The sequence below is a fragment of the Homo sapiens genome, chromosome 21 (genome assembly GCF_000001405.40).
Source record: "Homo sapiens chromosome 21, GRCh38.p14 Primary Assembly".
Classification (NCBI taxonomy): domain Eukaryota; kingdom Metazoa; phylum Chordata; class Mammalia; order Primates; family Hominidae; genus Homo; species Homo sapiens.
Window position 1 is genome coordinate 11,898,638 of NC_000021.9, and position 144,179 is coordinate 12,042,816.

General features: G+C 38.9%; 1 annotated feature.

Annotated features, from left to right (window-relative positions):
* Window positions 1-144,179: part of a centromere (Linear centromere model derived predominantly from reads generated in PMID: 17803354. This region does not represent an actual centromere sequence, as long-range ordering of repeats and unmapped WGS contigs is not provided by the model. For details of model production, see http://arxiv.org/abs/1307.0035.) that runs on past both edges of the window.

Consider the following 144,179-nt stretch of genomic DNA (forward strand, 5'->3'; position numbering starts at 1 on the left):
TCTGGAAGTGGACATTTGGAGCGCCTTGACGCCTACGGTGAAAAGGGAAATATCTTCTCATAAAAAGTAGACAGAAGCAATCTCAGAATCTTCTTTGGTATATATGCACGCAGCTAACAGAGTTGAACCTTTCTATTGACAGAGCAGTTTTGAAACAGTCTTTCTGTGGAATCTGCAAGTGGATATTTGGATAGCTTGGAGGATTTCGTTGGAAACGGGATTACGTATAAAAAGTAGACAGCAGCATCCTCAGAAACTTCTTTGTGATGTGTGCATTCAAGTCACAGAGTTGAACATTCCCTTTCGTACAGCAGTTTTGAAACACTCTTTCTGTAGTATCTGGAAGTGAACATTATGACAGCTTTCAGGTCTATGGTGAGAAAGGAAATATCTTCAAATAAAAACTAGACAGAAGCATTCTCATAAACTTGTTTGTGATGTCTGAACTCAGCTAACAGGTGGATCTTTCTTTTGATAGAGCAGTTCTGAAAAACACTTTTTGTTGAATCTGCAAGTGGACATTTGGATAGATTTGAAGATTTCGTTGGAAACGGGAATATCTTCATATCAAATCTAGACAGAAGCATTCCCAGAAACGTCTTTGTGATGTTTGCATTCAACTCATAGAGTTGAACATTCCCTTTCAGAGAGCAGCTTTGAAGCACTCTTTTTGTAGTATGTGCAAGGGGATATTTGGAGTGCTCTGAGGCCTACGGTGAAAAAGCAAATATCTTCCCATAACCACTAGACAGAAACATTCTCAGAAACTCCTTTATGACGTATGCACTCACCTAACAGAGAAGAACCTTCCTTTTGACAGTGCAGTTTTGATACACTCTTTTTGTAGAATCTGCAAGTGGATATTTGGATAGCTGTGAAGATTTCGTTGGAAACGGGAATATCTTCCTATAAAATCTAGACAGAAGCATTCTCAGAAACTGCTCTGTGATGTCTGCATTCAACTCACAGAGTTGAACATTGCCTTTCATAGAGCAGGTTTGAAACACTCTTTTTGTAGTATATGGAAGTGGACGTTTCGGACGGTTTGAGGCCCATGGTGATAAAGGGAATATCTTCCCCTACAAGCTAGAAAGAAGCATTCTGTGAAACTTGTTTGTTATGTGTGTACTCAACTAACAGAGTTGAACCTTTCTTTTCACAGAGCAGTTTTGAAACACTCTTTTTGTAGAATCTGCGAGGGGATATTTGGATAGATTTCAGGATTTCGTTGGAAACGGGAATATCTTCATATAAAATCTCGACAGAAGCATTCTCAGAAACGTCTTTGTGATATGTATATTCAAGTCACAGAGTTGAATATTCCCTTTCACAGAGTAGGTTTGAAACACTCTTTTTGTAGTATCTGGAAGGGGACATTTGGAGCACCTTGACGCCTACGGTGAAAAGGGAAATATCTTCCCATAAAAACTAGACAGAAGCAATCTCAGAATCTTCTTTGGGATATATGCACGCAGCTAACAGAGTTGAACCTTTCTATTGACAGAGCAGTTTTGAAACAGTCTTTCTGTGGAATCTGCAAGTGGATATTTGGATAGATTAGAGGATTTCGTTGGAAACGGGATTACGTATAAAAAGTAGACAGCAGCATCCTCAGAAACTTCTTTGTGATGTGTGCATTCAAGTCACAGAGTTGAACATTCCCTTTCGTACAGCAGTTTTGAAACACTCTTTCTGTAGTATCTGGAAGTGAGCATTAGGAGAGCTTTCAGGTCTATGGTGAGAAAGGATATATCTTCAAATAAAAACTAGACAGAAGTATTCTGATAAACTTGTTTGTGAAGTGTGAACTCAGCTAACAGAGGTGGATCTTTCTTTCGAAACAGCAGTTTCGAAAAACACTTTTTGTTGAATCTGCAAGTGGACATTTGAATAGATTTGAAGATTTCGTTGGAAATGGGAATATCTTCATATCAAATCTAGACAGAAAGCATTCTCAGAAACGTCTTTGTCATGTTTGCATTCAACTCATAGAGTTGAACATTCCCTTTCAGAGAGCAGCTTTGAAACACTCTTTTTGTAGTATGTGCAAGTGGATATTTGGAGCGCTCTGAGGCCTAAGGTGAAAAAGCAAATATCTTCCCATAACCACTAGACAGAAACATTCTCAGAAACTCCTTTAAACGTATGCACTCACCTAACAGAGAAGAACCTTCCTTTTGACAGAGCAGTTTTGATACACTCTTTTTGTAGAATCTGCAAGTGGATATTTGGATAGCTGTGAAGATTTCGTTGGAAACGGGAATATCTTCCTATAAAATCTAGACAGAAGCATTCTCAGAAACTGCTCTGTGATGTCTGCATTCAAGTCACAGAAGTTGAACATTGCCTTTCATAGAGCAGGTTTGAAACGCTCTTTTTGTAGTATATGGAAGTGGACGTTTCGGACGGTTGGAGGCCCACGGTGATAAAGGGAATATCTTCCCCTACAAGCTAGAAAGAAGCATTCTGTGAAACTTGTTTGTGATGTGTGTACTCAACTAATAGAGTTGAACCTTTCTTTTTACAGAGCAGTTTTGAAACACTCTTTTTGTAGAATCTGCGAGGGGATATTTGGATAGATTTCAGGATTTCGTTGGAAACGGGAATATCTTCATATAAAATACTCGACAGAAGCATTAGCAGAAACTTCTTTGTGATATGTGCATTCAAGTCACAGAGTTGAATATTCCCTTTCACAGAGTAGGTTTGAAACACTCTTTTTTTAGTATCTGGAAGTGGACATTTGGAGCGCCTTGACGCCTATGGTGAAAAGGGAAATATCTTCCCATAAAAACTAGACAGAAGCAATCTCAGAATCTTCTTTGTGATATATGCACGCAGCTAACAGAGTTTAACCTTTCTATTGACAGAGCAGTTTTGAAACAGTCTTTCTGTGGAATCTGCAAGTGGATATTTGGATAGATTGGAGGATTTCGTTGGAAACGGGATTACGTATAAAAAGTAGACAGCAGCATCCTCAGAATCTTCCTTGTGACGTGTGCATTCAAGTCACAGAGTTGAACATTCCCTTTCGTACAGCAGTTTTGAAAAACTCTTTCTGTAGTATCTGGAAGTGAACTTTAGGAGAGCTTTCAGGTCTATAGTGAGAAAGGATATATCTTCAAATAAAAACTAGACAGAAGAATTCTGATAAACTTGTTTGTGAAGTGTGAACTCAGCTAACACAGGTGGATCTTTCTTTTGATACAGCAGTTTTGAAAAACACTTTGTTGAATCTGCAAGTGGACATTTGGATAGATTTGAAGATTTCGTTGGAAACGGGAATATCTTCATATCAAATCTAGACAGAAGCATTCTCAGAAACGTCTTTGTGATGTTTGCATTCAACTCATAGAGTTGAACATTCCCTTTCAGAGAGCAGCTTTGAAGCACTCTTTTTGTAGTATGTTCAAGTGGACATTTGGAGCGCTTTGAGGCATACGGGGAAAAAGCAAATATCTTCCCATAACCACTAGACAGAAACATTCTCAGAAACTCCTTTATGACGTATGCACTCACCTAACAGAGAAGAACCTTCCTTTTGACAGAGCAGTTTTGATACACTCTTTTTGTAGAATCTGCAAGTGGATATTTGGATAGCTGTGAAGATTTCGTTGGAAATGGGAATATCTTCCTATAAAATCTAGACAGAAGCATTCTCAGAAACTGCTCTGTGATGTCTGCATTCAAGTCACAGAGTTGAACATTGCCTTTCATAGAGCAGGTTTGAAACGCTCTTTTTGTAATATATGGCAGTGGACGTTTCGGACGGTTTGAGGACCATGGTGATAAAGGGAATATCTTCCCCTACAAGCTAGAAAGAAGCATTCTGTGAAACTTGTTTGTGATGTGTGTACTCAACTAACAGAGTTGTACCTTTCTTTTCACAGAGCAGTTTTGAAACACTCTTTTTGTAGAATCTGCGAGGGGATATTTGGATAGATTTCAGGATTTCGTTGGAAACGGGAATATCTTCATATAAAATCTCGACAGAAGCATTCTCAGAAACTTCTTTGTGATATCTGCATTCCAGTCACAGAGTTGAATATTCCCTTTCACAGAGTAGGTTTGAAACACTCTTTTTGCAGTATCTGGAAGTGGACATTTGGAGCGCCTTGACGCCTACGGTGAAAAGGGAAATATCTTCCCATAAAAACTAGACAGAAGCAATCTCCGAATCTTCTTTGGGATATATGCACGCAGCTAACAGAGTTGAACCTTTCTATTGACAGAGCAGTTTTGAAACAGTCTTTCTGTGGAATCTGCAAGTGGATATTTGGATAGCTTGGAGGATTTCGTTGGAAAAGGGATTATGTATAAAAAGTAGACAGCAGCATCCTCAGAAACTTCTTTGTGATGTGTGCATTCAAGTCACAGAGTTGAACATTCCCTTTCGTACAGCAGTTTTGAAACATTCTTTCTGTAGTATCTGGAAGTGAACATTAGGACAGCTTTCAGGTCTATGGTGAGAAAGGAAATATCTTCAAATAAAAACTAGACAGAAGCATTCTCATAAACTTGTTTGTGATGTCTGAACTCAGCTAACAGACGTGGATCTTTCTTTTGATACAGCAGTTTTGAAAAACACTTTTTGTTGAATCTGCAAGTGGACATTTGGATAGATTTGAAGATTTCGTTGGAAACGGGAATATCTTCATATGAAATCTAGACAGAAGCATTCTCAGAAACGTCTTTGTGATGTTTGCATTCAACTCATAGAGTTGAACATTCCCTTTGAGAGAGCAGCTTTGAAGCACTCTTTTTGTAGCATGTGCATGTGGACATTTGGAGCGCCCTGAGGCCTATGGGGAAAAAGCAAATATCTTCCCATAACCACTAGACAGAAACATTCTGAGAAACTCCTTTATGACGTATGCACTCACCTAACCGAGAAGAACCTTCCTTTTGACAGAGCATTTTTGATACACTCTTTTTGTAGAATCTGCAAGTGGATATTTGGATAGCTGTGAAGATTTCGTTGGAAACGGGAATATCTTCCTATAAAATCTAGACAGAAGCATTCTCAGAAACTGCTCTGTGATGTCTGCATTCAAGTCACAGAGTTGAACATTGCCTTTCATAGAGCAGGTTTGAAACGCTCTTTTTGTAGTATATGTAAGTGGACGTTTCGGACAGTTTGAGGCCCATGGTGATAAAGGGAATATCTTCCCCTACAAGCTAGAAAGAAGCATTCTGTGAAACTTGTTTGTGATGTGTGTACTCAACTAACAGAGTTGAACCTTTCTTTTTACAGAGGAGTTTTGAAACACTCTTTTTGTAGAATCTGCGAGGGGATATTTGGATAGATTTCAGGATTTCGTTGGAAACGGGAATATCTTCATATAAAATCTCGACAGAAGCATTCTCAGAAACTTCTTTGTGATATGTGCATTCAAGTCACAGAGTTGAATATTCCCTTTCGCAGTGTAGGTTTGAAACACTCTTTTTGTAGTATCTGGAAGTGGACATTTGGAGCGCCTTGACGCCTACGGTGAAAAGGGAAATATCTTCCCATAAAAACTAGACAGAAGCAATCTCAGAATCTTCTTTGGGATATATGCACGCAGCTAACAGAGTTGAACCTTTCTACTGACAGAGCAGTTTTGAAACAGTCTTTCTGTGGAATCTGCAAGTGGATATTTGGATAGCTTGGAGGATTTCGTTGGAAACGGGATTACGTATAAAAAGTAGACAGCAGCATTCTCAGAAACTTCTTTGTGATGTGTGCATTCAAGTCACAGAGTTGAACATTCCCTTTTGTAGAACAGGTTTGAAACACTCTTTCTGTAGTATCTGGAAGTGAACATTTCGAGAGCTTTCAGGCCTATGGTGAGAAAGGAAATATCTTCAAATAAAAACTAGACAGAAGCATTCTCATAAACTTGTTTGTGATGTGTGAACTCAGCTAACAGAGGTGGATCTTTCGATAGAGCAGTTCTGAAAAACACTTTTTGTTGAATCTGCAAGTGGACATTTGGATAGATTTGAAGATTTCGTTGGAAACGGGAATATCTTCATATCAAATCTAGACAGAAGCATTCTCAGAAACGTCTTTGCGATGTTTGCATTCAACTCATAGAGTTGAACATTCCGTTTCAGAGAGCAGCTTTGAAGCACTCTTTTTGTAGTATGTGCAAGTGGATATTTGGAGCGCTCTGAGGCCTACGGTGAAAAAGCAAATATCTTCCCATAACCACTAGACAGAAACATTCTCAGAAACTCCTTTATGACGTATGCCCTCACCTAACAGAGAATAACCTTCCTTTTGACAGAGCATTTTTGATACACTCTTTTTGTAGCATCTGCAAGTGGATATTTGGATAGCTGTGAAGATTTCGTTGGAAACGGGAATATCTTCCTATAAAATCTAGACAGAAGCATTCTCAGAAACTGATCTGTGATGTCTGCATTCAAGTCACAGAGTTGAACATTGCCTTTCGTAGAGCAGGTTTGAAACGCTCTTTTTGTAGTATATGGAAGTAGACGTTTCGGACGGTTTGAGGCCCATGGTGATAAAGGGAATATCTTCCCCTGCAAGCTAGAAAGAAGCATTCTGTGAAACTTGTTTGTGATGTGTGTACTCAACTAACAGAGTTGAACCTTTCTTTTTACAGAGCAGTTTTGAAACACTCTTTTTGTAGAATCTGTGAGGGGATATTTGGATAGATTTGAGGATTTCGTTGGAAACGGGAATATCTTCATATAAAATCTCGACAGAAGCATTCTCAGAAACTTCTTTGTGATATGTGTATTCAAGTCACAGAGTTGAATACTCCCTTTCACAGAGTAGGTTTGAAAAACTCTTTTTGTAGTATCTGGAAGTGGACATTTGGAGCGCCTTGACGCCTACGGTGAAAAGGGAAATATCTTCCCATAAAAACTAGACAGAAGCAATCTCAGAATTTTCTTTGGGATATATGCACACAGCTAACAGAGTTGAACTTTTCTATTGACATAGCAGTTTTGAAACAGTCTTTCTGTGGAATCTGCAAGTGGATATTTGGATAGCTTGGAGGATTTCGTTGGAAACGGGATTACGTATAAAAAGTAGACAGCAGCATCCTCAGAAACTTTTTTGTGATGTGTGCATTCAAGTCACAGAGTTGAACATTCCCTTTAGTACAGCAGTTTTGAAACACTCTTTCTGTAGTATCTGGAAGTGAACATTAGGACAGCTTTCAGGTCTATGGTGAGAAAGGAAATATCTTCAAATAAAAACTAGACAGAAGCATTGTCATAAACTTGTTTGTGATGTGTGAACTCAGCTAACAGAGGTGGATCTTTCTTTTGATAGAGCAGTTCTGAAAAACACGTTTTGTTGAATCTGCAAGTGGACATTTGGATAGATTTGAAGATTTCGTTGGAAACGGGAATATCGTCATATCAAATCTAGACAGAAGCATTCTCAGAAACGTCTTTGCGATGTTTGCATTCAACTCATAGAGTTGAACATTCCGTTTCAGAGAGCAGCTTTGAGGCACTCTTTTTGTAGTATGTGCAAGTGGATATTTGGAGTGCTCTGAGGCCTACGGTGAAAAAGCAAATATCTTCCCATAACCACTAGACAGAATCATTCTCAGAAACTCCTTTATGACGTATGCACTCACCTAACAGAGAAGAACCTTCCTTTTGACAGAGCAGTTTTGATACACTCTTTTTGTAGAATCTGCAAGTGGATATTGGGATAGCTGTGAAGATTTCGTTGGAAACGGGAATATCTTCATATAAAATCTCGACAGAAGCATTCTCAGAAACTGCTCTGTGATGTCTGCATTCAAGTCACAGAGTTGAACATTGCCTTTCATAGAGCAGGTTTGAAACCCTCTTTTTGTAGTATATGGAAGTGGACTTATCGGACGGTTTGAGGCCCATGGTGATAAAGGGAATATCTTCCCCTACAAGCTAGAAAGAAGCATTCTGTGAAACTTGTTTGTGAGGTGTGTACTCAACTAACAGAGTTGAACCTTTCTTTTTACAGAGCAGTTTTGAAACAGTCTTTTTGTAGAATCTGCGAGGGGATATTTGGATAGATTTCAGGATTTCGTTGGAAACGGGAATATCTTCATATAAAATCTCGACAGAAGCATTCTCAGAAACTTCTTTGTGATATCTGCATTCAAGTAACAGAGTTGAATATTCCCTTTCACATAGTAGGTTTGAAACACTCTTTTTGTAGTATCTGGAAGTGGACATTTGGAGCTCTGTGACGCCTATGGTGAAAAGGAAAATATCTTCCCATAAAAACTAGACAGAAGCAATCTCAGAATCTTCTTTGGGATATATGCACGCAGCTAACAGAGTTGAACCTTACTATTGACAGAGCAGTTTTGAAACAGTCTTTCTGTGGAATCTGCAAGTGGATATTTGGATAGCTTGGAGGATTTCGTTGGAAACGGGATTACGCATAAAAAGTAGACAGCAGCATCCTCAGAAACTTCTTTGTGATGTGTGCATTCAAGTCACAGAGTTGAACATTCCCTTTCGTACAGCAGTTTTGAAACACTCTTTCTGTAGTATCTGGAAGTGAACATTAGGACAGCTTTCAGGTCTAGGGTGAGAAAGGAAATACCTTCAAATAAAAACTAGACAGAAGCATTCTCATAAACTTGTTTGTGATGTCTGAACTCAGCTAACAGAGGTGGATCTTTCTTTTGATAGAGCAGTTCTGAAAAACACTTTTTTTTGAATCTGCAAGTGGACATTTGGATAGATTTGAAGATTTCGTTGGAAACGGGAATATCTTCATATCAAATCTAGACAGAAGCATTCTCAGAAACAGTCTTTGTGATGTTTGCATTCAACTCATAGAGTTGAACATTCCGTTTCAGAGAGCAGCTTTGAAGCACTCTTTTTGTAGTATGTGCAAGTGGATATTTGGAGCGCTCTGAGGCCTACGGTGAAAAAGCAAATATCTTCCCATAACCACTAGACAGAAACATTCTCAGAAACTCCTTTATGAAGTATGTACTCAACTAACAGAGAAGAACCTTCCTTTTGACAGAGCAGTTTTGATACACTCTTTTTGTAGAATCTGCAAGTGGATATTTGGATAGCTATGAAGATTTCGTTGGAAACGGGAATATCTTCCTATAAAATCTAGACAGAAGCATTCTCAGAAACTGCTCTGTGATGTCTGCATTCAAGTCACAGAGTTGAACATTGGTTTTCCTAGAGCAGGTTTGAAACGCTCTTTTTGTAGTATATGGAAGTGGACGTTTCGGACGTTTTGAGGCCCATGGTGATAAAGGGAATATCTTCCCCTACAAGCTAGAAAGAAGCATTCTGTGAAACTTGTTTGTGATGTGTGTACTCAACTAACAGGGTTCAACCTTTCTTTTTACAGAGCAGTTTTGAAACAATCTTTTTGTAGAATCTGCGAGGGGATATTTGGATAGATTTCAGGATTTCGTTGGAAACGGGAATATCTTCATAGAAAATCTCGACAGAAGCATTCTCAGAAACTTCTTTGTGATATGTGCATTCAAGTCACAGAGTTGAATATTCCCTTTCACAGAGTAGGTTTGAAACACTCTTTTTATAGTATCTGGAAGTGGACATTTGGAGCGCCTTGACACCTACGGTGAAAAGGGAAATATCTTCCCATAAAAACTAGACAGAAGCAATCTCAGAATCTTCTTTGGGATATATGCATGCAGCTAACAGAGTTGAACCTTTCTATTGACAGAGCAGTTTTGAAACAGTCTTTCTGTGGAATCTGCAAGTGGATATTTGGATAGCTGGGAGGATTTCGTTGGAAACGGGATTACGTATAAAAAGTAGACAGCAGCATCCTCAGAAACTTCTTTGTGATGTGTGCATTCAAGTCACAGAGTTGAACATTCCCTTTCGTACAGCAGTTTTGAAACACTCTTTCTGTAGTATCTGCAAGTGTACATTAGGACAGCTTTCAGGTCTATGGTGAGAAAGGAAATATCTTCATATGAAAACTAGACAGAAGCATTCTCATAAACTTGTTTGTGATGTGTGAACTCAGCTAACAACGGTGGATCTTTCTTTTGATAGAGCAGTTCTGAAAAACACTTTTTGTTGAATCTGCAAGTGGACATTTGGATAGTTTTGAAGATTTCCTTGGAAACGGGAATATCTTCATATCAAATCTAGACAGAAGCATTCTCAGAAACGTCTTTGCGATGTTTGCATTCAACTCATAGAGTTGAACATTCCGTTTCAGAGAGCAGCTTTGAGGCACTCTTTTTGTAGTATGTGCAAGTGGATATTTGGAGCGCTCTGAGGCCTACGGTGAAAAAGCAAATATCTTCCCATAACCACTAACAGAAACATTCTCAGAAACTCCTTTATGACGTATGCACTCACCTAACAGAAAAGAACCTTCCTTTTGACAGAGCAGTTTCGATACACTCTTTTTGTAGAATCTGCAAGTGGATATTTGGATAGCTGTGAAGATTTCGTTGGAAACGGGAATATCTTCCTATAAAATCTAGACAGAAGCATTCCCAGAAACTGCTCTGTGATGTCTGCATTCAAGTCACAGAGTTGAACATTGCCTTTCATAGAGCAGGTTTGAAACGCTCTTTTTGTAGTATATGGAAGTGGACTTATCGGACGGTTTGAGGCCCATGGTGATAAAGGGAATATCTTCCCCTACATGCTAGAAAGAAGCATTCTGTGAAACTTGTTTGTGATGTGTGTACTCAACTAACAGAGTTGAACCTTTCTTTTCACAGAGCAGTTTTGAAACACTCTTTTTGTAGAATCTGCGAGGGGATATTTGGATAGATTTCAGCATTTCGTTGGAAACGGGAATATCTTCATATAAAATACTCGACAGAAGCATTCTCAGAAACTACTTTGTGATATGTGCATTCAAGTCACAGAGTTGAATATTCCCTTTCACAGAGTAGGTTTGAAACACTCTTTTTGTAGTATCTGGAAGTGGACATTTGGAGCGCCTTGACACCTACGGTGAAAAGGGAAATATCTTCCCATAAAAACTAGACAGAAGCAATCTCAGAATCTTCTTTGGGATATATGCACGCAGCTAACAGAGTTGAACCTTTCTATTGACAGAGCAGTTTTGAAACAGTCTTTCTGTGGAATCTGCAAGTGGATATTTGGATAGCTTGGAGGATTTCGTTGGAAACGGGATTACGTATAATAAGTAGACAGCAGTATCCTCAGAAACTTCTTTGTGATGTGTGCATTCAAGTCACAGAGTTGAACATTCCCTTTCGTACAGCAGTTTTGAAACACTCTTTCTGTAGTATCTGGAAGTGAACATTAGGACAGCTTTCAGCTCTATGGTGAGAAACAAAATATCTTCAAATAAAAACTAGACAGAAGCATTCTCATAAACTTGTTTGTGATGTGTGAACTCAGCTAAGAGACGTGGATCTTTCTTTTGATAGAGCTGTTCTGAAAAACACGTTTTGTTGAATCTGCAAGTGGACATTTGGATAGATTTGAAGATTTCGTTGGAAACGGGAATATCTTCATATCAAATCTAGACAGAAGCATTCTCGGAAACGTCTTTGTCATGTTTGCATTCAACTCATAGAGTTGAACATTCCGTTTCAGAGAGCAGCTTTGAAGCACTCTTTTTGTAGTATGTGCAAGGGGATATTTGGAGCGCTCTGAGGCCTAAGGTGAAAAAGCAAATATCTTCCCATAACCACTAAACAGAAACATTCTCAGAAACTCCTTTATGACGTATGCACTCACCTAACAGAGAAGAACCTTCCTTCTGACAGAGCAGTTTTGATACACTCTTTTTGTAGAATCTGCAAGTGGATATTTGGATAGCTGTGAAGATTTCGTTGGAAACGGGAATATCTTCCTATAAAATCTAGACAGAAGCATTCTCAGTAAACTGCTCTGTGATGTCTGCATTCAAGTCACAGAGTTGAACATTGCCTTTCATAGAGCAGGTTTGAAACGCTCTTTTTGTAGTATATGGAAGTGGATGTTTCGGACGGTTGGAGGCCCATGGTGATAAAGGGAATATCTTCCCCTACAAGCTAGAAAGAAGCATTCTGTGAAACTTGTTTGTGAGGTGTGTACTCAACTAACAGAGTTGAACCTTTCTTTTTACAGAGCAGTTTTGAAACACTGTTTTTGTAGAATCTGCGAGGGGATATTTGGATAGATTTCAGGATTTCGTTGGAAACGGGAATATCTTCATATAAAATCTCGACAGAAGCATTCTCAGAAACTTCTTTGTGACATGTGCATTCAAGTCACAGAGTTGAATATTCCCTTTCACAGAGTAGGTTTGAAACACTCTTTTTGTAGTATCTGGAAGTGGACATTTGGAGCGCCTCGACGCCTACGGTGAAAAGGGAAATATCTTCCCATAAAAACTAGACAGAAGCAGTCTCAGAATCTTCTTTGGGATATATGGACACAGCTAACAGAGTTGAACTTTTCTATTGACAGAGCAGTTTTGAAACAGTCTTTCTGTGGAATCTGCAAGTGGATATTTGGATAGCTTGGAGGATTTCGTTGGAAACGGGATTACGTATAAAAAGTAGACAGCAGCATCCTCAGAAACTTCTTTGTGATGTGTGCATTCAAGTCACAGAGTTGAACATTCCCTTTCGTACAGCAGTTTTCAAACACTCTTTCTGTAGTATCTGGAAGTGAACATTAGGACAGCTTTCAGCTCTATGGTGAGAAAGGAAATATCTTCAAATAAAAACTAGAGAGAAGCATTCTCATAAACTTGTTTGTGATGTGTGAACTCAGCTAACAGAGGTGGATCTTTCTTTTGATAGAGCAGTTCTGAAAAACACTTTTTGTTGAATCTGCAAGTGGACATTTGGATAGATTTGAAGATTTCTTTGGAAACGGGAATATCTTCATATCAAATCTAGACAGAAGCATTCTCAGAAACGTCTTTGCGATGTTTGCATTCAACTCATAGAGTTGAACATTCCGTTTCAGAGAGCAGCTTTGAGGCACTCTTTTTGTAGTATGTGCAAGTGGATATTTGAAGCGCTCTGAGGCCTACGGTGAAAAAGCAAATATCTTCCCATAACCACTAACAGAAACATTCTCAGAAACTCCTTTATGACGTATGTACTCAACTAACAGAGAAGAACCTTCCTTTTGACAGAGCAGTTTTGATAGACTCTTTTTGTAGAATCTGCAAGTGGATATTTGGATAGCTGTGAAGATTTCGTTGGAAACTGGAATATCTTCCTATAAAATCTAGACAGAAGCATTCTCAGAAACTGCTCTGTGATGTCTGCATTCAAGTCACAGAGTTGAACATTGCCTTTCCTAGAGCAGGTTTGAAACGCTCTTTTTGTAGTATATGGAAGTGGACGTTTCGGACGGTTTGAGGCCCATGGTGATGAAGGGAATATCTTCCCCTACAAGCTAGAAAGAAGCATTCTGTGATACTTGTTTGTGATGTGTGTACTCAACTAACAGAGTTGAACCTTTCTTTTTACAGAACAGTTTTGAAACACTCTTTTTGTAGAATCTGAGAGGGGATATTTGGATAGATTTCAGGATTTCGTTGGAAACGGGAATATCTTCATATAAAATCTCGACAGAAGCATTCTCAGAAACTTCTTTGTGATATGTGCATTCAAGACACAGAGTTGAATATTCCCTTTCACAGAGTAGGTTTGAAACACTCTTTTTGTAGTATCTGGAAGTGGACATTTGGAGCGCCTTGACGCCTACGGTGAAAAGGGAAATATCTTCCCATAAAAACTAGACAGAAGCAATCTCAGAATCTTCTTTGGGATATATGCACGCAGCTAACAGAGTTGAACCTTTCTATCGACAGAGCAGTTTTGAAACAGTCTTTCTGTGGAATCTGCAAGTGGATATTTCGATAGCTTGGAGGATTTCGTTGGAAACGGGATTACGTATAAAAAGTAGACAGCAGCATCCTCAGAAACATCTTTGTGATGTGGGCATTCAAGTCACAGAGTTGAACATTCCCTTTCGTACAGCAGTTTTGAAACACTCTTTCTGTAGTATCTGGAAGTGAACATTAGGACAGCTTTCAGGTCTATGGTGAGACAGGAAATATCTTCAAATAAAAACTAGACAGAAGCATTCTCAAGAACTTGTTTGTTATGTGTGAACTCAGCTAACAGAGGTGGATGTTTCTTTTGATAGAGCAGTTTTGAAAAACACTTTTTGTTGAATCTGCAAGTGGACATTTGGATAGATATGAAGATTTCGTTGGAAACGGGAATATCTTCATATCAAATCTAGACAGAAGCATTCTCAGAAACGTCTTTGCGATGTTTGCATTCAACTCACAGAGTTGAACATTCCGTTTCAGAGAGCAGCTTTGAGGCACTCTTTTTGTACTATGTGCAACTGGATATTTGGAGCGCTCTGAGGCCTACGGTGAAAAAGAAAATATCTTCCCATAACCACTAGACAGAAACATTCTCAGAAACTCCTTTATGACGTATGCACTCACTTAACAGAAAAGAACCTTCCTTTTGACAGAGCAGTTTTGATACACTCTTTTTGTACAATCTGCAAGTGGATATTTGGATAGCTGTGAAGATTTCGTTGGAAACGGGAATATCTTCCTATAAAATCTAGACAGAAGCATTCTCAGAAACTGCTCTGTGATGTCTGCATTCAAGTCACAGAGTTGAACATTGCCTTTCATAGAGCAGGTTTGAAACGCTCTTTTTGTAGTATATGGAAGTGGACGTTACGGACGGTTTGAGGCCCATGGTGATAAAGGGAATATCTTCCCCTACAAGCTAGAAAGAAGCATTCTGTGAAACTTGTTTGTGATGTGTGTACTCAACTAACAGAGTTGAACCTTTCTTTTTACAGAGCAGTTTTGAAACACTCTTTTTGTAGAATCTGCGAGGGGATTTTTGGATAGATTTCAGGATTTCGTTGGAAACGGGAATATCTTCATAAAACATCTCGACAGAAGTATTCTCAGAAACTTCTTTGTGATATGTGCATTCAAGTCACAGAGTTGAATATTCCCTTTCACAGAGTAGGTTTGAAACACTCTTTTTGTAGTATCTGGAAGTGGACATTTGGAGCGCCTTGACGCCTACGGTGAAAAGGGAAATATCTTCTCATAAAAAGTAGACAGAAGCAATCTCAGAATCTTCTTTGGGATATATGCACGCAGCTAACAGAGTTGAACCTTTCTATTGACAGAGCAGTTTTGAAACAGTCTTTCTGTGGAATCTGCAAGTGGATATTTGGATAGCTTGGAGGATTTCCTTGGAAACGGGATTACGTACAAAAAGTAGACAGCAGCATCCTCAGAAACTTCTTTGTGATGTGTGCATTCAAGTCACAGAGTTGAACATTCCCTTTCGTACAGCAGTTTTGAAACACTCTTTCTGTAGTATCTGGAAGTGAACATTAGGACAGCTTTCAGGTCTATGGTGAGAAAGGAAATATCTTCAAATAAAAATTAGACAGAAGCATTCTGATAAACTTGTTTGTGAAGTGTGATCTCAGCTAACAGAGGTGGATCTTTCTTTTGATAGAGCAGTTCTGAAAAACACTTTGTTGAATCTGCAAGTGGACATTTGGATAGATTTGAAGATTTCGTTGGAAACGGGAATTTCTTCATATCAAATCTAGACAGAAGCATTCTCAGAAACGTCTTTGTCATGTTTGCATTCAACTCATAGAGTTGAACATTCCGTTTCAGAGAGCAGCTTTGAAGCACTCTTTTTGTAGTATGTGCAAGTGGATATTTGGAGCGCTCTGAGGCCTACGGTGAAAAAGCAAATATCTTCCCATAACCACTAGACAGAAACATTCTCAGAAACTCCTTTACGACGTATGCACTCACCTAACAGAGAAGAACCTTCCTTTTGACAGAGCAGTTTTGATACACTCTTTTTGTAGAATCTGCAAGTGGATATTTGGATAGCTGTGAAGATTTCGTTGGAAACGGGAATATCTTCCTATAAAACCTAGACAGAAGCATTCTCAGAAACTGCTCTGTGATGTCTGCATTCAAGTCACAGAGTTGAACATTGCCTTTCATAGAGCAGGTTTGAAACGCTCTTTTTGTAGTATATGGAAGTAGACGTTTGGAGTGCATTGACGCCTACGGTGAAAAGGGAAATATCTTCCCATAAAAACTAGACAGAAGCATTCTGTGAAACTTGTTTGTGATGTGTGTACTCAACTAACAGAGTTGAACCTTTCTTTTTACAGAGCAGTTTTGAAACACTCTTTTTGTAGAATCTGCGATGGGATATTTGGATACATTTCAGCATTTCGTTGGAAACGGGAATATCTTCATATAAAATACTCGACAGAAGCATTCTCAGAAACTTCTTTGTGATATGTGCATTCAAGTCACAGAGTTGAATATTCCCTTTCACAGAGTAGGTTTGAAACACTCTTTTTGTAGTATCTGGAAGTGGACATTTGGAGCGCCTTGACGCCTTCGGTGAAAAGGGAAATATCTTCCCATAAAAACTAGACAGAAGCAATCTCAGAATCTTCTTTGGGATATATGCACGCAGCTAACAGAGTTGAACCTTTCTATTGACAGTGCAGTTTTGAAATAGTCTTTCTGTGGAATCTGCAAGTAGATATTTGGATAGCTAGGAGGATTTCGTTGGAAACGGGATTACGTATAAAAAGTAGACAGCAGCATCCTCAGAAACTTCTTTGTGATGTGTGCATTCAAGTCACAGAGTTGAACATTCCCTTTCGTAGAGCAGTTTTGAAACACACTTTCTGTAGTATCTGGAAGTGAACATTAGGACAGCTTTCAGGTCTATGGTGAGAAAGGAAATATCTTCAAATAAAAACTAGACAGAAGCATTCTCAAGAACTTGTTTGTTATGTGTGAACTCAGCTAACAGAGGTGGATGTTTCTTTTGATAGAGCAGTTCTGAAAAACACGTTTTGTTGAATCTGCAAGTGGACATTTGGATAGATTTGAAGATGTCGTTGGAAACGGGAATATCTTCATATCAAATCTAGACAGAAGCATTCTCAGAAACGTCTTTGTGATGTTTGCATTCAACTCATAGAGTTGAACATTCCCTTTCAGAGAGCAGCTTTGAAGCACTCTTTTTGTAGTATGTGCAAGTGGATATTTGGAGCGCTCTGAGGCCTAAGGTGAAAAAGCAAATATCTTCCCATAACCACTAGACAGAAACATTCTCAGAAACTCCTTTATGACGTATGCACTCACCTAACAGAGAAGAACCTTCCTTTTGACAGAGCAGTTTTGATACACTCTTTTTGTAGAATCTGCAAGTGGATATTTGGATAGCTGTGAAGATTTCGTTGGAAACGGGAATATCTTTCTATAAAATCTACACAGAAGCATTCTCAGAAACTGCTCTGTGATGTCTGCATTCAAGTCACAGAGTTGAACACTGCCTTTCCTAGAGCAGGTTTGAAACGCTCTTTTTGTAGTATATGGAAGTGGACGTTTCGGACGGTTTGAGGCCCATAGTGATAAAGGGAATATCTTCCCCTACAAGCTAGAAAGAAGCATTCTGTGAAACTTGTTTGTGATGTGTGTAGTCAACTAACAGAGTTGAACCTTTCTTTTTACAGAGCAGTTTTGAAACACTCTTTTTGTAGAATCTGCGAGGGGATATTTGGATAGATTTCAGGATTTCGTTGGAAAGGGGAATATCTTCATATAAAATCTCGACAGAAGCATTCTCAGAAACTTCTTTGTGATATGTGCATTCAAGTCACAGAGTTGAATATTCCCTTTCACAGAGTAGGTTTGAAACACTCTTTTTGTAGTATCTGGAAGTGGACATTTGGAGCGCCTTGACGCCCACGGTGAAAAGGGAAATATCTTCCCATCAAAACTAGACAGAAGCAATCTCAGAATCTTCTTTGGGATATATGCACGCAGCTAACAAAGTTGAACCTTTCTATTGACAGAGCAGTTTTGAAACAGTCTTTCTGTGGAATCTGCAAGTGGATATTTGGATAGATTGGAGGATTTCGTTGGAAACGGGATTACGTATAAAAAGTAGACAGCAGCATCCTCAGAAACTTCTTTGTGATGTGTGCATTCAAGTCACAGAGTTGAACTTTCCCTTTCGTACAGCAGTTTTGAAACACTCTTTCTGTAGTATCTGGGAGTGAACATTAGGACAGCTTTCAGGTCTATGGTGAGAAAGGAAATATCTTCAAATAAAAACTAGACAGAAGCGTTCTCATAAACTTGTTTGTGATGTGTGAACTCAGCTAACAGAGGTGGATCTTTCTTTTGATAGAGCAGTTCTGAAAAACACTTTTTGTTGAATCTGAAAGTGGACATTTGGATAGATTTGAAGATTTCGTTGGAAACGGGAATATCTTCATATCAAATCTAGACAGAAGCATTCTCAGAAACGTCTTTGTGATGTTTGCATTCAACTCATAGAGTTGAACATTCCCTTTCAGAGAGCAGCTTTGAAGCACTCTTTTTGTAGTATGTGCAAGGGGATATTTGGAGCGCTCTGAGGCCGACGGTGAAAAAGCAAATATCTTCCCATAACCACTAGACAGAAACATTCTCAGAAACTCCTTTATGACGTATGTACTCAACTAACAGAGAAGAACATTCCGTTTGACAGAGCAGTTTTGATACACTCTTTTTGTAGAATCTGCAAGTGGATATTTGGATAGCTGTGAAGGTTTCGTTGGAAACGGAAATATCTTCCTATAAAATCTAGACAGAAGCATTCTCAGAAACTGCTCTGTGATGTCTGCATTCAAGTCACAGAGTTGAACATTGTCTTTCATACAGCAGGTTTGAAGCGCTCTTTTTGTAGTATATGGAAGTGGACGTTTCGGACGGTTTGAGGCCCATGGTGATAAAGGGAATATCTTCCCCTACAAGCTAGAAAGAAGCATTGTGTGAAACTTGTTTGTGATGTGTGTACTCAACTAACAGAGTTGAACCTTTCTTTTTACAGAGCAGTTTTGAAACACTCTTTTTGTAGAATCTGCGAGGGGATATTTGGATAGATTTCAGGATTTTGTTGGAAACCGGAATATCTTCATATAAAATCTCGACAGAAGCATTCTCAGAAACTTCTTTGTGATATGTGTGTTCAAGTCACAGAGTTGAATACTCCCTTTCACAGAGTAGGTTTGAAACACTCTTTTTGTAGTATCTGGAAGTGGACATTTGGAGCGCCTTGACGCCTACGGTGAAAAGGGAAATATCTTCCCATAAAAACTAGACAGAAGCAATCTCAGAATCTTCCTTGGGATATATGCACGCAGCTAACAGAGTTGAACCTTTCTATTGACAGAGCAGTTTTGAAACAGTCTTTCTGTGGAATCTGCAAGTGGATATTTGGATAGATTGGAGGATTTCGTTGGAAACGGGATTACGTATAAAAAGTAGACAGCAGCATCCTCAGAAACTTCTTTGTGATGTGTGCATTCAAGTCACAGAGTTGAACATTCCCTTTCGTACAGCAGTTTTGAAACACTCTTTGTGTAGTATCTGGAAGTGAACATTAGGACAGCTTTCAGGTCTATGGTGAGAAAGGAAATATCTTCAAATAAAGACTAGACAGAAGCATTCTCATAAACTTGTTTGTGATGTGTGAACTCAGCTTACAGAGGTGGATCTTTCTTTTGATAGAGCAGTTCTGAAAAACACTTTTTGTTGAATCTGCAAGTGGACATTTGGATAGATTTGAAGATTTCGTTGGAAACGGGAATATCTTCATATCAAATCTAGACAGAAGCATTCTCAGTAAACGTCTTTGTGATGTTTGCATTCAACTCATAGAGTTGAACATTCCCTTTCAGAGAGCAGCTTTGAAGCACTCTTTTTGTAGCATGTGCAAGTGGACATTTGGAGCGCCCTGAGGCCTACGGGGAAAAAGCAAATATCTTCCCATAACCACTAGACAGAAACATTCTCAGAAACTCCTTTATGACGTATGCACTCACCTAACAGAGAAGAACCTTCCTTTTGACAGAGCAGTTTTGATACACTCTTTTTGTAGAATCTGCAAGTGGATATTTGGATACCTGTGAAGATTTCGTTGGAAACGGGAATATCTTCCTATAACATCTAGACAGAAGCATTCTCAGAAACTGCTCTGTGATGTCTGCATTCAAGTCACAGAGTTGAACATTGCCTTTCCTAGATCAGGTTTGAAACGCTCTTTTTGTAGTATATGGAAGTGGACGTTTCGGACGGTTTGAGGCCCATGGTGATAAAGGGAATATCTTCCCCTACAAGCTAGAAAGAAGCATTCTGTGAAACTTGTTTGTGATGTGTGTACTCAAGTAACAGAGTTGAACCTTTCTTTTTACAGAGCAGTTTTGAAACACTCTTTTTGTAGAATCTGCGAGGGGATATTTGGATAGATTTCAGGATTTCGTTGGAAACGGGAATATCTTCATATAAAATCTCGACAGAAGCATTCTCAGGAACTTCTTTGTGATATGTGCATTCAAGTCACAGAGTTGAATATTCCCTTTCACAGAGTAGGTTTGAAACACTCTTTTTGTAGTATCTGGAAGTGGACATTTGGAGCGCCTTGACACCTACGGTGAAAAGGGAAATATCTTCCCATAAAAACTAGACAGAAGCAATCTCAGAATCTTCTTTGGGATATATGCACGCAGCTAACAGAGTTGAACGTTTCTATTGACAGAGCAGTTTTGAAACAGTCTTTCTGTGGAATCTGCAAGTGGATATTTGGATAGCTTGGAGGATTTCGTTGGAAACGGGATTACGTATAAAAAGTAGACAGCAGCATCCTCAGAAACTTCTTTGTGATGTGTGCATTCAAGTCACAGAGTTGAACATTCCCTTTCGTACAGCAGTTTTCAAACACTCTTTCTGTAGTATCTGGAAGTGAACATTAGGACAGCTTTCAGCTCTATGGTGAGAAAGGAAATATCTTCAAATAAAAACTAGACAGAAGCATTCTGATAAACTTGTTTGTGAAGTGTGAACTCAGCTAACGGAGGTGGATCTTTCTTTTGATAGAGCAGTTCTGAAAAACACTTTTTGTTGAATCTGCAAGTGGACATTTGGATAAATTTGAAGATTTCGTTGGAAACGGGAATATCTTCATATCAAATCTAGACAGAAGCATTCTCAGAAACGTCTTTGTGATGTTTGCATTCAACTCATAGAGTTGAACATTCCGTTTCAGAGAGCAGCTTTGAAGCACTCTTTTTGTAGTATGTGCAAGTGGATATTTGGAGCGCTGTGAGGTCTACGGTGAAAAAGCAAATATCTTCCCATAACCACTAGACTGAAACATTCTCAGAAACTCCTTTACGACGTATGCACTCACCTAAGAGAGAAGAACCTTCCTTTTGACAGAGCAGTTTTGATACACTCTTTTTGTAGAATCTGCAAGTGGATATTTGGATAGCTGTGAAGATTTCGTTGGAAACGGGAATATCTTCCTATAAAATCTAGACAGAAGCATTCTCAGAAACTGCTCTGTGATGTCTGCATTCAAGTCACTGAGTTGAACATTGCCTTTCATAGAGCAGGTTTGAAACGCTCTTTTTGTACTATATGGAAGTGGACGTTTCGGACGGTTTGAGGCCCATGGTGATAAAGGGAATATCTTCCCCTACAAGCTAGAAAGAAGCATTCTGTGAAACTTGTTTGTGATGTGTGTACTCAAGTAACAGAGTTGAACCTTTCTTTTTACAGAGCAGTTTTGAAACACTCTTTTTGTAGAATCTGCGAGGGGATATTTGGAGAGATTTCAGGATTTCGTTGGAAACGGGAATATCTTCATATAAAATCTCGACAGAAGCATTCTCAGAAACTTCTTTGTGATATGTGCATTCAAGTCACAGAGTTGAATATTCCCTTTCACAGAGTAGGTTTGAAACACTCTTTTTGTAGTATCTGGAAGTGGACATTTGGAGCCCCTTGACGCCTACGGTGAAAAGGGAAATATCTTCCCATAAAAACTAGACAGAAGCAATCTCAGAATCTTCTTTGGGATATATGCACGCAGCTAACAGAGTTGAACCTTTCTATTGACAGAGCAGTTTTGAAACAGTCTTTCGGTGGAATCTGCAAGTGGATATTTGGATAGCTTGGAGGATTTCGTTGGAAACGGGATTACGTATAAAAAGTAGACAGCAGCATCCTCAGAAACATCCTTGTGATGTGTGCATTCAAGTCACAGAGTTGAACATTCCCTTTCGTACAGCAGTTTTGAAACACTCTTTCTGTAGTATCTGGAAGTGAACTTTAGGACACCTTTCAGGTCTATAGTGAGAAAGGATATATCTTCAAATAAAAACTAGACGGAAGCATTCTCATAAACTTGTTTGTGATGTGTGAACTCAGCTAACAGAGGCGGATCTTTCTTTTGATAGAGCAGTTCGGAAAAACACTTTTTGTTGAATCTGCAAGTGGACATTTGGATAGATTTGAAGATTTCCGTTGGAAACGGGAATATCTTCATATCAAATCTAGACAGAAGCATTCTCAGAAACGTCTTTGCGATGTTTGCATTCAACTCATAGAGTTGAACATTCCGTTTCAGAGAGCAGCTTTGAGGCACTCTTTTTGTAGTATCTGCAAGTGGATATTTGGAGCGCTCTGAGGCCTACGGTGAAAAAGCAAATATCTTCCCATAACCACTAGACAGAAACATTCTCAGAAACTCCTTTATGACGTATGCACTTACCTAACAGAGAAGAACCTTCCTTTTGACAGAGCAGTTTTGATACACTCTTTTTGTAGAATCTGCAAGTGGATATTTGGATAGCTGTGAAGATTTCGTTGGAAACGGGAATATCTTCCTATAAAATCTACACAGAAGCATTCTCAGAAACTGCTCTGTGATGTCTGCATTCAAGTCACAGAGTTGAACATTGCCTTTCATAGAGCAGGTTTGAAACGCTCTTTTTGTAGTATATGGAAGTGGACGTTTCGGACAGTTTGAGGCCCATGGTGATAAAGGGAATATCTTCCCCTACAAGCTAGAAAGAAGCATTGTGTGAAACTTGTTTGTGATGTGTGTACTCAACTAACAGAGTTGAACCTTTCTTTTTACAGAGCAGTTTTGAAACACTCTTTTAGTAGAATCTGCAAGGGGATATTTGGATAGATTTCAGGATTTCGTTGGAAACGGGAATATCTTCATATAAAAATTCGACAGAAGCATTCTCAGAAACTTCCTTGTGATATGTGCATTCAGGTCACAGAGTTGAATATTCCCTTTCACAGAGTAGGTTTGAAACACTCTTTTTGTAGTATCTGGAAGTGGACATTTGGAGCGCCTTGACGCCTACGGTGAAAAGGGAAATATCTTCCCATAAAAACTAGACAGAAGCAATCTCAGAATCTTCTTTGGGATATATGCACGCAGCTAACAGAGTTGAACCTTTCTATTGACAGAGCAGTTTTGAAACAGTCTTTCTGTGGAATCTGCAAGTGGATATTTGGATAGCTTTGAGGATTTCGTTGGAAACGGGATTACGTATAAAAAGTAGACAGCAGCATCCTCCGAAACATCTTTGTGATGTGTGCATTCAAGTCACAGAGTTGAACATTCCCTTTCGTACAGCAGTTTTGAAACACTCTTTCTGTAGTATCTGGAAGTGAACATTAGGACAGCTTTCAGGTCTATGGTGAGAAAGGAAATACCTTCCAATAAAAACTAGACAGAAGCATTCTCATAAACTTGTTTGTGATGTCTGAACTCAGCTAACAGACGTGGATATTTCTTTTGATACAGCAGTTTTGAAAAACACTTTTTGTTGAATCTGCAAGTGGACATTTGGATAGATTTGAAGATTTCGTTGGAAACGGGAATATCTTCATATCAAATCTAGACAGAAGCATTCTCAGAAACGTCTTTGTGATATTTGCATTCAACTCATAGAGTTGAACATTCCCTTCCAGAGAGTAGCTTTGAAGCACTCTTTTTGTAGCATGTGCAAGTGGACATTTGGAGCGCCCTGAGGCCTACGGGTAAAAAGCAAATATCTTCCCATAACCACTAGACAGAAACATTCTCAGAAACTCCTTTATGACGTATGCACTCACCTAACAGAGAAGAACCTTCCCTTTTGACAGAGCAGTTTTGATACACTCTTTTTGTAGAATCTGCAAGTGGATATTTGGATAGCTGTGAAGATTTCGTTGGAAACGGGAATATCTTCCTATAAAATCTAGACAGAAGCATTCTCAGAAACTGCTCTCTGATGTCTGCATTCAAGTCACAGAGTTGAACATTGTCTTTCATAGAGCAGGTTTGAAACGCTCTTTTTGTAGTATATGGAAGTGGACGTTTCGGACGGTTTGAGGCCCATGGTGATAAAGGGAATATCTTCCCCTACAAGCTAGAAAGAATCATTCTGTGAAACTTGTTTGTGATGTGTGTACTCAAGTAACAGAGTTGAACCTTTCTTTTTACAGAGCAGTTTTGAAACACTCTTTTTGTAGAATCTGCGAGGGGATATTTGGAGAGATTTCAGGATTTCGTTGGAAACGGGAATATCTTCATATAAAATCTCGACAGAAGCATTCTCAGAAACTTCTTTGTGATATGTGCATTCAAGTCACAGAGTTGAATATTCCCTTTCACAGAGTAGGTTTGAAACACTCTCTTTGTAGTATCTGGAAGTGGACATTTGGAGCGCCTTGACGCCTACGGTGAAAAGGGAAATATCTTCCCATAATAACTAGACAGAAGCAATCTCAGAATCTTCTTTGGGATATATGCACGCAGCTAACAGAGTTGAACCTTTCTATTGACAGAGCAGTTTTGAAACAGTCTTTCTGTGGAATCTGCAAGTGGACATTTGGATAGCTTGGAGGATTTCGTTGGAAACGGGATTACGTATAAAAAGTAGACAGCAGCATCCTCAGAAACTTCTTTGTGATGTGTGCATTCAAGTCACAGAGTTGAACATTCCCTTTCGTACAGCAGTTTTGAAACACTCTTTCTGTAGTATCTGGAAGTGAACACTAAGACAGCTTTCAGCTCTATGGTGAGAAAGGAAATATCTTCAAATAAAAACTAGACAGAAGCATTCTCATAAACTTGTTTGTGATGTGTGAACTCAGCTAACGGACGTGGATCTTTCTTTTGATACAGCAGTTTTGAAAAACACTTTTTGTTGAATCTGCAAGTGGACATTTGGATAGATTTGAAGATTTCGTTGGAAACGGGAATATCTTCATATCAAGTCCAGACAGAAGCATTCTCAGAAACGTCTTTGTGATGTTTGCATTCAACTCATAGATTTGAACATTCCGTTTCAGAGAGCAGCTGTGAAGCACTCTTTTTGTAGTATGTGCAAGGGGATATTTGGAGCGCTCTGAGGCCTACGGTGAAAAAGCAAATATCTTCCCATAACCACTAGACAGAACATTCTCAGAAACTCCTTTATGACGTATGCACTCACCTAACAGAGAAGAACCTTCCTTTTGACAGAGCAGTTTTGATACACTCTTTTTGTAGAATCTGCAAGTGGATATTTGGATAGCTGTGAAGATTTCGTTGGAAACGGGAATATCTTCCTATAAAATCTAGACAGAAGCATTCTCAGAAACTGCTCTGTGATGTCTGCATTCAAGTCACAGAGTTGAACATTGCCTTTCATAGAGCAGGTTTCAAACGCTCTTTTTGTAGTATATGGAAGTGGACGTTTCGGACGGTTTGAGGCCCATGGTGATGAAGGAAATATCTTCCCCTACAAGCTAGAAAGAAGCATTGTGTGAAACTTGTTTGTGATGTGTGTACTCAACTAACAGAGTTGAACCTTTCTTTTTACACAGCAGTTTTGAAACACTCTTTTTGTAGAATCTGCGAGGGGATATTTGGATAGATTTCAGGATTTCGTTGGAAACGGGAATATCTTCATATAAAATCTCGACAGAAGCATTCTCAGGAAACTTCTTTGTGATATGTGCATTCAAGTCACAGAGTTGAATATTCCCTTTCACAGAGTAGGTTTGAAACACTCTTTTTGTAGTATCTGGAAGTGGACATTTGGAGCGCCTTGACACCTACGGTGAAAAGGGAAATATCTTCCCATCAAAACTAGACAGAAGCAATCTCAGAATTTTCTTTGGGATATATGTACGCAGCTAATAGAGTTGAACCTTTCTATTGACAGAGCAGTTTTGAAACAGTCTTTCTGTGGAATCTGCAAGTGGATATTTGGATAGCTTGGAGGATTTCGTTGGAAACGGGATTACGTATAAAAAGTAGACAGCAGCATCCTCAGAAACATCCTTGTGATGTGTGCATTCAAGTCACAGAGTTGAACATTCCCTTTCGTACAGCAGTTTTGAAACACTCTTTCTGTAGTATCTGGAAGTGAACATTAGGACAGCTTTCAGGTCTATGGTGAGAAAGGAAATATCTTCAAATAAAAACTAGACGGAAGCATTCTCATAAACTTGTTTGTGATGTGTGAACTCAGCTAACAGAGGTTGGATCTTTCTTTTGATAGAGCAGTTCTGAAAAACACTTTTTGTTGAATCTGCAAGTGGACATTTGGATAGATTTGAAGATTTCGTTGGAAACGGGAATATCTTCATATCAAATCTAGACAGAAGCATTCTCAGAAACGTCTTTGTGATGATTGCATTCAACTCATAGAGTTGAACATTCCGTTTCAGAGAGCAGCTTTGAAGCACTCTTTTTGTAGTATGTGCAAGTGGATATTTGGAGTGCTCTGGGGCTTACGGTGAAAAAGCAAATATCTTCCCATAACCACTAGACAGAAACATTCTCAGAAACTCCTTTATGACGTATGCACTCACCTAACAGAGAAGAACCTTCTTTTTGACAGAGCAGTTTTGATACACTCTTTTTGTAGAATCTGCAAGTGGATATTTGGATAGCTGTGAAGATTTCTTTGGAAACGGGAATATCTTCCTATAAAGTATAGACAGAAAGCATTCTCAGAAACTGCTCTGTGATGTCTGCATTCAAGTCACAGAGTTGAACATTGCCTTTCATAGAGCAGGTTTGAAATGCTCTTTTTGTAGTATATGGAAGTGGACGTTTCAGACGGTTTGAGGCCCATGGTGATAAAGGGAATATCTTCCCCTACAAGCTAGAAAGAGCATTCTGTGAAACTTGTTTGTGATGTGTGTACTCAACTAACAGAGTTGAACCTTTCTTTTTACAGAGCGGTTTTGAAACACTCTTTTTGTAGAATCTGCGAGGGGATATTTCGATAGATTTCAGGATTTCGTTGGAAACGGGAATATCTTCATATAAAATCTCGACAGAAGCATTCTCAGAAACTTCTTTGTGATATCTGCCTTCAAGTCACAGAGTTGAATATTCCCTTTCACAGAGTAGGTTTGAAACACTCTTTTTGTAGTATCTGGAAGTGGACATTTGGAGCGCCTTGACGCCTATGGTGAAAAGGGAAATATCTTCCCATAAAAACTAGACAGAAGCAATCTCAGAATCTTCTTTGGGATATATGCACGCAACTAACAGAGTTGAACCTTTCTATTGACAGAGCAGTTTTGAAACAGTCTTTCTGTGGAATCTGCAAGTGGATATTTGGATAGCTTGGAGGATTTCGTTGGAAACGGGATTACGTATAAAAAGTAGACAGCAGCATCCTCAGAAACTTCTTTGTGATGTGTGCATTCAAGTCACAGAGTTGAACATTCCCTTTCATACAGCAGTTTCGAAACACTCTTTCTGTAGTATCTGGAAGTGAACTTTAGGAGAGCTTTCAGGTCTATAGTGAGAAAGGTTATATCTTCAAATAAAAACTAGACAGAAGCATTCTCATCAACTTGTTTGTGATGTGTGAACTCAGCTAACAGAGGTGGATCTTTCTTTTGATAGAGCAGTTCTGAAAAACACGTTTTGTTGAATCTGCAAGTGGACATTTGGATAGATTTGAAGATTTCGTTGGAAACGGGAATATCTTCATATCAAATCTAGACAGAAGCATTCTCAGAAACGTCTTTGTGATGTTTGCATTCAACTCATAGAGTTGAACATTCCGTTTCAGAGAGCAGCTTTGAAGCACTCTTTTTGTAGTATGTGCAAGAGGATATTTGGAGCGCTCTGAGGCCTACGGTGAAAAAGCAAATATCTTCCCATAACCACTAGACAGAAACATTCTCAGAAACTCCTTTATGACGTATGCACTCACCTAACAGAGAAGAACCTTCCTTTTGACAGAGCAGTTTTGATGCACTCTTTTTGTAGAATCTGCAAGTGGATATTTGGATAGCTGTGAAGATTTCGTTGGAAACGGGAATATCTTCCTATAAAATCTAGACAGAAGCATTCTCAGAAACTGCTCTGTGATGTCTGCATTCAAGTCACAGAGTTGAACATTGCCTTTCATAGAGCAGGTTTGAAATGCTCTTTTTGTAGTATATGGAAGTGGACGTTTCAGTCGGTTTGAGGCCCATGGTGATAAAGGGAATATCGTCCCCTACAAGCTAGAAAGAAGCATTCTGTGAAACTTGTTTGTGATGTGTGTACTCAACTAACAGAGTTGAACCTTTCTTTTTACAGAGCAGTTTTGAAACTCTCTTTTTGTAGAATCTGCGAGGGGATATTTGGATAGATTTCAGGATTTCGTTGGAAACGGGAATATCTTCATATAAAATCTCGACAGAAGCATTCTCAGAAACTTCTTTGTGATAGGTGCATTCAAGTCACAGAGTTGAATATTCCCTTTCACAGAGTAGGTTTGAAACACTCTTTTTGTAGTATCTGGAAGTGGACATTTGGAGCGCCTTGACGCCTACGGTGAAAAGGGAAATATCTTCCCATAAAAACTAGACAGAAGCAATCTCAGAATCTTCTTTGGGATATATGCACGCAGCTAACAGAGTTGAACCTTTCTATTGACAGAGCAGTTTTGAAACAGTCTTTCTGTGGAATCTGCAAGTGGATATTTGGAGAGCTTGGAGGATTTCGTTGGAAACGGGATTACGTATAAAAAGTAGACAGCAGCATCCTCCGAAACTTCTTTGTGATGTGTGCATTCAAGTCACAGAGTTGAACATTCCCTTTCGTACAGCAGTTTTGAAACACTCTTTCTGTAGTATCTGGAAGTGAACATTAGGACAGCTTTCAGCTCTATGGTGAGAAAGGAAATATCTTCAAATAAAAACTACACAGAAGCATTCTCATAAACTTGTTTGTGATGTGTGAACACAGCTAACAGAGGTGGATCTTTCTTTTGATAGAGCAGTTCTGAAAAACACTTTTTGTTGAATCTGCTAGTGGACATTTGGATAGATTTGAAGATTTCGTTGGAAACGGGAATATCTTCATATCAAATCTAGACAGAAGCATTCTCAGAAACGTCTTTGTGATGTTTGCATTCAACTCATAGAGTTGAACATTCCGTTTCAGAGAGCAGCTTTGAGGCACTCTTTTTGTAGTATGTGCAAGTGGATATTTGGACCGCTCTGAGGCCTGCGGTGAAAAAGCAAATATCTTCCCATAACCACTAGACAGAAATATTGTCAGAAACTCCTTTATGACGTTTGCACTCACCTAACAGAGAAGAACCTTCCTTTTGACAGAGCAGTTTTGATACACTCTTTTTGTAGAATCTGCAAGTGGATATTTGGATAGCTGTGAAGATTTCGTTGGAAACGGGAATATCTTCCTATAAAATCTAGACAGAAGCATTCTCAGAAACTGCTCTGTGATGTCTGCATTCAAGTCACAGAGTTGAACATTGCCTTTCATAGAGCAGGTTAGAAACGCTCTTTTTGTAGTATATGGAAGTGGATGTTTCGGACGGTTGGAGGCCCATGGTGATAAAGGGAATATCTTCCCCTACAAGCTAGAAAGAAGCATTCTGTGAAACTTCTTTGTGATGTGTGTACTCAACTAACAGAGTTGAACCTTTCTTTTTACAGAGCAGTTTTGAAACACTCTTTTTGTAGAATCTGCGAGGGGATATTTGAATAGATTTCAGGATTTCGTTGGAAACGGGAATATCTTCATAGAAAATCTCGACAGAAGCATTCTCAGAAACTTCTTTGTGATATGTGCATTCAAGTCACAGAGTTGAATATTCCCTTTCACAGAGTAGGTTTGAAACACTCTTTTTGTAGTATCTGGAAGTGGACATTTGGAGCGCCTTGACGCCTACGGTGAAAAGGAAAATATCTTCTCATAAAAAGTAGACAGAAGCAATCTCAGAATCTTCTTTGGAATATATGCATGCAGCTAACAGAGTTGAACATTTCTATTGACAGAGCAGTTTTGAAACAGTCTTTCTGTGGAATCTGCAAGTGGATATTTGGATAGCTTGGAGGATTTCGTTGGAAACGGGATTACGTATAAAAAGTAGACAGCAGCATCCTCAGAAACTTCCTTGTGATGCGTGCATTCAAGTCACAGAGTTGAATATTCCCTTTCGTACAGCAGTTTTGAAACACTCTTTCTGTAGTATCTGGAAGTGAACTTTAGGAGAGCTTTCAGGTCTATAGTGAGAAAGGAAATATCTTCAAATAAAAACTAGACAGAAGCATTCTGATAAACTTGTTTGTGAAGTGTGAACTCAGATAACAGAGTTGGATCTTTCTTTTGATAGAGCATTTCTGAAAAACACTTTTTGTTGAATCTGCAAGTGGACATTTGGATAGATTTGAAGATTTCGTTGGAAACGGGAATATCTTCATATCAAATCTAGACGGAAGCATTCTCAGAAACGTCTTTGTGATGTTTGCATTCAACTCATAGAGTTGAACATTCCGTTTCAGAGAGCAGCTTTGAAGCACTCTTTTTGTAGTATGTGCAAGAGGATATTTGGAGCGCTCTGAGGCCTACGGTGAAAAAGCAAATATCTTCCCATAACCAGTAGACAGAAACATTCTCAGAAACTCCTTTATGACGTGTGCACTCACCTAACAGAGAAGAACCTTCCTTTTGACAGAGCAGTTTTGATACACTCTTTTTGTAGAATCTGCAAGTGGATATTTGGATAGCTGTGAAGATTTCGTTGGAAACGGGAATATCTTCCTATAAAATGTAGACAGAAGCATTCTCAGAACCTGCTCTGTGATGTCTGCATTCAAGTCACAGAGTTGAACATTGCCTTTCCTAGAGCAGGTTTTAACGCTCTTTTTGTAGTATATGGAAGTGGACGTTTCGGACGGTTTGAGGCCCATGGTGATAAAGGGAATATCTTCCCCTACAAGCTAGAAAGAAGCATTCTGTGAAACTTGTTTGTGATGTGTGTACTCAACTAACAGAGTTGAACCTTTCTTTTTACAGAGCAGTTTTGAAACACTCTTTTTGTAGAATCTGCGAGGGGATATTTGGATAGATTTCAGGATTTCGTTCGAAACGGGAATATCTTCATATAAAATCTCGACAGAAGCATTCTCAGAAACTTCTTTGTGATATCTGCATTCAAGTCACAGAGTTGAATATTCCCTTTCACAGAGTAGGTTTGAAACACTCTTTCTGTAGTATCTGGAAGTGGACATTTGGAGCGCCTTGACGCCTATGGTGAAAAGGGAAATATCTTCCCATAAAAACTAGACAGAAGCAATCTCAGAATCTTCTTTGGGATATATGCACGCAGCTAACAGAGTTGAATCTTTCTATTGACAGAGCAGTTTTGAAACAGTCTTTCTGTGTAATCTGCAAGTGGATATTTGGTTAGATTGGAGGATTTCGTTGGAAACGGGATTACGTATAAATAGTAGACAGCAACATCCTCAGAAACTTCTTTGTGATGTGTGCATTCAAGTCACAGAGTTGAACATTCCCTTTCGTACAGCAGTTTTGAAACACTCTTTCTGTAGTATCTGGAAGTGAACATTAGGACAGCTTTCAGGTCTATGGTGAGAAAGGAAATATCTTCAAATAAAAACTAGACAGAAGCATTCTCATAAACTTGTTTGTGATGTCTGAACTCAGCTAACAGAGGTGGATCTTTCTTTTGATAGAGCAGTTCTGAAAAACACTTTTTGTTGAATCTGCAAGTGGACATTTGGATAGATTTGAAGATTTCGTTGGAAACGGGAATATCTTCATATCAAATACTAGACAGAAGCATTCTCAGAAACGTCTTTCTGATGTTTGCATTCAACTCATAGAGTTGAACATTCCGTTTCAGAGAGCAGCTTTGAAGCACTCTTTTTGTAGTATGTGCAAGAGGATATTTGGAGCGCTCTGAGGCCTACGGTGAAAAAGCAAATATCTTCCCATAACCACTAGACAGAAGCATTCTCAGAAACTTCTTTATGACGTATGTACTCAACTAGCAGAGAAGAACTTTCCTTTTGACAGAGCATTTTTGATACACTCTTTTTGTACTATCTGCAAGTGGATATTTGGATAGCTGTGAAGATTTCGTTGGAAACGGGAATATCTTCCTATAAAGTCTGGACAGAAGCATTCTCAGAAACTGCTCTGTGATGTCTGCATTCAAGTCACAGAGTTGAACATTGCCTTTCATAGAGCAGGTTTCAAACACTCTTTTTTTAGTATATGGAAGTGGACGTTTCGGACGGTTTGAGAACCATGGTGATAAAGGAAATATCTTCCCCTACAAGCTAGAAAGAAGCATTCTGTGAAACTTGTTTGTGATGTGTGTACTCAACTAACAGAATTGAACCTTTCTTTTTACAGAGCAGTTTTGAAACACTCTTTTTGTAGAATCTGCGAGGGGATATTTGGATAGATTTCAGGATTTCGTTGGAAACGGGAATATCTTCATATAAAATCTCGACAGAAGCATTCTCAGAAACTTCTTTGTGATATGTGCATTCAAGTCACAGAGTTGAATATTCCCTTTCACAGAGTAGGTTTGAAACACTCTTTTTGTAGTATCTGGAAGTGGACATTTGGAGCGCCTTGACACCTACGGTGTAAAGGGAAATATCTTCCCATAAAAACTAGACAGAAGCAATCTCAGAATCTTCTTTGGGATATATGTACGCAGCTAATAGAGTTGAACCTTTCTATTGACAGAGCAGTTTTGAAACAGTCTTTCTGTGGAATCTGCAAGTGGATATTTGGATAGCTTGGAGGATTTCGTTGGAAACGGGATTACGTATAAAAAGTAGACGGCAGCATCCTCAGAAACTTCTTTGTGATGTGTGCATTCAAGTCACAGAGTTGAACATTCCCTTTCGTACAGCAGTTTTGAAACACTCTTTCTGTAGTATCTGGAAGTGAACATTAGGACAGTTTTCAGGTCTATGGTGAGAAAGGAAATATCTTCAAATAAAAACTAGACAGAAGCATTCTCATAAAATTGTTTGTGATATGTGAACTCAGCTAACAGACGTGGATCTTTCTTTTGATACAGCAGTTTTGAAAAACACTTTTTGTTGAATCTGCAAGTGGACATTTGGATAGATTTGAAGATTTCGTTGGAAACGGGAATATCTTCATATCAAATCTAGATAGAAGCATTCTCAGAAACGTCTTTGTGATGTTTGCATTCAACTCATAGAGTTGAACATTCCGTTTCAGAGAGCAGCTTTGAGGCACTCTTTTTGTAGTATGTGCAAGTGGATATTTGGAGCGCTCTGAGGCCTACGGTGAAAAAGCAAATATCTTCCCATAACAACTAGACAGAAACATTCTCAGAAACTCCTTTATGACGTATGCACTCACCTAACAGAGAAGAACCTTCCTTTTGACAGAGCAGTTTTGATACACTCTTTTTGTAGAATCTGCAAGTGGATATTTGGATAGCTGTGAAGATTTCGCTGGAAACGGGAATATCTTCCTATAAAATCTAGACAGAAGCATTCTCAGAAACTGCTCTGTGATGTCTGCATTCAAGTCACAGAGTTGAACATTGCCTTTGATAGAGCAGGTTTGAAACGCTCTTTTTGTAGTATATGGAAGTGGACGTTTCGGACGGTTTGAGGCCCATGGTGATAAAGGGAATATCTTCCCCTACAAGCTAGAAAGAAGAATTCTGTGAAACTTGTTTGTGATGTGTGTACTCAACTAACAGAGTTGAACCTTTCTTTTTACAGAGCAGTTTTGAAACACTCTTTTTGTAGAATCTGCGAGGGGATATTTGGATAGATTTCAGGATTTCGTTGGAAAGGGGAATATCTTCATATAAAATCTCGACAGAAGCATTCTCAGAAACTTCTTTGTGATATCTGCCTTTAAGTCACAGAGTTGAATATTCCCTTTCACAGAGTAGGTTTGAAACACTCTTTTTGTAGTATCTGGAAGTGGACATTTGGAGCGCCTTGACACCTACGGTGAAAAGGGTAATATCTTCCCATAAAAACTAGACAGAAGCAATCTCAGAATCCTCTTTGGGATATATGCACGCAGCTAACAGAGTTGAACCTTTCTATTGACAGAGCAGTTTTGAAACAGTCTTTCTGTGGTATCTGCAAGTGGATATTTGGATAGCTTGGAGGATTTTGTTGGAAACGGGATTACGTATAAAAAGTAGACAGCAGCATCCTCAGAAACTTCTTTGTGATGTGTACATTGGAGTCACAGAGTTGAACATTCCCTTTCGTACAGCAGTTTTGAAACACTCTTTCTGTAGTATCTGGAAGTGAACATTAGGACAGCTTTCAGGTCTATGGTGAGAAAGGAAATATCCTCAAGTAAAAACTAGACAGAAGCATTCTCATAAACTTGTTTGTGATGTGTGAACTCAGCTAACAGAGGTGGATCTTTCTTTTGATAGAGCAGTTCTGAAAAACACTTTTTGTTGAATCTGGAAGTGGATATTTGGATAGATTTGAAGATTTCGTTGGAAACGGGAATATCTTCATATCAAATCTAGACAGAAGCATTCTCAGAAACGTCTTTGTGATGTTTGCATTCAACTCATAGAGTTGAGCATTCACTTTCAGAGAGCAGCTTTGAAGCACTCTTTTTGTAGTATGTGCAAGTGGATATTTGGAGCGCTGTGAGGCCTACGGTGAAAAAGCAAATATCTTCCCATAACCACTAGACAGAAACATTCTCAGAAACTCCTTTATGACGTATGTACTCAACTAAGAGAGAAGAACCTTCCTTTTCACAGAGCAGTTTTGATACACTCTTTTTGTAGAATCTGCAAGTGGATATTTGGATAGCTGTGAAGATTTCGTTGGAAACGGGAATATCTTCCTATAAAATCTAGACAGAAGCATTCTCAGAAACTACTCTGTGATGTCTGCATTCAAGTCACAGAGTTGAACATTGCCTTTCCTAGAGCAGGTTTGAAACGCTCTTTTTGTAGTATATGGAAGTGGACGTTTCGGATGGTTTGAGGCCCATGGTGATAAAGGGAATATCTTCCCCTACAAGCTAGAAAGAAGCATTCTGTGAAACTTGTTTGTGATGTGTGTACTCAACTAACAGAGTTGAACCTTACTTTTTACAGAGCAGTTTTGAAACACTCTTTTTGTAGAATCTGCGAGGGGATATTTGGATAGATTTCAGGATTTCGTTCGAAACGGGAATATCTTCATATAAAATCTCGACAGAAGCATTCTCAGAAACTTCTTTGTGATATGTGCATTCAAGTCACAGAGTTGAATATTCCCTTTCACAGAGTAGGTTTGAAACACTCTTTTTGTAGTATTTGGAAGTGGACATTTGGAGCGCCTTGACGCCTACGGTGAAAAGGGAAATATCTTCCATAAAAACTAGACAGAAAGCAATCTCAGAATCTTCTTTGGGATATATGCATGCAGCTAACAGAGTTGAACCTTTCTATTGACAGAGCAGTTTTGAAACAGTCTTTCTGTGGAATCTGCAAGTGGATATTTGGATAGCTTGGAGGATTTCGTTGGAAACGGGATTACGTATAAAAAGTAGACAGAGCATTCTCAGAAACTGCTCTGTGATGTCTGCATTCAAGTCACAGAGTTGAACATTCCCTTTCGTACAGCAGTTTTGAAACACTCTTTCTGTAGTATCTGGAAGTGAACTTTAGGAGAGCTTTCAGGTCTATAGTGAGAAAGGATATATCTTCAAATAAAAACTAGACAGAAGCATTCTGATAAACTTGTTTGTGAAGTGTGATCTCAGCTAACAGAGGTGGATCTTTCTTTTGATAGAGCAGTTCTGAAAAACACTTTGTTGAATCTGCAAGTGGACATTTGGATAGATTTGAAGATTTCGTTGGAAACGGGAATATCGTCATAAATCTAGACAGAAACATTCTCAGAAACGTCTTTGTGATGTTTGCATTCAACTCATAGAGTTGAACATTCCCTTTCAGAGAGCAGCTTTGAAGCACTCTTTTTGTAGCATGTGCAAGTGGACATTTGGAGCGCCCTGAGGCCTACGGGGAAAAAGCAAATATCTTCCCATAACCACTAGACAGAAACATTCTCAGAAACTCCTTTATGACGTATGCACTCACCTAACAGAGAAGAACCTTCCTTTTGACTGAGCAGTTTGATACACTCTTTTTGTAGAATCTGCAAGTGGATATTTGGATAGCTGTGAAGATTTCGTTGGAAACGGGAATATCTTCCTATAAAATCTAGACAGAAGCATTCTCAGAAACTACTCTGTGATGTCTGCATTCAAGTCACAGAGTTGAACATTGCCTTTCATAGAGCAGGTTTGAAACGCTCTTTTTGTAGTATATGGAAGTGGATGTTTCGGACGGTTGGAGGCCCATGGTGATGAAGGGAATATCTTCCCCTACAAGCTAGAAAGAGCATTCTGTGAAACTTGTTTGTGATGTGTGTACTCAACTAACAGAGTTGAACCTTTCTTTTTACAGAGCAGTTTTGAAACACTCTTTTTGTAGAATCTGCGAGGGGATATTTGGATAGATTTCAGGATTTCGTTGGAAACGGGAATATCTTCATATAAAATCTCGACAGAAGCATTCTCAGAAACTTCTTTGTGATATCTGCATTCAAGTCACAGAGTTGAATATTCCCTTTCACAGAGTAGGTTTGAAACACTCTTTTTGTAGTATCTGGAAGTGGACATTTGGAGCGCCTTGACGCCTACAGTGAAAAGGGAAATATCTTCCCATAAAAACTAGACAGAAGCAATCTCAGAATCTTCTTTGGGATATATGCACGCAGCTAACAGAGTTGAACCTTTCTATTGACAGAGCAGTTTTGAAACAGTCTTTCTGTGGAATCTGCAAGTGGATATTTGGATAGCTTTGAGGATTTCGTTGGAAACGGGATTACGTATCAAAAGTAGACAGCAGCATCCTCAGAAAACTTCTTTGTGATGTGTGCATTCAAGTCACAGAGTTGAACATTCCCTTTCGTACAGCAGTTTTGAAACACTCTTTCTGTAGTATCTGGAAGTGAACATTAGGACAGCTTTCAGCTCTATGGTGAGAAAGGAAATATCTTCAAATAAAAACTAGACAGAAGCATTCTCATAAACTTGTTTCTGATGTGTGAACTCAGCTAACAGAGGTGGATCTTTCTTTTGATAGAGCAGTTCTGAAAAACACTTTTTGTTGAATCTGCAAGTGGACATTTGGATAGATTTGAAGATTTTCTTTGGAAACGGGAATATCTTCATATCAAATCTAGACAGAAGCATTCTCAGAAACGTCTTTGTGATGTTTGCATTCAACTCATAGAGTTGAACATTCCGTTTCAGAGACCAGCTTTGAAGCACTCTTTTTGTAGTATGTGCAAGTGGATATTTGGAGCGCTCTGAGGCCTACGGTGAAAAAGCAAATATCTTCCCATAACGACTAGACAGAAACATTCTCAGAAACTGCTTTATGACGTATGCACTCACCTAACAGAGAAGAACCTTCCTTTTGACAGAGCAGTTTTGATACACTCCTTTTGTAGAATCTGCAAGTGGATATTTGGATAGCTGTGAAGATTTCGTTGGAAACGGGAATATCTTCCTATAAAATCTAGACAGAAGCATTCTCAGAAACAGCTCTGTGATGTCTGCATTCAAGTCACAGAGTTGAACATTGCCTTTCATAGAGCAGGTTTGAAACGCTCTTTTTGTAGTGTATGGAAGTGGACGTTTCGGACGGTTTGAGACCCATGGTGATAAAGGGAATATATTCCCCTACAAGCTAGAAAGAAGCATTCTGTGAAACTTGTTTGTGATGTGTGTACTCAACTAACAGAGTTGAACCTTTCTTTTTACAGAGCAGTTTTGAAACACTCTTTTTGTAGAATCTGCGAGGGGATATTTCGATAGATTTCAGGATTTCGTTGGAAACGGGAATATCTTCATATAAAATCTCGACAGAAGCATTCTCAGAAACTTCTTTGTGATATGTGCATTCAAGTCACAGAGTTGAATATTCCCTTTCACAGAGTAGGTTTGAAACACTCTTTTTGTAGTATCTGGAAGTGGACATTTGGAGCGCCTTGACACCTACGGTGAAAAGGGAAATATCTTCCCATAAAAACTAGAGAGAAGCAATCTCAGAATCGTCTTTGGGATATATGCACGCAGCTAACAGAGTTGAACCTTTCTATTGAGAGAGCACTTTTGAAACAGTCTTTCTGTGGAATCTGCAAGTGGATATTTGGATAGCTTGGAGGATTTCGTTGGAAACGGGATTACGTATAAAAAGTAGACAGCAGCATCCTCAGAAACTTCTTTGTGATGTGTGCATTCAAGTCACAGAGTTGAACATTCCCTTTCGTACTGCAGTTTTGAAACACTCTTTCTGTAGTATCTGGAAGTGAACATTAGGACAGCTTTCAGGTCTATGGTGAGAAAGGAAATATCTTCAAATAAAAACTAGACAGAAGCATTCTCATCAACTTGTTTGTGATGTGTGAACTCAGCTAACAGAGGTGGATCTTTCTTTTGATAGAGCAGTTCTGAAAAACACTTTTTGTTGAATCTGCAAGTGGACATTTGGATAGATTTGAAGATTTCGTTGGAAACGGGAATATCTTCATATCAAATCTAGACAGAAGCATTCTCAGAAACGTCTTTGTGATGTTTGCATTCAACCCATAGAGTTGAACATTCCGTTTCAGAGAGCAGCTTTGAAGCACTCTTTTTGTAGTATGTGCAAGTGGATATTTGGAGCGCTCTGAGGCCTAAGGTGAAAAAGCAAATATCTTCCCATAACCACTAGACAGAAACATTCTCAGAAACTCCTTTATGACGTATGTACTCAACTAACAGAGAAGAACCTTCCTTTTGACAGAGCAGTTTTGATACACTCTTTTTGTAGAATCTGCAAGTGGATATTTGGATAGCTGTGAAGATTTCGTTGGAAACGGGAATATCTTCCTATAAAATCCAGACAGAAGCATTCTCAGAAACTGCTCTGTGATGTCTGCATTCAAGTCACAGAGTTGAACATTGCCTTTCATAGAGTAGGTTTGAAACGCTCTTTTTGTAGTATATGGAAGTAGACTTTTTGGACGGTTTGAGGCCCATGGTGATAAAGGGAATATCTTCCCCTACAAGCTAGAAAGAAGCATTCTGTGAAACTTGTTTGTGATGTGTGTACTCAACTAACAGAGTTGAACCATTCTTTTTACAGAGCAGTTTTGAAACACTCTTTTTGTAGAATCTGCGAGGGGATATTTGGATAGATTTCAGGATTTTGTTGGAAACGGGAATATCTTCATATAAAATCTCGACAGAAGCATTCTCAGAAACTTCTTTGTGATATGTGCATTCAAGTCACAGAGTTGAATATTCCCTTCCACAGAGTAGGTTTGAAACACTCTTTTTGTAGTATCTGGAAGTGGACATTTGGAGCGCCTTGACGCCTACGGTGAAAAGGGAAATATCTTCCCATAAAAACTAGACAGAAGCAATCTCAGAATCTTCTTTGGGATATATGCATGCAGCTAACAGAGTTGAACCTTTCTATTGACAGAGCAGTTTTGAAACAGTCTTTCTGTGGAATCTGCAAGTGGATATTTGGATAGCTTGGAGGATTTCGTTGGAAACGGGTTTACGTATAAAAAGTAGACAGCAGCATCCTCAGAAACTTCCTTGTGATGTGTGCATTCAAGTCACAGAGTTGCACATTCCCTTTCGTACAGCAGTTTTGAAACACTCTTTCTGTAGTATCTGGAAGTGAACATTAGGACAGCTTTCAGGTCTATGGTGAGAAAGGAAATATCTTCAAATAAAAACTAGACAGAAGCATTCTCATAAACTTGTTTGTGATGTGTGAACTCAGCTAACAGAGGCGGATCTTTCTGTTGATAGAGCAGTTCGGAAAAACACTTTTTGTTGAATCTGCAAGTGGACATTTGGATAGATTTGAAGATTTCGTTGGAAACGGGAATATCTTCACATCAAATCTAGACAGAAGCATTCTCAGAAACGTCTTTGTGATGTTTGCATTCAACTCATAGAGTTGAACATTCCGTTTCAGAGAGCAGCTTTGAAGCACTCTTTTTGTAGTATGTGCAAGTGGATATTTGGAGCGCTCTGAGGTCTACGGTGAAAAAGCAAATATCTTCCCATAACCACTAGACAGAAACATTCTCAGAAACTCCTTTATGACGTATGTACTCAACTAACAGAGAAGAACCTTCCTTTTGACAGAGCAGTTTTGATACACTCTTTTTGTAGAATCTGCAAGTGGATATTGGGATAGCTGTGAAGATTTCGTTGGAAACGGTAATATCTTCCTATAAAATCTAGACAGAAGCATTCTCAGAAACTGCTCTGTGATGTCTGCATTCAAGTCACAGAGTTGAACATTGCCTTTCATGGAGCAGGTTTGAAACGCTCTTTTTGTAGTATATGGAAATGGACGTTTCGGACGGTTTGAGGCCCATGGTGATAAAGGGAATATCTTCCCCTACAAGCTAGAAAGAAGCATTCTGTGAAACTTGTTTGTGATGTGTGTACTCAACTAACAGAGTTGAACCTTTCTTTTTACAGAGCAGTTTTGAAACACTCTTTTTGTAGAATCTGCGAGGGGATATTTGGATAGATTTCAGGATTTCGTTGGAAACGGGAATATCTTCACATAAAATCTCGACAGAAGCATTCTCAGAAACTTCTTTGTGATATGTGCATTCAAGTCACAGAGTTGAATATTCCCTTTCATAGAGTAGGTTTGAAACACTCTTTTTGTAGTATCTGGAAGTGGACATTTTGAGCGCCTTGACGCCTACGGTGAAAAGGGAAATATCTTCCCATAAAAACTAGACAGAAGCAATCTCAGCAATCTTCTTTGGGATATATGCACGCAGCTAACAGAGTTGAACCTTTCTATTGACAGAGCAGTTTTGAAACAGTCTTTCTGTGGAATCTGCAAGTGGATATTTGGATAGCTTGGAGGATTTCGTTGGAAACGGGATTACGTATAAAAAGTAGACAGCAGCATCCTCAGAAACTTCTTTGTGATGTGTGCATTCAAGTCACAGAGTTGAACATTCCCTTTCGTACAGCAGTTTTGAAACACTCTTTCTGTAGTATCTGCAAGTGAACATTAGGACAGTTTTCAGGTCTATGGTGAGAAAGGAAATATCTTCAAATAAAAACTAGACAGAAGCATTCTCATAAACTTGTTTGTGATGTGTGAACTCAGCTAACAGAGGTGGATCTTTCTTTTGATAGAGCAGTTCTGAAAAACACGTTTTGTTGAATCTGCAAGTGGACATTTGGATAGATTTGAAGATGTCGTTGGAAACGGGAATATCTTCATATCAAATCTAGACAGAAGCATTCTCAGAAACGTCTTTGTGATGTTTGCATTCAACTCATAGAGTTGAACATTCCGTTTCAGAGAGCAGCTTTGAAGCACTCTTTTTGTAGTATGTGCAAGTGGATATTTGGAGCGCTCTGAGGCCTACGGTGAAAAAGCAAATATCTTGCCCATAACCACTAGACAGAAACATTCTCAAAAACTCCTTTATGACGTATGCACTCACCTAACAGAAAAGAACCTTCCTTTTGACAGAGCAGTTTTGATACACTCTTTTTGTAGAATCTGCAAGTGGATATTTGGATAGCTGTGAAGATTTCGTTGGAAACGGGAATATCTTCCTATAAAATCTAGACAGAAGCATTCTCAGAAACTGCTCTGTGATGTCTGCATTCAAGTCACAGAGTTGAACATTGCCTTTCATGGAGCAGATTTGAAACGCTCTTTTTGTAGTATATGGAAGTAGACGTTTCGGACGGTTTCAGGCCCATGGTGATAAAGGGAATATCTTCCCCTACAAGCTAGAAAGAAGCATTACTGTGAAACTTGTTTGTGATGTGTGTACTCAACTAACAGAGTTGAACCTTTCTTTTTACAGAGCAGTTTTGAAACACTCTTTTTGTAGAATCTGCGAGGGGATATTTGGATACATTTCAGCATTTCGTTGGAAACGGGAATATCTTCATATAAAATCTCGACAGAAGCATTCTCAGAAACTTCCTTGTGATATGTGCATTCAGGTCACAGAGTTGAATATTCCCTTTCACAGAGTAGGTTTGAAACACTCTTTTTGTAGTATCTGGAAGTGGACATTTGGAGCGCCTTGACACCTACGGTGAAAAGGGAAATATCTTCCAATAAAAACTAGACAGAAAGGAATCTCAGAATCTTCTTTGGGATATATGCACGCAGCTAACAGATTTGAACCTTTCTATTGACAGAGCAGTTTTGAAACAGTCTTTCTGTGGAATCTGCAAGTGGATATTTGGATAGCTTGGAGGATTTCGTTGGAAACGGGATTACGTATAAAAAGTAGACAGCAGCATCCTCAGAAACATCCTTGTGATGTGTGCATTCAAGTCACAGAGTTGAACATTCCCTTTCGTACAGCAGTTTTGAAACACTCTTTCTTTGTATCTGGAAGTGAACTTTAGGACAGCTTTCAGGTCTATAGTGAGAAAGGATATATCTTCAAATAAAAACTAGACAGAAACATTTTCATAAACTTGTTTGTGATGTGTGAACTCAGCTAACAGAGGTGGATCTTTCTTTTGATAGAGCACTTCTGAAAAACACTTTTTGTTGAATCTGCAAGTGGACATTTGGATAGATTTGAAGATTTCGTTGGAAACGGGAATATCTTCATATCAAATCTAGACAGAAGCATTCTCAGAAACGTCTTTGCGATGTTTGCATTCAACTCATAGAGTTGAACATTCCGTTTCAGAGAGCAGCTTTGAAGCACTCTTTTTGTAGCATGTGCAAGTGGACATTTGGAGCGCCCTGAGGCCTACGGGGAAAAAGCAAATATCTTCCCATAACCACTAGACAGAAACATTCTCAGAAAGTTCTTTATGACGTATGTACTCAACTAGCAGAGAAGAACTTTCCTTTTGACAGAGCATTTCTGATACACTCTTTTTGTACTATCTGCAAGTGGATATTTGGATAGCTGTGAAGATTTCGTTGGAAACGGGAATATCTTCCTATAAAGTCTGGACAGAAGCATTCTCAGAAACTGCTCTGTGATGTCTGCATTCAAGTCACAGAGTTGAACATTGCCTTTCATAGAGCAGGTTTGAAACGCTCTTTTTGTAGTATATGGAAGTGGATGTTTCGGACGGTTGGAGGCCCATGGTGATAAAGGGAATATCTTCCCTACAAGCTAGAAAGAAGCATTCTGTGAAACTTGTTTGTGATGTGTGTAGTCAAGTAACAGAGTTGAACCTTTCTTTTTACAGAGCAGTTTTGAAACACTCTTTTTGTAGAATCTGCGAGGGGATATTTGGATAGATTTCAGGATTTCGTTGGAAACGGGAATATCTTCATATAAAATCTCGACAGAAGCATTCTCAGAAACTTCTTTGTGATATGTGCATTCAAGTCACAGAGTTGAATATTCCCTTTCACAGAGTAGGTTGGAAACACTCTTTTTGTAGTATCTGGAAGTGGACATTTGGAGCGCCTTGACACCTACGGTGAAAAGGGAAATATCTTCCCATTAAAAACTAGACAGAAGCAATCTCAGAATCTTCTTTGGGATATATGCACGCAGCTAACAGAGTTGTACCTTTCTATTGACAGAGCACTTTTGAAACAGTCTTTCTGTGGAATCTGCAAGTGGATATTTGGATAGCTTGGAGGATTTCGTTGGAAACGGGATTACATATAAAAAGTAGACAGCAGCATCCTCAGGTAACTTCTTTGTGATGTGTGCATTCAAGTCACAGTGTTGAACATTCCCTTCCGTACAGCAGTTTTGAAACACTCTTTCTGTAGTATCTGGAAGTGAACATTAGGACAGCTTTCAGGTTTATGGTGAGAAAGGAAATATCTTCAAATAAAAACTAGACAGAAGCATTCTCATAAACTTGTTTGTGATGTGTGAACTCAGCTAACACACGTGGATCTTTCTTTTGATAGAGCAGTTCTGAAAAACACTTTTGTTGAATCTGCAAGTGGACATTTGGATAGATTTGAAGATTTCGTTGGAAACGGGAATATCTTCATATCAAATCTAGACAGAAAGCATTCTCGGAAACGTCTTTGTCATGTTTGCATTCAACTCATAGAGTTGAACATTCCGTTTCAGAGAGCAGCTTTGAAGCACTCTTTTTGTAGTATGTGCAAGGGGATATTTGGAGCGCTCTGAGGCCTAAGGTGAAAAAGCAAATATCTTCCCATAACCACTAAACAGGAAACATTCTCCGAAACTTCTTTATGACGTATGTACTCAACTAGCAGAGAAGAACTTTCCTTTTGACAGAGCATTTTCGATACACTCTTTTTGTACTATCTGCAAGTGGATATTTGGATAGCTGTGAAGATTTCGTTGGAAACGGGAATATCTTCCTATAAAGTCTGGACAGAAGCATACTCAGAAACTGCTCTGCGATGTCTGCATTCAAGTCACAGAGTTGAACATTGCCTTTCCTAGAGCAGGTTTGAAATGCTCTTTTTGTAGTATATGGAAGTGGACGTTTCGGACGGTTTGAGGCCCATGGTGATAAAGGGAATATCTTCCCCTACAAGCCAGAAAGAAGGATTCTGTGAAACTTGTTTGTGATGTGTGTACTCAACTAACAGAGTTGAACCTTTCTTTTTACAGAGCAGTTTTGAAACACTCTTTTTGTAGAATCTGCGAGGGGATATTTGGATAGATTTCAGGATTTCGTTGGAAACGGGAATATCTTCATATAAAATCTCGACAGAAGCATTCTCAGAAACTACTTTGTGATATGTGCATTCAAGTCACAGAGTTGAATATTCCCTTTCACAGAGTAGGTTTGAAACACTCTTTTTGTAGTATCTGGAAGTGGACATTTGGAGCGCCTCGACGCCTACGGTGAAAAGGGAAATATCTTCCCATAAAAACTAGACAGAAGCAATCTCAGAATCTTCTTTGGCATATATGCACGCAGCTAACAGAGTTGAACCTTTCTATTGACAGAGCAGTTTTGAAACAGTCTTTCTGTGGAATCTGCAAGTGGATATTTGGATAGCTTGGAGGATTTCGTTGGAAACGGGATTACGTATAAAAAGTAGACAGCAGCATCCTCAGAAACATCCTTGTGATGTGTGCATTCAAGTCACAGAGTTGAACATTCCCTTTCGTACAGCAGTTTTGAAACACTCTTTCTGTAGTATCTGGAAGTGAACTTTAGGAAAGCTTTCAGGTCTATAGTGAGAAAGGATATATCTTCAAATAAAAACTAGACAGAAGAATACTGATAAACTTGTTTGTGAAGTGTGAACTCAGCTAACAGTGGTGGATCTTTCTTTTGATAGAGCAGTTTTGAAAAACACTTTGTTGAATCTGCAAGTGGACATTTGGATAGATTTGAAGATTTCGTTGGAAACGGGAATATCTTCATATCAAATCTAGACAGAAGCATTCTCAGAAACGTCTTTGTGATGGTTGCATTCAACTCATAGAGTTGAACATTCCGTTTCAGAGAGCAGCTTTGAAGCACTCTTTTTGTAGTATGTTCAAGTGGATATTTGGAGCGCTCTGAGGCCTACGGTGAAAAAGCAAATATCTTCCCATAACCACTAGACAGAAACATTCTCAGAAACTCCTTTATGACGTATGCACTCACCTAACAGAGAAGAACCTTCCTTTTGACAGAGCAGTTTTGATACACTCTTTTTGTAGAATCTGCAAGTGGATATTTGGATAGCTGTGAAGATTTCGTTGGAAACGGGAATATCTTCCTATAAAAACTAGACAGAAGCATTCTCAGAAACTGCTCTGTGATGTCTGCATTCAAGTCACAGAGCTGAACATTGCCTTTCATAGAGCAGGTTTGAAACGCTCTTTTTGTAGTATATGGAAGTGGACGTTTCGGACGGTTTGAGGCCCATGGTGATAAAGGGAATATCTTCCCCTACAAGCTAGAAAGAAGCATTCTGTGAAACTTGTTTGTGATGTGTGTACTCAAGTAACAGAGTTGAACCTTTCTTTTTACAGAGCAGTTTTGAAACACTCTTTTTGTAGAATCTGCGAGGGGATATTTGGATAGATTTCAGGATTTCGTTGGAAACGGGAATATCTTCATATAAAATCTCAACAGAAGCATTCTCAGAAACTTCTTTGTGATATCTGCATTCAAGTCACAGAGTTGAATATTCCCTTTCACAGAGTAGGTTTGAAACACTCTTTTTATAGTATCTGGAATTGGACATTTGGAGCGCCTTGACGCCTACGGTGAAAAGGGAAATATCTTCCCATAAAAACTAGACAGAAGCAATCTCAGAATCTTCTTTGGGATATATGCACGCAGCTAACAGAGTTTAACCTTTCTATTGACAGAGCAGTTTTGAAACAGTCTTTCTGTGGAATCTGCAAGTGGATATTTGGATAGCTTGGAGGATTTCGTTGGAAACGGGATTACGTATAAAAAGTAGACAGCAGCATCCTCAGAAACTTCTTTGTGATGTGTGCATTCAAGTCACAGAGTTGAACATTCCCTTTCGTGCAGCAGTTTTGAAACACTCTTTCTGTAGTATCTGGAAGTGAACATTAGGACAGCTTTCAGGTCTATGGTGAGAAAGGAAATATCTTCAAATAAAAACTAGACAGGAGCATTCTCATAAACTTGTTTGTGATGTGTGAACTCAGCTAACAGAGGTGGATCTTTCTTTTGATAGAGCAGTTCGGAAAAACACTTTTTGTTGAATCTGCAAGTGGACATTTGGATAGATTTGAAGATTTCGTTGGAAACGGGAATATCTTCATATCAAATCTAGACAGAAACATTCTCAGAAACGTCTTTGTGATGTTTGCCTTCAACTCATAGAGTTGAACATTCCCTTTCAGAGAGCAGCTTTGAAGCACTCTTTTTGTAGCATGTGCAAGTGGACATTTGGAGCGCCCTGAGGCCTACGGGGAAAAAGCAAATATCTTCCCATAACCACTAGACAGAAACATTCTCAGAAACTGCTTTATGACGTATGCACTCACCTAACAGAGAAGAACCTTCCTTTTGACAGAACAGTTTTGATACACGCTTTTTGTAGAATCTGCAAGTGGATATTTGGATAGCTGCGAAGATTTCGTTGGAATCGGGAATATCTTCCTATAAAATCTAGACAGAAAGCATTCTCAGAAACTGCTCTGTGATGTCTGCATTCAAGTCACAGAGTTGAACATTGCCTTTCATAGAGCAGGTTTGAAACGCTCTTTTTGTAGTATATGGAAGTAGACGTTTCGGACGGTTTCAGGCCCATGGTGATAAAGGGAATATCTTCCCCTACAAGCTAGAAAGAAGCATTCTGTGAAACTTGTTTGTGATGTGTGTACTCAACTAACAGAGTTGAACCTTTCCTTTTACAGAGCAGTTTTGAAACACTCTTTTTGTAGAATCTGCGAGGGGATATTTGGATAGATTTCAGGATTTCGTTGGAAACGGGAATAACTTCATATAAAATCTCGACAGAAGCATTCTCAGAAACTTCTTTGTGATATGTGCATTCAAGTCACAGAGTTGAATATTCCCTTTCACAGAGTAGGTTTGAAACACTCTTTTTGTAGTATCTGGAAGTGGACATTTGGAGCGCCTTGATGCCTACGGTGAAAAGGAAAATATCTTCTCATAAAAAGTAGACAGAAGCAATCTCAGAATCTTCTTTCGGATATATGCACGCAGCTAACAGAGTTGAACCTTTCTATTGACAGAGCAGTTTTGAAACAGTCTTTCTGTGGAATCTGCAAGTGGATATTTGGATAGCTTGGAGGATTTCGTTGGAAACGGGATTACGTATAAAAATTAGACAGCAGCATCCTCAGAAACATCCTTGTGATGTGTGCATTCAAGTCACAGAGTTGAACATTACCTTTCGTACAGCAGTTTTGAAACACTCTTTCTGTAGTATCTGGAAGTGAACTTTAGGAGAGCTTTCAGGTCTATAGTGAGAAAGGATATATCTTCAAATAAAAACTAGACAGAAGCATTCTCATAAACTTGTTTGTGATGTGTGAACTCAGCTAACAGAGGTGGATCTTTCTTTTGATAGAGCAGTTCTGAAAAACACTTTTTGTTGAATCTGCAAGTGGACATTTGGATAGATTTGAAGATTTCGTTGGAAACGGGAATATCTTCATATCAAATCAAGACAGAAGCATTCTCAGAAACGTCTTTGTGATGTTTGCATTCAACTCATAGAGTTGAACATTCCCTTTCAGAGAGCAGCTTTGAAGCACTCTTTTTGTAGTATGTGCAAGTTGACATTTGGAGCGCTTTGAGGCCTAAGGGGAAAAAGCAAATATCTTCCCATAACCACTAGACAGAAACATTCTCAGAAACTCCTTTATGACGTATGCACTCACCTAACAGAGAAGAACCTTCCTTTTGACAGAGCAGTTTTGATACACTCTTTTTGTAGAATCTGCAAGTGGATATTTGGATAGATGTGAAGGTTTCGTTGGAAACGGAAATATCTTCCTATAAAATCTAGACAGAAGCATTCTCAGAAACTGCTCTGTGATGTCTGCATTCAAGTCACAGAGTTGAACATTGCCTTTCATAGAGCAGGTTTGAAACGCTCTTTTTGTAGTATATGGAAGTAAACGTTTCGGACGGTTTGAGGCCCATGGTGATAAAGGGAATATCTTCCCCTACAAGCTAGAAAGAAGCATTCTGTGAAACTTGTTTGTGATGTGTGTACTCAATTAACAGAGTTGAACCTTTCTTTTTACAGAGCAGTTTTGAAACACTCTTTTTGTAGAATCTGCGAGGGGATATTTGGATAGATTTCAGGATTTTGTTGGAAACGGGAATATCTTCATATAAAATCTCGACAGAAGCATTCTCAGAAACTTCTTTGTGATATCTGCATTCAAGTCACAGAGGTGAATATTCCCTTTCACAGAGTAGGTTTGAAACACTCTTTTTGTAGTATCTGGAAGTGGACATTTGGAGCGCCTTGACGCCTATGGTTAAAAGGGAAATATCTTCCCATAAAAACTAGACAGAAGCAATCTCAGAATTTTCTTTGGGATATATGCACACAGCTAACAGAGTTGAACTTTTCTATTGACATAGCAGTTTTGAAACAGTCTTTCTGTGGAATCTGCAAGTGGATATTTGGATAGCTTGGAGGATTTCGTTGGAAACGGGATTACGTATAAAAAGTAGACAGCAGCATCCTCAGAAGCTTCTTTGTGATGTGTGCATTCAAGTCACAGAGTTGAATATTCCCTTTCGTACAGCAGTTTTGAAACACTCTTTCTGTAGTATCTGGAAGTGAACATTAGGACAGCTTTCAGGTCTATGGTGAGAAAGGAAATATCTTCAAATAAAAACTAGACAGAAGCATTCTCATAAACTTGTTTGTGATGTCTGAACTCAGCTAACAGAGGTGCATCTTTCTTTTGATAGAGCAGTTCTGAAAAACACTTTTTGTTGAATCTGCAAGTGGACATTTGGATAGATTTGAAGATTTCGTTGGAAACGGGAATATCTTCATATCAAATCTAGACAGAGGCATTCTCAGAAACGTCTTTGTGATGTTTGCATTCAACTCATAGAGTTGAACATTCCCTTTCAGAGAGCAGCTTTGAAGCACTCTTTTTGTAGTATGTGCAAGGGGATATTTGGAGCGCTCCTGAGGCCTAAGGTGAAAAAGCAAATATCTTCCCATAACCACTAGACAGAAACATTCTCAGAAACTCCTTTATGACGTATGCACTCACCTAACAGAGAAGAACCTTCCTTTTGACAGAGCAGTTTTGATACACTCTTTTTGTAGAATCTGCAAGTGGATATTTGGATACCTGTGAAGATTTCGCTGGAAACGGGAATATCTTCCTATAAAATCTAGACAGAAGCATTCTCAGAAACTGCTCTGTGATGTCTGCATTCAAGTCACAGAGTTGAACATTGCCTTTCATAGAGCAGGTTTGAAACGCTCTTTTTGTAGTATATGGAAGTGGACGTTTCGGACGGTTTGAGGCCCGTGGTGATAAAGGGAATATCTTCCCCTACAAGCTAGAAAGAAGCATTCTGTGAAACTTGTTTGTGATGTGTGTACTCAACTAACAGAGTTGAACCTTTCTTTTTACAGAGCAGTTTTGAAACCCTCTTTTTCTAGAATCTGCGAGGGGATATTTGGATAGATTTCAGGATTTCGTTGGAAACGGGAATATCTTCATATAAAATCTCGACAGAAGCATTCTCAGAAACTTCTTTGTGATATGTGCATTCAAGTCACAGAGTTGAATATTCCCTTTCACAGAGTAGGTTTGAAACATTCTTTTTGTAGTATCTGGAAGTGGACATTTGGAGCGCCTTGACGCCTACGGTGAAAAGGGAAATATCTTCCCATAAAAACTAGACAGAAGTAATCTCAGAAACTTCTTTGGGATATATGCACGCAGCTAACAGAGTTGAACCTTTCTATTGACAGAGCAGTTTTGAAACAGTCTTTCTGTGGAATCTGCAAGTGGATATTTGGATAGCTTGGAGGATTTCGTTGGAAACGGGATTACGTATAAAAAGTAGACAGCAGCATCCTCAGAAACTTCTTTGTGATGTGTGCATTCAAGTCACAGAGTTGAACATTCCCTTTCGTACAGCAATTTTGAAACACTCTTTCTGTAGTATCTGGAAGTGAACATTAGGACAGCTTTCAGGTCTATGGTGAGAAAGGAAATATCTTCAAATAAAAACTAGACAGAAGCATTCTCATAAACTTGTTTGTGATGTGTGAACTCAGCTAACAGAGGTGGATCTTTCTTTTGATACAGCAGTTTTGAAAAACACTTTTTGTTGAATCTGCAAGTGGACATTTGGATAGATTTGAAGATTTCGTTGGAAACGGGAATATCTTCATATCAAATCTAGACAGAAGCATTCTCGGAAACGTCTTTGTGATGTTTGCATTCAACTCATAGAGTTGAACATTCCGTTTCAGAGAGCAGCTTTGAGGCACTCATTTTGCAGTATGTGCAAGTGGATATTTGGAGCTCTCTGAGGCCTTCGGTGAAAAAGCAAATATCTTCCCATAACCACTAGACAGAAACTTTCTCAGAAACTCCTTTATGACGTATGCACTCACCTAACAGAGAAGAACCTTCCTTTTGACAGAGCAGTTTTGATACACTCTTTTTGTAGAATCTGCAAGTGGATATTTGGATAGCTGTGAAGATTTTGTTGGAAACGGGAATATCTTCCTATAAAATCTAGACAGAATCATTCTCAGAAACTGCTCTGTGATGTCTGCATTCAAGTCACAGAGTTGAACATTGCCTTTCATAGAGCAGGTTTGAAACGCTCTTTTTGTAGTATATGGAAGTGGACGTTTCGGACGGTTTGAGGCCCATGGTGATAAAGGGAATATCTTCCCCTACAAGCTAGAAAGAAGCATTCTGTGAAACTTGTTTGTGATGTGTGTACTCAACTAACAGAGTTGAACCTTTCTTTTTACACAGCAGTTTTGAAACACTCTTTTTGTAGAATCTGCGAGGGGATATTTGGATAGATTTCAGGATTTCGTTGGAAACGGGAATATCTTCATATAAAATCTCGACAGAAGCATTCTCAGAAACTTCCTTGTGATATGTGCATTCAAGTCACAGAGTTGAATATTCCCTTTCACAGAGTAGGTTTGAAACACTCTTTTTGTAGTATCTGGAAGTGGACATTTGGAGCGCCTTGATGCCCACGGTGAAAAGGGAAATATCTTCCCATCAAAACTAGACAGAAGCAATCTCAGAATCTTCTTTGGGATATATGCACGCAGCTAACAGAGTTGAACCTTTCTATTGACAGAGCAGTTTTGAAACAGTCTTTCTGTGGAATCTGCAAGTGGATATTTGGATAGCTTGGAGGATTTCGTTGGAAACGGGATTACGTATAAAAAGTAGAACAGCAGCATCCTCAGAAACTTCTTTGTAATGTGTGCATTCAAGTCACAGAGTTGAACATTCCCTTTCGTACAGCAGTTTTGAAACACTCTTTCTGTAGTAACTGGAAGTGAACATTAGGACAGCTTTCAGGTCTATGGTGAGAAAGGAAATATCTTCCAATAAAAACTAGACAGAAGCATTCTCATAAACTTGTTTGTGATGTGTGAACTCAGCTAACAGAGGTGGATCTTTCTTTTGATAGAGCAGTTCTGAAAAACACTTTTTGTTGAATCTGCAAGTGGACATTTGGATAGATTTGAAGATGTCGTTGGAAACGGGAATATCTTCATATCAAATCTAGACAGAAGCATTCTCAGAAACTGGTTTGTGATGTTTGCATTCAACTCTTAGTGTTGAACACTCCCTTTCATAGAGCAGTTTTGAAACACTCTTTTTGTTGTATGTGGAAGTGGACATTTGGAGCGCTTTGAGAACTCTGGTGAAAAAGCAAATATCTTCCCATAAACACTAGACAGAAACATTCTCAGAAACTTCTTTATGAGGTATGTACTCAACTAGCAGAGAAGAACTTTCCTTTTGACAGAGCACTTTGGATACACACTTTTTGTAGTATCTGCAAGTGGATATTTGGATAGCTGTGAAGATTTCGTTGGAAACGGGAATATCTTCCTATAAAGTCTGGACAGAAGCATTCTCAGAAACTGCTCTGTGATGTCTGCATTCAAGTCACAGAGTTGAACATTGCCTTTCATAGAGCAGGTTTCAAACACTCTTTTTTTAGTATATGGCAGTGGACGATTCGGATGGTTTGAGGATGATGGTGATAAAGGAAATATCTTCCCCTACAAGCTAGAAAGAAGCATTCTGTGAAACTTGTTTGTGATGTGTGTACTCAACTAACAGAGTTGAACCTTTCTTTTTACAGAGCAGTTTTGAAACACTCTTTTTGTAGAATCTGAGAGGGGATATTTGGATACATTTCAGGATTTCGTTGGAAACGGGAATATCTTCATATAAAATCTCGACAGAAGCATTCTCAGAAACTTCTTTGTGATATCTGCATTCAAGTCACAGAGTTGAATATTCCCTTCCACAGAGTAGGTTTGAAACACTCTTTTTGTAGTATCTGGAAGTGGACATTTGGAGCTCCTTGACACCTACGGTGAAAAGGGAAATATCTTCCCATAAAAACTAGACAGAAGCAATCTCAGAATCTTCTTTGGGATATATGCACGCAGCTAACACAGTTGAACCTTTCTATTGAAAGAGCAGTTTAGAAACAGTCTTTCTGTGGAATCTGCAAGTGGATATTTGGATAGCTGTGAAGATTTCGTTGGAAACAGGAATATCTTCCTATAAAGGCTGGACAGAAGCATCCTCAGAAACTTCTTTGTGATGTGTGCATTCAAGTCACAGAGTTGAACATTCCCTTTCGTACAGCAGTTTTGAAACACTCTTTCTGTAGTATCTGGAAGTGAACATTAGGACAGCTTTCAGCTGTATGGTGAGAAAGGAAATATCTTCAAATAAAAACTAGACAGAAGCATTCTCATAAACTTGTTTGTGATGTGTGAACTCAGCTAACAGAGGTGGATCTATCTTTTGATAGAGCAGTTCTGAAAAACACTTTTTGTTGAATCTGCAAGTGGACATTTGGATAGTTTTGAAGATTTCGTTGGAAACGGGAATATCTTCATATCAAATCTAGACAGAAGCATTCTCAGAAACGTCTTTGTGATGTTTGCATTCAACTCATAGAGTTGAACATTCCGTTTCAGAGACCAGCTTTGAAGCACTCTTTTTGTAGTATGTGCAAGTGGATATTTGGTGCGCTCTGAGGCCTACGGTGAAAAAGCAAATATCTTCCCATAACCACTAGACAGAAACATTCTCAGAAACTCCTTTATGACGTATGCACTCACCTAACAGAGAAGAACCTTCCTTTTGACAGAGCAGTTTTGATACACGCTTTTTGTAGAATCTGCAAGTGGATATTTGGATAGCTGTGAAGATTTCGTTGGAAACGGGAATATCTTCCTATAAAATCTAGACAGAAGCATTCTCAGAAACTGCTCTGTGATATCTGCATTCAAGTCACAGAGTTGAACATTGCCTTTCATAGAGCAGGTTTGAAACACTCTTTTTTTAGTATATGGAAGTGGACGTTTCGGACGGTTTGAGGACCATGGTGATAAAGGAAATATCTTCCCCTACAAGCTAGAAAGAAGCATTGTGTGAAACTTGTTTGTGATGTGTGTACTCAACTAACAGAGCTGAACCTTTCTTTTTACAGAGCAGTTTTGAAACACTCTTTTTGTAGAATCTGCGAGGGGATATTTGGATAGATTTCAGGATTTCGTTGGAAACGGGAATATCTTCATATAAAATCTCGACAGAAGCATTCTCAGAAACATCTTTGTGATATGTGCATTCAAGTCACAGAGTTGAGTATTCCCTTTCACAGAGTAGGTTTGAAACACTCCTTTTGTAGTATCTGGAAGTGGACATTTGGAGCGCCTTGACACCTACTGTGAAAAGTGAAATATCTTCCCATAAAAACTAGACAGAAGCAATCTCAGAATTTTCTTTGGGATATATGCACACAGCTAACAGAGTTGAACCTTTCTATTGACATAGCAGTTTTGAAACAGTCTTTCTGTGGAATCTGCAAGTGGATATTTGGATAGCTTGGAGGATTTCGGTGGAAACGGGATTACGTATAAGAAGTAGACAGCAGCATCCTCAGAAACTTCTTTGTGATGTGTGCATTCATGTCACAGAGTTGAACATTCCCTTTCGTACAGCAGTTTTGAAACACTCTTTCTGTAGTATGTGGAAGTGAACATTAGGACAGCTTTCAGGTCTATGGTGAGAAAGGAAATATCTTCAAATAAAAACTAGACAGAAGCATTCTCATAAACTTGTTCGTGATGTGTGAACTCAGCTAACACACGTGGATCTTTCTTTTGATAGAGCAGTTCTGAAAAACACTTTTTGTTGAATCTGCAAGAGGACATTTGGATAGATTTGAAGATTTCGTTGGAAACGGGAATATCTTCATATCAAATCTAGACAGAAAGCATTCTCAGAAACGTCTTTGTGATGTTTGCATTCAACTCATAGAGTTGAACATTCCCTTTCAGAGAGCAGCTTTGAAGCACTCTTTTTGTAGCATTTGCAAGTGGACATTTGGAGCGCCCTGAGGCCTACGGGGAAAAAGCAAATATCTTCCCATAACCACTAGACAGAAACATTCTCAGAAACTCCTTTATGACGTATGCACTCACCTAACAGAAAAGAACCTTCCTTTTGACAGAGCAGGTTTGATACACTCTTTTTGTAGAATCTGCAAGTGGTTATTTGGATAGCTGTGAAGATTTCGTTGGAAACGGGAATATCTTCCTATAAAATCTAGACAGAAGCATTCTCAGAAACTGCTCTGTGATGTCTGCATTCAAGTCACAGAGTTGAACATTGCCTTTCATACAGCAGGTTTGAAACGCTCTTTTTGTAGTATATGGAAGTGGACATTTCGGACGGTTTGAGGACCATGGTGATAAAGGGGAATCTTCCCCTACAAGCTAGAAAGAAGCATTCTGTGAAACTTGTTTGTGATGTGTGTACTCAACTAACAGAGTTGAACCTTTCTTTTTACAGAGCAGTTTTGATACACTCTTTTTGTAGAATCTGCGAGGGGATATTTGGATACATTTCAGGATTTCGTTGGAAATGGGAATATCTTCATATAAAATATCGACAGAAGCATTCTCAGAAACTTCCTTGTGATATGTGCATTCAAGTCACAGAGTGGAATATTCCCTTTCACAGAGTAGGTTTGAAACACTCTTTTTGTAGTATCTGGAAGTGGACATTTGGAGCGCCTTGACGCCCACGGTGAAAAGGGAAATATCTTCCCATAAAAACTAGACAGAAGCAATCTCAGAAAATTCTTTGGGATATATGCACGCAGCTAACGGAGTTGAACATTTCTATTGACAGAGCAGTTTTGAAACAGTCGTTCTGTGGAATCTGCAAGTGGATATTTGGATAGCTTGGAGGATTTCGTTGGAAACGGGATTACGTATAAAAAGTAGACAGCAGCATCCTCAGAAACTTCTTTGTGATGTGTGCATTCAAGTCACAGAGTTGAACATTCCCTTTCGTACAGCAGTTTTGAAACACTCTTTCTGTAGTATCTGGAAGTGAACATTAGGACAGCTTTAAGCTCTATGGTGAGAAAGGAAATATCTTCAAATAAAAACTAGACAGAAGCATTCTCATAAACTTGTTTGTGATGTGTGAACTCAGCTAAGAGACGTGGATCTTTCTTTTGATAGAGCAGTTCTGAAAAACACTTTTTGTTGAATCTGCAAGTGGACATTTGGATAGATTTGAAGATTTCTTTGGAAACGGGAATATCTTCATATCAAATCTAGAGAGAAGCATTCTCAGAAACGTCTTTGTGATGTTTGCATTCAACTCATAGAGTTGAACATTCTCTTTCAGAGAGGAGCTTTGAAGCACACTTTTTTTAGTATGTGCAAGTGGACATTTGGAGCGCTTTGAGGCCTACGGGGAAAAAGCAAATATCTTCCCATAACCACTAGACAGGAACATTCTCAGAAACTCCTTTATGACGTATGCACTCACCTAACACAGAAGAACCTTCCTTTTGACAGAGCATTTTTGATACACTCTTTTTGTAGCATCTGCAAGTGGATATTTGGATATCTGTGAAGATTTCGTTGGAAACGGGAATATCTTCCTATAAAATCTAGACAGAAGCATTCTCAGAAACTGCTCTGTGATGTCTGCATTGAAGTCACAGAGTTGAACATTGCCTTTCATAGAGCAGGTTTGAAACGCTCTTTTTGTAGTATATGGAAGTAGACGTTTCGGACGGTTTGAGGCCCATGGTGATAAAGGGAATATCTTCCCCTACAAGCTAGAAAGAAGCATTCTGTGAAACTTGTTTGTGATGTGTGTACTCAACTAACAGAGTTGAACCTTTCTTTTTACAGAGCAGTTTTGAAACACTCTTTTTGTAGAATCTGCGAGGGGAAATTTGGATAGATTTCAGGATTTCTTTGGAAACGGGAATATCTTCATACAAAATCTCGACAGAAGCATTCTCAGAAACTTCTTTGTGATATCTGCATTCCAGTCACAGAGTTGAATATTCCCTTTCACAGAGTAGGTTTGAAACACTCTTTTTATAGTATCTGCAATTGGACATTTGGAGTGCCTTGACGCCTACGGTGAAAAGGGAAATATCTTCCGATAAAAACTAGACAGAAGCAATCTCAGAATCTTCTTTGGGATATATGCACGCAGCTAACAGAGTTGAACCTTTCTATTGACAGAGCAGGTTTGAAACAGTCTTTCTGTGGAATCTGCAAGTGGATATTTGGATAGCTTGGAGGATTTCGTTGGAAACGGGATTACGTATAAAAAGTAGACAGCAGCATCCTCAGAAACTTCTTTGTGATGTGTGCATTCAAGTCACAGAGTTGAACATTCCCTTTCGTACAGCAGTTTTGAAACACTCTTTCTGTGAGTATCTGGTAGTGAACATTAGGACAGCTTTCAGCTCTATGGTGAGAAAGGAAATATCTTCAAATAAAAACTAGACAGAAGCATTCTCATAAACTTGTTTGTGATGTGTGAACTCAGCAAACAGCGGTGGATCTTTCTTTTGATAGAGCAGTTCTGAAAAACACTTTTTGTTGAATCTGCAAGTGGACATTTGGATAGTTTTGAAGATTTCCCTTGGAAAAAGGAATATCTTCATATCAAATCTAGACAGAAGCATTTTCAGAAACGTCTTTGTGATGTTTGCATTCAACTCATAGAGTTGAACATTCCGTTTCAGAGAGCAGCTTTGAGGCACACTTTTTGTAGTATGTGCAAGTGGATATTTGGAGCGCTGCTGAGGCCTACGGTGAAAAAGCAAATATCTTCCCATAACCACTAGACAGAAACATTCTGAGAAACTCCTTTATGACGTATGCACTCACCTAACAGAGAAGAACCTTCCTTTTGACAGAGCATTTTTGATACACTCTTTTTGTAGAATCTGCAAGTGGATATTTGGATAGCTGTGAAGATTTCGTTGGAAACGGGAATATCTTCCTATAAAATCTAGACAGAAGCATTCTCAGAAACTGCTCTGTGATGTCTACATTCAAGTCACAGAGTTGAACATTGCCTTTCATAGAGCAGGTTTGAAACGCTCTTTTTGTAGTATATGGAAGTGGACGTTTCGGACGGTTTGAGGCCCATGGTGATAAAGGGAATATCTTCCCCTACAAGCTAGAAAGAAGCATTCTGTGAAACTTGTTTGTGATGTGTGTACTCAACTAACAGAGTTGAACCTTTCTTTTTACAGAGCAGTTTTGAAACACTCTTTTTGTAGAATCTGTGAGGGGATATTTGGATAGATTTCAGGATTTCCTTGGAAACGGGAATATCTTCATATAAAATCTCGACAGAAGCATTCTCAGAAACTTCTTTGTGATATCTGCATTCAAGTCACAGAGTTGAATATTCCCTTTCACAGAGTAGGTTTGAAACACTCTTTTTGTAGTATCTGGAAGTGGACATTTGGAGCGCCTTAACACCTACGGTGAAAAGGGAAATATCTTCCCATAAAAACTAGACAGAAGCAATCTCAGAATCTTCTTTGGGATATATGCACGCAGCTAACAGAGTTGAACCTTACTATTGACAGAGCAGTTTTGAAACAGTCTTTCTGTGGAATCTGCAAGTGGATATTTGGATAGCTTGGAGTATTTCGTTGGAAACGGGATTAAGTATAAAAAGTAGACAGCAGCATCCTCAGAAACTTCTTTGTGATGTGTGCATTCAAGTCACAGAGTTGAACATTCCCTTTCGTACAGCAGTTTTGAAACACTCTTTCTGTAGTATCTGGAAGTGAACATTAGTACAGCTTTCAGCTCTATGGTGAGAAAGGAAATATCTTCAAATAAAAACTAGACAGAAGCATTCTCATAAACTTGTTTGTGATGTGTGAACTCAGCTAACAGAGGTGGATCTTTCTTTTGATAGAGCAGTTCTGAAAAACACTTTTTGTTGAATCTGCAAGTGGACATTTGGATAGATTTGAAGATTTCGTTGGAAACGGGAATACCTTCATATCAAATCTAGACAGAAGCATTCTCAGAAACGTCTTTGTGATGTTTGCATTCAACTCATAGAGTTGAACATTCCCTTTCACAGAGCAGCTCTGAAGAACTCTTTTGATAGTATGTGCAAGGGGATATTTGTAGCGCTCTCAGGCCTACGGTGAAAAAGCAAATATCTTCCCATAACGACTAGACAGAAACATTTTCAGAAACTCCTTTATGACGTATGCACTCACCTAACAGAGAAGAACCTTCCTTTTGACAGAGCACTTTTGATACACTCTTTTTGTAGAATCTGAAAGTGGATATTTGGATAGCTGTGAAGATTTCGTTGGAAACGAGAATATCTTCCTATAAAATCTAGACAGAAGCATTCTCAGAAACTGCTCTGTGATGTCTGCATTCAAGTCACAGAGTTGAACATTGCCTTTCATAGAGCAGGTTTGAAACGCTCTTTTTGAAGTATATGGAAGTGGACGTTTCGGACGGTTTGAGGCCCATGGTGATAAAGGGAATATCTTCCCCTACAAGCTAGAAAGAAGCATTCTGTGAAACTTGTTTGTGATGTGTGTACTCAACTAACAGAGTTGAACCTTTCTTTTTACAGAGCAGTTTTGAGACACTCTTTTTGTAGAATCTGCGAGGGGATATTTGGATAGATTTCAGGATTTCTTTGGAAACGGGAATATCTTCATATAAAATCTCGACAGAAGCATTCTCAGAAACTTCTTTGTGATATCTGCCTTCAAGTCACAGAGTTGAATATACCCTTTCACAGAGTAGGTTTGAAACACTCTTTTTGTAGTATCTGGAAGTGGACATTTGGAGCGCCTTGACGCCTACGGTGAAAAGGGAAATATCTTCCCATAAAAACTAGACAGAAGCAATCTCAGAATCTTCTTTGGGATATATGCACGCAGCTAACAGAGTTGAACCTTTCTATTGACAGAGCAGTTTTGAAACAGTCTTTCTGTGGAATCTGCAAGTGGATATTTGGATAGATTGGAGGATTTCGTTGGAAACGGGATTACATATAAAAAGTAGACAGCAGCATCCTCAGAAACTTCTTTGTGATGTGTGCATTCAAGTCACAGAGTTGAACATTCCCTTTCGTACAGCAGTTTTGAAACACTCTTTCTGTAGTATCTGGAAGTGAGCATTAGGACAGCTTTCAGGTCTATGGTGAGAAAGGATATATCTTCAAATAAAAACTAGACAGAAGCATTCTCATAAACTTGTTTGTGATGTGTGAACTCAGCTAACAGACGTGGATCTTTCTTTTGATACAGCAGTTTTGAAAAACACTTTTTGTTGAATCTGCAAGTGGACATTTGGATAGATTTGAAGATTTCGTTGGAAACGGGAATATCTTGATATCAAATCTAGACAGAAGCATTCTCAGAAACGTCTTTGTGATGTTTGCATTCAACTCATAGAGTTGAACATTCCGTTTCAGAGAGCAGCTTTGAAGCACTCTTTTTGTAGTATCTGCAAGTGGATATTTGGAGCGCTCTGAGGCCTACGGTGAAAAAGCAAATATCTTCCCATAACCACTAGACAGAAACATTCTCAGAAACTCCTTTATGACGTATGCACTCACCTAACAGAGAAGAACCTTCCTTTTGACAGAGCAGTTTTGATACACTCTTTTTGTAGAATCTGAAAGTGGATATTTGGATAGCTGTGAAGATTTCGTTGGAAACGGGAATATCTTCCTATAAAATCTAGACAGAAGCATTCTCAGAAACTGCTACTGTGATGTCTGCATTCAAGTCACAGAGTTGAACATTGCCTTTCATAGAGCAGGTTTGAAACGCTCTTTTTGTAGTATATGGAAGTTGACGTTTCGGACGGTTTGAGGCCCATGGTGATAAAGGGAATATCTTCCCCTACAAGCTAGAAAGAAGCATTCTGTGAAACTTGTTTGTGATGTGTGTACTCAACTAACAGAGTTGAACCTTTCTTTTTACAGAGCAGTTTTGAAACACTCTTTTTGTAGAATCTGTGAAGGGATATTTGGATAGATTTCAGGATTTCTTTGGAAACGGGAATATCTTCATATAAAATCTCGACAGAAGCATTCTCAGAAACTTCTTTGTGATATGTGCATTAAAGTCACAGAGTTGAATATTCCTTTTCACAGAGTAGGTTTGAAACACTCTTTTTGTAGTATCTGGAAGTGGACATTTGGAGCGCCTTGACACCTACGGTGAAAAGGGAAATATCTTCCCATAAAAACTAGACAGAAGCAATCTCAGAATTTTCTTTGGGATATATGCACACAGCTAACAGAGTTGAACTTTTCTATTGACATAGCAGTTTTGAAACAGTCTTTCTGTGGAATCTGCAAGTGGATATTTGGATAGCTTGGAGGATTTCGTTGGAAACCGGATTACGTATAAAAAGTAGACAGCAGCATCCTCAGAAACTTCTTTGTGATGTGTGCATTCAAGTCACAGAGTTGAATATTCCCTTTCGTACAGCAGTTTTGAAACACTCTTTCTGTAGTATCTGGAAGTGAAAATTAAGACAGCTTTCAGCTCTATGGTGAGAAAGGAAATATCTTCAAATAAAAACTAGACAGAAGCATTCTCATAAACTTGTTTGTGATGTGTGAACTCAGCTAACACACGTGGATCTTTCTTTTGATAGAGCAGTTCTGAAAATCACTTTTGTTGAATCTGCAAGTGGACATTTGGATATATTTGAAGATTTCGTTGGAAACGGGAATATCTTCATATCAAATCTAGACAGAAGCATTCTCAGAAACGTCTTTGTGATGTTTGCATTCAACTCATAGAGTTGAACATTCCCTTTCAGAGAGCAGCTTTGAAGCACTCTTTTTGTAGTATGTGCAAGAGAAAATTTGGAGCGCCCTGAGGCCTACGGTGAAAAAGCAAATATCTTCCCATAACCACTAGACAGAAACATTCTCAGAAACTCCTTTATGACGTATGCACTCACCTAACAGAGAAGAACCTTCCATTTGACAGAGCAGTTTTGATACACTCTTTTTGTAGAATCTGCAAGTGGATATTTGGATAGCTGTGAAGATTTCGCTGGAAACGGGAATATCTTCCTATAAAATCTAGACAGAAGCATTCTCAGAAACTGCGCTGTGATGTCTGCATTCAAGTCACAGAATTGAACATTGCCTTTCATAGAGCAGGTTTGAAACGCTCTTTTTGTACTATATGGAAGAGGACGTTTCGGACGGTTTGAGGACCATGGTGATAAAGGGAATATCTTCCCCTACAAGCTAGAAAGAAGCATTCTGTGAAACTTGTTTGTGATGTGTGTACTCAACTCACAGAGTTGAACCTTTCTTTTTACAGAGCAGTTTTGAAACACTCTTTTTGTAGAATCTGCGAGGGCATATTTGGATAGATTTCAGGATTTCGTTGGAAAGGGGAATATCTTCATATAAAATCTCGACAGAAGCATTCTCAGAAACTTCTTTGTGATATGTGCATTCAAGTCACAGAGTTGAATATTCCCTTTCACAGAGTAGGTTTGAAACACTCTTTTTGTAGTATCTGGAAGTGGACATTTGGAGCGCCTTGACGCCTACAGTGAAAACGGAAATATCTTCCCATAAAAACTAGACAGAAGCAATCTCAGAATCTTCTTTGGGATATATGCACGCAGCTAACAGAGTTGAACCTTTCTATTGACAGAGCAGTTTTGAAACAGTCTTTCTGTGGAATCTGCAAGTGGATATTTGTATAGCTTGGAGGATTTTCGTTGGAAACGGGATTACGTATAAAAAGTAGACAGCAGCATCCTCAGAAACTTCTTTGTGATGTGTGCATTCAAGTCACAGAGTTGAACATTCCCTTTTGTACATCAGTTTTGAAACACTCTTTCTGTAGTATCTGGAAGTGAACATTAGGACAGCTTTCAGGTCTATGGTGAGAAAGGAAATATCTTCAAATAAAAACTAGACAGAAGCATTCTCATAAACTTCTTTGTGATGTGTGAACTCAGCTAACCGAGGTGGATCTTTCTTTTGATAGAGCAGTTCTGAAAAACACTTTTTGTTGAATCTGCAATTGGACATTTGGATAGATTTGAAGATTTCGTTGGAAACGGGAATAACTTCATTTCAAATCTAGACAGAAGCATTCTCAGAAACGTCTTTCCGATGTTTGCATTCAACTCATAGAGTTGAACATTCCCTTTCAGAGAGCAGCTTTGAAGCACTCTTTTTGTAGCATGTGCAAGTGGACATTTGGAGGGCCCTGAGGCCTACGGGGAAAAAGCAAATATCTTCCCATAACCACTAGACAGAAACATTCTCAGAAACTCCTTTATGACGTATGCACTCACCTAACAGAGAAGAACCTTCCTTTTGACAGAGCAGTTTTGATACACTCTTTTTGTAGAATCTGCAAGTGGATATTTGGATAGCTGCGAAGATTTCGTTGGAAACGGGAATATCTTCCTATAAAATCTAGACAGAAGCATTCTCAGAAACTGCTCTGTGATGTCTGCATTCAAGTCACAGAGCTGAACATTGCCTTTCATAGAGCAGGTTTGAAACGCTCTTTTTGTAGTATATGGAAGTGGACGTTTCGGATGGTTTGAGGCCCATGGTGATAAAGGGAATATCTTCCCCTACAAGCTAGAAAGAAAGCATTCTGTGAAACTTGTTTGTGATGTGTGTACTCAACTAACAGAGTTGAACCTTTCTTTTCACAGAGCAGTTTTGAAACACTCTTTTTGTAGAATCTGCGAGGGGATATTTGGATAGATTTCAGGATTTCGTTGGAAACGGGAATATCTTCATATAAAATCTCGACAGAAGCATTCTCAGAAACTTCTTTGTGATACGTGCATTCTAGTCACACCGTTGAATATTCCCTTTCACAGAGTAGGTTTGAAACACTCTTTTTGTAGTATCTGGAAGTGGACATTTGGAGCGCCTTGACGCCTACGGTGAAAAGGGAAATATCTTCCCATAAAAACTAGACAGAAGCAATCTCAGAATCTTCTTTGGGATATATGTACGCAGCTAATAGAGTTGAACCTTTCTATTGACAGAGCAGTTTTGAAACAGTCTTTCTGTGGAATCTGGAAGTGGATATTTGGATAGCTTGGAGGATTTCGTTGGAAACGGGATTACGTATAAAAAGTAGACAGCAGCATCCTCAGAAACATCTTTGTGATGTGTGCATTCAAGTCACAGAGTTGAACATTCCCTTTCGTACAGCAGTTTTGAAACACTCTTTCTGTAGTATCTGGAAGTGAACATTAGGACAGCTTTCCGGTCTATGGTGAGAAAGGAAATATCTTCAAATAAAAACTAGACAGAAGCATTCTCATAAACTTGTTTGTGATGTGTGAACTCAGCTAAGAGACGTGGATCTTTCTTTTGATAGAGCAGTTCTGAAAAACACTTTTTGTTGAATCTGCAAGTGGACATTTGGATAGATTTGAAGATTTCTTTGGAAACGGGAATATCTTCATATGAAATCTAGAGAGAAGCATTCTCAGAAACGTCTTTGTCATGTTTGCATTCAACTCATAGAGTTGAACATTCCGTTTCAGAGAGCAGCTTTGAAGCACTCTTTTTGTAGTATGTGCAAGCGGATATTTGGAGCACTCTGAGGCCTACGGTGAAAAAGCAAATATCTTCCCATAACCACTAGACAGAAACATTCTCAGAAACTCCTCTATGACGTATGCACTCACCTAACAGAGAAGAACCTTCGTTTTGACAGAGCAGTTTTGATACACTCTTTTTGTAGAATCTGCAAGTGGATATTTGGATAGCTGTGAAGATTTCGTTGGAAACGGGAATATCTTCCTATAAAATCTAGACAGAAGCATTTTCAGAAACTGCTCTGTGATATCTGTATTCAAGTCACAGAGTTGAACATTGCCTTTCATAGAGCAGGTTTGAAACGCTCTTTTTGTAGTATATGTAAGTGGATGTTTCGGACGGTTGGAGGCCCATGGTGATAAAGGGAATATCTTCCCCTACAAGCTAGAAAGAAGCATTGTGTGAAACTTGTTTGTGATGTGTGTAGTCAACTAACAGAGTTGAACCTTTCTTTTTACAGAGCAGTTTTGAAACACTCTTTTTGTAGAATCTGCGAGGGGATATTTGGATAGATTTCAGGATTTCGATGGAAACGGGAATATCTTCATATAAAATCTCGACAGAAGCATTCTCAGAAACTTCTTTGTGATATGTGCATTCGAGTCACAGAGTTGAATATTCCCTTTCACAGAGTAGGTTAGAAACACTCTTTTTGTAGTATCTGGAAGTGGACATTTGGAGCGCCTTGACACCTACGGTGAAAAGGGAAATATCTTCCCATAAAAACTAGACAGAAGCAATCTGAGAATCTTCTTTGGGATATATGCACGCAGCTAACAGAGTTGAACCTTTCTATTGACAGAGCAGTTTTGAAACAGTCTTTCTGTGGAATCTGCAAGTGGATATTTGGATAGCTTGGAGGATTTCGTTGGAAACGGGATTACGTATAAAAAGTAGACAGCAGCATCCTCTGAAACTTCTTTGTGATGTGTGCATTCAAGTCACAGAGTTGAACATTCCCTTTCGTACAGCAGTTTTGAAACACTCTTTCTGTAGTATCTGGAAGTGAACATTAGGACAGCTTTCAGCTCTATGGTGAGAAAGGAAATATCTTCAAATAAAAACTAGACAGAAGCATTTTCATAAACTTGTTTGTGATGTGTGAACTCAGCTAACAGAGGTGGATCTTTCTTTTGATAGAGCAGTTCTGAAAAACACTTTTTTTTGAATCTGCAAGTGGACATTTGGATAGATTTGAAGATTTCGTTGGAAACGGGAATATCTTCATATCAAATCTAGACAGAAGCATTCTCAGGAAACGTCTTTGTGATGTTTGCATTCAACTCATAGAGTTGAACATTCCGTTTCAAAGAGCAGCTTTGAGGCACTCTTTTTGTAGTATGTGCAAGTGGATATTTGGAGCGCTCTGAGGCCTACGGTGAAAAAGCAAATATCTTCCCATAACCACTAGACAGAAACATTCTCAGAAACTCGTTTATGACGTATGCACTCACCTAACAGAGAAGAACCTTCCATTTGACAGATCAGTTTTGATACACTCTTTTTGTAGAATCTGCAAGTGGATATTTGGATAGCTGTGAAGATTTTGCTGGAAACGGGAATATCTTCCTATAAAATCTAGACAGAAAGCATTCTCAGAAACTGCTATGTGATGTCTGCATTCAAGTCACAGAGTTGAACATTGCCTTTCCTAGAGCAGGTTTGAAACGCTCTTTTTGTAGTATATGGAAGTGGACGTTTCGGACGGTTTGAGGCCCATGGTGATAAAGGGAATATCTTCCCCTACAAGCTAGAAAGAGCATTGTTTGAAACTTGTTTGTGATGTGTGTACTCAACTAACAGAGTTGAACCTTTCTTTTTACAGAGCAGTTTTGAAACACTCTTTTTGTAGAATCTGCGAGGGGATATTTGGATACATTTCAGCATTTCGTTGGAAACGGGAATATCTTCATATAAAATCTCGACAGAAGCATTCTCAGAAACTTCTTTGTCATATCTGCCTTCAAGTCACAGAGTTGAATATTCCCTTTCACAGAGTAGGTTTGAAACACTCTTTTTGTAGTATCTGGAAGTGGACATTTGGAGTGCCTTGACGCCTACGGTGAAAATGGAAATATCTTCCCATAAAAACTAGACAGAAGCAATCTCAGAATTTTCTTTGGGATATATGCACACAGCTAACTGAGTTGAACTTTTCTATTGACATAGCAGTTTTGAAACAGTCTTTCTGTGGAATCTGCAAGTGGATATTTGGATAGCTTGGAGGATTTCGTTGGAAATGGGATTACGTATAAAAAGTAGACAGCAGCATCCTCAGAAACTTCTTTGTGATGTATGCATTCAACTCCCAGAGTTGAACATTCCCTTTCGTACAGCAGTTTTGAAACACTCTTTCTGTAGTATCTGGAAGTGAACATTAGGACAGCTTTCAGGTCTATGGTGAGAAAGGAAATATCTTCAAATAAAAACTAGACAGAAGCATTCTCATAAACTTGTTTGTGATGTGTGAACTCAGCTAACAGAGGTGGACCTTTCTTTTGATAGAGCAGTTCTGAAAAACACTTTTTGTTGAATCTGCAAGTGGACATTTGGATAGATTTGTAGATTTCGTTGGAAACGGGAATATCTTCATATCAAATCTAGACAGAAGCATTCTCAGAAACGTCTTTGTGATGTTTGCATTCAACTCATAGAGTTGAACATTCCGTTTCAGAGAGCAGCTTTGAAGCACTCTTTTTGTAGTATGTGCAAGTGGATATTTGGAGCGCTCTGAGGCCTACAGTGAAAAAGCAAATATCTTCCCATAACCACTAGACAGAAACATTCTCAGAAACTCCTTTATGACGTATGCACTCACCTAACAGAGAAGAACCTTCCTTTTGACAGAGCAGTTCTGATACACTCTTTTTGTAGAATCTGCAAGTGGATATTTGGATAGCTGTGAAGATTTCGTTGGAAACGGGAATATCTTCCTATAAAATCTAGACAGAAGCATTCTCAGAAACTGCTCTGTGATGTCTGTATTCAAGTCACAGAGTTGAACATTGCCTTTCATAGAGCAGGTTTGAAATGCTCTTTTTGTAGTATATGGAAGTGGACTTTTCGGACGGTTTGAGGCCCATGGTGATAAAGGGAATATCTTCCCCTACAAGCTAGAAAGAAGCATTCTGTGAAACTTGTTTGTGATGTGTGTACTCAATTAACAGAGTTGAACCTTTCTTTTTACAGAGCAGTTTTGAAACACTCTTTTTGTAGAATCTGCGAGGGGATATTTGGATAGATTTCAGGATTTCATTGGAAACGGGAATATCTTCATATAAAATCTCGACAGAAGCAATCTCAGAATCTTCTTTGGGATATATGCACGCAGCTAACAGAGTTGAACCTTTCTATTGACAGAGCAGTTTTGAAACAGTCTTTCTGTGGAATCTGCAAGTGGATATTTGGATAGCTTGGAGGATTTCGTTGGAAACGGGATTACGTATAAAAACTAGACAGCCGCATCCTCAGAAACTTCTTTGTGATGTGTGCATTCAAGTCACAGAATTGAACATTCCCTTTCGTACAGCAGTTTTGAAACACTTTTTCTGTAGCATCTGGAAGAGAACATTAGGACAGCTTTCAGGTCTATGGTGAGAAAGGAAATATCTTCAAATAAAAACTAGACAGAAAGCATTCTCATAAACTTGTTTGTGATGTGTGAACTCAGCTAACAGAGGTGGATCTTTCTTTTGATAGAGCAGTTCTGAAAAACACTTTTTGTTGAATCTGCAAGTGGACATTTGGATAGATTTGAAGATTTCGTTGGAAACGGGAATATCTTCATATCAAATCTAGACAGAGCATTCTCAGAAACGTCTTTGTGATGTTTGCATTCAACTCATAGAGTTGAACATTCCCTTTCAGAGAGCAGCTTTGAAGCACTCTTTTTGTAGCATGTGCAAGTGGACATTTGGAGCGCCCTGAGGCCTACGGGGAAAAAGCAAATATCTTCCCATAACCACTACACAGAAACATTCTCAGAAACTCCTTTATGACGTATGCACTCACCTAACAGAGAAGAACCTTCCTTTTGACAGAGCAGTTTTGATACACTCTTTTTGTAGAATCTGCAAGTGGATATTTTGATAGCTGTGAAGATTTCGTTGGAAACGGGAATATCTTCCTATAATATCTAGACAGAAGCATTCTCAGAAACTGCTCTGTGATGTCTGCATTCAAGTCACAGAGTTGAACATTGCCTTTCCTAGAGCAGGTTTGAAACGCTCTTTTTGTAGTATATGGAAGTGGAAGTTTCGGACGGTTTGAGGCCCATGGTGATAAAGGGAATATCTTCCCCTACAAGCTAGAAGGAAGCATTCTGTGAAACTTGTTTGTGATGTGTGTACTCAACTAACAGAGTTGAACCTTTCTTTTTACAGAGCAGTTTTGAAACACTCTTTTTGTAGAATCTGCGAGGGGATATTTGGATAGATTTCAGGATTTCGTTGCAAACGGGAATATCTTCATAGAAAATCTCGACAGAAGCATTCTCAGAAACTTCTTTGTGATATCTGCCTTCAAGTCACAGAGTTGAATATTCCCTTTCGCAGAGTAGGTTTGAAACACTCTTTTTGTAGTATCTGGAAGTGGACATTTGGAGCTCCTTGACACCTACAGTGAAAAGGGAAATATCTTCCCATAAATACTAGACAGAAGCAATCTCAGAATTTTCTTTGGGATATATGCACACAGCTAACAGAGTTGAACCTTTCTATTGACATAGCAGTTTTGAAACAGTCTTTCTGTGGAATCTGCAAGTGGATATTTGGATAGCTTGGAGGATTTCGTTGGAAACGGGATTACGTATAAGAAGTAGACAGCAGCATCCTCAGAAACTTCTTTGTGATGTGTGCATTCAAGTCACAGAGTTGAACATCACCTTTCGTACAGCAGTTTTGAAACACTCTTTCTGTAGTATCTGGAAGTGAACATTAGGTCAGCTTTCAGGTCTATGGTGAGAAAGGAAATATCTTCAAATAAAAACTAGACAGAAGCATTCTCATAAACTTGTTTGTGATGTGTGAACTCAGCTAAGAGACGTGGATCTTTCTTTTGATAGAGCAGTTCTGAAAAACACTTTTTGTTGAATCTGCAAGTGGACATTTGGATAGGTTTGAAGATTTGCTTTGGAAACGGGAATATCTTCATATCAAATCTAGACAGAAGCATTCTCAGAAACGTCTTTGTGATGTTTGCATTCAACTCATAGAGTTGAACATTCCCTTTCAGAGACCAGCTTTGAAGCACTCTTTTTGTAGCATGTGCAAGTGGACATTTGGAGCGCCCTGAGGCCTACGGGGAAAAAGCAAATATCTTCCCATAACCACTAGACAGAAACATTCTAAGAAACTCCTTTATGACGTATGCACTCACCTAACAGAGAAGAACCTTCCTTTTGACAGAGCAGTTTTGATACACTCTTTTTGTAGAATCTGCAAGTGGATATTTGGATAGCTGTGAAGATTTCGTTGGAAACGGGAATATCTTCCTATAAAATCTAGACAGAAGCATTCTCAGAAACTGCTCTGTGATGTCTGCATTCAAGTCACAGAGTTGAACATTGCCTTTCATAGAGCAGGTTTGAAATGCTCTTTTTGTAGTATATGGAAGTGGACGTTTCAGACGGTTTGAGGCCGATGGTGATAAAGGGAATATCTTCCCCTACAAGCTAGAAAGAAGCATTCTGTGAAACTTGTTTGTGAGGTGTGTACTCAACTAACAGAGTTGAACCTTTCTTTTTACAGAGCAGTTTTGAAACACTCTTTTCGTAGAATCTGCGAGGGGATATTTGGATAGATTTCAGGATTTCGTTGGAAACGGGAATATCTTCATATAAAATCTCGACAGAAGCATTCTCAGAAACTTCTTTGTGATATCTGCATTCAAGTCACAGAGTTGAATATTCCCTTTCACAGAGTAGGTTTGAAACACTCTTTTTGTAGTATCTGGAAGTGGACATTTGGAGCGCCTTGACGCCTACGGTGAAAAGGGAAATATCTTCCCATAAAAACTAGACAGCAAGCAATCTCAGAATCTTCTTTGGGATATATGCACGCAGCTAACAGAGTTGAACCTTTCTATTGACAGAGCAGTTTTGAAACATTCTTTCTGTGGAATCTGCAAGTGGATATTTGGATAGCTTGGAGGATTTCGTTGGAAACGGGATTACGTATAAAAAGTAGACAGAGAATCCTCAGAAACTTCTTTGTGATGTGTGCATTCAAGTCACAGAGTTGAACATTCCCTTTCGTACAGCAGTTTTGAAACACTCTTTCTGTAGTATCTGGAAGTGAACATTAGGACAGCTTTCAGGTCTATGGTGAGAAAGGAAATATCTTCAAATAAAAACTAGACAGAAGCATTCTCATAAACTTGTTTGTGATGTGTAAACTCAGCTAACAGAGGTGGATCTTTCTTTTGATAGAGCAGTTCTGAAAAACACTTTTTGTTGAATCTGCAAGTGGATATTTGGATAGATTTGAAGATTTCGTTGGAAACGGGAATATCTTCATATCAAATCTAGACAGAAGCATTCTCAGAAACGTCTTTGTGATGTTTGCATTCAACTCATAGAGTTGAACATTCCGTTTCAGAGAGCAGCTTTGAAGCACTCTTTTTGTAGTATGTGCAAGTGGATATTTGGAGCGCTCTGAGGCCTACGGTGAAAAAGCAAATATCTTACCATAACCACTAGACAGAAACATTCTCAGAAACTCCTTTATGACGTATGCACTCACCTAACAGAGAAGAACCTTCCTTTTGACAGAGCAGTTTTGATACACTCTTTTTGTAGAATCTCCAAGTGGATATTTGGATAGCTGTGAAGGTTTCGTTGGAAACGGAAATATCTTCCTATAAAATCTAGACAGAAGCATTCTCAGAAACTGCTCTGTGATGTCTGCATTCAAGTCACAGAGTTGAACATTGCCTTTCATAGAGCAGGTTTGAAACCCTCTTTTTGAAGTATATGGAAGTGGACGTTTCGGACGGTCTGAGGCCCATGGTGATAAAGGGAATATCTTCCCCTACAAGCTAGAAAGAAGCATTCTGTGAAACTTGTTTGTGATGTGTGTACTCAACTAACAGAGTTGAACCTTTCTTTTTACAGAGCAGTTTTGAAACACTCTTTTTGTAGAATCTGCGAGGAGATATTTGGATAGATTTCAGGATTTTGTTGGAAACGGGAATATCTTCATATAAAATCGCGACAGAAGCATTCTCAGAAACTTCTTTGTGATATCTGCCTTCAAGTCACAGAGTTGAATATTCCCTTTCTCAGAGTAGGTTTGAAACACTCTTTTTGTAGTATCTGGAAGTGGACATTTGGAGCGCCTTGACACCTACGGTGAAAAGGGAAATATCTTCCCATAAAAACTAGACAGAAGCAATCTCAGAATCTTCTTTGGGATATATGCACGCAGCTAACAGAGTTGAACCTTTCTATTGACAGAGCAGTTTTCAAACAGTCTTTCTGTGGAATCTGCAAGTGGATATTTGGATAGCTTGGAGGATTTCGTTGGAAACGGGATTACGTATAAAAAGTAGACAGCAGCATCCTCAGAAACTTCTTTGTGATGTGTGCATTCAAGTCACACAGTTGAACATTCCCTTTCGTACAGCAGTTTTGAAACACTCTTTCTGTAGTATCTGGAAGTGAACATTAGGACAGCTTTCAGCTCTATGGTGAGAAAGGAAATATCTTCAGATAAAAACTAGACAGAAGCATTCTCATAAACTTGTTTGTGATGTGTGAACTCAGCTAACAGAGGTGGATCTTTCTTTTGATAGAGCAGTTCTGAAAAACACTTTTTGTGGAATCTGCAAGTGGACATTTGAATAGATTTGAAGATTTCGTTGGAAACGGGAATATCTTCATATCAAATCTAGACAGAAGCATTCTCAGAAACGTCGTTGTGATGTTTGCATTCAACTCATAGAGTTGAACATTCCGTTTCAGAGAGCAGCTTTGAGGCACTCTTTTTGTAGTATGTGCAAGTGGATATTTGGAGCGCTCTGAGGCCTACGGTGAAAAAGCAAATATCTTCCCATAACCACTAGACAGAAACATTCTCAGAAACTCCTTTATGACGTATGTACTCAACTAACAGAGAAGAACCTTCCTTTTGACAGAGCAGTTTTGATGCACTCTTTTTGTAGAATCTGCAAGTGGATATTTGGATAGCTGTGAAGATTTCGTTGGAAACGGGAATATCTTCCTATAAAATCTAGACAGAAGCATTCTCAGAAACAGCTCTGTGATGTCTGCATTCAAGTCACAGAGTTGAACATTGCCTTTCATAGAGCCGGTTTGAAACGCTCTTTTTGTAGTATATAAAAGTGGACGTTTCGGACGGTTTGAGGCCCATGGTGATAAAGGGAATATCTTCCCCTACAAGCTAGAAAGAAGCATTCTGTGAAACTTGTTTGTGATGTGTGTACTCAACTAACAGAGTTGAACCTTTCTTTTTACAGAGCAGTTTTGAAACACTCTTTTTGTAGAATCTGCGAGGGGATATATGGATAGATTTCAGGATTTCGTTGGAAACGGGAATATCTTCATATAAAATCTCGACAGAAGCATTCTCAGAAACTTCTTTGTGATATCTGCATTCAAGTCACAGAGTTGAATATTCCCTTTCACAGTGTAGGTTTGAAACACTCTTTTGTAGTATCTGGAAGTGTACATTTGGAGCGCCTTGACGCCTACGGTGAAAAGGGAAATATCTTCCCATAAAAACTAGACAGAAGCAATCTCAGAATCTTCTTTGGGATATATGCACGCAGCTAACAGAGTTGAACCTTTCTATTGACAGAGCAGTTTTGAAACAGTCTTTCTCTGGAATCTGCATGTGGATATTTGGATAGCTTGGAGGATTTCGTTGGAAACGGGATTACGTATAAAAAGTAGACAGCAGCATCCTCAGAAACTTCTTTGTGATGTGTGCATTCAAGTCACAGAGTTGAACATTCCCTTTCGTACAGCAGTTTTGAAACACTCTTTCTGTAGCATATGGAAGTGAACATTAGAACAGCTTTCAGATCTATGGTGAGAAAGGAAATATCTTCAAATAAAAACTAGACAGAAGCATTCTCATAAACTTGTTTGTGATGTGAGAACTCAGCTAACAGAGGTGGATGTTTCTTTTGATAGAGCAGTTCTGAAAAACACTTTTTGTTGAATCTGCAAGTGGACATTTGGATAGATTTGAAGATTTCGTTGGAAACGGGAATATCTTCATATCAAATCTAGACAGAAGCATTCTCAGAAACGTCGTTGTGATGTTTGCATTCAACTCATAGAGTTGAACATTCCGTTTCAGAGAGCAGCTTTGAGGCACTCTTTTTGTAGTATGTGCAAGTGGATATTTGGAGCGCTCTGAGGCCTTCGGTGAAAAAGCAAATATCTTCCCATAACCACTAGACAGAAACATTCTCAGAAACTCCTGTATGACGTATGCACTCACCTAACAGAGAAGAACCTTCCTTTTGACAGAGCAGTTTTGATACACTCTTTTTGTAGGATCTGCAAGTGGATATTTGGATAGCTGTGAAGATTTCGTTGGAAACGGGAATATCTTCCTATAAAATCTAGACAGAAGCATTCTCAGAAACTGCTCTGTGATGTCTGCATTCAAGTCACAGAGTTGAACATTGCCTTTCATAGAGCAGGTTTGAAACGCTCTTTTTGTAGTATATGGAAGTGGATGTTTCGGACGGTTGGAGGCCCGTGGTGATAAAGGGAATATCTTCCCCTACAAGCTAGAAAGAAACATTCTGTGAAACTTGTTTGTGATGTGTGTACTCAACTAACAGAGTTGAACCTTTCTTTTTACAGAGCAGTTTTGAAACACTCTTTTTGTAGAATCTGCGAGGGGATATTTGGATAGATTTCAGGATTTCGTTGGAAACGGGAGTATCTTCACATAAAATCTCGACAGAAGCATTCTCAGAAACTTCTTTGTGATATGTGCATTCAAGTCACAGAGTTGAATATTCCCTTTCACAGAGTAGGTTTGAAACACTCTTTTTGTAGTATCTGGAAGTGGACATTTGGAGCGCCTTGACACCTACGGTGAAAAGGGAAATATCTTCCCATAAAAATTAGACAGAAGCAATCTCAGAATCTTCTTTGGGATATATGCACGCAGCTAACAGAGTTGAACCTTTCTATTGACAGAGCAGTTTTGAAACAGTCTTTCTGTGGAATCTGCAAGTGGATATTTGGATAGCTTGGAGGATTTCGTTGGAAACGGGATTACGTATACAAAGTAGCCAGCAGCATCCTCAGAAACTTCTTTGTGATGTGTGCATTCAAGTCACAGAGTTGAACATTCCTTTTCGTACAGCAGTTTTGAAACACTCTTTCTGTAGTAACTGGAAGTGAACATTAGGACAGCTTTCAGCTCTATGGTGAAAAAGGAAATATCTTCAAATAAAAACTAGACAGAAGCATTCTCATAAACTTGTTTGTGATGTCTGAACTCAGCTAACAGAGGTGGATCTTTCTTCTGATAGAGCAGTACTAAAAACGCTTTTTGTTGAATCTGCAAGTGGACATTTGGATAGATTTGAAGATTTCGTTGGAAACGGGAATATCTTCATATCAAATCTAGACAGAAGCATTCTCAGAAACGTCTTTGTGATGTTTGCATTCAACTCATAGAGTTGAACATTCCGTTTCAAAGAGCAGCTTTGAGGCACTCTTTTTGTAGTATGTGCAAGTGGATATTTGGAGCGCTCTGAGGCCTAAGGTGAAAAAGCAAATATCTTCCCATAACCACTAGACAGAAACATTCTCAGAAACTTCTTTATGACGTATGTACTCAAGTAGCAGAGAAGAACTTTCCTTTTGACAGAGCATTTTTGATACATTCTTTTTCTAGTATCTGCAAGTGGATATTTGGATAGCTGTGAAGATTTCGTTGGAAACGGGAATATCTTCCTATAAAGTCTGGACAGAAGCATTCTCAGTAAACTGCTCTGTGATGTCTGCATTCAAGTCACAGAGTTGAACATTGCCTTTCATAGAGCAGGTTTGAAACGCTCTTTTTGTAGTATATGGAAGTGGACGTTTCGGACGGTTTGAGGCCCATGGTGATAAAGGGAATATCTTCCCCTACAAGCTAGAAAGAAGCATTCTGTGAAACTTGTTTGTGATGTGTGTACTCAACTAACAGAGTTGAACCTTTCTTTTTACAGAGCAGTTTTGAAACACTCTTTTTGTAGAATCTGCGAGGGGATATTTGGATAGATTTCAGGATTTCTTTGGAAAGGGGAATATCTTCATATAAAATCTCGACAGAAGCATTCTCAGAAACTTCTTTGTGATATGTGCATTCAAGTCACAGAGTTGAATATTCCCTTTCACAGAGTAGGTTTGAAACACTCCTTTTGTAGTATCTGGAAGTGGACATTTGGAGCGCCTTGACGCCTACGGTGAAAAGGGAAATATCTTCTCATAAAAAGTAGACAGAAGCAATCTCAGAATCTTCTTTGGGATATATGCACGCAGGCTAACAGAGTTGAACCTTTCTATTGACAGAGCAGTTTTGAAACAGTCTTTCTGTGGAATCTGCAAGTGGATATTTGGATAGCTTGGAGGATTTCGTTGGAAACGGGATTACGTATAAAAAGTAGACAGCAGCATCCTCAGAAACTTCTTTGTGATGTGTGCATTCAAGTCACAGAGTTGAACATTCCCTTTCGTACAGCAGTTTTCAAACACTCTTTCTGTAGTATCTGGAAGTGAACATTAGGACAGCTTTCAGCTCTATGGTGAGAAAGGAAATATCTTCAAATAAAAACAAGACAGAAGCATTCTCATTAACTTGTTTGTGATGTGTGAACTCAGCTAACACAGGTGGATCTTTCTTTTGATAGAGCAGTTCTGAAAAACATTTTTTGTTGAATCTGCAAGTGGACATTTGGATAGATTTGAAGATTTCGTTGGAAACGGGAATATCTTCATATCAAATCTAGACAGAAGCATTCTCAGAAACGTCTTTGTGATGTTTGCATTCAACCCATAGAGTTGAACATTCCCTTTCAGAGAGCAGCTTTGAAGCACTCTTTTTGTAGTATGTGCAAGGGGATATTTGGAGCGCTCTGTGGCCTAAGGTGAAAAATCAAATATCTTCCCATAACCACTAGACAGAAACATTCTCAGAAACTCCTTTATGACGTATGCACTCACCTAACAGAGAAGAACCTTCCTTTTGACAGAGCAGTTTTGATACACTCTTTTTGTAGAATCTGCAAGTGGATATTTGGATAGCTGTGAAGATTTCGTTGGAAACGGGAATATCTTCTTATAAAATCTAGACAGAAGCATTCTCAGAAACTGCTCTGTGATGTCTGCATTCAAGTCACAGAGTTGAACATTGCTTTTCCTAGAGCAGGTTTGAAACGCTCTTTTTGTAGTATATGGAAGTGGACGTTTCGGACGGTTTGAGGCCCATGGTGTTAAAGGGAATATCTTTCCCTACAAGCTGGAAAGAAGCATTCTGTGAAACTTGTTTGTGATGTGTGCACTCAACTAACAGAGCCTTTCTTTTTACAGAGCAGTTTTGAAACACTCTTTTTGTAGAATCTGCGAGGGGATATTTGGATAGATTTCAGGATTTCGTTGGAAACGGGAATATCTTCATATAAAATCTCGACAGAAAGCATTCTCAGAAACTTCTTTGTGATATGTGCATTCAAGTCACAGAGTTGAATATTCCCTTTCACAGAGTAGGTTTGAAACACTCTTTTTGTAGTATCTGGAAGTGGACATTTGGAGCGCCTTGACGCCTACGGTGAAAAGGGAAATATCTTCCCATAAAAACTAGACAGAAGCAATCTCAGAATCTTCTTTGGGATATATGCACGCAGCTAACAGAGTTGAACCTTTCTATTGACAGAGCAGTTTTGAAACACTCTTTCTGTGGAATCTGCAAGTGGATATTTGGAGAGCTTGGAGGATTTCGTTGGAAACGGGATTACGTATAAAAAGTAGACAGCAGCATCCTCAGAAACTTCTTTGTGATGTGCGCATTCAAGTCACAGAGTTGAACATTCCCTTTCGTACAGCAGTTTTGAAACACTCTTTCTGTAGTAACTGGAAGTGAACATTAGGACAGCTTTCAGGTCTATGGTGAGAAAGGAAATATCTTCAAATAAAAACTAGACAGAAGCATTCTCATAAACTTGTTTGTGATGTGTGAACTCAGCTAACAGAGGTGGATCTTTCTTTTGATAGAGCAGTTCTGAAAAACACTTTTTGTTGAATCTGCAAGTGGACATTTGGATAGATTTGAAGATTTCGTTGGAACCGGGAATATCTTCATATCAAATCTAGACAGAAGCATTCTCAGAAACGTCTTTGTGATGTTTGCATTCAACTCATAGAGTTGAACATTCCGTTTCAGAGAGCAGCTTTGAGGCACTCTTTTTGTAGTATGTGCAAGTGGATATTTGGAGCGCTCTGAGGCCTACGGGGAAAAAGCAAATATCTTCCCATAACCACTAGACAGAAACATTCTCAGAAACTCCTTTATGATGTATGCACTCACCTAACAGAGAAGAACCTTCCTTTTGACAGAGCAGTTTTGATGCACTCTTTTTGTAGAATCTGCAAGTGGATATTTGGATAGCTGTGAAGATTTCGTTGGAAACAGGGAATATCTTCCTATAAAATCTAGACAGAAGCATTCTCAGAAACTGCTCTGTGATGTCTGCATTCAAGTCACAGAGTTGAACATTGCCTTTCGTAGAGCAGGTTTGAAACGCTCTTTTTGTAGTATATGGAAGTGGATGTTTCGGACGGTTGGAGGCCCATGGTGATAAAGGGAATATCTTCCCCTACAAGCTAGAAAGAAGCATTCTGTGAAACTTGTTTGTGATGTGTATACTCAACTAACAGAGTTGAACCTTTCTTTTTACAGAGCAGTTTAGAAACACTCTTTTTGTAGAATCTGCGAGGGGATATTTGGATAGATTTCAGGATTTCGTTGGAAACGGGAATATCTTCATTTAAAATCTCGACAGAAGCATTCTCAGAAACTTCTTTGTGATATCTGCATTCAAGTCACAGAGTTGAATATTCCCTTTCACAGAGTAGGTTTGAAACACTCTTTTTGTAGTATCTGGAAGTGGACATTTGGAGCACCTTGACACCTACGGTGAAAAGGGAAATATCTTCCGATAAAAACTAGACAGAAGCAATCTCAGAATCTTCTTTGGGATATATGCACGCAGCTAACAGAGTTGAACCTTTCTATTGACAGAGCAGTTTTGAAACAGTCTTTCTGTGGAATCTGCAAGTGGATATTTGGATAGCTTGGAGGATTTCGTTGGAAACGGGATTAAGTATAAAAGGTAGACAGCAGCATCCTCAGAAACTTCTTTGTGATGTGTGCATTCAAGTCACAGAGTTGAACATTCCCTTTCGTACAGCAGTTTTGAAACACTCTTTCTGTAGTATCTGGAAGTGAACATTAGGACAGCTTTGAGGTCTATGGTGAGAAAGGAAATATCTTCAAATAAAAACTAGACAGAAGCATTCTCATAAACTTGTTTGTGATGTGTGAACTCAGCTAACAGAGGTGGATCTTTCTTTTGATAGAGCAGTTCGGAAAAACACTTTTTGTTGAATCTGCAAGTGGACATTTGGATAGATTTGAAGATTTCGTTGGAAACGGGAATAACTTTATATCAAATCTAGACAGTAGCATTCTCAGAAACGTCTTTGTGATGTTTGCATTCAACTCATAGAGTTGAACATTCCCTTCCAGAGAGCAGCTTTGAAGCACTCTTTTTCTAGCATCTGCAAGTGGACATTTGGAGCGCCCTTAGTCCTAAGGGGAAAAAGCAAATATCTTCCCATAACCACTAGACAGAAACATTCTCAGAAACTCCTTTATGACGTATGCACTCACCTAACAGAAAAGAACCTTCCTTTTGACAGAGCAGTTTTGATACACTCTTTTTGTAGAATCTGCAAGTGGATATTTGGATAGCTGTGAAGACTTCGTTGGAAACGGGAATATCTTCCTATAAAATCTAGACAGAAAGCATTCTCAGAAACTGCTCTGTGATGTCTGCATTCAAGTCACAGAGTTGAACATTGCCTTTCCTAGAGCAGGTTTGAAACGCTCTTTTTGTAGTATATGGAAGTGGACGTTTCGGACGGTTTGAGGCCCATGGTGATAAAGGGAATATCTTCCCCTACAAGCTAGAAAGAAGCATTCTGTGAAACTTGTTTGTGATGTGTGTACTCAACTAACAGAGTTGAACCTTTCTTTTTACAGAGCAGTTTTGAAACACTCTTTTTGTAGAATCTGCGAGGGGATATTTGGAGAGATTTCAGGATTTCGTTGGAAACGGGAATATCTTCATATAAAATCTAGACAGAAGCATTATCAGAAACTTCTTTGTGATATCTGCCTTTAAGTCACAGAGTTGAATATTCCCTTTCACAGAGTAGGTTTGAAACACTCTTTTTGTAGTATCTGGAAGTGGACATTTGGAGCGCCTTGACACCTACGGTGAAAAGGGAAATATCTTCCCATAAAAACTAGACAGAAGCAATCTCAGAATCTTCTTTGGGATATATGCACGCAGCTAACAGAGTTGAACCTTTCTATTGACAGAGCAGTTTTGAAACAGTCTTTCTGTGGAATCTGCAAGTGGATATTTGGATAGCTTGGAGGATTTCGTTGGAAATGGGATTACGTATAAAAAGTAGACAGCAGCATCCTCAGAAACTTCTTTGTGATGTGTGCATTCAAGTCACAGAGTTGAACATTCCCTTTCGTACAGCAGTTTTGAAACACTCTTTCTGTAGTATCTGGAAGTGAACATTAGGACAGCTTTCAGGTCTATGGTGAGAATGGAAATATATTCAAATAAAAACTAGACAGAAGCATTCTGATAAACTTGTTTGTGAAGTGTGAACTCAGCTAACGGAGGTGGATCTTTCTTTTGATAGAGCAGTTCTGAAAAACACTTTTTGTTGAATCTGCAAGTGGACATTTGGATAGATTTGAAGATTTCGTTGGAAACGGGAATATCTTCATATCAAATCTAGACAGAAGCATTCTCAGAAACGTCTTTGTGATGTTGGCATTCAACTCATAGAGTTGAAGATTCCCTTTCAGAGAGCAGCTTTGAAGCACTCTTTTTGTAGTATGTGCAAGGGGATATTTGGAGCGCTCTGAGGCCTAAGGTGAAAAAGCAAATATCTTCCCATAACCACTAGACAGAAACATTCTCAGAAACTCCTTTATGACGTATGCACTCACCTAACAGAGAAGAACCTTCCTTTTGACAGAGCAGTTTTGATACACTCTTTTTGTAGAATCTGCGAGGGGATATTTGGATAGCTGTGAAGATTTCGTTGGAAACGGGAATATCTTCCTATAAAATCTAGACAGAAGCATTCTCAGAAACTGCTCTGTGATGTCTGCATTCAAGTCACAGAGTTGAACATTGCCTTTCCTAGAGCAGGTTTGAAACGCTCTTTTTGTAGTATATGGAAGTGGACGTTTCGGACGGTTGGAGGCCCATGGTGATAAAGGGAATATCTTCCCCTACAAGCTAGAAAGAAGCATTCTGTGAAACTTGTTTGTGATGTGTGTACTCAAGTAACAGAGTTGAACCTTTCTTTTTACAGAGCAGTTTTGAAACACTCTTTCTGTAGAATCTGCGAGGGGATATTTGGATAGATTTCAGGATTTCGTTGGAAACGGGAATATCTTCAGATAAAATCTCGACAGAAGCATTCTCAGAAACTTCTTTGTGATATGTGCATTCAAGTCACAGAGTTGAATATTCCCTTTCACAGAGAAGGTTTGAAGCACTCTTTTTGTAATATCTGGAAGTGGACATTTGGAGCGCCTTGACGCCTACGGTGAAAAGGGAAATATCTTCCCATAAAAACTAGACAGAAGCAATCTCAGAATCTTCTTTGGGATATATGCACGCAGCTAACAGAGTTGAACCTTTCCATTGACAGAGCAGTTTTGAAACAGTCTTTCTGTGGAATCTGCAAGTGGATATTTGGATAGCTTGGAGGATTTCGTTGGAAACGGGATTACGTATAAAAAGTAGACAGCAGCATCCTCAGAAACTTCTTTGTGATGTGTGCATTCAAGTCACAGAGTTGAATATTCCCTTTCGTACAGCAGTTTTGAAACACTCTTTCTGTGAAACACTCATCTGGAAGTGAACATTAGGACAGCTTTCAGGTCTATGGTGAGAAAGGAAATATCTTCAAATAAAAACTAGACAGAAGCATTCTCATAAACTTGTTTGTGATGTGTGAACTCAGATAACAGAGGTGGATCTTTCTTTTGATAGAGCAGTTCTGAAAAACACTTTTTGTTGAATCTGCAAGTGGACATTTGGATAGATTTGAAGATTTCGTTGGAAACGGGAATATCTTCATATCAAATCTAGACAGAAGCATTCTCGGAAACGTCTTTGTGATGTTTGCATTCAACTCATAGAGTTGAACATTCCGTTTCAGAGAGCAGCTTTGAAGCACTCTTTTTGTAGTATGTGCAAGTGGATATTTGGAGCGCTCTGAGGCCTACGGTGGAAAAGCAAATATCTTCCCATAACCACTAGACAGAAACATTCTCAGAAACTCCTTTATGACGTATGTACTCAACTAACGGAGAAGAACCTTCCTTTTGACAGAGCATTTTTGATACACTCTTTTTGTAGAATCTGCAAGTGGATATTTGGATAGCTGTGAAGATTTCATTGGAAACGGGAATATCTTCCTATAAAATCTAGACAGAAGCATTCTCAGAAACTGCTCTGTGATGTCTGCATTCAAGTCACAGAGTTGAACATTGCCTTTCTTAGAGCAGGTTTGAAACGCTCTTTTTGTAGTATATGGAAGTGGATGTTTCGGACGGTTGGAGGCCCATGGTGATAAAGGGAATATCTTCCCCTACAAGCTAGAAAGAAGCATTCTGTGAAACTTGTTTGTGATGTGTGTACTCAACTAACAGAGTTGAACCTTTCTTTTCACAGAGCAGTTTTGAAACACTCTTTTTGTAGAATCTGCAAGGGGATATTTGGATAGATTTCAGGATTTCGTTGGAAACGGGAATATCTTCATATAAAATCTCGACAGAATCATTCTCAGAAACTTCTTTGTGATATCTGCATTCAAGTCACAGAGTTGAATATTGCCTTTCACAGAGTAGGTTTGAAACACTCTTTTTGTAGTATCTGGAAGTGGACATTTGGAGCGCCTTGACACCTACGGTGAAAAGGGAAATATCTTCCCATAAAAACTAGACAGAAGCAATCTCAGAATCTTCTTTGGGATATATGCACGCAGCTCACAGAGTTGAACCTTTCTATTGACAGAGCAGTTTTGAAACAGTCTTTCTGTGGAATCTGCAAGTGGATATTTGGATAGCTTGGAGGATTTCGTTGGAAACGGGATTACGTATAAAAAGTAGACAGCAGCATCCTCAGAAACTTCTTTGTGATGTGTGCATTCAAGTCACAGAGTTGAACATTCCCTTTCGTACAGCAGTTTTGAAACACTCTTTCTGTAGTATCTGGAAGTGAACATTAGGACAGGTTTCAGGTCTATGGTGAGAAAGGAAATATCTTCAAATAAAAACTAGACAGAAGCATTCTCATAAACTTGTTCGTGATGTGTGAACTCAGCTAACACACGTGGATCTTTCTTTTGATAGAGCAGTTCTGAAAAACACTTTTTGTTGAATCTGCAAGAGGACATTTGGATAGATTTGAAGATTTCTTTGGAAACGGGAATATCTTCATATCAAATCTAGACAGAAGCATTCTCAGAAACGTCTTTGTGATGTTTGCATTCAACTCATAGAGTTGAACATTCCGTTTCAGAGAGCAGCTTTGAAGCACTCTTTTTGTAGTATGTGCAAGTGGATATTTGGAGCGCTCTGAGTCCTACGGGGAAAAAACAAATATCTTCCCATAACCACTAGACTGAAACATTCTCAGAAACTCCTTTATGACGTATGCACTCACCTAACAGAGAAGAACCTTCCTTTTGGCAGAGCAGTTTTGATACACTCTTTTTGTAGAATCTGCAAGTGGATATTTGGATAGCTGTGAAGGTTTCGTTGGAAACGGGAATATCTTCCTATAAAATCTAGACAGAAGCATTCTCAGAAACTGCTCTGTGATGTCTGCATTCAAGTCACAGAGTTGAACATTCCCTTTCCTAGAGCAGGTTTGAAACGCTCTTTTTGTAGTATATTGAAGTGGACCTTTCGGATGGTTTGAGGCCCATGGTGATAAAGGGAATATCTTCCCCTACAAGCTAGAAAGAAGCATTCTGTGAAACTTGTTTGTGATGTGTGTACTCAACTAACAGAGTTGAACCTTTCTTTTTACAGAGCAGTTTTGAAACACTCTTTTTGTAGAATCTGTGAGGGGATATTTGGATAGATTTGAGGATTTCGTTGGGAACGGGAATATCTTCATATAAAATCTCGACAGAAGCATTCTCAGAAACTTCTTTGTGATATCTGCCTTTAAGTCACAGAGTTGAATATTCCCTTTCATAGAGTAGGTTTGAAACACTCTTTTTGTAGTATCTGGAAGTGGACATTTGGAGCGCCTTGACACCTACGGTGAAAAGGGAAATATCTTCCCATAAAAACTAGACAGAAGCAATCTCAGAATCTTCTTTGGGATATATGCACGCAGTTAACAGAGTTGAACCTTTCTATTGACAGAGCAGTTTTGAAACAGTCTTTCTGTGGAATCTGCAAGTGGATATTTGGATAGCTTGGAGGATTTCGTTGGAAACGGGATTACGTATAAAACGTAGACAGCAGCATCCTCAGAAACTTCTTTCTGATGTGTGCATTCAAGTCACAGAGTTGAACATTCCCTTTCGTACAGCAGTTTTGAAACACTCTTTCTGTAGTATCTGGAAGTGAACATTAGGACAGCTTTCAGGTCTATGGTGAGAAAGGAAATATCTTCAAATAAAAACTAGACAGAAGCATTCTCATAAAGTTGTTTGTGAGGTGTGAACTCAGCTAACAGAGGTGGATCTTTCTTTTGATAGAGCAGTTCTGAAAAACACTTTTTGTTGAATCTGCAAGTGGACATTTGGATAGATTTGAAGATTTCGTTGGAAACGGGAATATCTTCATATCAAATCTAGACAGAAGCATTCTCAGAAACGTCTTTGTGTTGTTTGCATTCAACTCATAGAGTTGAACATTCCCTTTCAGAGAGCAGCTTTGAAGCACTCTTTTTGTAGCATGTGCAAGTGGACATTTGGAGCGCTCTGAGGCCTACGGGGAAAAAGCAAATATCTTCCCATAACCACTAGACAGAAACATTCTCAGAAACTTCTTTATAACGTATGTACTCAACTAGCAGAGAAGAACTTTCCTTTTGACAGAGCATTTTTGATACACTCTTTTGTAGTATCTGCAAGTGGATATTTGGATAGCTGTGAAGATTTCGTTGGAAACGGGAATATCTTCCTATAAAGTCTGGACAGAAGCATTCTCAGAAACTGCTCTGTGATGTCTGCATTCAAGTCACAGAGTTGAACATTGCCTTTCCTAGAGCAGGTTTGAAACGCTCTTTTTGTAGTATATGGAAGGTGGACGTTTCGGACGGTTTGAGGCCCATGGTGATAAAGGGAATATCTTCCCCTACAAGCTAGAAAGAAGCATTCTCTGAAACTTGTTTGTGATGTGTGTACTCAACTAACAGAGTTGAACCTTTCTTTTTACAGAGCAGTTTTGAAACACTCTTTTTGTAGAATCTGCGAGGGGATATTTGGATAGATTTCAGGATTTCGTTGGAAACGGGAATATCTTCATATAAAATCTCGACAGAAGCATTCTCAGAAACTTCTTTGTGATATCTGCATTCCAGTCACAGAGTTGAATATTCTCTTTCACAGAGTAGTTTTGAAACACTCTTTTTATAGTATCTGGAATTGGACATTTGGAGCGCCTTGACGCCTACGGTGAAAAGGGAAATATCTTCCCATAAAAACTAGACAGAAGCAATCTCAGAATCTTCTTTGGGATATATGTACGCAGCTAACAGTAGTTGAACCTTTCTATTGACAGACCCGTTTTGAAACAGTCTTTCTGTGGAATCTGCAAGTGGATATTTGGATAGCTTGGAGGATTTCTTTGGAAACGGGATTACGTATAAAAAGTAGACAGCAGCATCCTCAGAAACTTCTTTGTGATGTGTGCATTCAAGTCACAGAGTTGAACATTCCCTTTCGTACAGCAGTTTTGAAACACTCTTTCTGTAGTATCTGGAAGTGAACATTAGGACAGCTTTCAGGTCTATGGTGAGAAAGGAAAGATCTTCAAATAAAAACTAGACAGAAGCTTTCTCATAAACTTGTTTGTGATGTGTGAACTCAGCTAACAGAGGTGGATCTTTCTTTTGATACAGCAGTTTTGAAAAACACTTTTTGTTGAATCTGCAAGTGGACATTTGGATAGATTTGAAGATTTCGTTGGAAACGGGAATATCTTCATATCAAATCTAGACAGAAGCATTCTCAGAAACGTCTTTGTGATGTTTGCATTCAACCCATAGAGTTGAACATTCCGTTTCAGAGAGCAGCTTTGAGGCACTCTTTTTGTAGTATGTGCAAGTGGATATTTGGTGCGCTGTGAGGCCTACGGTGAAAAAGCAAATATCTTCCCATAACCACTAGACAGAAACATTCTCAGAAACTCCTTTATGACGTATGCACTCACCTAACAGAGAAGAACCTTCCTTTTGACAGAGCAGTTTTGATACACTCTTTTTGTAGAATCTGCAAGTGGATATTTGGATAGCTGTGAAGATTTCGTAGGAAACGGGAATATCTTCCTATAAAATCTAGACAGAAGCATTCTCAGAAACTACTCTGTGATGTCTGCATTCAAGTCACAGAGTTGAACATTGCCTTTCCTAGAGCAGGTTTGAAACGCTCTTTTTGTAGTATATGGAAGTGGACGTTTCGGACGCTTTGAGGCCCATGGTGATAAAGGGAATATCTTCCCCTACAAGCTAGAAAGAAGCATTCTGTGAAACTTGTTTGTGATGTGTGTACTCAACTAACAGAGTTGAACCTTCCTTTTTAGAGAGCAGTTTTGAAACACTCTTTTTGTAGAATCTGCGAGGGGATATTTGGATAGATTTCAGGATTTCGTTGGAAACGGGAATATCTTCATATAAAATCTCGACAGAAGCATTCTCAGAAACTTCCTTGTGATATGTGCATTCAAGTCACAGAGTTGAATATTCCCTTTCACAGAGTAGGTTTGAAACACTCTTTTTGTAGTATCTGGAAGTGGACATTTGGAGCGCCTTGACGCCCACGGTGAAAAGGGAAATATCTTCCCATCAAAACTAGACAGAAGCAATCTCAGAATCTTCTTTGGGATATATGCACGCAGCTAACAGAGTTGAACCTTTCTATTGACAGAGCAGTTTTGAAACAGTCTTTCTGTGGAATCTGCAAGTGGATATTTGGATAGCTTGGAGGATTTCGTTGGAAACGGGATTACGCATAAAAAGTAGACAGCAGCGTCCTCAGGAACTTCTTTGTGATGTGTGCATTCAAGTCACAGAGTTGAACATTCCCTTCCGTACAGCAGTTTTGAAACACTCTTTCTGTAGTATCTGGAAGTGAACATTAGGACAGCTTTCAGGTCTATGGTGAGAAAGGAAATATCTTCAAATAAAAACTAGACAGAAGCATTCTCATAAACTTGTTTGTGATGTGTGAACTCATCTAACAGAGGTGGATCTTTCTTTTGATAGAGCAGTTCTGAAAAACACTTTTTGTTGAATCTGCAAGTGGACATTTGGATAGATTTGAAGATTTCGTTGGAAACGGGAATATCTTCATATCAAATCTAGACAGAAGCATTCTCGGAAACGTCTTTGTGATGTTTGCATTCAACTCATAGAGTTGAACATTACGTTTCAGAGAGCAGCTTTGAAGCACTCTTTTTGTAGTATGTGCAAGTGGATATTTGGAGCGCTCTGAGGCCTACGGTGAAAAAGCAAATATCTTCCCATAACCACTAGACAGAAACATTCTCAGAAACTCCTTTATGACGTATGCACTCACCTAACGGAGAAGAACCTTCCTTTTGACAGAGCACTTTTGATACACTCTTTTTGTAGAATCTGCAAGTGGATATTTGGATAGCTGTGAAGATTTCGTTGGAAACGGGAATATCTTCTTATAAATTCTAGACAGAAGCATTCTCAGAAACTGCTCTGTGATGTCTGCATTCAAGTCACAGAGTTGAACATTGCCTTTCATAGAGCAGGTTTGAAATGCTCTTTTTGTAGTATATGGAACTGGATGTTTCGGAAGGTTGGAGGCCCATGGTGATAAAGGGAATATCTTCCCCTACAAGCTAAAAAGAAGCATTCTGTGAAACTTGTTTGTGATGTGTGTACTCAACTAACAGAGTTGAACCTTTCTTTTTACAGAGCAGTTTTGAAACACTCTTTTTGTAGAATCTGCGAGGGGATAATTGGATAGATTTCAGGATTTCGTTGGAAACGGGAATATCTTCATATAAAATCTCGACAGAAGCATTCTCAGAAACTTCTTTGTGATATGTGCATTCAAGTCACAGAGTTGAATATTCCCTTTCACAGAGTAGGTTTGAAACACTCTTTTTGTAGTATCTGGAAGTTGACATTTGGAGCGCCTTGACACCTACGGTGAAAAGGGAAATATCTTCCCATAAAAACTAGACAGAAGCAATCTCAGAATCTTCTTTGGGATATATGCACGCAGCTAATAGAGTTGAACTTTTCTATTGACAGAGCAGATTTGAAACAGTCTTTCTGTGGAATCTGCAAGTGGATATTTGGATAGCCTGGAGGATTACGTTGGAAACGGGATTACGTATAAAAAGTAGACAGCAGCATCCTCAGAAACTTCTTTGTGATGTGTGCATTCAAGTCACAGAGTTGAACATTCCCTTTCGTACAGCAGTTTCGAAACACTCTTTCTGTAGTATCTGGAAGTGAACATTAGGACAGCTTTCAGGTCTATGGTGAGAAAGGAAATATCTTCAAATAAAAACTAGACAGAAGAATTCTGATAAACTTGTTTGTGAAGTGTGAACTCAGATAACACAAGTGGATCTTTCTTTTGATACAGCAGTTTTGAAAAACACTTTGTTGAATCTGCAAGTGGACATTTGGATAGATTTGAAGATTTCGTTGGAAACGGGTATATCTTCATAACAAATCTAGACAGAAGCATTCTCAGAAACGTCTTTGTCATGTTTGCATTCAACTCATAGAGTTGAACATTCCGTTTCAGAGAGCAGCTTTGAAACACTCTTTTTGTAGTATGTGCAAGTGGATATTTGGAGCGCTCTGAGGCCTACGGTGAAAAAGCAAATATCTTCCCATAACCACTAGACAGAAACATTCTCAGAAACTCCTTTATGACGTATGCACTCACCTAACAGAGAAGAACCTTCCTTTTGACAGAGCAGTTTTGATACACTCTTTTTGTAGAATCTGCAAGTGGATATTTGGATAGCTGTGAAGATTTCGTTGCAAACGGGAATATCTTCCTATAAAATCTAGACAGAAGCATTCTCAGAAACTGCTCTGTGATGTCTGCATTCAAGTCACAGAGTTGAACATTGCCTTTCATAGAGCAGGTTTGAAACGCTCTTTTTGTAGTATATGGAAGTGGACGTTTCGGACGGTTTGAGGCCCATGGTGTTAAAGGGAATATCTCCCCTACAAGCTAGAAAGAAGCATTCTGTGAAACTTGTTTGTGATGTGTGTACTCAACTAATAGAGTTGAACCTTTCTTTTTACAGAGCAGTTTTGAAACACTCTTTTTGTAGAATCTGCGAGGGGATATTTGGATAGATTTCAGGATTTCGTTGGAAACGGGAATATCTTCATAGAAAATCTCGATAGAAGCATTCTCAGAAACTTCTTTGTGATATCTGCATTCAAATCACAGAGTTGAATATTCCCTTTCACAGAGTAGGTTTGAAACACTCTTTTTGTAGTATCTGGAAGTGGACATTTGGAGCGCTTTGACGCCTACGGTGAAAAGGGAAATATCTTCCCATAAAAACTAGACAGAAGCAATCTCAGAATCTTCTTTGGGATATATGCACGCAGCTAACAGAGTTGAACCTTTCTATTGACAGAGCAGTTTTGAAACAGTCTTTCTGTGGAATCTGCAAGTGGATATTGGATAGCTTGGAGGATTTCGTTGGAAACGGGATTACGTATAAAAAGTAGAACAGCAGCATCCTCAGAAACTTCTTTGTGATGTGTGCATTCAAGTCACAGAGTTGAACATTCCCTTTCGTACAGCAGTTTTGAAACACTCTTTCTGTAGTATCTGGAAGTGAACATTAGGACAGCTTTCAGGTCTATGGTGAGAAAAGAAATATCTTCAAATAAAAACCAGACAGAAACATTCTCATAAACTTGTTTGTGATGTGTGAACTCAGCTAACACAGGTGGATCTTTCTTTTGATAGAGCAGTTCTGAAAAACACTTTTTGTTGAATCTGCAAGTGGACATTTGGATAGATTTGAAGATTTCGTTGGAAACTGGAATATCGTCATATCAAATCTAGACAGAAGCATTCTCGGAAACGTCTTTGTCATGTTTGCATTCAACTCATAGAGTTGAACATTCCGTTTCAGAGAGCAGCTTTGAAGCACTCTTTTTATAGTATCTGCAAGGGGATATTTGGAGTGCTCTGAGGCCTAAGGTGAAAAAGCAAATATCTTCCCATAACCACTAGACAGAAACATTCTCAGAAACTCCTTTATGACGTATGTACTCAACTAACAGAGAAGAACCTTCCTTTTGACAGAGCAGTTTGAATACACTCTTTTTGTAGAATCTGCAAGTGGATATTTGGATAGCTGTGAAGATTTCGTTGGAAACGGGAATATCTTCCTATAAAATCTATACAGAAGCATTCTCAGCAAACTGCTCTGTGATGTCTGCATTCAAGTCACAGAGTTGAACATTGCTTTTCATAGAGCAGGTTTGAAACGCTCTTTTTGTAGTATATGGAAGTAGACGTTTCGGACGGTTTGAGGCCCATGGTGATAAACGGAATATCTTCCCCTACAAGCTAGAAAGAAGCATTGTGTGAAACTTGTTTGTGATGTGTGTACTCAATTAACAGAGCTGAACCTTTCTTTTTACAGAGCAGTTTTGAAACACTCTTTTTGTAGAATCTGCGAGGGGATATTTGGATACATTTCAGAATTTCGTTGGAAACGGGAATATCTTCATATAAAATCTCGACAGAAGCATTCTCAGAAACTTCTTTGTGATATGTGCATTCAAGTCACAGAGTTGAATATTCCCTTTCACAGAGTAGGTTTGAAACACTCTTTTTGTAGTATCTGGAAGTGGATATTTGGAGCGCCTTGACACCTACGGTGAAAAGGGAAATATCTTCCCATAAAAACTAGACAGAAAGCAATCTCAGAATCTTCTTTGGGATATATGCACGCAGCTAACAGAGTTGAACCTTTCTATTGACAGAGCAGGTTTGAAACAGTCTTTCTGTGGAATCTGCAAGTGGATATTTGGATAGCTTGGAGGATTTCGTTGGAAACGGGATTACGTATAAAAAGTAGACAGCAGCATCCTCAGAAACTTCTTTGTGATGTGTGCATTCAAGTCACAGAGTTGAACATTCCCTTTCGTACAGCAGTTTTGAAACACTCTTTCTGTAGTATCTGGAATTGAACATTAGGACAGCTTTCAGGTCTATGGTGAGAAAGGAAATATCTTCAAATAAAAACTAGACAGAAGCATTCTGATAAACTTGTTTGTGAAGTGTGAACTCAGCTAACAGAGGTGGATGTTTCTTTTGATACAGCAGTTTTGAAAAACACTTTGTTGAATCTGCAAGTGGACATTTGGATAGATTTGAAGATTTCGTTGGAAACGGGAATATCTTCATATCAAATCTAGACAGAAGCATTCTCAGAAACGTCTTTGTGATGTTTGCATTCAACTCATAGGGTTGAACATTCCCTTTCAGAGAGCAGCTTTGAAGCACTCTTTTTGTAGCATGTGCAAGTGGACATTTGGAGCGCCCTGAGGCCTACGGGGAAAAAGCAAATATCTTCCCATAACCACTAGACAGAAACATTCTCAGAAATTTCTTTATGACGAATGTACTCAACTAGCAGAGAAGAGCTTTCCTTTTGACAGAGCATTTTTGATACACTTTTTTAGTATCTGCAAGTGGATATTTGAATAGCTGTGAAGATTTCGTTGGAAACGGGAATATCTTCCTATAAACTCTGGACAGAAGCATTCTCAGAAACTGCTCTGTGATGTCTGCATTCAAGTCACAGAGTTGAACATTGCCGTTCATAGAGCAGGTTTGAAACACTCTTTTTGTAGTATATGGAAGTGGACGTTTCGGACGGTTTGAGGCCCATGGTGATAAAGGGAATATCTTCCCCTACAAGCTAGAAAGAAGCATTCTGTGAAACTTGTTTGTGATGTGTGTACTCAACTAACAGAGTTGAACCTTTCTTTTTACAGAGCAGTTTTGAAACACTCTTTTTGTAGAATCTGCGAGGGCATATTTGGATAGATTTCAGAATTTCGTTGGAAAGGGGATTATCTTCATATAAAATCTCGACAGAAGCATTCTCAGAAACTTCTTTGTGATATCTCCATTCAAGTCACAGAGTTGAATATTCCCTTTCACAGAGTAGGTTTGAAACACTCTTTTTGTAGTATCTGGAAGTGGACATTTGGAGCGCCTTGACGCCTACGGTGAAAAGGGAAATATCTTCCCATAAAAACTAGACAGAAGCAATCTCAGAATCTTCTTTGGGATATATGCACGCAGCTAACAGAGTTGAACCTTTCTATTGACAGAGCAGTTTTGAAACAGTCTTTCTGTGGAATCTGCAAGTGGATATTTGGATAGATTGGAGGATTTCGTTGGAAACGGGATTATGTATAAAAAGTAGACAGCAGCATCCTCAGAAACTTATTTGTGATGTGTGCATTCAAGTCACAGAGTTGAACATTCCCTTTCATACAGCAGTTTTGAAACACTCTTTCTGTAGTATCTGGAAGTGAACATTAGGACAGCTTTCAGGTCTATGGTGAGAAAGGAAATATCTTCAAATAAAAACTAGACAGAAGCATTCTCATAAACTTGTTCGTGATGTGTGAACTCAGCTAACACACGTGGATCTTTCTTTTGATAGAGCAGTTCTGAAAAACACTTTTTGTTGAATCTGCAAGAGGACAGTTGGATAGATTTGAAGGTTTCGTTGGAAACGGGAATATCTTCATATCAAATCTAGACAGAAGCATTCTCAGAAACGTCTTTGCGATGTTTGCATTCAACTCATAGAGTTGCACATTCCGTTTCAGAGAGCAGCTTTGAGGCACTCTTTTTGTAGTATGTGCAAGTGGATATTTGGAGCGCTCTGAGGCCTACGGTGAAAAAGCAAATATCTTCCCATAACCACTAGACAGAAACATTCTCAGAAACTCCTTTATGACGTATGTACTCAACTAACAGAGAAGAACCTTCCTTTTGACAGAGCATTTTTGATACACTCTTTTTGTAGAATCTGCAAGTGGATATTTGGATAGCTGTGAAGATTTCGTTGGAAACGGGAATATCTTCCTATAAAATCTAGACAGAAGCATTCTCAGAAACTGCTCTGTGATGTCTGCATTCAAGTCACGGAGTTGAACATTGCCTTTCATAGAGCAGGTTTGAAACGCTCTTTTTGTAGTATATGGAAGTGGACTTATCGGACGGTTTGAGGCCCATGGTGATAAAGGGAATATCTTCCCCTACAAGCTAGAAAGAAGCATTCTGTGAAACTTGTTTGTGATGTGTGTACTCAACTAACAGAGTTGAACCTTTCTTTTCACAGAGCAGTTTTGAAACACTCTTTTTGTAGAATCTGCGAGCGGATATTTGGATAGATTTCAGGATTTCGTTGGAAACGGGAATATCTTCATATAAAATCTCGACGGAAGCATTCTCAGAAACTTCCTTCTGATATGTGCATTCAAGTCACAGAGTTGAATATTCCCTTTCACAGAGTAGGTTTGAAACACTCGTTTTGTAGTATCTGGAAGTGGACATTTGGAGCGCCTTGACGCCTACGGTGAAAAGGGAAATATCTTCCCATAAAAACTAGACAGAAGCAATCTCAGAATCTTCTTTGGGATATATGCACGCAGCTAACAGAGTTGAACCTTTCTATTGACAGAGCAGTTTTGAAACAGTCTTTCTGTGGAATCTGGAAGTGGATATTTGGATAGCTTGGAGGATTTCGTTGGAAACGGGATTACGTATAAAAAGTAGACAGCAGCATCCTCAGAAACTTCTTTGTGATGTGTGCATTCAAGTCACAGAGTTGAACATTCCCTTTCGTACAGCAGTTTTTAAACACTCTTTCTGTAGTATCTGGAAGTGAACATTAGGACAGCTTTCAGGTCTATGGTGAGAAAGGAAATATCTTCAAATAAAAACTAGACAGAAGCATTCTCATAAACATGTTTGCGATGTCTGAACTCAGCTAACAGAGGTGGATCTTTCTTTTGATAGAGCAGTTCTGAAAAACACTTTTTGTTGAATCTGCAAGTGGACATTTGGATAGATTTGAAGATTTCGTTGGAAACGGGAATATCTTCATATCAAATCTAGACAGAAGCATTCTCAGAAACGTCTTTGCGATGTTTGCATTCAACTCATAGAGTTGAACATTCCGTTTCAGAGAGCAGCTTTGAGGCACTCTTTTTGTAGTATGTGCAAGTGGATATTTGGAGCGCTCTGAGGCCTTCGGTGAAAAAGCAAATATCTTCCCATAACCACTAGATGGAAACATTCTCAGAAACTCCTTTATGACGGTATGTACTCACCTAACAGAGAAGAACCTTCCTTTTGACAGAGCAGTTTTGATACACTCTTTTTGTAGAATCTGCAAGTGGATATTTGGATAGCTGTGAAGATTTCGTTGGAAACGGGAATATCTTCCTATAAAATCTAGACAGAAGCATTCTCAGAAACTGCTCTGTGATGTCTGCATTCAAGTCACAGAGTTGAACATTGCCTTTCATAGAGCAGGTTTGAAACGCTCTTTTTGTAGTATATGGAAGTGGACTTATCGGACGGTTTGAGGCCCATTGTGATAAAGGGAATATCTTCCCCTACAAGCTAGAAAGAAGCATTCTGTGAAACTTGTTTGTGATGTGTGTACTCAACTAACAGAGTTGAACCTTTCTTTTTACAGAGCAGTTTTGAAACACTCTTTTTGTAGAATCTGCGAGGGGATATTTGGAGAGATTTCAGGATTTCGTTGGAAACGGGAATATCTTCATATAAATTCTCGACAGAAGCATTCTCAGAAACTTCCTTGTGATATGTGCATTCAAGTCACAGAGTTGAATATTCCCTTTCACAGAGTAGGTTTGAAACACTCTTTTTGTAGTATCTGGAAGTGGACATTTGGAGCGCCTTGACGCCTACGGTGAAAAAGGAAATATCTTCCCATAAAAACTAGACAGAAGCCATCTCAGAATCTTCTTGGGATATATGCACGCAGCTAACAGAGTTGAACCTTTCTATTGACAGAGCAGTTTTGAAACAGTCTTTCTGTGGAATCTGCAAGTGGATATTTGGATAGCTTGGAGGATTTCGTTGGAAACGGGATTACGTATAAAAAGTAGACAGCAGCATCCTCAGAAACTTCTTTGTGATGTGTGCATTCAAGTCACAGAGTTGAACATTCCGTTTCGTACATTAGTTTTGAAACACTCTTTCTGTAGTATCTGGAAGTAAACATTACGACAGCTTTCAGGTCTATGGTGAGAAAAGAAATATCTTCAAATAAAAACTAGACAGAAGCATTCTCATAAACTTGTTTGTGATGTGTGAACTCAGCTAACAGAGGTGGATCTTTCTTTTGATAGAGCAGTTCTGAAAAACTCTTTTTGTTGAATCTGCAAGTGGACATTTGGATAGATTTGAAGATTTCGTTGGAAACGGGAATATCTTCATATCAAATCTAGACAGAGGCATTCTCAGAAACGTCTTTGTGATGTTTGCATTCAACTCATAGAGTTGAACATTCCGTTTCAGAGAGCAGCTTTGAGGCACTCTTTTTGTAGTATGTGCAAGTGGATATTTGGAGCGCTCTGAGGCCTACGGTGAAAAAGCAAATATCTTCCCATAACCACTAGACAGAAACATTCTCAGAAACTCCTTTATGACGTATGCACTCACCTAACAGAAAGGAACCTTCCTTTTGACAGAGCAGTTTTGATACACTCTTTTTGTAGAATCTGCAAGTGGATATTTGGATAGCTGTGAAGATTTCGTTGGAAACGGGAATATCTTCCTATAAAATCTAGACAGAAGCATTCTCAGAAACTGCTCTGTGATGTCTGCATTCAAGTCACAGAGTTGAACATTGCCTTTCATAGAGCAGGTTTGAAACGCTCTTTTTGTAGTATATGGAAGTGGACTTTTCGGACGGTTTGAGGCCCATGGTGATAAAGGGTATATCTTCCCCTACAAGCTAGAAAGAAGCATTCTGTGAAACTTGTTTGTGATGTGTGTACTCAACTAACAGAGTTGAACCTTTCTTTTTACAGAGCAGTTTTGAAACACGCTTTTTGTAGAATCTGCGAGGGGATATTTGGATAGATTTCAGGATTTCGTTGGAAAGGGGAATATCTTCATATAAAATCTCGACAGAAGCATTCTCAGAAACTTCTTTGTGATATGTGCATTCAAGTCACAGAGTTGAATGTTCCCTTTCACAGAGTAGGTTTGAAACACTCTTTTTGTAGTATCTGGAAGTGGACATTTGGAGCGCCTTGACACCTACGGTGAAAAGGGAAATATCTTCCCATAAAAACTAGACAGAAGCAATCTCAGAATCTTCTTTGGGATATATGCACGCAGCTAACAGAGTTGAACCTTTCTATTGACAGAGCAGTTTTGAAACAGTCTTTCTGTGGAATCTGCAAGTGGATATTTGGATAGCTTGGAGGATTTCGTTGGAAACGGGATTAGGTATAAAAGTAGACAGCAAGCATTCTCATAAACTTGTTTGTGATGTGTGAACTCAACTAACACACGTGGATCTTTCTTTTGATAGAGCAGTTCTGAAAAACACTTTTTGTTGAATCTGCAAGTGGACATTTGGATAGATTTGAAGATTTCGTTGGAAACGGGAATATCTTCATATCAAATCTAGACAGAAGCATTCTCATAAACTTGTTTGTGATGTGTGAACTCAGCTAACACACGTGGATCTTTCTTTTGATAGAGCAGTTCTGAAAAACACTTTTTGTTGAATCTGCAAGTGGACATTTGGATAGATTTGAAGATTTCTTTGGAAACGGGAATATCTTCATATCAAATCTAGACAGAAGCATTCTCAGAAACGTCTTTGTGATGTTTGCATTCAACTCTTAGAGTTGAACATTCCCTTTCAGAGAGCAGCTTTGAAGCACTCTTTTTGTAGTATGTGCAAGGGGATATTTGGAGCGCTCTGAGGCCTACGGTGAAAAAGCAAATATCTTCCCATAACCACTAGACAGAAACATTCTCAGAAACTTCTTTATGACGTATGTACTCAACTAGCAGAGAAGAACTTTCCTTTTGATAGAGCATTTTTGATACACTCTTTTTGTACTATCTGCAAGTGGATATTTGGATAGCTGTGAAGATTTCGTTGGAAACGGGAATATCTTCCTATAAAGTCTGGACAGAAGCATTCTCAGAAACTGCTCTGTGATGTCTGCATTCAAGTCACAGAGTTGAACATTGCCTTTCATAGAGCAGGTTTGAAATGCTCTTTTTGTAGTATATGGAAGTGGACTTTTCGGACGGTTTGAGGCCCATGGTGATAAAGGGAATATCTTCCCCTACAAGCTAGAAAGAAGCATTCTGTGAAACTTGTTTGTGATGTGTGTACTCAACTAACAGAGTTGAACCTTTCTTTTTACAGAGCAGTTTTGAAACACTCTTTTTGTAGAATCTGCGAGGGGATATTTGGATAGATTTCAGGATTTCGTTGGAAAGGGGAATATCTTCATATAAAATCGCGACAGAAGCATTCTCAGAAACTTCCTTGTGATATGTGCATTCAAGTCACAGAGTTGAATATTCCCTTTCACAGAGTAGGTTTGAAACACTCTTTTTGTAGTATCTGGAAGTGGACATTTGGAGCGCCTTGACGCCTACGGTGAAAAGGGAAATATCTTCCCATCAAAACTAGACAGAAGAAATCTCAGAATCATCTTTGGGATATATGCACGCAGCTAACAGAGTTGAACCTTTCTATTGACAGAGCAGATTTGAAACAGTCTTTCTGTGGAATCTGCAAGTGGATATTTGGATAGCTTGGAGGATTTCGTTGGAAACGGGATTACGTATAAAAAGTAGACAGCAGCATCCTCAGAAACTTCTTTGTGATGTGTGCATTCAAGTCAAAGAGTTGAACATTCCCTTTCGTACAGCAGTTTTGAAACACTCTTTCTGTAGTATCTGGAAGTGAACATTAGGACAGCTTTCAGGTCTATGGTGAGAAAGGAAATATCTTCAAATAAAAACTAGACAGAAGCATTCTCATAAACTTGTTTGTGTTGTGTGAACTCAGCTAACAGAGGTGGATCTTTCTTTTGATAGAGCAGTTCTGAAAAACACTTTTTGTTGAATCTGCAAGTGGACATTTGGATAGATTTGAAGATTTCGTTGGAAACGGGAATATCTTCATATCAAATCTAGACAGAAGCATTCTCAGAAACGTCTTTGTGATGTTTGCATTCAACTCATAGAGTTGAACATTCCCTTTCAGAGAGGCAGCTTTGAAGCACTCTTTTTGTAGCATGTGCAAGTGGACATTTGGAGCGCCCTGAGGCCTACGGGGAAAAAGCAAATATCTTCCCATAACCACTAGACAGAAACATTCTCAGAAACTCCTTTATGACGTTTGTACTCAACTAACAGAGAAGAACCTTCCTTTTGACAGAGCAGTTTTGATACACTCTTTTTGTAGAATCTGCAAGTGGATATTTGGATAGCTGTGAAGATTTCGTTGGAATCGGGAATATCTTCCTATAAAATCTAGACAGAAGCATTCTCAGAAACTGCTCTGTGATGTCTGCATTCAAGTCACAGAGTTGAACATTGCCTTTCATAGAGCAGGTTTGAAACGCTTTTTTGTAGTATATGGAAGTGGATGTTTCGGACGGTTGGAGGCCCATGGTGATAAAGGGAATATCTTCCCCTACAAGCTAGAAAGAAGCATTCTGTGAAACTTGTTTGTGATGTGTGTACTCAACTAACAGAGTTGAACCTTTCTTTTTACAGAGCAGTTTTGAAACACTCTTTTTGTAGAATCTGCGAGGGGATATTTGGATAGATTTCAGGATTTTGTTGGAAACCGGAATATCTTCATATAAAATCTCGACAGAAGCATTCTCAGAAGCTTCTTTGTGATATGTGCATTCAAGTCACAGAGTTGAATATTCCCTTTCACAGAGTAGGTTTGAAACACTCTTTTTCTAGTATCTGGAAGTGGACATTTAGAGCGCCTTGACGCCTACGGTGAAAAGGGAAATATCTTCTCATAAAAAGTAGACAGAAGCAATCTCAGAATCTTCTTTGGGATATATGTACGCAGCTAACAGAGTTGAACCTTTCTATTGACAGAGCAGTTTTGAAACAGTCTTTCTGTGGAATCTGCAAGTGGATATTTGGATAGCTTGGAGGATTTCGTTGGAAACGGGATTACGTATAAAAAGTAGACAGCAGCATTCTCAGAAACTGCTCTGTGATGTCTGCATTCAAGTCACAGAGTTGAACATTCCCTTTCATACAGCAGTTTTGAAACACTCTTTCTGTAGTATCTGGAAGTGAACATTAGGACAGCTTTCAGGTCTATGGTGAGAAAGGAAATATCTTCAAATAAAAACTAGACAGAAGCATTCTCTTAAACTTGTTTGTGATGTGTGAACTCAGCTAACAGATGTGGATCTTTCTTTTGATATAACAGTTTTGAAAAACTCTTTTTGTTGAATCTGCAAATGGACATTTGGATAGATTTGAAGATTTCGTTGGAAACGGGAATATCTTCATATCAAATCTAGACAGAAAGCATTGTCAGAAACGTCTTTGTGATGTTTGCATTCAACTCACAGAGTTGAACATTCCCTTTCAGAGAGCAGCTTTGAAGCACTCTTTTTGTAGTATGTGCAAGTGGATATTTGGAGCTCTCTGAGGCCTAAGGTGAAAAAGCAAATATCTTCCCATAACCACTAGACAGAAACATTCTCAGAAACTCCTTTATGACGTATGCACTCACCTAACAGAGAAGAACCTTCCTTTTCACAGAGCAGTTTTGATACACTCTTTTTGTAGAATCTGCAAGTGGATATTTGGATAGCTGTGAAGATTTCGTTGGAAACGAGGAATATCTTCCTATAAAATCTAGACAGAAGCATTCTCAGAAACTGCTCTGTGATGTCTGCATTCAAGTCACAGAGTTGAACATTGCCTTTCCTAGAGCAGGTTTGAAATGCTGTTTTTGTAGTATATGGAAGTGGACGTTTCGGACGGTTTGAGGCCCTTGGTGATAAAGGGAATATCTTCCCCTACAAGCTAGAAAGAAGCATTCTGTGAAACTTGTTTGTGATGTGTGTACTCAACTAACAGAGTTGAACCTTTCTTTTTACAGAGCAGTTTTGAAACACTCTTTTTGTACAATCTGCGAGGGGATATTTGGATAGATTTCAGGATTTCGTTGGAAACGGGAATATCTTCATATAAAATCTCGACAGAAGCATTCTCAGAAACTTCTTTGTGATATGTGCATTCAAGTCACAGAGTTGAATATTCCCTTTTACAGAGTAGGTTTGAAACACTCTTTTTGTAGTATCTGGAAGTGAACATTTGGAGCGCCTTGACGCCTACGGTGAACAGGGAAATATCTTCTCATAAAAAGTAGACAGAAGCAATCTCAGAATCTTCTTTGGGATATATGTACGCAGCTAACAGAGTTGAACCTTTCTATTGACAGACCCGTTTTGAAACAGTCTTTCTGTGGAATCTGCAAGTGGATATTTGGATAGCTTGGAGGATTTCTTTGGAAACGGGATTACGTATAAAAAGTAGACAGCAGCATCCTCAGCAAACTTCTTTGTGATGTGTGCATTCAAGTCACAGAGTTGAACATTCCCTTTCGTACAGCAGTTTTGAAATACTCTTTCTGTAGTAACTGGAAGTGAACATTAGGACAGCTTTCAGGTCTATGGTGAGAAAGGAAATATCTTCAAATAAAAACTAGACAGAAGCATTCTCATAAACTTGTTTGTGATGTGTGAACTCAGCTAACACACGTGGATTTTTCTTTTGATAGAGCAGTTCTGAAAAACAATTTTTGTAGAATCTGCAAGTGGACATTTGGATAGATTTGAAGATTTCCTTGGAAACGGGAATATCTTCATATCAAATCTAGACAGAAGCATTCTCAGAAACGTCTTTGTCATGTTTGCATTCAACTCATAGAGTTGAACATTCCGTTTCAGAGAGCAGCTTTGAAGCACTCTTTTTGTAGTATGTGCAAGCGGATATTTGGAGCGCTCTGAGGCCTACGGTGAAAAAGCAAATATCTTCCCATAACCACTAGACAGAAACATTCTCAGAAACTCCTTTATGACGTATGCACTCACCTAACAGAGAAGAACCTTCCTTTTGACAGAGCAGTTTTGATACACTCTTTTTGTAGAATCTGCAAGTGGATATTTTGATACCTGTGAAGATTTCGTTGGAAACGGGAATATCTTCCTATAAAATCTAGACAGAAGCATTCTCAGAAACTGCTCTGCGATGTCTGCATTCAAGTCACAGAGTTGAACATTGCCTTTCCTAGAGCAGGTTTGAAATGCTCTTTTTGTAGTATATGGAAGTGGACGTTTCGGACGGTTTGAGGCCCATGGTGATAAAGGGAATATCTTCCCCTACAAGCTAGAAAGAAGCATTCTGTGAAACTTGTTTGTGAGGTGTGTACTCAACTAACAGAGTTGAACCTTTCTTTTTACAGAGCAGTTTTGAAACACTCTTTTTGTAGAATCTGCGAGGGGATATTTGGATAGATTACAGGATTTCGTTGGAAACGGGAATATCTTCATATAAAATCTCGACAGAAGCATTCTCAGAAACTTCTTTGTGATATCTGCCTTCAAGTCACAGGGTTGAATATTCCCTTTCACAGAGTAGGTTTGAAACACTCTTTTTGTAGTATCTGGAAGTGGACATTTGGAGCGCCTTGACGCCTACGGTGAAAAGGGAAATATCTTCCCATAAAAACTAGACAGAAGCAATCTCAGAATCTTCTTTGGGATATATGCACGCAGCTAACAGAGTTGAACCTTTCTATTGACAGAGCAGTTTTGAAACAGTCTTTCTGTGGAATCTGCAAGTGGATATTTGGTAGCTTGGAGGATTTCGTTGGAAACGGGATTACGTATCAAAAGTAGACAGCAGCATCCTCAGAAACTTCTTTGTGATGTGTGCATTCAAGTCACAGAGTTGAACATTCCCTTTCGTACAGCAGTTTTGAAACACTCTTTCTGTAGTATCTGGAAGTGAACATTAGGACAGCTTCAGGTCTATGGTGAGAAAGGAAATATCTTCAAATAAAAACTAGACAGAAAGCATTCTCATTAACTTGTTTGTGATGTGTGAACTCAGCTAACAGAGGTGGATCTTTCTTTTGATAGAGCAGTTCTGAAAAACATTTTTTGTTGAATCTGCAAGTGGACATTTGGATAGATTTGAAGATTTCGTTGGAAACGGGAATATCTTCATATCAAATCTAGACAGAAGCATTCTCAGAAACGTCTTTGTCATGTTTGCATTCAACTCATAGAGTTGAACATTCCCTTTCAGAGAGCAGGTTTGAAGCACTCTTTTTGTAGTATGTGCAAGTGGATATTTGGAGCGCTCTGAGGCCTACGGTGAAAAAGCAAATATCTTCCCATAACCACTAGACAGAAACATTCTCAGAAACTCCTTTATGACGTATGCACTCACCTAACAGAGAAGAACCTTCCTTTTGACAGAGCAGTTTTGATACACTCTTTTTGTAGAATCTGCAAGTGGATATTTGGATAGCTGTGAAGATTTCGTTGGAAACGGGAATATCCTCCTATAATACCTAGACAGAAGCATTCTCAGAAACTGCTCTGTGATGTCTGCATTCAAGTCACAGAGTTGAACATTGCCTTTCATAGAGCAGGTTTGAAATGCTCTTTTTGTAGTATATGGAAGTGGACGTTTCAGACTGTTTGAGGCCCATGGTGATAAAGGGAATATCTTCCCCTACAAGCTAGAAAGATAGCATTCTGTGAAACTTGTTTGTGATGTGTGTACTCAACTAACAGAGTTGAACCTTTCTTTTTACAGAGCAGTTTTGAAACACTCTTTTTGTAGAATCTGCGAGGGGATATTTGGATAGATTTCAGGATTTCATTGGAAACGGGAATATCTTCATATAAAATCTCGACAGAAGCATTCTCAGAAGCTTCTTTTTGATATGTGCATTCAAGTCACAGAGTTCAATATTCCCTTTCACAGAGTAGGTTTGAAACACTCTTTTTGTAGTATCTGGAAGTGGACATTTGGAGCGCCTTGACGCCTACGGTGAAAAGGGAAATATCTTCTCATAAAAACGTAGACAGAAGTAATCTCAGAATCTTCTTTGGGATATATGCACCCAGCTAACAGAGTTGAACCTTTCTATTGACAGAGCAGTTTTGAAACAGTCTTTCTGTGGAATCTGCAAGTGGATATTTGGATAGCTTGGAGGATTTCGTTGGAAACGGGATTACGTATAAAAAGTAGACAGCAGCATCCTCAGAAGCTTCTTTGTGATGTGTGCATTCAAGTCACAGAGTTGAACATTCCCTTTCGTACAGCAGTTTTGAAACACTCTTTCTGTAGTAACTGGAAGTGAACATTAGGACAGCTTTCAGGTCTATGGTGAGAAAGGAAATATCTTCAAATAAAAACTAGACAGAAGCATTCTCATAAACTTGTTTGTGATGTGTGAACTCAGCTAACAGAGGTGGATCTTTCTTTTGATAGAGCAGTTCTGAAAAACACTTTTGTTGAATCTGCAAGTGGACATTTGGATAGATTTGAAGATTTCGTTGGAAACGGGAATATCTTCATATCAAATCTAGACAGAAGCATTCCCAGAAACGTCTTTGTGATGTTTGCATTCAACTCATAGAGTTGAACATTCCGTTTCAGAGAGCAGCTTTGAAGCACTCTTTTTGTAGTATGTGCAAGGGGATATTTGGAGCGCTCTGAGGCCTACGGTGAAAAAGCAAGTATCTTCCCATAACCACTAGACAGAAACATTCTCAGAAACTCCTTTATGACGTATGCACTCACCTAACAGAGAAGAACCTTCCTTTTGACAGAGCACTTTTGATACACTCTTTTTGTAGAATCTGCAAGTGGATATTTGGATAGCTGTGAAGATTTCGTTGGAAACGGGAATATCTTCCTATAAAATCTAGACAGAAAGCATTCTCAGAAACTGCTCTGTGATGTCTGCATTCAAGTCACAGAGTTGAACATTGCCTTTCATAGAGCAGGTTTGAAACGCTCTTTTTGTAGTATATGTAAGTGGATGTTTCGGACGGTTGGAGGCCCATGGTGATAAAGGGAATATCTTCCCCTACAAGCTAGAAAGAGCATTCTGTGAAACTTGTTTGTGATGTGTGTACTCAACTAACAGAGTTGAACCTTTCTTTTTACAGAGCAGTTTTGAAACACTCTTTTTGTAGAATCTGCGAGCGGATATTTGGATAGATTTCAGCATTTCGTTGGAAACGGGAATATCTTCATATAAAATCTCGACAGATGCATTCTCAGAAACTTCTTTGTGATATGTGCATTCTAGTCACAGAGTTGAATATTCCCTTTCACAGAGTAGGTTTGAAACACTCTTTTTGTAGTATCTGGAAGTGGACATTTGGAGCGCCTTGACGCCTACGGTGAAAAGGGAAATATCTTCCCATAAAAACTAGACAGAAGCAATCTCAGAATCTTCTTTGGGATATATGCACGCAGCTAACAGAGTTGAACCTTTCTATTGACAGAACAGTTTTGAAAGAGTCTTTCTGTGGAATCTGCAAGTGGATATTTGGATAGCTTGGAGGATTTCGTTGGAAACGGGATTACGTATAATAAGTAGACAGCAGCATCCTCAGAAACTACTTTGTGATGTGTGCATTCAAGTCACAGAGTTGAACATTCCCTTTCGTACATCAGTTTTGAAACACTCTTTCTGTAGTATCTGGAAGTGAACACTAGGACAGCTTTCAGGTCTATGGTGAGAAAGGAAATATCTTCAAATAAAAACTAGACAGAAGCATTCTCATAAACTTGTTTGTGATGTGTGAACTCAGCTAACAGAAGTGGATCTTTCTTTTGATAGAGCAGTTCTGAAAAACACTTTTTGTTGAATCTGCAAGTGGACATTTGGATAGATTTGAAGATTTCCCTTGGAAACGGGAATATCTTCATATCAAATCTAGACAGAAGCATTCTCAGAAAACGTCTTTGTGATGTTTGCATTCAACTCATAGAGTTGAACATTCCGTTTCAGAGACCAGCTTTGAAGCACTCTTTTTGTAGTATGTGCAAGTGGATATTTGGAGCGCTCTGAGGCCTACGGTGAAAAAGCAAATATCTTCCCATAACCACTAGACAGAAACATTCTCAGAAACACCTTTAAACGTATGCACTCACCTAACAGAGAAGAACCTTCCTTTTGACAGAGCAGTTTTGATACACTCTTTTTGTAGAATCTGCAAGTGGATATTTGGATAGCTGTGAAGATTTCGTTGGAAACGGGAATATCTTCCTATAAAATCTAGACAGAAGCATTCTCAGAAACTGCTGTGTGATGTCTGCATTCAAGTCACAGAGTTGAACATTGCCTTTCATAGAGCAGGTTTGAAACGCTCTTTTTGTAGTATATGGAAGTGGACGTTTCGGACGGTTTGAGGCCCATGGTGATAAAGGGAATATCTTCCCCTACAAGCTAGAAAGAAGCATTGTGTGAAACTTGTTTGTGATGTGTGTACTCAATAACAGAGTTGAACCTTTCTTTTTACAGAGCAGTTTTGAAACACTCTTTTTGTAGAATCTGCGAGGGGATATTTGGATAGATTTCAGGATTTCGTTGGAAACGGGAATATCTTCATATAAAATCTCGACAGAAGCATTCTCAGAAACTTCTTTGTGATACGTGCATTCTAGTCACACGAGTTGAATATTCCCTTTCACAGAGTAGGTTTGAAACACTCTTTTTGTAGTATCTGGAAGTGGACATTTGGAGCGCCTTGACGCCTACGGTGAAAAGGGAAATATCTTCCCATAAAAACTAGACAGAAGCAATCTCAGAATTTTCTTTGGGATATATGCACACAGCCAACAGAGTTGAACTTTTCTATTGACATAGCAGTTTTGAAACAGTCTTTCTGTGGAATCTGCAAGTGGATATTTGGATAGCTTGGAGGATTTCGTTGGAAACGGGATTACGTATAAAAAGTAGACAGCAGCATCCTGAGAAACTTCCTTGTGATGTGTGCATTCAAGTCACAGAGTTGAACATTCCCTTTCGTACAGCAGTTTTGAAACACTCTTTCTGTAGTATCTGGAAGTGAACATTAGGACAGCTTTCAGGTCTATGGTGAGAAAGGAAATATCTTCAAATAAAAAGTAGACAGAAGCATTCTCATAAACTTGTTTGTGATGTGTGAACTCAGCTAACAGAGGTGGATCTTTCTTTTGATAGAGCAGTTCTGAAAAACACGTTTTGTTAAATCTGCAAGTGGACATTTGGATAGATTTGAAGATTTCGTTGGAAACGGGAATATCGTCATATCAAATCTAGACAGAAGCATTCTCAGAAACGTCTTTGCGATGTTTGCATTCAACTCATAGAGTTGAACATTCCGTTTCAGAGAGCAGCTTTGAGGCACTCTTTTTGTAGTATGTGCAAGTGGATATTTGGAGCGCTCTGAGGCCTACAGTGAAAAAGCAAATATCTTCCCATAACCACTAACAGAAACATTCTCAGAAACTCCTTTATGACGTATGCACTCACCTAACAGAGAAGAACCTTCCTTTTGACAGAGCAGTTTTGGTACACTCTTTTTGTAGAATCTGCAAGTGGATATTTGGATAGCTGTGAAGATTTCGTTGGAAACGGGAATATCTTCCTATAAAATCTAGACAGAAGCATTCTCAGAAAACTGCTCTGTGATGTCTGCATTCAAGTCACAGAGTTGAACATTGCCTTTCCTAGAGCAGGTTTGAAACGCTCTTTTTGTAGTATATGGAAGTGGACGTTTCGGACGGTTTGAGGCCCATGGTGATAAAGGGAATATCTTCCCCTACAAGCTAGAAAGAAGCATTCTGTGAAACTTGTTTGTGAGGTGTGTACTCAACTAACAGAGTTGAACCTTTCTTTTTACAGAGCAGTTTTGAAACACTCTTTTTGTAGAATCTGCGAGGGGATATTTGGATAGATTACAGGATTTCGTTGGAAACGGGAATATCTTCATATAAAATACTCGACAGAAGCATTCTCAGAAACTTCTTTGTGATATCTGCATTCAAGTCACAGAGTTGAATATTGCCTTTCACAGAGTAGGTTTGAAACACTCTTCTTGTAGTATCTGGAAGTGGACATTTTGAGCACCTTGACACCTACGGTGAAAAGGGAAATATCTTCCCATAAAAACTAGACAGAAGCAATCTCAGAATCTTCTTTGGGATATATGCACGCAGCTAACAGAGTTGAACCTTTCTATTGACAGAGCAGTTTTGAAACAGCCTTTCTGTGGAATCTGCAAGTGGATATTTGGATAGCTTGGAGGATTTCGTTGGAAACGGGATTACGTATAATAAGTAGACAGCAGCATCCTCAGTAAACTTCTTTGTGATGTGTGCATTCAAGTCACAGTGTTGAACATTCCCTTTCGTACAGCAGTTTTGAAACACTCTTTCTGTAGTATCTGGAAGTGAACATTAGGACAGCTTTCAGGTCTATGGTGAGAAAGGAAATATCTTCAAATAAAAACTAGACAGAAGCATTCTCATAAACTTGTTTGTGATGTGTGAACTCAGCTAACAGAGGTGGATCTTTCTTTTGATAGAGAAGTTCTGAAAAACACTTTTTGTTGAATCTGCAAGTGGACATTTGGATAGATTTGAAGATTTCGTAGGAAACGGGAATATCTTCATATCAAGTCTAGACAGAAGCATTCTCAGAAACGTCTTTGTGATGTTTGCATTCAACTCATAGAGTTGAACATTCCGTTACAGAGAACAGCTTTGAAGCACTCTTTTTGTAGTATGTGCAAGTGGATATTTGGAGCGCTCTGAGGCCTACGGTGAAAAAGCAAATATCTTCCCATAACCACTAGACAGAAACATTCTCAGAAACTCCTTTATGACGTATGCACTCACGTAACACAGAAGAACCTTCCTTTTGACAGAGCAGTTTTGATACACTCTTTTTGTAGAATCTGCAAGTGGATATTTGGATACCTGTGAAGATTTCGTTGGAAACGGGAATATCTTCCTATAAAATCTAGACAGAAGCATTCTCAGGAACTGCTCTGCGACGTCTGTATTCAAGTCACAGAGTTGAACATTGCCTTTCATAGAGCAGGTTTGAAACGCTCTTTTTGTAGTATATGGAAGTGGACGTTTCGGACGGTTTGAGGCCCATGGTGATAAAGGGAATATCTTCCCCTACAAGCTAGAAAGAAGCATTCTGTGAAACTTGTTTGTGATGTGTGCACTCAACTAACAGAGTTGAACCTTTCTTTTTACAGAGCAGTTTTGAAACACTCTTTTTGTAGAATCTGCGAGGGGATATTTGGATACATTCCTGGATTTCGTTGGAAACGGGAATATCTTCATATAAAATCTCGACAGAAGCATTCTCAGAAACTTCTTTGTGATATGTGCATTCAAGTCACAGAGTTGAATATTCCCTTTCACAGAGTAGGTTTGAAACACTCTTTTTGTAGTATCTGGAAGTGGACATTTGGAGGGCCTTGACACCTACGGTGAAAAGGGAAATATCTTCCCATAAAAACTAGACAGAAGCAATCTCAGAATCTACTTTGGGATATATGCACGCAGCTAACAGAGTTGAACCTTTCTATTGACAGAGCAGTTTTGAAACAGTCTTTCTGTGGAATCTGCAAGTGGATATTTGGATAGCTTGGAGGATTTCGTTGGAAACGGGATTACGTATAAAAAGTAGACAGCAGCATCCTCAGAAACTTCTTTGTGATGTGTGCATTCAAGTCACAGAGTTGAACATTCCCTTTCGTACAGTAGTTTTGAAACACTCTTTCTGTAGTATCTGGAAGTGAACATTAGGACAGCTTTCAGGTCTATGGTGAGAAAGGAAATATCTTCAAATAAAAACTAGACAGAAGCATTCTCATAAACTTGTTTGTGATGTGTGAACTCAGCTAACAGAGGTGGATCTTTCTTTTGATAGAGCAGTTCTGAAAAACACTTTTTGTTGAATCTGCAAGTGGACATTTGGATAGATTTGAAGATTTCGTTGGAAACGGGAATATCTTCATATTAAATCTAGACAGAAGCATTCTCAGAAACGTCTTTGTGATGTTAGCATTCAACTCATAGAGTTGAACATTCCCTTTCAGAGAGCAGCTTTGAAGCACTCTTTTTGTAGTATGTGCAAGTGGACATTTGGAGCGCTTTGAGGCCTACAGGGAAAAAGCAAATATCTTCCCATAACCACTAGACAGGAACATTCTCAGAAACTCCTTTATGACGTATGCACTCACCTAACAGAGAAGAACCTTCCTTTTGACTGAGCAGTTTTGATACACTCTTTTTGCAGAATCTGCAAGTGGATATTTGGATAGCTGTGAAGATTTCGTTGGAAACGGGAATATCTTCCTATAAAATCTAGACAGAAGCATTCTCAGAAACTGCTCTGTGATGTCTGCATTCAAGTCACAGAGTTGAACACTGCCTTTCCTAGAGCAGGTTTGAAACGCTCTTTTTGTAGTATATGGAAGTGGACGTTTCGGATGGTTTGAGGCCCATAGTGATAAAGGGAATATCTTCCCCTACAAGCTAGAAAGAAGCATTCTCTGAAACTTGTTTGTGATGTGTGTACTCAACTAACAGAGTTGAACCTTTCTTTTTACAGAGCAGTTTTGAAACACTCTTTTTGTAGAATCTGCGAGGGGATATTTGGATAGATTTCAGGATTTCGTTGGAAAGGGGAATATCTTCATATAAAATCTCGACAGAAGCATTCTCAGAAACTTCTTTGTGATATCTGCCTTCAAGTCACAGAGTTGAATATTCCCTTTCACAGAGTAGGTTTGAAACACTCTTTCTGTAGTATCTGGAAGTGGACATTTGGAGCGCCTTGACACCTACGGTGAAAAGGGAAATATCTTCCCATAAAAACAAGACAGAAGCAATCTCAGAATCTTACCTTGGGATATATGCACGCAACTAACAGAGTTGAACCTTTCTATTGACAGAGCAGTTTTGAAACAGTCTTTCTGTGGAATCTGCAAGTGGATATTTGGATAGCTTGGAGGATTTCCTTGGAAACGGGATTACGTATAAAAAGTAGACAGCAGCATCCTCAGAAACTTCTTTGTGATGTGTGCATTCAAGTCACAGAGTTGAACATTTCCCTTTCGTACAGCAGTTTTGAAACACTCTTTCTGTAGTATCTGGAAGTGAACATTAGGACAGCTTTCAGCTCTATGGTGAGAAAGGAAATATCTTCAAATAAAAACTAGACAGAAGCATTCTCATAAACTTGTTTGGATGTGTGAACTCAGCTAACAGAGGTGGATCTTTCTTTTGATAGAGCAGTTCTGAAAAACACTTTTTGTTGAATCTGCAAGTGGACATTTGGATAGATTTGAAGATTTCGTTGGAAACGGGAATATCTTCATATCAAATCTAGACAGAAGCATTCTCAGAAACGTCTTTGCGATGTTTGCATTCAACTCATAGAGTTGAACATTCCGTTTCAGAGAGCAGCTTTGAAGCACTCTTTTTGTAGTATGTGCAAGTGGATATTTGGAGCGCTCTGAGGCCTACGGTGAAAAAGCAAATATCTTCCCATAACCACTAACAGAAACATTCTCAGAAACTCCTTTATGACGTATGCACTCACCTAACAGAAAAGAACCTTCCTTTTGACAGAGCAGTTTTGATACACTCTTTTTGTAGAATCTACAAGTGGATATTTGGATAGCTGTGAAGATTTCGTTGGAAACGGGAATATCTTCCTATAAAATCTAGACAGAAGCATTCTCAGAAACTGCTCTGTGATGTCTGCATTCAAGTCACAGAGTTGAACATTGCCTTTCATAGAGCAGGTTTGAAACGCTCTTTTTGTAGTATATGGAAGTGGACTTTTCGGACGGTTGGAGGCCCATGGTGATAAAGGGAATATCTTCCCCTACAAGCTAGAAAGAAGCATTGTGTGAAACTTGTTTGTGATGTGTGTACTCAACTAACAGAGTTGAACCTTTCTTTTTACAGAGCAGTTTTGAAACACTCTTTTTGTAGAATCTGCGAGGGGATATTTGGATACATTTCAGGATTTCGTTGGAAACCGGGAATATCTTCATATAAAATCTCGACAGAAGCATTCTCAGAAACTTCTTTGTGATATCTGCATTCAAGTCACAGAGTTGAATATTCCCTTCCACAGAGTAGGTTTGAAACACTCTTTTTGTGGTATCTGGAAGTGGACATTTGGAGCGCCTTGACGCCTACGGTGAAAAGGGAAATATCTTCCCATAAAAACTAGACAGAAGCAATCTCAGAATCTTCTTTGAGATATATGCACGCAGCTAACAGAGTTGAACCTTTCTATTGACAGAGCAGTTTTGAAACAGTCTTTCTGTGGAATCTGCAAGTGGATATTTGGATAGCTTGGAGGATTTCGTTGGAAACGGGATTACGTATAAAAAGTAGACAGCAGCATCCTCAGAAACTTCTTTGTGATGTGTGCATTCAAGTCACAGAGTTGAACATTCCCTTTCGTACAGCAGTTTTGAAACGCTCTTTCTGTAGTATCTGGAAGTGAACATTAGGACAGCTTTCAGGTCTATGTTGAGAAAGGAAATATCTTCAAATAAAAACTAGACAGAAGCATTCTCATAAACTTGTTTGTGATGTCTGAACTCAGCTAACAGAGGTGGATCTTTCTTTTGATAGAGCAGTTCTGAAAAACACTTTTTGTTGAATCTGCAAGTGGACATTTGGATAGATTTGAAGATTTCGTTGGAAACGGGAATATCTTCATAGCAAATCTAGACAGAAGCATTCTCAGGAAACGTCTTTGTGATGTTTGCATTCAACTCATAGAGTTGAACATTCCCTTTCAGAGAGCAGCTTTGAAGCACTCTTTTTGTAGTATGTGCAAGGGGATATTTGGAGCGCTCTGAGGCCTAAGGTGAAAAAGCAAATATCTTCCCATAACCACTAGACAGAAACATTCTCAGAAACTCCTTTATGACGTATGCACTCACCTAACAGAGAAGAACCTTCCTTTTGACAGAGCATTTTTGATACACTCTTTTTGTAGCATCTGCAAGTGGATATTTGGATATCTGTGAAGATTTCGTTGGAAACGGGAATATCTTCCTATAAAATCTAGACAGAAGCATTCTCAGAAACTGCTTTGTGATGTCTGCATTCAAGTCACAGAGTTGAACATTGCCTTTCATAGAGCAGGTTTGAAACGCTCTTTTTGTAGTATATGGAAGTGGATGTTTCGAACGGTTTGAGGCCCATGGTGATAAAGGAAATATCTTCCCCTAGAAGCGAGAAAGAAGCATTCTGTGAAACTTGTTTGTGATGTGTGTACTCAACTAACAGAGTTGAACCTTTCTTTTCACAGGGCAGTTTTGAAACACTCTTTTTGTAGAATCTGCGATGGGATATTTGGATAGATTTCAGGATTTCGTGGGAAACGGGAATATCTTCATATAAAATCTCGACAGAAGCATTCTCAGAAACTTCTTTGTGATATGTGCATTCAAGTCACAGAGTTCAATATTCCCTTTCACAGAGTAGGTTTGAAACACTCTTTTTGTAGTATCTGGAAGTGGACATTTGGAGCGCCTTGACGCCTACGGTGAAAAGGGAAATATCTTCTCATAAAAAGTAGACAGAAGCAATCTCAGAATCTTCTTTGGGATATATGCACGCAGCTAACAGAGTTGAACCTTTCTATGGACAGAGTAGTTTTGAAACAGTCTTTCTGTGGAATCTGCAAGTGGATATTTGGATAGCTTGGAGGATTTCGTTGGAAACGGGATTACGTATAAAAAGTAGACAGCAGCATCCTCAGAAACTTCTTTGTGATGTGTGCATTCAAGTCACAGAGTTGAACATTCCCTTTCGTACAGCAGTTTTGAAACACTCTTCCTGTAGTATCTGGAAGTGAACATTAGGACAGCTTTCAGGTCTATGGTGAGAAAGGAAATATCTTCAAATAAAAACTAGACAGAAGCATTCTCATAAACTTGTTTGTGATGTGTGAACTCAGCTAACAGAGGTGGATCTTTCTTTTGATAGAGCAGTTCTGAAAAACACTTTTTGTTGAATCTGCAAGTGGACATTTGGATAGATTTGAAGATTTCGTTGGAAACGGGAATATCTTCATATCAAATCTACACAGAAGCATTCTCAGAAACGTCTTTGTGATGTTTGCATTCAACTCATAGAGTTGAACATTCCCTTTCAGAGAGCAGCTTTGAAGCACTCTTTTTGTAGTATGTGCAAGTGGATATTTGGAGCGCTCTGAGGCCTACGGGGAAAAGCAAATATCTTCCCATAACCACTAGACAGAAACATTCTCAGAAACTTCTTTATGACGTATGTACTCAACTAGCAGAGAAGAACTTTCCTTTTGACAGAGCACTTTTGATACACTCTTTTTGTAGTATCTGCAAGTGGATATTTGGATAGCTGTGAAGATTTCGTTGGAATCGGGAATATCTTCCTATAAAGTCTGGACAGAAGCATTCTCAGAAACTGCTCTGTGATGTCTGCATTCAAGTCACAGAGTTGAACATTGCCTTTCATAGAGCAGGTTTGAAACTCTCTTTTTGTAGTATATGGAAGTGGACGTTTCGGACGGTTGGAGGCCCATGGTGATAAAGGGAATATCTTCCCCTACAAGCTAGAAAGAAGCATTCTGTGAAAGTTGTTTGTGATGTGTGTACTCAACTAACAGAGTTGAACCTTTCTTTTTACAGAGCAGTTTTGAAACACTCTTTTTGTAGAATCTGCGAGAGGATATTTGGATAGATTTCAGGATTTCGTTGGAAACGGGAATATCTTCATATAAAATCTCGACAGAAGCATTCTCAGAAACTTCTTTGTGATATGTGCATTCAAGTCACAGAGGTGAATATTCCCTTTCACAGAGTAGGTTTGAAACACTCTTTTTGTAGTATCTGGAAGTGGACATTTGGAGCGCCTTGACGCCTACGGTGAAAAGGGAAATATCTTCCCATAAAAACTAGACAGAAGCAATCTCAGAATCCTCTTTGGGATATATGCACGCAGCTAACAGAGTTGAACCTTTCTATTGACAGAGCAGTTTTGAAACAGTCTTTCTGTGGAATCTGCAAGTGGATATTTGGATAGCTTGGAGGATTTCGTTGGAAACGGGATTACGTATAAAAAGTAGACAGCAGAATTCTCAGAAAGATTTTGTGATATCTGCATTGAAGTCACAGAGTTCAATATTCCCTTTCACATAGAAAGTTTGAAACACTCTTTTTGTAGTACCTGGAAGTGAACATTTCGAGAGCTTTCAGGACTATGGTGAGAAAGGAAATATCTTCAAATAAAAACAAGACAGAAGCATTCTCACAAACTTGTTTGTGTTGTGTGAACTCAACAAACAAAGGTGGATCTTTCTTTTGATACAGCAATTTTGAAAAACACTTTTTGTAGAATCTCCAAGTGGATATTTGGATAGATTTGAAGATTTCTTTGGAAACGGGAATATCTTCATATAAAATCTAGACAGAAGCATTCTCAGAAACGTCTTTGTGATGTTTGCATTCAACTCATAGAGTTGAACATTCCCTTTCAGAGAGCAGCTGTGAAGCACTCTTTTTGTAGTATGTGCAAGTGGATATTTGGAGCGCTCTGAGGCCTACGGTGAAAAAGCAAATATCTTCCCATAACCACTAGACAGAACCATTCTCAGAAACTCCTTTATGACGTATGCACTCACCTAACAGAGAAGAACCTTCCTTTTGACAGAGCAGTTTTGATACACTCTTTTTGTAGAATCTGCAAGTGGATATTTGGATAGCTGTGAAGATTTCGTTGGAAACGGGAATATCTTCCTATAAAATCTAGACAGAAGCATTCTCAGAAACTGCTCTCTGATGTCCGCATTCAAGTCACAGAGTTGAACATTGCCTTTCCTAGAGCAGGTTTGAAACGCTCTTTTGGTAGTATATGGAAGTGGACGTTTCGGACGGTTTGAGGCCCATGGTGATAAAGGGAATATCTTCCCCTACAAGCTAGAAAGAAGCATTGTGTGAAACTTGTTTGTGATGTGTGTACTCAACTAACAGAGTTGAACCTTTCTTTTTACAGAGCAGTTTTGAAACACTCTTTTTGTAGAATCTGCAAGGGGATATTTGGATACATTTCAGGATTTCGTTGGAAACGGGAATATCTTCATATAAAATACTCGACAGAAGCATTCTCAGAAACTTCTTTGTGATATGTGCATTCAAGTCACAGAGTTGAATATTCCCTTTCATAGAGTAGGTTTGAAACACTCTTTTTGTAGTATCTGGAAGTGGACATTTGGAGCGCCTTGACGCCTACGGTGAAAAGGGAAATATCTTCCCATAAAAACTAGACAGAAGCAATCTCAGCATCTTCTTTGGGATATATGCATGCAGCTAACAGAGTTGAACCTTTCTATTGACAGAGCAGTTTTGAAACAGTCTTTCTGTGGAATCTGCAAGTGGATATTTGGATAGCTTGGAGGATTTCGTTGGAAACGGGATTACGTATAAAAAGTAGACAGCAGCATCCTCAGAAACTTCTTTGTGATGTGTGCATTCAAGTCACAGAGTTGAATATTCCCTTTCACAGAGTTGGTTTGAAACACTCTTTTTGTACTATCTGGAAGTGGACATTTGGAGCGCCTTGACACCTACGGTGAAAAGGGAAATATCTTCCCATAAAAACTAGACAGAAGCATTCTCATAAACTTGTTTGTGATGTGTGAACTCAGCTAACACAGGTGGATCTTTCTTTTGATTGAGCAGTTCTGAAAAACACGTTTTGTTGAATCTGCAAGTGGACATTTGGATAGATTTGAAGATTTCGTTGGAAACGGGAATATCTTCATATCAAATCTAGACAGAAGCATTCTCAGGAAACGTCTTTGTGATGTTTGCATTCAACTCATAGAGTTGAACATTCACTTTCAGAGAGCAGCTTTGAAGCACTCTTTTTGTAGTATGTGCAAGTGGATATTTTGATCGCTCTGTGGCCTACGGTGAAAAAGCAAATATCTTCCCATAACCACTAGACAGAAACATTCTCAGAAACTCCCTTATGACGTATGCACTCACCTAACAGAGAAGAACCTTCCTTTTGACAGAGCAGTTTTGATACACTCTTTTTGTAGAATCTGCAAGTGGATATTTGGATAGCTGTGAAGATTTCGTTGGAAACGGGAATATCTTCCTATAAAATCTATACAGAAGCATTCTCAGAAACTGCTCTGTGATGTCTGCATTCAAGTCACAGAGTTGAACATTGCCTTTCCTAGAGCAGGTTTGAAACGCTCTTTTTGTAGTATATGGAAGTGGACGTTTCGGACGGTTTGAGGCCCTTGGTGATAAAGGGAATATCTTCCCCTACAAGCTAGAAAGAAGCATTCTGTGAAACTTGTTTGTGATGTGTGTACTCAACTAACAGAGTTGAACCTTTGTTTTTACAGAGCAGTTTTGAAACACTCTTTTTGTAGAATCTGCGAGGGGATATTTGGATACATTTCAGCATTTCGTTGGAAACGGGAATATCTTCATATAAAATCTCGACAGAAGCATTCTCAGAAACTTCTTTGTGATATGTGCATTCAAGTCACAGAGTTGAATATTCCCTTTCACAGAGTAGGTTTGAAACACTCTTTTTCTAGTATCTGGAAGTGGACATTTGGAGCACCTTGACACCTACGGTGAAAAGGGAAATATCTTCTCATAAAAAGTAGACAGAAGCAATCTCAGAATCTTCTTTGGGATATATGTACGCAGCTAACAGAGTTGAACCTTTCTATTGACAGAGCAGTTTTGAAACAGTCTTTCTGTGGAATCTGCAAGTGGATATTTGGATAGCTTGGAGGATTTCGTTGGAAACGGGATTACGTATAAAAAGTAGACAGCAGCATCCTCAGAAACTTCTTTGTGATGTGTGCATTCAAGTCACAGAGTTGAACATTCCCTTTCGTACAGCAGTTTTGAAACACTCTTTCTGTAGTATCTGGAAGTGAACATTAGGACAGCATTCAGGTCTATGGTGAGAAAGGAAATATCTTCAAATAAAAACTAGACAGAAGCATTCTCATAAACTTGTTTGTGATGTGTGAACTCAGCTAACAGAGGTGGATCTTTCTTTTGATAGAGCAGTTCTGAAAAACACTTTTTGTTGAATCTGCAAGTGGACATTTGGATAGATTTGAAGATTTCGTTGGAAACGGGAATATCTTCATATCAAATCTAGATAGAAGCATTCTCAGAAACGTCTTTGTGATGTTTGCATTCAACTCATAGAGTTGAAAATTCCCTTTCAGAGAGCAGCTTTGAAGCACTCTTTTTGTAGTATGTGCAAGGGGATATTTGGAGCGCTCTGAGGCCTAAGGTGAAAAAGCAAATATCTTCCCATAACCACTAGACAGAAACATTCTCAGAAACTCCTTTATGACGTATGTACTCAACTAACAGAGAAGAACCTTCCTTTTGATAGAGCAGTTTTGATACACTCTTTTTGTAGAATCTGCAAGTGGATATTTGGATAGCTGTGAAGATTTCGTTGGAAACTGGAATATCTTCCTATAAAATCTAGACAGAAGCATTCTCAGAAACTGCTCTGTGATGTCTGCATTCAAGTCACTAGAGTTGAACATTGCCTTTCATAGAGCAGGTTTGAAACGCTCTTTTTGTAGTATATGGAAGTGGACGTTTCGGACGGTTTGAGGCCCATGGTGATAAAGGGAATATCTTCCCCTACAAGCTAGAAAGAAGCACTCTGTGAAACTTGTTTGTGATGTGTGTACTCAACTAACAGAGTTGAACCTTTCTTTTTACAGAGCAGTTTTGAAACACTCTTTTTGTAGAATCTGCGAGGGGATATTTGGATAGATTTCAGGATTTCGTTGGAAACGGGAATATCTTCATATAAAATCTCGACAGAAGCATTCTCAGAAACTTCTTTGTGATATGTGCATTCAAGTCACAGAGTTGAATATTCCCTTTCACAGAGTAGGTTTGAAACACTCTTTTTGTAGTATCTGGAAGTGGACATTTGGAGCGCCTTGACACCTACGGTGAAAAGGGAAATATCTTCCCATAAATACTAGACAGAAGCAATCTCAGAATCTCCTTTGGGATATATGCACGCAGCTAACAGAGTTGAACCTTTCTATTGACAGACCAGTTTTGAAACAGTCTTTCTGTGGAATCTGCAAGTGGATATTTGGATAGATTGGAGGATTTCGTTGGAAACGGGATTACGTATAAAAAGTAGACAGCAGCATCCTCAGAAACTTCTTTGTGATGTGTGCATTCAAGTCACAGAGTTGAACATTCTCTTTCGTACAGCAGTTTTGAAATGCTCTTTCTGTAGTATCTGGAAGTGAACATTAGGACAGCTTTCATGTCTATGGTGAGAAAGGAAATATCTTCAAATAAAAACTAGACAGAAGCATTCTCATAAGCTTGTTTGTGATGTGTGAACTCAGCTAACAGAGGTGGATCTTTCTTTTGATAGAGCAGTTCTGAAAAACACTTTTTGTTGAATCTGCAAGTGGACATTTGGATAGATTTGAAGATTTCTTTGGAAACGGGAATATCTTCATATCAAATCTAGACAGAAGCATTCTCAGAAACGTCTTTGCGATGTTTGCATTCAACTCATAGAGTTAAACATTCCGTTTCAGAGAGCAGCTTTGAGGCACTCTTTTTGTAGTATGTGCAAGTGGATATTTGGAGCGCTCTGAGGCCTACGGTGAAAAAGCAAATATCTTCCCATAACCACTAGACAGAAACATTCTCAGAAACTTCTTTATGACGTATGTACTCAACTAGCAGAGAAGAACTTTCCTTTTGACAGAGCATTTTTGATACACTCTTTTTGTACTATCTGCAAGTGGATATTTGGATAGCTGTGAAGATTTCGTTGGATACGGGAATATCTTCCTATAAAGTCTGGACAGAAGCATTCTCAGAAACTGCTCTGTGACGTCTGCATTCAAGTCACAGAGTTGAACATTGCCTTTCATAGAGCAGGTTTGAAACGCTCTTTTTGTAGTATATGGAAGTAGACGTTTCGGACGGTTTGAGGCCCATGGTGATAATGGGAATATCTTCCCCTACAAGCTAGAAAGAAGCATTCTGTGAAACTTGTTTGTGATGTGTGTACTCAACTAACAGAGTTGAACCTTTCTTTTTACAGAGCAGTTTTGAAACACTCTTTTTGTAGAATCTGCGAGGGGATATTTGGATAGATTTCAGGATTTCGTTGGAAACGGGAATATCTTCATATAAAATACTCGACAGAAGCATTCTCAGAAACTTCTTTGTGATATGTGCATTCAAGTCACAGAGTTGAATATTCCCTTTCACAGAGTAGGCTTGAAACACTCTTTTTGTAGTATCTGGAAGTGGACATTTGGAGCGCCTTGACACCTACGGTGAAAAGGGAAATATCTTCCCATAAAAACTAGACAGAAAGTAATCTCAGAAACTTCTTTGGGATATATGCACGCAGCTAACAGAGTTGAACCTTTCTATTGACAGAGCAGTTTTGAAACAGTCTTTCTGTGGAATCTGCAAGTGAATATTTGGATAGCTTGGAGGATTTCGTTGGAAACGGGATTACGTATAAAAAGTAGACAGCAGCATCCTCAGAAACTTCTTTGTGATGTGTGCATTCAAGTCACAGAGTTGAACATTCCCTTTCGTACAGTAGTTTTGAAACACTCTTTCTGTAGTATCTGGAATTGAACATTAGGACAGCTTTCAGGTACTATGGTGAGAAAGGAAATATCTTCAAATAAAAACTAGACAGAAGCATTCTCATAAACTTGTTTGTGATGTGTGAACTCAGCTAACAGAGGTGGATCTTTCTTTTGATAGAGCAGTTCTGAAAAACACTTTTTGTTGAATCTGCAAGTGGACATTTGGATAGATTTGAAGATTTCGTTGCAAACGGGAATACCTTCATATCAAATCTAGACAGAAGCATTGTCAGAAACGTCTTTGTGATGTTTGCATTCAACTCATAGAGTTGAACATTCCGTTTCAGAGAGCAGCTTTGAGGCACTCTTTTTGTAGTATGTGCAAGTGGATATTTGGAGCGCTCTGAGGCCTACGGTGAAAAAGCAAATATCTTCCCATAACCACTAGACAGAAACATTCTCAGAAACTCCTTTATGACGTATGCACTCACCTAACAGAAAAGAACCTTCCTTTTGACAGAGCAGTTTTGATACACACTTTTTGTAGAATCTGCAAGTGGATATTTGGATAGCTGTGAAGATTCCGTTGGAAACGGGAATATCTTCCTATAAAATCTAGACAGAAGCATTCTCAGAAACTGCTCTGTGATGTCTGCTTTCAAGTCACAGAGTTGAACATTGCCTTTCATAGAGCAGGTTTGAAACGCTCTTTTTGTAGTATATGGAAGTGGATGTTTCGGACGGTTGGAGGCCCATGGTGATAAAGAGAATATCTTCCCCTACAAGCTAGAAAGAAGCATTCTGTGAAACTTGTTTGTGATGTGTGTACTCAACTAACAGAGTTGAACCTTTCTTTTTACAGAACAGTTTTGAAACACTCTTTTTGTAGAATCTGCGAGGGGATATTTGGATACATTTCAGCATTTCGTTGGAAACGGGAATATCTTCATATAAAATCTCGACAGAAGCATTCTCAGAAACTTCTTTGTGATATCTGCATTCAAGTCACAGAGTTGAATATTCCCTTTCACAGAGTAGGTTTGAAACACTCTTTTTGTAGTATCTGGAAGTGGACATTTGGAGCGCCTTGACACCTACGGTGAAAAGGGAAATATCTTTCCATAAAAACTAGACAGAAGCAATCTCAGAATCTTCTTTGGGATATATGCACGCAGCTAACAGAGTTGAACCTTTCTATTGACAGAGTAGTTTTGAAACAGTCTTTCTGTGGAATCTCCAAGTGGATATTTGGATAGCTTGGAGTATTTCGTTGGAAACGGGATTACGTATAAAAAGTAGACAGCAGCATCCTCAGAAACTTCTTTGTGATGTGTGCATTCAAGTCACAGAGTTGAACATTCCCTTTCGTACAGCAGTTTTGAAACGCTCTTTCTGTAGTATCTGGAAGTGAACATTAGGACAGCTTTCAGGTCTATGTTGAGAAAGGGAATATCTTCAAATAAAAACTAGACAGAAGCATTCTCATAAACCTTTTTGTGATGTGTGAACTCAGCTAACAGAGGTGGATCTTTCTTTTGATAGAGCAGTTCTGAAAAACACTTTTTGTTGAATCTGCAAGTGGACATTTGGATAGATTTGAAGATTTCGTTGGAAACGGGAATATCTTCATATCAAATCTAGACAGAAGCATTCTCAGAAACGTCTTTGCGTTGTTTGCATTCAACTCATAGAGTTGAACATTCCGTTTCAGAAAGCAGCTTTGAGGCACTCTTTTTGTAGTATGTGCAAGTGGATATTTGGAGCGCTCTGAGGCCTACGGTGAAAAAGCAAATATCTTTCCATAACCACTAGACAGAAACATTCTCAGAAACTCCTTTATGACGTATGCACTCACCTAACAGAGAAGAACCTTCCTTTTGACAGAGCAGTTTTGATGCACTCTTTTTGTAGAATCTGCAAGTGGATATCTGGATAGCTGTGAATATTTCGTTGGAAACGGGAATATCTTCCTATAAAATCTAGACAGAAGCATTCTCAGAAACTGCTCTGTGATGTCTGCATTGAAGTCACAGAGTTGAACATTGCCTTTCCTAGAGCAGGTTTGAAACGCTCTTTTTGTAGTATATGGAAGTGGACGTTTCGGACGGTTGGAGGCCCAGGGTGATAAAGGGAATATCTTCCCCTACAAGCTAGAAAGAAGCATTCTGTGAAACTTGTTTGTGATGTGTGTACTCAACTAACAGAGTTGAACCTTTCTTTTCACAGAGCAGTTTTGAAACACTCTTTTTGTAGAATCTGCGAGGGGATATTTGGATAGATTTCAGGATTTCTTTGGAAACGGGAATATCTTCATATAAAATCTCGACAGAAGCATTCTCAGAAACTTCTTTGTGATATGTGCATTCAAGTCACAGAGTTGAATATTCCCTTTCACAGAGTAGGTTTGAAACACTCTTTTTGTAGTATCTGGAAGTGGACATTTGGAGCGCCTTGACGCCTACGGTGAAAAGGGAATATCTTCCCATAAAAACTAGACAGAAGCAATCTTAGAATCTTCTTTGGGATATATGCACGCAGCTAACAGAGTTGAACCTTTCTATTGACAGAGCAGTTTTGAAACAGTCTTTCTGTGGAATCTGCAAGTGGATATTTGGATAGATTGGAGGATTTCGTTGGAAACGGGATTACGTATAAAAAGTAGACTGCAGCATCCTCAGAAACTTCTTTGTGATGTGTGCATTCAAGTCACAGTGTTGAACATTCCCTTTCGTACAGCAGTTTTGAAACACTCTTTCTGTAGTATCTGGAAGTGAACATTAGGACAGCTTTCAGCTCTATGGTGAGAAAGGAAATATCTTCAAATAAAAACTAGACAGAAGCATTCTCATAAACTTGTTTGTGATGTGTGAACTCAGCTAACAGAGGTGGATCTTTCTTTTGATAGAGCAGTTCTGAAAAACACTTTTTGTTTAATCTGCAAGTGGACATTTGGATAGATTTGAAGATTTCGTTGGAAACGGGAATATCTTCATATCAAATCTAGACAGAAGCATTCTCGGAAACGTCTTTGTGATGTTTGCATTCAACACATAGAGTTGAACATTCCGTTTCAGAGAGCAGCTTTGAAGCACTCTTTTTGTAGTATGTGCAAGTGGATATTTGGAGCACTCTGAGGCCTAGGGTGAAAAAGCAAATATCTTCCCATAACCACTAGACAGAAACATTCTCAGAAACTCCTTTATAACGTATGCACTCACCTAACAGAGAAGAACCTTCCTTTTGACAGAGCAGTTTTGATACACTCTTTTTGTAGAATCTGCAAGTGGATATTTGGATAGCTGTGAAGATTTCGTTGGAAACGGGAATATCTTCCTATAAAATCTAGAGAGAAGCATTCTCAGAAACTGCTCTGTGATGTCTGCATTCAAGTCACAGAGTTGAACATTGCCTTTCATAGAGCAGGTTTGAAATGCTCTTTTTGTAGTATATGGAAGTGGACGTTTCGGACGGTTTGAGACCCATGGTGATAAAGGGAATATATTCCCCTACAAGCTAGAAAGAAGCATTCTGTGAAACTTGTTTGTGATGTGTGTACTCAACTAACAGAGTTGAAACTTTCTTTTTACAGAGCAGTTTTGAAACACTCTTTTTGTAGAATCTGCGAGGGGATATTTCGATAGATTTCAGGATTCCGTTGGAAACGGGAATATCTTCATATAAAATCTCGACAGAAGCATTCTCAGAAACTTCTTTGTGATATGTGCATTCAAGTTACAGAGTTGAATATTCCCTTTCACAGATTAGGTTTGAAACACTCTTTTTGAGGCATCTGGAAGTGGACATTTGGAGCGCCTTGACGCCTACGGTGAAAAGGGAAATATCTTCCCATAAAAACTAGACAGAAGCAATCTCAGAATCTTCTTTGGGATATATGCACGCAGCTAACAGAGTTGAACCTTTCTATTGACAGAGCAGTTTTGAAACAGTCTTTCTGTGGAATCCGCAAGTGGATATTTGGATAGATTAGAGGATTTCGTTGGAAACGGGATTACGTATAAAAAGTAGACAGCAGCATCCTCAGAAACTTCTTTGTGATGTGTGCATTCAAGTCACAGATTTGAACATTCCCTTTCGTACAGCAGCTTTGAAACACTCTTTCTGTAGTATCTGGAAGTGAACATTAGGACAGCTTTCAGGTCTATGGTGAGAAAGGAAATATCTTCAAATAAAAACTAGACAGAAGCATTCTCATAAACCTGTTTGTGATGTGTGAACTCAGCTAACAGAGGTGGATCTTTCTTTTGATAGAGCAGTTCTGAAAAACACTTTTTGTTGAATCTGCAAGTGGACATTTGGATAGATTTGAAGATTTCGTTGGAAACGGGAATATCTTCATATCAAATCTAGACAGAAGCATTCGCGGTAACGTCTTTGTGATGTTTGCATTCAACTCATAGAGTTGAACATTCCGTTTCAGAGAGCAGCTTTGAAGCACTCTTTTTGTAGTATGTGCAAGTGGATATTTGGAGCGCTCTGAGGCCTACGGTGAAAAAGCAAATATCTTCCCATAACCACTAGACAGAAACATTCTCAGAAACTTCTTTATGACGTATGTACTCAACTAGCAGAGAAGAACTTTCCTTTTGACAGAGCATTTTTGATACACTCTTTTTGTAGTATCTGCAAGTGGATATTTGGATAGCTGTGAAGATTTCGTTGGAAACGGGAATATCTTCCTATAAAGTCTGGACAGAAGCATTTTCAGAAACTGCTCTGTGATGTCTGCATTCAAGTCACAGAGTTGAACATTGCCTTTCATAGAGCAGGTTTCAAACACTCTTTTTTTAGTATATGGAAGTGGACGTTTCGGACGGTTTGAGGACCATGGTGATAAAGGAAATATCTTCCCCTACAAGCTAGAAAGAAGCATTCTGTGAAACTTGTTTGTGATGTGTGTACTCAACTAACAGAGTGGAACCTTTCTTTTTACAGAGCAGTTTTGAAACACTCTTTTTGTAGAATCTGCGAGGGGATATTTGGATAGATTTCAGGATTTCGTTGGAAACGGGAATATCTTCATATAAAATCTCGACAGAAGCATTCTCAGAAACTTCATTGTGATATCTGCATTCAAGTCACAGAGTGGAATATTCCCTTTCACAGAGTAGGTTTGAAACACTCTTTTTGTAGTATCTGGAAGTGGACCTTTGGAGCGCCTTGACACCTACGGTGAAAAGGGAAATATCTTCCCGTAAAAACTAGACAGAAGCAATCTCAGAATCTTCTTTGGGATATATGCACGCAGCTAACAGAGTTGAACCTTTCTATTGACAGAGCAGTTTTGAAACAGTCTTTCTGTGGAATCTGCAAGTGGATGTTTGGATAGATTGGAGGATTTCGTTGGAAACGGGATTACGTATAAAAAGTAGACAGCAGCATCCTCAGAAACTTATTTGTGAGGTGTGCATTCAAGTCACAGAGTTGAACATTCCCTTTCGTACAGCAGTTTTGAAACACTGTTTCTGTAGTATCTGGAAGTGAACATTAGGACAGCTTTCAGGTCTATGGTGAGAAAGGAAATATCTTCAAATAAAAACTAGACAGAAACATTCTCATAAATTTGTTTGTGATGTGTAAACTCAGCTAACAGTCGTGGATCTTTCTTTTGATACAGCAGTTTTGAAAAACACTTTTTGTTGAATCTGCAAGTGGACATTTGGATAGATATGAAGATTTCGTTGGAAACGGGAATATCTTCATATCAAATCTAGACAGAAGCATTCTCAGAAACGTCTTTGTGATGTTTTCATTCAACTCATAGAGTTGAACATTCCGTTTCAGAGACCAGCTTTGAAGCACTCTTTTTGTAGTATGTGCAAGTGGATATTTGGAGCGCTCTGAGGCCTACGGTGAAAAAGCAAATATCTTCCCATAACCACTAGACAGAAACATTCTCAGAAACTCCTTTATGACGTATGCACTCACCTAACAGAGAAGAACCTTCCTTTTGACAGAGCAGTTTTGATACACTCTTTTTGTAGAATCTGCAAGTGAATATTTGGATACCTGTGAAGATTTCGTTGGAAACGGGAATATCTTCCTATAAAATCTAGACAGAAAGCATTCTCAGAAACTGCTCTGTGATGTCTGCATTCAAGTCACAGAGTTGAACATTGCCTTTCATAGAGCAGGTTTGAAACGCTCTTTTTGTAGTATATGGAAGTGGATGTTTCGGACGGTTGGAGGCCCATGGTGATAAAGGGAATATCTTCCTCTACAAGCTAGAAAGAGAAGCATTCTGTGAAACTTGTTTGTGATGTGTGTACTCAACTAACAGAGTTGAACCTTTCTTTTTACAGAGCAGTTTTGAAACACTCTTTTTGTAGAATCTGCGAGGGGATATTTGGATAGATTTCAGGATTTCTTTGGAAAGGGGAATATCTTCATATAAAATCTCGACAGAAGCATTCTCAGAAACTTCTTTGTGATATCTGCATTCAAGTCACAGAGTTGAATATTCCCTTTCACAGAGTAGGTTTCAAACATTCTTTTTGTAGTATCTGGAAGTGGACATTTGGAGCGCCTTGACGCCTACGGTGAAAAGGGAAATATCTTCCCATAAAAACTAGACAGAAGCAATCTCAGAATCTTCTTTGGGATATATGCACGCAGCTAAGAGAGTTGAATCTTTCTATTGACAGAGCAGATTTGAAACAGTCTTTCTGTGGAATCTGCAAGTGGATATTTGGATAGATTGGAGGATTTCGTTGGAAACGGGTTTACGTATAAAAAGTAGACAGCCAGCATCCTCAGAAACTTCTTTGTGATGTGTGCATTCAAGTCACAGAGTTGAACATTCCCTTTCGTACAGCAGTTTTGAAACACTCTTTCTGTAGTATCTGGAAGTGAACATTAGGACAGCTTTCAGGTCTATGGTGAGAAAGGAAATATCTTCAAATAAAAACTAGACAGAGCATTCTGATAAACTTGTTTGTGAAGTGCGAACTCAGCTAACAGAGGTGGATCTTTCTTTTGAAACAGCAGTTTTAAAAAACACTTTTTGTTGAATCTGCAAGTGGACATTTGAATAGATTTGAAGATTTCGTTGGAAACAGGAATACCTTCATATGAAATCTAGACAGAAGCATTCTCAGAAACGTCTTTGTGATGATTGCATTCAACTCATAGAGTTGAACATTCCGTTTCAGAGAGCAGCTTTGAAGCACTCTTTTTGTAGTATGTGCAAGTGGATATTTGGAGTGCTCTGGGGCCTACGGTGAAAAAGCAAATATCTTCCCATAACCACTAGACAGAAAACATTCTCAGAAACTCCTTTATGACGTATGCACTCACCTAACAGAGAAGAACCTTCCTTTTGACAGAGCAGTTTTGATACACTCTTTTTGTAGAATCTGCAAGTGGATATTTCGATAGCTGTGAAGATTTTGTTGGAAACGGGAATATCTTCCTATAAAATCTAGACAGAAGCATTCTCTGAAACTGCTCTGTGATGTCTGCATTCAAGTCACAGAGTTGAACGTTGCCTTTCATAGAGCAGGTTTCAAACACTCTTTTTTTAGTATATGGATGTGGACGTTTCGGACGGTTTGAGGACCATGGTGATAAAGGAAATATCTTCCCCTACAAGCTAGAAAGAAGCATTCTGTGAAACTTGTTTGTGATGTGTGTACTCAACTAACAGAGTTGAACCTTTCTTTTTACAGAGCAGTTTTGAAACACTCTTTTTGTAGAATCTGCGAGGGGATATTTGGATAGATTTCAGGATTTCGTTGGAAACGGGAATATCTTCATATAAAATCTTGACAGAAGCATTCTCAGAAACTTCCTTGTGATATGTGCATTCAAGTCACAGAGTTGAATATTCCCTTTCACAGAGTAGGTTTGAAACACTCTTTTTGTAGTATCTGGAAGTGGTCATTTGGAGCGCCTTGACGCCCACGGTGAAAAGGGAAATATCTTCCCATAAAAACTAGACAGAAGCAATCTCAGAATCTTCTTTGGGATATATGCACGCAGCTAACAGAGTTGAACCTTTCTATTGACAGAGCAGTTTTGAAACAGTCTTTCTGTGGAATCTGCAAGTGGATATTTGGATAGCTTGGAGGATTTCGTTGGAAACGGGATTACGTATAAAAAATAGACAGCAGCATCCTGAGAAACTTCCTTGTGATGTGTGCATTCAAGTCACAGAGTTGAACATTCCCTTTCGTACAGCAGTTTTGAAACACTCTTTCTGTAGTATCTGGAAGTGAACATTAGGACAGCGTTCAGGTCTATGGTGAGAAAGGAAATATCTTCAAATAAAAAGTAGACAGAAGCATTCTCATCAATTTGTTTGTGATGTGTGAACTCAGCTAACAGAGGTGGATCTTTCTTTTGATAGAGCAGTTCTGAAAAACACTTTTTGTTGAATCTGCAAGTGGACATTTGGATAGATTTGAAGATTTCGTTGGAAACGGGAATATCTTCATATCAAGTCTAGACAGAAGCATTCTCAGAAACGTCTTTGTGATGTTTGCATTCAACTCATAGAGTTGAACATTCCCTTTCAGAGAGCAGCTTTGAAGCACTCTTTTTGTAGTATGTTCAAGTGGACATTTGGAGCGCTTTGAGGCTTACGGGGAAAAAGCAAATATCTTCCCATAACCACTAGACAGAAAACATTCTCAGAAACTCCTTTATGACGTATGCACTCACCTAACAGCAAAAGAACCTTCCTTTTGACAGAGCAGTTTTGATACACTCTTTTTGTAGAATCTGCAAGTGGATATTTGGATAGCTGTGAAGATTTCGTTGGAAACGGGAATATCTTCCTATAAAGTCTAGACAGAAGCATTCTCAGAAACTGCTCTGTGATGTTTGCATTCAAGTCACAGAGTTGAACATTGCCTTTCCTAGAGCAGGTTTGAAACGCTCTTTTTGTACTATATGGAAGTGGACGTTTCGGACGGTTTGAGGCCCATGGTGATAAAGGGAATATCTTCCCCTACAAGCTAGAAAGAAGCATTCTGTGAAACTTGTTTGTGATGTGTGTACTCAACTAACAGAGTTGAACCTTTCTTTTTACAGAGCAGCTTTGAAACACTCTTTTTGTAGAATCTGCGAGGGGATATTTGGATAGATTTCAGGATTTCGTTGGAAACGGGAATATCTTCATATAAAATCTCGACAGAAGCATTCTCAGAACCTTCTTTGTGATATGTGCATTCAAGTCACAGAGTTGAATATTCCCTTTCACAGAGTAGGTTTGAAACACTCTTTTTGTAGTATCTGGAAGTGGACATTTTGAGCACCTTGACGCCTACGGTGAAAAGGGAAATATCTTCTCATAAAAAGTAGACAGAAGCAATCTCAGAATCTTCTTTGGGATATATGCACGCAGCTAACAGAGTTGAACCTTTCTATTGACAGAGCAGTTTTGAAACAGTCTTTCTGTGGAATCTGCAAGTGGATATTTGGATAGCTTGGAGGATTTCGTTGGAAACGGGATTAAGTATAAACAGTAGACAGCAGCATCCTCAGAAACTTCTTTGTGATGTGTGCATTCAAGTCACAGAGTTGAACATTCCCTTTCGTACAGCAGTTTTGAAACACTCTTTCTGTAGTAACTGGAAGTGAACATTAGGACAGCTTTCAGGTACTATGGTGAGAAAGGAAATATCTTCAAATAAAAACTAGACAGAAGCATTCTCATAAACTTGTTTCTGATGTGTGAACTCAGCTAAGAGAGGTGGATCTTTCTTTTGATAGAGAAGTTCTGAAAAACACTTTTTGTTGAATCTGCAAGTGGACATTTGGATAGATTTGAAGATTTCGTTGGAAACGGGAATATCTTCATATCAAATCTAGACAGAAGCATTCTCAGAAACCTCTTTGTGATGTTTGCATTCAACTCATAGAGTTGAACATTCCCTTCCAGAGAGCAGCTTTGAGGCACTCTTTTTGTAGCATGTGCAAGTGGACATTTGGAGCGCCCTGAGGCCTACGGGGAAAAAGCAAATATCTTCCCATAACCACTAGACAGAAACATTCTCAGAAACTCCTTTATGACGTATGCACTCACCTAACAGAGAAGAACCTTCCTTTTGACAGAGCAGTTTTGATACACTCTTTTTGTAGAATATGCAAGTGGATATTTGGATAGCTGTGAAGATTTCGTTGGAAACGGGAATATCTTCCTATAAAATCTAGACAGAAGCATTCTCAGAAACTGCTCTGTGATGTTTGCTTTCATGTCACAGAGTTGAACATTGCCTTTCATAGAGCAGGTTTCAAGCACTCTTTTTTTAGTATATGGAAGTGGACGTTTCGGACGGTTTGAGGCCCATGGTGATAAAGGAAATATCTTCCCCTACAAGCTAGAAAGAAGCATTGTGTGAAACTTATTTGTGATGTGTGTACTCAACTAACAGAGTTGAACCTTTCTTTTTACAGAGCAGTTTTGAAACACTCTTTTTGTACAATCTGCGAGGGGATATTTGGATACATTTCAGGATTTTGTTGGAAACGGGAATATCTTCATATAAAATCTCGACAGAAGCATTCTCAGAAACTTCTTTGTGATATCTGCATTCAAGTCACAGAGTTGAATATTCCCTTTCACAGAGTAGGTTTGAAACACTCTTTTTGTAGTATCTGGAAGTGGACATTTGGAGCGCCTTGACACCTATTGTGAAAAGGGAAATATCTTCCCATAAAAACTAGACAGAAGCAATCTCAGAATTTTCTTTGGGATATATGCACACAGCTAACAGAGTTGAACTTTTCTATTGACAGAGCAGTTTTGAAACAGTCTTTCTGTGGAATCTGCAAGTGGATATTTGGATAGCTTGGAGGATTTCGTTGGAAACGGGATTACGTATAAAAAGTAGACAGCAGCATCCTCAGAAACTTCTTTGTGATGTGTGCATTCAAGTCACAGAGTTGAACATTCCCTTTTGTACAGCAGTTTTGAAACACTCTTTCTGTAGTATCTGGAAGTGAACATTAGGACAGCTTTCAGGTCTATGGTGAGAAAGAAAATATCTTCAAATAAAAACTAGACAAGAAGCATTCTCATAAACTTGTTTGTGATGTGTGAACTCATCTAACAGAGGTGGATCTTTCTTTTGATAGAGCAGTTCTGAAAAACACTTTTTGTTGAATCTGCAAGTGGACATTTGGATAGATTTGAAGATTTCGTTGGAAACGGGAATATCTTCATATAAAATCTAGACAGAAGCATTCTCAGAAACGTCTTTGTGATGTTTGCATTCAACTCATAGAGTTGAACATTCCCTTTCAGAGAGCAGCTTTGAAACACTCTTTTTGTAGTATGTGCAAGTGGATATTTGGAGCGCTCTGAGGCCTAAGGTGAAAAGGCAAATATCTTCCCATAACCACTAGACTTAAACATTCTCAGCAAACTCCTTTATGACGTATGCACTCACCTAACAGAAAAGAACCTTCCTTTTGACAGAGCAGTTTTGATACACTCTTTTTGTAGAATCTGCAAGTGGATATTTGGATAGCTGTGAAGATTTCGTTGGAAACGGGAATATCTTCCTATAAAATCTAGACAGAAGCATTCTCAGAAACTGCTCTGTGATGTCTGCATTCAAGTCACAGAGTTGAACATTGCCTTTCATAGAGCAGGTTTGAAACTCTCTTTTTGTAGTATATGGAAGTGGACGTTTCGGACGGTTTGAGGCCCATGGTGATAAAGGGAATATCTTCCCCTACAAGCTAGAAAGAAGCATTGTGTGAAACTTGTTTGTGATGTGTGTACTCAACTAACAGAGTTGAACCTTTCTTTTTACAGAGCAGTTTTAAAACACTCTTTTTGTAGAATCTGCGAGGGGATATTTGGATACATTTCAGGATTTCGTTGGAAACGGGAATATCTTCATATAAAATCTCGACAGAAGCATTCTCAGAAACTTCTTTGTGATATGTGCATTCAAGTCACAGAGTTGAATATTCCCTTTCACAGAGTAGGTTTGAAACACTCTTTTTGTAGTATTTGGATGTGGACATTTGGAGCGCCTTGACACCTACGGTGAAAAGGGAAATATCTTCCCATAAAAACTAGACAGAAGCAATCTCAGAATCTTCTTTGGGATATATGCACGCAGCAAACAGAGTTGAACCTTTCTATTGACTGAGCAGATTTGAAACAGTCTTTCTGTGGAATCTGCAAGTGGATATTTGGATAGCTTGGAGGATTTCGTTGGAAACGGGATTACGTATAAAAAGTAGACAGCAGCATCCTCAGAAACTTCTTTGTGATGTGTGCATTCAAGTCACAGAGTTGAACATTCCCTTTCGTACAGCAGTTTTGAAACACTCTTTCTGTAGTATCTGGAAGTGAACATTAGGACAGCTTTCAGGTCTATGGTGAGAAAGGAAATATCTTCAACTAAAAACTAGACAGAAGCATTCTCATAAACTTGTTTGTGATGTGTGAACTCAGCTAACAGAGGTGGATCTTTCTTTTGATAGAGCAGTTCTGAAAAACACTTTTTGTTGAATCTGCAAGTGGACATTTCGATAGATTTGAAGATTTCGTTGGAAACGGGAATATCTTCATATCAAATCTAGACAGAAGCATTCTCAGAAACGTCTTTGTGATGTTTGCATTCAACTCATAGAGTTGAACATTCCTTTTCAGAGAGCAGCTTTGAAGCACTCTTTTTGTACTATGTGCAAGTGGATATTTGGAGCGCTCTGAGGCCTACGGTGAAAAAGCAAATATCTTCCCATAACCACTAGACAGAAACATTCTCAGAAACTCCTTTATGACGTATGTACTCACCTAAGAGAGAAGAACCTTCCTTTTGACAGAGCAGTTTTGATACACTCTTTTTGTAGAATCTGCAAGTGGATATTTGGATAGCTGTGAAGATTTCGTTGGAAACGGGAATATCTTCCTATAAAATCTAGACAGAAGCATTCTCAGAAACTGCTCTGTGATGTCTGCATTCAAGTCACAGAGTTGAACATTGCCTTTCATAGAGCAGGTTTGAAACGCTCTTTTTGTAGTATATGGAAGTGGACTTTTCGGACGGTTTGAGGCCCATGGTAATAAAGGGAATATCTTCCCCTACAAGCTAGAAAGAAGCATTCTGTGAAACTTGTTTGTGATGTGTGTACTCAAGTAACAGAGTTGAACCTTTCTTTTTACAGAGCAGTTTTGAAACACTCTTTCTGTAGAATCTGCGAGGGGATATTTGGATAGATTTCAGGATTTCGTTGGAAACGGGAATATCTTCATATAAAACCTCGACAGAAGCATTCTCAGAAACTTCTTTGTGATATGTGCATTCAAGTCACAGAGTTGAATATTCGCTTTCACAGAGTAGGTTTGAAACACTCTTTTTGTAGTATCTGGAAGTGGACATTTGGAGCGCCTTGACGCCTACGGTGAAAAGGGAAATATCTTCCCATAAAAACTAGACAGAAGCAATCTCAGAATCTTCTTTGGGATATATGCACGCAGCTAACAGAGTTGAACCTTTCTATTGACAGAGCAGTTTTGAAACTGTCTTTCTGTGGAATCTGCAAGTGGATATTTGGATAGATTGGAGGATTTCGTTGCAAAGGGGATTACGTATAAAAAGTAGACAGCAGCATCCTCAGAAATCATTCTTTGTGATGTGTGCATTCAAGTCACAGAGTTGAACATTCCCTTTCGTACAGCAGTTTTGAAACACTCTTTCTGTAGTATCTGGAAGTGAACATTAGGACAGCTTTCAGGTCTATGGTGAGAAAGGAAATATCTTCAAATAAAAACTAGATAGAAAGCATTCTCATAAACTTGTTTGTGATGTGTGAACTCAGCTAACAGAGGCGGATCTTTCTTTTGATAGAGCAGTTCGGAAAAACACTTTTTGTTGAATCTGCAAGTGGACATTTGGATAGATTTGAAGATTTCGTTGGAAACGGGAATATCTTCATATCAAATCTAGACAGAAGCATTCTCAGAAACGTCTTTGCGATGTTTGCATTCAACTCATCGAGTTGAACATTCCGTTTCAGAGAGCAGCTTTGAGGCACTCTTTTTGTAGTATGTGCAAGTGGATATTTGGAGCGCTCTGAGGCCTACGGTGAAAAAGCAAATATCTTCCCATAACCACTAGACAGAAACATTCTCAGAAACTCCTTTATGACGTATGCACTCACCTAACAGAAAAGAACCTTCCTTTTGACAGAGCAGTTTAGATACACTCTTTTTGTAGAATCTGCAAGTGGATATTTGGATAGCTGTGAAGATTTCGTTGGAAACGGGAATATCTTCCTATAAAATCTAGACAGAAGCATTCTCAGAAACTGCTCTGTGATGTCTGCATTCAAGTCACAGAGTTGAACATTGCCTTTCATAGAGCAGGTTTGAAACACTCTTTTTGTAGTATATGGAAGTGGACATTTCGGACGGTTTGAGGCCCATGGTGATAAAGGGAATATCTTCCCCTACAAGCTAGAAAGAAGCATTCTGTGAAACTAGTTTGTGATGTGTGTACTCAACTAACAGAGTTGAACCTTTCTTTTTACAGAGCAGTATTGAAACACTCTTTTTGAAGAATCTGCGAGGGGATATTTGGATAGATTTCAGGATTTCGTTGGAAACGGGAATATCTTCATATAAAATCTCGACAGAAGCATTCTCAGAAACTTCTTTGTGATATCTGCATTCAAGTCACAGAGTTGAATATTCCCTTTCACAGAGTAGGTTTGAAACACTCTTTTTGTAGTATCTGGAAGTGGACATTTGGAGCACCTTGACACCTACGGTGAAAAGGGAAATATCTTCCCATAAATACTAGACAGAAGCAATCTCAGAATCTTCTTTGGGATATATGCACGCAGCTAACAGAGTTGAACCTTTCTATTGACAGAGCAGTTTTGAAACAGTCTTTCTGTGGAATCTGCAAGTGGACATTTGGATAGCTTGGAGGATTTCGTTGGAAACGGGATTACGTATAAAAAGTAGACAGCAGCATCCTCAGAAACTTCTTTGTGATGTGTGCATTCAAGTCACAGAGTTGAACATTCCCTTTCGTACAGCAGTTTTGAAACACTCTTTCTGTAGTATCTGGAAGTGAACACTAGGACAGCTTTCAGGTCTATGGTGAGAAAGGAAATATCTTCAAATAAAAACTAGACAGAAGCATTCTCATAAACTTGTTTGTGATGTGTGAACTCAGCTAACATAGGTGGATCTTTCTTTTGATAGAGCAGTTCTGAAAAACACTTTTTGTTGAATCTGCAAGTGGACATTTGGATAGATTTGAAGATTTCGTTGGAAACGGGAATATCTTCATATCAAATCTAGACAGAAGCATTCTCAGAAACGTCTTTGCGATGTTTGCATTCAACTCATAGAGTTGAACATTCCCTTTCAGAGAGCAGCTTTGAGGCACTCTTTTTGTAGTATGTGCAAGTGGATATTTGGAGCGCTCTGAGGCCTACGGTGAAAAAGCAAATATCTTCCCATAACCACTAGACAGAAACATTCTCAGAAACTTCTTTATGACGTATGTACTCAACTAGCAGAGAAGAACTTTCCTTTTGACAGAGCATTTTTGATACATTCTTTTTGTAGTATCTGCAAGTGGATATTTGGATAGCTGTGAAGATTTCCTTGGAAACGGGAATATCTTCCTATAAAGTCTGGACAGAAGCATTCTCAGAAACTGCTCTGTGATGTCTGCATTCAAGTCACAGAGTTGAACATTGCCTTTCATAGAGCAGGTTTCAAACACTCTTTTTTTAGTATATGGAAGTGGACGTTTCGGATGGTTTGAGGCCCATGGTGATAAAGGAAATATCTTCCCCTACAAGCTAGAAAGAAGCATTCTGTGAAACTTGTTTGTGATGTGTGTACTCAACTAATAGAGTTGAACCTTTCTTTTTACAGAGCAGTTTTGAAACACTCTTTTTGTAGAATCTGCGAGGGGATATTTGGATAGATTTCAGGATTTCGTTGGAAACGGGAATATCTTCATAGAAAATCTCGACAGAAGCATTCTCAGAAACTTCCTTGTGATATGTGCATTCAAGTCACAGAGTTGAATATTCCCTTTCACAGAGTAGGTTTGAAACACTCTTTTTGTAGTATCCGGAAGTGGACATTTGGAGCGCCTTGACGCCCACGGTGAAAAGGGAAATATCTTCCCATAAAAACTAGACAGAAGCAATCTCAGAATCTTCTTTGGGATATATGCACGCAACTAACAGAGTTGAACCTTTCTATTGACAGAGCAGTTTTGAAACAGTCTTTCTGTGGAATCTGCAAGTGGATATTTGGATAGCTTGGAGGATTTCGTTGGAAACGGGATTAGGTATAAAAAGTAGACAGCAGCATCCTCAGAAACTTCTTTGTGATGTGTGCATTCAAGTCACAGAGTTGAACATTCCCTTTCGTACAGCAGTTTTGAAACACTCTTTCTGTAGTATCTGGAAGTGAACATTAGGACAGCTTTCAGGTCTATGGTGAGAAAGGCAATATCTTCAAATAAAAACTAGACAGAAGCATTCTCATAAACTTGTTTGTGATGTGTGAACTCAGCTAACAGACGTGGATCTTTCTTTTGATACAGCAGTTTCGAAAAACACTTTTTGTTGAATCTGCAAGTGGACATTTGGATAGATTTGAAGATTTCGTTGGAAACGGGAATATCTTCATATCAAATCTAGACAGAAGCATTCTCAGAAACGTCTTTGTGATGTTTGCATTCAACTCATAGAGTTGAACATTCCGTTTCAGAGAGCAGCTTTGAAGCACTCTTTTTGTAGTATGTGCAAGTGGATATTTGGAGCGCTCTGAGGCCTACGGTGAAAAAGAAAATATCTTCCCATAACCACTAGACAGAAACATTCTCAGAAACTCCTTTATGACGTATGTACTCAACTAACAGAGAAGAACCTTCCTTTTGAAAGAGCAGTTTTGATACACTCTTTTTGTAGAATCTGCAAGTGGATATTTGGATAGCTGTGAAGATTTCTTTGGAAACGGGAATATCTTCCTATAAAATCTAGACAGAAAGCATTCTCAGAAACTGCTCTGTGATGTCTGCATTCAAGTCACAGAGTTGAACATTGCCTTTCATAGAGCAGGTTTGAAACGCTCTTTTTGTAGTATATGGAAGTGGATGTTTCGGACGGTTGGAGGCCCATGGTGATAAAGGGAATATCTTCCCCTACAAGCTAGAAAGAAGCATTGTGTGAAACTTGTTTGTGATGTGTGTACTCAACTAACAGAGTTGAACCTTTCTTTTTACAGAGCAGTTTTGAAACAATCTTTTTGTAGAATCTGCGAGGGGATATTTGGATAGATTTCAGGATTTCGTTGGAAACGGGAATATCTTCATATAAAATCTCGACAGAAAGCATTCTCAGAAACTTCTTTGTGATATGTGCATTCAAGTCACAGAGGTGAATATTCCCTTTCACAGAGTAGGTTTGAAACACTCTTTTTGTAGTATCTGGAAGTGGACATTTGGAGCGCCTTGACGCCTACGGTGAAAAGGGAAATATCTTCCCATAAAAACTAGACAGAAGCAATCTCAGAATCTTCTTTGGGATATATGCACGCAGCTAACAGAGTTGAACCTTTCTATTGACAGAGCAGTTTTGAAACAGTCTTTCTGTGGAATCTGCAAGTGGATATTTGGATAGCTTGGAGGATTTCGTTGGAAACGGGATTACGTATAAAAAGTAGACAGCAGCATCCTCAGAACCTCCTTTTGATGTGTGCATTCAAGTCACAGAGTTGAACATTCCCTTTCGTACAGCAGTATTGAAACACTCTTTCTGTAGTATCTGGAAGTGAACATTAGGACAGCTTTCAGGTCTATGGTGAGAAAGGAAATATCTTCAAATAAAAACTAGACAGAAGCATTCTCATAAACTTGTTTGTGATGTGTGAACTCAGCTAACAGAGGTGGATCTTTCTTTTGATAGAGCAGTTCGGAAAAACACTTTTTGTTGAATCTCCAAGTGGACATTTGGATAGATTTGAAGATTTCGTTGGAAACGGGAATATCTTTATATCAAATCTAGACAGAAGGCATTCTCAGAAACGTCTTTGTGATGTTTGCATTCAACTCATAGAGTTGAACATTCCCTTTCAGAGAGCAGCTTTGAAGCACTCTTTTTGTAGTATGTGCAAGGGGATATTTGGAGCGCTCTGAGGCCTAAGGTGAAAAAGCAAATATCTTCCCATAACCACTAGACAGAAACATTCTCAGAAACTCCTTTATGACGTATGCACTCACCTAACAGAGAAGAACCTTCCTTTTGACAGAGCAGTTTTGATACACTCTTTTTGTAGAATCTGCAAGTGGATATTTGGATTGCTGTGAAGATTTCGTTGGAAACGGGAATATCTTCCTATAAAATCTAGACAGAAGCATTCTCAGAAACTGCTCTGTGATGTCTGCATTCAAGTCACAGAGTTGAACATTGCCGTTCATAGAGCAGGTTTGAAACACTCTTTTTGTAATATATGGAAGTGGACGTTTCGGACGGTTTGAGGCCCATGGTGATAAAGGGAATATCTTCCCATACAAGCTAGAAAGAAGCATTGTGTGAAACTTGTTTGTGATGTGTGTACTCAACTAACAGAGTTGAACCTTTCTTTTTACAGAGTAGTTTTGAAACACTCTTTTTGTAGAATCTGCGAGGGGATATTTGGATACATTTCAGGATTTCGTTGGAAACGGGAATATCTTCATATAAAATCTCGACAGAAGCATTCTCAGAAACTTCTTTGTGATATGTGCATTCAAGTCACAGAGTTGAATATTCCCTTTCACAGAGTAGGTTTGAAACACTCTTTTTGTAGTATCTGGAAGTGGACATTTGGAGCGCCTCGACGCCTACCCTGAAAAGGGAAATATCTTCCCATAAAAACTAGACAGAAGCAATCTCAGAATCTTCTTTGGGATATATGCACGCAGCTAACAGAGTTGAACCTTTCTATTGACAGAGCAGTTTTGAAACAGTCTTTCTGTGGAATCTGCAAGTGGATATTTGGATAGCTTGGAGGATTTCGTTGGTAACGGGATTACGTATAAAAATTAGACAGCAGCATCCTCAGAAACTTCCTTGTGATGTGTGCATTCAAGACACAGAGTTGAACATTCCCTTTCGTACAGCAGTTTTGAAACACTCTTTCTGTAGTATCTGGAAGTGAACATTAGGAGAGCTTTCAGGTCTATAATTAGAAAGGAAATATCTTCAAATAAAAACTAGACAGAAGCATTCTCATAAACTTGTTTGTGATGTGTGAACTCAGCTAACAGAGGTGGATATTTCTTTTGATAGAGCAGTTCTGAAAAACACTTTTTGTTGAATCTGCAAGTGGACATTTGGATAGATTTGAAGATTTCGTTGGAAACGGGAATATCTTCATATCAAATCTAGACAGAAGCATTCTCAGAAACGTCTTTGCGATGTTTGCATTCAACTCATAGAGTTGAACATTCCGTTTCAGAGAGCAGCTTTGAGGCACTCTTTTTGTAGTATGTGCAAGTGGATATTTGGAGCGCTCTGAGGCCTACGGTGAAAAAGCAAATATCTTCCCATAACCACTAGTCAGAAACATTCTCAGAAACTCCTTTATGACGTATGCACTCACCTAACAGAGAAGAACCTTCCTTTTGACAGAGCAGTTTTGATACACACTTTTTGTAGAATCTGCAAGTGGATATTTGGATAGCTGTGAAGATTTCGTTGGAAACGGGAATATCTTCCTATAAAATCTAGAAAGAAGCATTCTCAGAAACTGCTCTGTGATGTCTGCATTCAAGTCACAGAGTTGAACATTGCCTTTCATAGAGCAGGTTTGAAACGCTCTTTTTGTAGTATATGGAAGTGGACGTTTCGGACGGTTGGAGGCCCATGGTGATAAAGGGAATATCTTCCCCTACAAGCTAGAAAGAAGCATTCTGTGAAACTTGTTTGTGATGTGTGTACTCAACTAACAGAGTTGAACCTTTCTTTTTACAGAGCAGTTTTGAAACACTCTTTTTGTAGAATCTGCGAGGGGATATTTGGATAGATTTCAGGATTTGGTTGGAAACTGGAATATCTTCATATAAAATCTCGACAGAAGCATTCTCAGAAACTTCTTTGTGATATGTGCATTCAACTCACAGAGTTGAATATTCCCTTTCACAGAGTAGGTTTGAAACACTCTTTTTGTAGTATCTGGAAGTGGACATTTGGAGCGCCTTGACGCCTACGGTGAAAAGGGAAATATCTTCCCATAAAAACTAGACAGAAGCAATCTCAGAATCTTCTTTGGGATATATGCACGCAGCTAACAGAGTTGAACCTTTCTATTGACAGAGCAGTTCTTAAACAGTCTTTCTGTGGAATCTGCAAGTGGATATTTGGATAGCTTGGAGGATTTCGTTGGAAACGGGATTACGTATAAAAAGTAGACAGCAGCATCCTCAGAAACTTCTTTGTGATGTGTGCATTCAAGTCACAGAGTTGAACATTCCCTTTCATACAGCAGTTTCTGAAACACTCTTTCTGTAGTATCTGGAAGTGAACTTTAGGACAGCTTTCAGGTCTATAGTGAGAAAGGATATATCTTCAAATAAAAACTAGACAGAAGCATTCTCATAAACTTGTTTGTGATGTGTGAACTCAGCTAACAGACGTGGATCTTTCTTTTGATACAGCAGTTTTGTAAAACACTTTTTGTTGAATCTGCAAGTAGACATTTGGATAGATTTGAAGATTTCGTTGGAAACGGGAATATCTTCATATCAAATCTAGACAGAAGCATTCTCAGAAACGTCTTTGCGATGTTTGCATTCAACTCATAGAGTTGAACATTCCGTTTCAGAGAGCAGCTGTGAGGCACTCTTTTTGTAGTATGTGCAAGTGGATATTTGGAGCGCTCTGAGGCCTACGGTGAAAAAGCAAATATCTTCCCATAACCACTAGACAGAAACATTCTCAGATACTCCTTTATGACGTATGCACTCACCTAACAGAGAAGAACCTTCCTTTTGACAGAGCAGTTTTGATACACTCTTTTTGTAGAATCTGCAAGTGGATATTTGGATAGCTGTGAAGATTTCGTTGGAAACGGGAATATCTTCCTATAAAATCTAGACAGAAGCATTCTCAGAAACTGCTCTGTGATGTCTGCATTCAAGTCACAGAGTTGAACATTGACTTTCGTAGAGCAGGTTTGAAACGCTCTTTTTGTAGTATATAAAAGTGGACGTTTCGGACGGTTTGAGGCCCATGGTGATAAAGGGAATATCTTCCCCTACAAGCTAGAAAGAAGCATTCTGTGAAACTTGTTTGTGATGTGTGTACTCAACTAACAGAGTTGAATCTTTCTTTTTACAGAGCAGTTTTGAAACACTCTTTTTGTAGAATCTGCGAGGGGATATTTGGATAGATTTCAGGATTTCGTTGGAAACGGGAATATCTTCATATAAAATCTCGACAGAAGCATTCTCAGAAACTTCTTTGTGATATCTGCATTCAAGTCACAGAGTTGAATACTCCCTTTCACAGAGTAGGTTTGAAACACTCTTTTTGTAGTATCTGGAAGTGGACATTTGGAGCGCCTTGACGCCTACGGTGAAAAGGGAAATATCTTCCCATAAAAACTAGACAGAAGTAATCTCAGAAACTTCTTTGGGATATATGCACGCAGCTAACAGAGTTGAACCTTTCTATTGACAGAGCAGTTTTGAAACAGTCTTTCTGTGGAATCTGCAAGTGAATATTTGGATAGTTTGGAGGATTTCGTTGGAAACGGGATTACGTATAAAAAGTAGACAGCAGCATCCTCAGAAACATCCTTGTGATGTGTGCATTCAAGTCACAGAGTTGAACATTCCCTTTCGTACAGCAGTTTTGAAACACTCTTTCTGTAGTAACTGGAAGTGAACATTAGGACAGCTTTCAGGTCTATGGTGAGAAAGGAAATATCTTCAAATAAAAACTAGACGGAAGCATTCTCATAAACTTGTTTGTGATGTGTGAACTCAGCTAACAGAGGTGGAACTTTCTTTTGATAGAGCAGTTCTGAAAAACACTTTTTGTTGAATCTGCAAGTGGACATTTGGATAGATTTGAAGATTTCGTTGGAAACGGGAATATCTTCATATCAAATCTAGACAGAAGCATTCTCAGAAACGTCTTTTGTGATGTTTGCATTCAACTCATAGAGTTGAACATTCCGTTTCAGAGAGCAGCTTTGAGGCACTCTTTTTGTAGTATGTGCAAGTGGATATTTGGAGCGCTCTGAGGCCTTCGGTGAAAAAGCAAATATCTTCCCATAACCACTAGACAGAAACATTCTCAGAAACTACTTTATGACGTATGTACTCAACTAACAGAGAAGAACCTTCCTTTTGACAGAGCAGTTTTGATACACTCTTTTTGTAGAATCTGCAAGTGTATATTTGGATAACTGTGAAGATTTCGTTGGAAACGGGAGTATCTTCCTATAAAATCTAGACAGAAGCATTCTCAGTAAACTGCTCTGTGATGTCTGCATTCAAGTCACAGAGTTGAACATTGCCTTTCCTAGAGCAGGTTTGAAACGCTCTTTTTGTAGTATATGGAAGTGGACGTTTCGGACGGTTGGAGGCCCATGGTGATAAAGGGAATATCTTCCCCTACAAGCTAGAAAGAAGCATTCTGTGAAACTTGTTTGTGATGTGTGTACTCAACTAACAGGGTTGAACCTTTCTTTTTACAGAGCAGTTTTGAAACAATCTTTTTGTAGAATCTGCGAGGGGATATTTGGATAGATTTCAGGATTTCGTTGGAAACGGGAATATCTTCATATAAAATCTCGACAGAAGCATTCTCAGAAACTTCTTTGTGATATCTGCCTTTAAGTCACAGAGTTGAATATTCCCTTTCACAGAGTAGGTTTGAAACACTCTTTTTGTAGTATCTGGAAGTGGACATTTGGAGCCCCTTGACACCTACGGTGAAAAGGGAAATATCTTCCCATAAAAACTAGACAGAAGCAATCTCAGAATCTTCTTTGGGATATATGCACGCAGTTAACAGAGTTGAACCTTTCTATTGACAGAGCAGTTTTGAAACAGTCTTTCTGTGGAATCTGCAAGTGGATATTTGGATAGATTGGAGGATTTCGTTGGAAACGGGATTACGTATAAAAAGTAGACAGCAGCATCCTCAGAAACTTCTTTGTGATGTGTGCATTCAAGTCACAGAGTTGAACATTCCCTTTCGTACAGCAGTTTTGAAACACTCTTTCTGTAGTATCTGGAAGTGAACATTATGACAGCTTTCAGCTCTATGGTGAGAAAGGAAATATCTTCAAATAAAAACTAGACAGAAGCATTCTCATAAACTTGTTTGTGATGTGTGAACTCAGCTAACAGAGGTGGATCTTTCTTTTCATAGAGCAGTTCTGAAAAACACTTTTTGTTGAATCTGCAAGTGGACATTTGGATAGATTTGAAGATTTCGTTGGAAACGGGAATATCTTCATATCAAATCTAGACAGAAGCATTCTCAGAAACGTCTTTGTGATGTTTGCATTCAACTCATAGAGTTGAACATTCCGTTTCAGAGAGCAGCTTTGAAGCACTCTTTTTGTAGTATGTGCAAGTGGATATTTGGAGCGCTCTGAGGCCTACGGTGAAAAAGCAAATATCTTCCCATAACCACTATACAGAAACATTCTCAGAAACTCCTTTATGACGTATGCACTCACCTAACAGAGAAGAACCTTCCTTTTGACAGAGCAGTTTTGATACACTCTTTTTGTAGAATCTGCAAGTGGATATTTGGATAGCTGTGAAGATTTCTTTGGAAACGGGAATATCTTCCTATAAAATCTAGACAGAAGCATTCTCAGGAACTGCTCTGCCGATGTCTGTATTCAAGTCACAGAGTTGAACATTGCCTTTCATAGAGCAGGTTTGAAACGCTCTTTTTGTAGTATATGGAAGTGGACGTTTCGGACGGTTTGAGGCCCATGGTGATAAAGGGAATATCTTCCCCTACAAGCTAGA